The 144179-nt window shown below is 43.7% G+C and overlaps 2 protein-coding genes across 4 annotated transcripts; both read left to right on the top strand.

Moving 5' to 3' along the window:
- Positions 1–13193: 13193 nt before the first annotated feature.
- Positions 13194–15744, top strand: SMIM36 (small integral membrane protein 36). The gene is made up of 2 exons (XM_059380256.1): positions 13194–13742; positions 15198–15744. Exon 1 carries the CDS (start codon positions 13289–13291, stop codon positions 13568–13570), a length of 282 nt encoding a protein of 93 aa, XP_059236239.1. The 5' UTR covers positions 13194–13288; the 3' UTR covers positions 13571–13742; positions 15198–15744.
- Positions 15745–73066: 57322 nt separating this feature from the next.
- MMD (monocyte to macrophage differentiation associated) lies at positions 73067–136913 on the top strand. Of its 3 annotated transcripts, none has more exons than XM_059378888.1 (7): positions 73067–73362; positions 80552–80633; positions 84451–84611; positions 88581–88655; positions 90582–90683; positions 92575–92644; positions 136211–136913. In XM_059378888.1, the coding sequence occupies exons 1-7, from the start codon at positions 73337–73339 to the stop codon at positions 136547–136549; spliced, it is 855 nt and encodes a 284-aa protein (XP_059234871.1). In that variant the 5' UTR covers positions 73067–73336; the 3' UTR covers positions 136550–136913. The 3 variants fall into 3 exon arrangements, with proteins under 3 accessions (XP_059234871.1, XP_059234873.1, XP_059234872.1); XM_059378890.1 differs by lacking the exon at positions 136211–136913 and adding an exon at positions 101450–102209; XM_059378889.1 differs by lacking the exon at positions 136211–136913 and adding an exon at positions 98288–100200.
- Positions 136914–144179: the final 7266 nt, after the last annotated feature.

Raw genomic sequence — 144179 nt, 5'->3', positions numbered from 1 at the left:
TTTGATTTTTCAGGCATCCAGTAAAATGAGTTCACGTGTGCTGAGGGCCAGCCAAATGAGGTGAGCCGAGAAGAGATCCTTGAAACTTGTGGGATCTTGGGATTTGGGCATTCCCCTCAGGTAATTCTAGCAAGTGCATTATAGGGAAAAAGAGTTCCTGGAAATGGAGAAGAGACTTGAGAGTACAGGGAAGGGAGAGAAGTGAGACTGATGCAATGTGCGGGGGGAAATTAGTTTATCTTTTCCGTTGTTCCCAAAAGAATGTCACTGGTGATATAAAGAAGTGGAAAATCAGAAACTCCATTATCATCCAAAAACCACTTGTCCATTTCCTGCTCTGCCTGGGAAGGAAAATTGAACTGCAAACTTCAGATTTAACACAGGGCTGTGGTCTTCTGGTGCCCCCTACTGTCGGGGAGGAAGACTTGCAGCTGCCTCCACTAAGGCAAGAATGAGACCAACCGAGAATTTGGCTGCCTGCCTGAGAAACTCTGCAACTGTTAACTGATAAGAAGAAAGGACAGAAGGAGGGAGCAGAAGAGGGAGAGAGGGGACAGGACATTCTCAAAGTACTTTCAAGACTGGAACCAGGCTGAGTCTCACAGAGCTGAAAGACTAAAGGGTGCAATCTCTTAAAAATGCCCAGGGGAGGGGCACCTGGCTTGCTCAGTCGGTAGAACATGTGACTGTTGACCTTGGGGTTGTGAGTTCGAGCCCTGTATTAGGTGTAAATATTGCTTTAAAATAAAATCTTTTTTAAAATGCCTAATGGCAGGCACCTGAGTGGCTCAGTCGGCTAAGCTGCTGCCTTCAGCTCAGGTCATGGCCCCGGAGTCCTGGGATCAAGCCCCACATCGGGCTCCCTGCTCAATGGGGAGCCTGCTTCTCCCTCTCCCTTTGCAGATCCCCCTGCCTGTGCTCTCTCTCTCCCCAATAAATAAATAAACTATTTATTTTAAATGCCTAATGGACAGTAGATCTTAACATCAGATTAGCACTCAAAGAATGTTTGATGAATAAAAGAGGACAAAAATGAGAGAGAGAGATCTTAACTGGCCAAACTGTGTTTCCCTCCAGCCACCCATCTTAACAGAAATGTCTGATTTTTGTCACTCATCTAAACATTTTCCATAAGTTATATCAACCCTCTGGATATTTTAAAAAGGCTAAGCTTTTGTTTGGAGGCCAGAGACTAGCAAATCTAAATGTGCAGAGACATCCCTCCATAGACAGGGGAAGAAGAGGGTATATAGAAGGGGGTAGGGTCAGGAATTAAAAGCACAGGCTCCAGAGCCACCGCTTAGATTCAAACCTGGGCTCTGCCACCTAAAACCTATGACCCTGGGCAACTTCCTCACCCTCTGTGTGCCTCCATGTCCTCACCTGTAAAATGAGGTGATAAACCTTCATACAGTAAGGGCTGGCTGGCTCAGTGCATGTAAGGCAGACAGAAGAGAGCCTGGCAGGCAGCAAGCCCTCAGTCAGCAACAGGTACTGAGGGGATGACAGGGGACATTGGTCTCTGCCTCTTCAGGGGCCTTCATTATTTCAGGGTTGAAGTCCATCTCACTTTATACAATCGCTTCTAGTAACAGAACACCTTTCTCTCTTGGTAATAATAAACTTCCTGGAATCGCGGGGCCCTTAGACACATTTAATGAAGTCATGTTTCCCATCTAGCTTCGTATAAATAGACCCAGGCACTTGAAAGACCAAGTCAAAATATGATTTTCCCCTGAAACTAGGTGTATTTGTTGATGAGGAGTGCATAACAAAATACCACAGAGTGGGTGGCTTAAACAACAACAAAACATGTTTCTCATAATATTAGAGGCCGGCATTCCCAGATCGAGGTACTGGCAGGTTGGGTTTGTCCTGAGGTCTCTGTCTTTGGCTTGTACACAGCCACCTCCTTGTCGTGAGTTCACACGGCCTTTCCTCTGGGTATGTGCATCCGTGATGTTTCCCTGTGTATCCAAGCCTCCTCTCCTTCAAGAACCCCAATCAGATTGGATGAGCACCACCCTAACAGCCTTGTTTTTGTTAAGTCCCTCCTTTAAAGGCCCCATTTCCAAAAACAGTCACATTCTGAGGTCCTGAGGTAGAAGTGGCTTGGAGGGTCCAAGGAACATATGAAAGTGGCTGGAGTAGAGCAGGTGAGGGGGAAAGTGACTGGCAATGAGATCAGGGAGGTGCCTTAAGCCACCTTGCATATTGACTTTTGCTGAAGTGAAACGGGAAAACATTAGAAGGTTTTGAGCAAAGGAGTAAAATGATCTGACTCCTGTTTTTAAAGGCTTGACACTCGGATTATTGTGTTGGTAATAGATGGGGTGGGGCAGTAGGGAACCAGAAGCAAGCAGACTAATTGCAATAGTCAAGGCAGAAGGTAACAGTAGCTTGATGCAAAGTGGAAACAGTGAAGGTGATAAGAAAGGTTTATTCTTGATATATTTCACATGTAGAACCACCAGGATTTTCTGTTATTCCATCTGGTGCTCATATTTCCCTCGGGGTTGCTTCTGGCATCCTGACAATTAGTATTGTCAAAGTTTTCTTGCATCTGAGCATTATCTGTCTCTTGGATTCAAAAATACATCTTAAAGCCATGCACGTCCAATGTACATATCAAAATAAATGAACACTAACATTACGTAAATCCTACATAGGAAATTGGATAAAGTAGGCATCTTTAACCATCCATACCCTAATCACAGGTTATAAAAAGTCCCAAGCCAAAAGGAATGCAGAATGCCTCCAGATGGTACAATATTCAGATAAGGAAATAGAGAATGTCATCATGGGTGTGAAACATTTCTAACCAGAAAAGGGAAAGAGAGCAGAAGAAAAGAAGGCAGAGCAGGAAAGTGATAAAATTTGCTATCCCCAAAACGGGGTAACTACCATGGTGCAATTAGTTTTTCATAATGGTTCTTTTCAATACTTTCAAAAGCAAACTACAAAATCTTTTTTCTCTCTAATGGCTGAAGTTAAGAGATATCTTTTGAGGTTTTCTTATTTAAGATGAGTTTAGCATAGCTCTGCTCATCTTTCCTTTTCCTGATCTTTGTTCATAGAGCCTGAGCTTTTAGATGAAGATCATTTTTATTAAGTAAAAATTATTCTGGTTACTATTACCAGGATTATTTTTATTGAAAACGGACCATCCCTGATGACATCAATTCCCCATCATACAAAAGCTGATTTTCTTTCTCCGTACTCCATGTGGGAGGCTTAAAAATGAACTTCCAAGAAGATAACCACATCTCAATCTTTAGAACCTGTGAATCAGTTTTTGCAGACATCATTAAATTCAGCATCCTGGAGATGAGGAGATTATCCTGGGTTACTTGGATGGGCTCAAAATGTAATCGCATGTAAGGCAAAAAGATTTCCTGCAAAGAGAGAAGGCAACATGAAGATAGAGCAGACACAGATTTGAAGATGTAGCTTTGGAGACTGGAGTGATGTAACCACAAGCTAGGGAATGCCAGCAGCTTCCATAAAGGCGAAAGAGAGGACAGATTCTCCCCTAGACTCTGCAGGCAGAGTGCTGCCTTTCCAACACTTTCATTTTGGCTCAGTAATACTAACCTTGGACTTCTGGCCTCTAGAGCTGTAAGACAATAAATTTCAGTTATTGCAAGCCACCAAGTTTGTGTTAATTTGTTACAACAGTCCCAGGAAACTAAATAGGTGATTTTTTTTTACCCTAAATTGTTACTTCTTAACACATTTTTCCCCTTGCCCCATCAAAATCCTCAGTTAGTAGGCTTACACTTGTGAAGTGTAGGTCATCAGACTTGACCACCAGACACCTCCTGCTTTTACCTCATCTACCAACCGCCTAACCACTTCTGTCTCATCGAAGGCTCTGCTCACAGCTTCCTTTTCACTCTTAGCCTTTCATCCTTCTTGGCAATTTCAGCACATTTCAACAAAATCTATCTCTGTGGATTTTTGCCCACCCCAACGGAAAAGATAAGCCTGTCCTTTCTTTTCAGTCCTACACACTCTCGTGGTCCTTCCTGAATCTTGTCATCACCAAAAACTATGTCCCCTTCCAAATCCCAGTTTCAATCATGCCCACCTCCATTCCTCCCAATGCATGAACTGAACTTTGTACTCCAACTCTCTTTTGACTACGAAGGGACCATCACTGCATTGACCCTACCATGTCTCTCTCTCTCACACACACACACACACACATACCACATGTCCTCATTTCCATCCAGCTTAAAAGCTTTGACCTAATACTAGAACCATTTGCTTCCTTAATACCCTCACTGTCCCAACCCTGTTTTGTTCACTCAATTAAACCTCTAATCTAGGGACGCCTGGGTGGCTCAGTTGGTTGAGCAGCTGCCTTCGGCTCAGGTCATGATCCCAGTGTCCTGGGATCGAGTCCCACATCGGGCTCCTTGCTCGGCAGGGAGCCTGCTTCTCCCTCTGACTCTGCCTGCCATTCTTCTGCCTGTGCTTGCTCTCTCTCCCTCTCTCTGACAAATTAAAAAAAAACAAAAAAAAAAAAAAAGATTAAAAAAAAAACCTCTAATCTGCCTAACCAAACTATCTACCAACTTGGAGCCAAGTTTAAATTCACTTTAAATTCATGACAGCAGGGATGCCTGGGTGGCTCAGTCGGTTAAGCTACTGCCTTCGGCTCAGGTCATGATCTCAGGGTCCTGGGACTGAATCCCACATCAGGCTCCTTGCTCAGCAGGGAGCCTGCTTCTCTCTCTCTTTCTCTCTCTCTCTCTCTCTCTCTCTGATAAATAAAATCTTTTAAAAATTTATTTAAAAAAATAAATAAAAATAAATTCATGACAACAAATCTCAAAGGGGAACTCAATAGTGCCCGGCAATCCTACCTTACTTCTCTATGATACTTGTATTCTCTTTCCCCCAAATCAGTATTTCAAAACTTCTCTTCATGTTTCATATGCCACACAGTTCCCTCACTCGATCTCTGCTGATTCATTCATGCATGGAAACAAAAATAAACTAAAAACTAAAACTAAAACTAAAAACTAAAGAGCCGGATCAAACAAACCTCCTTTTCCCACCAGTAAGACCACTTTAAGCTCACTAATGTTTCCCCTTTCCTGATATAATGGAAGAATTGTCCCTGCTCCTAGCTGCGGTCCATCCTTCAGTGCTTACTCTGGATCTCATCCCTGCTCAAGAAAATTGCTTCTAAAATTTTCCCTTTCCTCTTGTGTTATCAATTCCCCTTTCACAACTGGATTGTTCCCACTGGCCCCCCCCTACAGGCGAGAATGTCACTCATATGAAAAACAAAAACACCTTGCCTTTGCCTCTCTTACTGCCCTCCAGCTACTTCCCATTTTCGTGCAATCTTTCACAGCCAAACTCCTCAATATCATCTTTGCTTACATTCTCTACTTTCTGACCTTCTTTTCTTTTCTCAGCCTACTTTTTGGGGATCTCATTCTTTCCCCTACCCGCTCCGTGAAAACTCCTTCAGTTTCTATCAACGTCTCAAAACAAATGGTCAGTTCTCCATTCTCAAGTTACCCAACCCTTAGCAACTTCTAAATCAGTTGACCACTTTCTTTTTTAAACCCACTTTTCTCTAGAATTCCCAGAGACCATGCTCCCCTGGTTTTCCTCACTGCCACTCCTTCTCTGTCTCATTTCTCGACTCCTTTTTCTTTCTCCTCAAGCTCTCAGGGTGGGAATACCCCCTTGGTCCTCTTCTCTTCCCTAGCTACACGTTCTCCCTATGTCAGCTTGTCCAATTCCATGACTGTAAATACTACTCATCTACCAACTCCAAAATCTGTGTCTGCAACACCATTCTTCCCACTGAGATCCACACTCAAATATCTAGCCATGTCCTCAGCATGTCCGATTTAGCTAATCCTAAGGAGAACCCAAGATCCATCCCCTAAACCACTCATCCAGGTCGCTAAATATACCCACTTGCTCGGGCCCAAATACTCCTTTTCTCTCATCCCTTACATCCAATTCTCAACAAGTATGACATGTAGTTCTCAAATCCAAGACACTTTCTAGCATCTTCATTGACAGCCTTGTCCATGCCACCACCACATCGGACCTAGAACATTGCAGTGGACCCCTTGACTGATGTCTCTGCTCCCACTCTTGTCTTTCTATAACCCATTCTCTGCACATCAGCCATAGAGTTTCTCCAAGATTAAGTGTGATTGCCGAAGCTCAATTTAAATCTCTCTAAAGGCTTCCTGTGGCAATTCGAACAAAATTCAAACTCTTTAGCATAGCTTCTCGAGCCCTGTATGATCTGACCCTGCCTACATTCATCTGGCACACTTTTATTATTGAGATGGAATTTTCCTGTCCATTGTGCTTTTTTGGGGTTTCTCTTATCTTGTTGCTCCCTTTAAAAAAGAAAAGAATCTCTTATCCCCCCCCCCAGCTTTATTGAGATATAACTGACATATAACATATGTAAGATCATCACACTGTACACCTTTATCTTTTACTTACAGGGGATAACTGCCCATGATGTGAAGGCACCACCACCACTGCTCTTTCCCTCTATCCACTTCCCTTGGATTGAAGATGCTGAGGACGGAGTGGAGATAGCGACTTGTCGTAAGAGATAAGCAATGAAGTTCTACGGATCCTGGGTCTATGATACAGAAGTAGATGGTGGAATTAGTTGGAGAAATGTCCAACTGTCCTTAAATATTCTGTTTCCTAACACAAGCCCTGATTATGCCCAGCCATGAAAACCCTTTAAATAGTTCCCAATCCAGCTCCATCTACCAATAGTCTATCCAAATTCTGGTATCGGGCTGTCCTTCAGTCTTGTTTTAATGCCTGTATAACTTACAGGCATGAGTCAAATATAAAAACCCATTTCTCTTCGCTTCTCTATAACTAAAATACATCAGTTTAGAAGTCCCCGTGCCTTCCAATGGTGAAAATACAATCTTGCCTTTAAAAGCAAATCAACTATTTTCTTGTTTGCAGCTTCATCTTTTGGGAAGGAAATACTTATTCAGGGGCTGGTTTCTTCTTTTTCCCCTTCTTTCTGCTTTCTTCTTTCTGGGAATCATCTAAGTTTGTGGTGTCTTGGGTCCCAGCTTTGGAGGAGGAACGCGTACTCTACACGTTATCATTTGTCTTCGGTGTTCCACACTGAAATGTGGTCTATCTCATCTGGCCCAGAGCATCAGACTCTGTACCAGCTATATCATTGCTTATGTCCAAATCTCTTTGTCCCACAACTGTCAGATCTGCTAACTCTGTGCCCTTGATAGAAATAATGAGTCCTTTACAATCAGACGTCTCTCAACTCCTCCATCTCAATCCCATTTTGGAGTCTCAGAAACTCTTAGCTATTTGTCTTGTACCCTCTTGGCATGACTTCGGTGGTAAGGTGGCCCTGGTTCATCCAGTTAGCCATCTTTCTTGGAAATTGTTCTCTACCATTCCAGCCCATTGCTGCTCAGTCTTATGTAGTGCATGGGGCTTCTCCGAAAACCTGACGATTGCCCGGATATACTCTGGAATCAAAGCCCAACCCGTTTTGCTTTGGAGTGTCCATCTGGGTGTTTCTACAGTCTCTCCACCAATAGAAGTGTATGGGGGAGAGGAAAGAGCCTTCATAACGGCACACAAACATCTAGGTTCTTGTTGCCTCCCCTTGGAATCCCTCTTTCAATTTTATTGCCTTCAGAGTAGGAAACTTCCTCACATTCTTCACTTTGTCTTTGCTACCTTTTGGCCTTTGGTATAAATTCTGCGCTCTCAGTCTCTTGATGCACAAAACCAATATTTTATCATTTTAAAAATAGCCTTTGCTCTCTCCACAATGCCTGGCTCTCTAGGTCTATGGGCTCTGGTATAGATTTATGAAGTCTACAGAGAAGCTCCAGATGATGAATTTGGCTTTTCTGCGCTGTATCTCTCCTGGGAGTCACTACCTTTAGAAATTCTGGATGATGACAAAGAAGAGAAATGGGCTCAAATCATTCTTGGGAAGGGGGAAGGGGAAAGGGGAGAAGCAATGCCTTGACGTCTTAAAAATATTATCCCCTGCTACACTGATTCTCATTTCTTTTGTAGGTTTTTTATATTTTTCTGTGTCTTCCAAGGAATTTTACTGGGAAGATATAAAAGGCTCCATCAGGGACTGCCAGCCAGTTGCTATTTTAAACTGAAGGTCTTGTGTTTATTTTTTACGGAAGCAAATTTCACATACAAAAATTTTCTTTCATCTTGGGCATTTTCTTCATGGAGCCATACCCCAGAAGAAGGAGCCAGAAACCTAACTCAGGGCTAGAAGGGGCAAATGCCAAAAGACCTTTGTATATGTCATAGTTCACTCCAAACCTTGGTTTATTTAAGTATTAGATAGATCATGTATTATTTTCCCAGGACTGCTGTAACAAAATATCACAAACTGGGTCACTTAAAGCAACAGAAATTTGCTCTCTCACAGCTGGGGAGATTAGAAGTCTGAAATCAAGGTGTTAGCGTGATTGGTTCCTTCTAGAGGCTCAGAGGGAGAATCTGCCCCCTGCCTCTCTCTTAGCTTCTATGGTTGCCAACAACCCATTAGTATCCCTTGGCTTGTAGTCACCTCACTCTAGTCTCTGTCACCATTTCCTCATGGCATGATTCTCTGTGTGTGTCTCCGTGTCTTCACGTGGCCTTCTTATAAGAACAGTAGTCATTGGCTTGACCCAGTATGACTTCATCTTAAGTCAACTCATTACATCTGCAAAGAGCCTATTTCCAAATAAGGTCACCCTCTGAATTTCCAAGTGGATATGACTCTGGAGGGAGACTGTATTCCACCCAGTACAGGTGGAAAAATAGATCTTGATGTTTCTCTGTGATAAAATGTGGCAGCCTTTCTCCAGAGGCTCCCAGATGAGCCATGCATTGGGTTCCAACTGGGCGGTTTAAAAGGGCAGCGGCTTATGAATACAGTTATGTGTTGTTAGTGCAAATGTTTTTTGTTTGCTTTTTAAGATTTTATTTATTTATTTAGGGATACCTGGGTGGCTTAGTGGGTTAAGTGTCTACCTTTGGCTCAGGTCATGATCCCAGCGGCCTGGGATCGAGTCCCACATCGGGCTCTCTGCTCAGCGGAAAGTCTGCTTCTCCCTCTGCTGCTCTCCCTGCTTGTGCTCTGTCTCTCTCTCTCTGACAAATAAATAAATAAAAACTTTTTTTAAAAAAAAGATTTTTTTAATTTATTTCACACAGAAAGAGAGAGAGAAAGAGGGAGTAAGCAGGGTGAACGGCAGGCAGAGGCAGAGGGAGAAGCAGGCTCCTGGCTGAGCAGGGAGGACTCGATCCCAGGATCCTGGGATCATGACCTGAGCTGCCGGCAGACGCTTAACCAACTGAGCCACTGGGTGCCCTGTGTGCAAATGTTGAGGTGATGTAGGTTTTTCACAATATAGAGGGCTGCAGTTTGGTTCATTATTGCTGCCATTCTCACTTTTCTAGCGTCTGTGGCATCTCGCTCTCAGTCATTCCCACTCCATCCAGTCAAGAGCTTCAGTGAAAAACAGCACTAGATTAGAATTCAGAGAACTTGGTTTCAAGTTTTATCTCCATCATTTACCATCTGGCCTTAAGCATGTCACTTCCCTGAGCCTCGACGTCCTCAACAGCAACATAATTAAACTGCCAATGATTTCTTTTGTAAGTATGGGATGTTTTTACCTCCAAAGCTATTAAAACTTGAAACTGTACTAAAACTTTGGGGATGCTGCATTTTATTGAAGAAGCAAGGCACTGTGTGATATCAGAAATAAATTCCTATCCAGAACAGTTAAAATACCAAAATATTTTGGTGTTTTATGGAATAAGCTATCGTTGCCTGGAAATGCATTTACACATATTTATCTGCAATTATTTTTTAAATTTTATTTATTTATTTGACAGTGAGAGATCACAAGTAGGCATAGAGGCAGGCAGAAGAGGGGATGGGGGGAAGCAGCCTCCCTGCTGAGGAGTCTGATGTGGGGCTCAATCCCAGGACCCTGAGCCAAAGGCAGAGGCTTAACCCACTGAGCCACCCAGGCGCTCTGCAATTATTTTTTAAGATCTATTTACTTATTTATCTTGAGAGAGAGATCACAGAGGGAGAGGGAGGAGCAAACCTGCTGCTGAGCAGAGAGCTTGATGCAGGGCTCTATCCCATGACCCTGAGATCATGACCTGAACCAAAAGCCGATGCTTGACCAAGTGAGCCATCCAAGTGCCCCTATCTGGTATTATTAAGTGATATTTCAGGTCAGCAGACAAAATGGACTATACTGTAAATTAATATGTATACAACTGAGAACTCATGGAATCCCTCTCTGATTGCCTTTCAAATGCCCTATGGCACATAGCCTGGGGTAGTCTGTGTAAAAACTTGCTTTATATTTCAAACAGTAAGAAAGAGAGGTGGAAGGATAAGAGGGAGAAAGAGAATGATCTCGTTAGAATTCTTTCGCCTCTTTCCTCCTCTTAAAATGGAGTTGATAACTCCTCTTTTCATTAGGGTTCTCTAACATTGGGCATGTAGTGTCCTTTCAATATTGATCACATTACCAAGCTCCAAAGCGCCTAGCACCCAGCCAGCACATGGTAAGTGCACAATAGATATTTGTAAATGAGAGAAGGAATGAGTATGTCCTGATGACCTCAAGGAGTTGTTCTGAAATGTAACTCGATATCATTACCTATGTCACCCTCTCCTGATGATTAGAAATAACTGTCCCAGTTTTTGCTTCCTGCCAACTTTCTTCTTTCATTAGCAGCCTCTGCCTTGGCCACTAGATGGCACAAGAGGAAAGTTCCTTAAAGCTCTGAACAGCTGCAGCTAGTGAATAAAGCAGCCATCCCTGGGGTTAATTAAGCAAAACAGGGAGCCAGCGTTTCACTCAACATATCGGAAGGAAGCAAAACCTCCACAACTCTGGACTTCAAATGAACTTTGAGCACTGATAAATACGAAGACAAACAAACAAACAAACCCAAGTCTCTGCAGATAGTAATAAAATACCGAACCAAAAACAATAGCCTTGAACCAAATATTCTGGGACACCACGGAGGGAATCAGCAGAACTGGGACAAGGCAAGAAGAGAAGAGGCCAGATTGAATCAACCATCCTGATTTAAGGGTTATCACTGACACACAGAGAGATCTGGAGCTGATCTGAAAAACTCCATTCCATACAAATGTTGCCACGTGTTTCAGTGTAATTTAATGTGGACCAAAACGTATCCAAGTCAATGTTAGGAAATCTTTGTGTCCTCTATTTAAAGTCATCAAAAGTGGGGTGCCTGGGTGGCTCAGTCGTTAAGCATCTGTCTCTGGCTCAGGTCATGATCCCAGGGTCCTGGGATAGAGCCCTGCATCAGTCTCCCTGCCCCCCCCCCCCCACTCCCTGCTCAGTGGGAGGCCTACTTCTCCCTCTCCCACTCCTCTTGCTTGTGTTCCCTCTTGCACTGTGTCTCTCTCTGTCAAATAAATAAGTAAAATCTTTTAAAAAAATAAAGTCATCAAAGAACTCCCTAAATATTGTTATAGGAGAGAACCTATGCTGTACAGAGATGGATTTACTATAGACATCAAGGATCTAGAGTTCAGAGTGGACAGAAAAATGAATTCACGGGTACATAATAACGTTGCCTTTTAAAGCCTGGCTGTGGTCCAGGAGTCCTGCATGTGACTTACAGGTGCACTGCACAGCTCCCCTTGCTGAGATTCTGAGCTCACCAGGAAACTTTCTGATTATAAATGGACTTTGTAGATATGCCTCTGGAGAGAAAAGGCTATGGTTGCTCCAGCACAAGCCCTTCCGATCTTGTGACAGTTGTATTTTTCACTGTACCTTAATAAATTGGTATTCTGATCTAAACAGCAGTCTCCTATGAGCCTGGTAAATGTAAACTGCCATGAGGAAAGGGACTTGCTCTTGACAAAAGGAACTCTCCCAGCCTGTGGGACTCACAGCCTCACATGGTGTTAAAGTCTCTGTTGAAAACCTCCTGTGACATCTCTTGGCAGACAATCAAGGCTCTGGGGGTCTGGGGGACCTTGCTTTCACATGTCTAGGGCCAAGAGTCTCCACCCTGGTTGCATATCAAAATTACTGAAATTATGAAGCTGTTTAACTAATGCAGATTCCCACTCCAGCCCCAGAGATGATAATTCAGAAGCTCTGGGGCTGACCCGGGAATCCATATTCCTCAGGAACCCAACTGATTCTAACCTATGGTGTGAGAAGACTATCCATCTGCTTAAGTATAATTTCACAGTTAGTCCAGGATCACAGAATCATGGAATATTTTATTTTAAAAAGGTCTCTAGAGCAATAAGAACTCTTTTTTATAGCATCCCTGAACCCTCAGCCTCCCGTGGAAGCTGGGCATAAAGAGGCCAGACAGGAAGCTGCCAGGCCATTAACTTAACAACAGTGAGAAACCACAGACCTCTGGGAGCTTTGGCCTTTAGCTAGGAGCATCAAAGAGTCCCATTAGCTTTTGGAGAAGTGGTCCTGTCTGGCCAAAACTGTATATATGAGACCAAGGCCAGATACATAATTTATGAGCCCAATACAAAATAAATAATTATAAAGAACTTTAAGATGGTGACAGCAGAGCAAGAAAGAGGTACAGGACCCTTCTGAGCCAGGGGACCCATATGACGACCCTAGATCCACACCCAAGAGGTTGGCTAGATACAGGACTATTGGGGCAGAATGATAATTTATACATCAAGAGAGATCTGCATTCTTTTTTTATTTTTTTTAAGATTTCATTTGTTTATTTGACAGAGATCACAGTAGGCAGAGTCAGGCAGCGGGGGTGGGGGGAAGCAGGCTCCCTACTGAGCCGAGAGTCCGATGAGGGGCTTGATCCCAGGACCCTGGAATCATGACCCGAGCTGAAGGCAGAGGCATTAACCCACTGAGCCACCCAGGCGCCCCGTCAAACCACATGTTTAGATGATGAATTATATGGACACTCTGCTTATATACCAGACTTTAATAACATCTGAACCATCTCTTTCTGTCTCTCTCTGCAGAGGTAAATTGACAAGAGACAGCTCCTGTGTTTTGGTGGCTGCAGTATTAACAGCAAGAGCTTAAGTTATTAAACCGAGCAGCTTTAATCTGTGAGGTCTCCTGGAGCACTGGAGATTATTGTATTTTTACTCCAGAGCCCATGTAGCTATTTCAATGAGCTAGGGTTTGCTCCCCGCAATCCCCATACTGGCCCTGCTGTCTTTCTCTAGACCCACTTCCTAACCGTGAGAGACGTGATGGAGTTTTACTTGGAGATTGACCCTGTCACCTTGAACCTGATCATCCTAGTAGCCAGCTACGTCATCTTGCTTCTGGTGTTCCTCATCTCCTGCGTGCTGTATGACTGCCGAGGCAAGGACCCCAGTAAGGAGTACGCTCCCGAGACCACCCTTGATGCCCAGCCTTCCATCCGCTTGCTGGTGATGCAGCAGAGTACTTCAGAGGACCCCTGGGCAAGGAGGCCCAGCCTTCATTTTGGGGATCCTGCTCTACTAGGGAAGAAAAGCACAATGGTGTGAGGCTGGCTGAGGGGGCCTGGGGAGAGAGCACTAGACATTTGGCATGAACTGTTCTCCACAGGGTTGCGGTTCTCTCAGGGTACCGCCAGTCCTGCTTGGCTCTGAGAGTGGGAGCTCTGCCTTACCTTCTACTTTCTCATCACCCTCTTTGGGGACGAAGCATCCACTTAAGGTAAGAAGCCCAAGGTGGCCTTCGGTCAAGTTCTCTAGATGCAAAATCTCATTAATACTATTGTATAGTGAAGTTGCTGGGCCCTTCCTGGTGATGCTGTCCTTGCCATTTCTAGGAGAGACTGACATTTGAATAAGGTGCAGGGGTAGAAAACTCTTTTCTTTCTTTTTCTTCCCTTCTAGGTTCTTTGGCTTGTCCAGTAATTACATTTACATAAAACATATGAACAGGAGAAAAAATAAATTTAATTTTTAACCTATGGGAGCCCCATAAAAAAATACGAAGCTCAAAGAAGTGACCAGAGCAGACAGCTTTTATGTCCTTTAGACCAAAAAAAAAAAAAAAAAGATAAATTTATGAAGAATTGACAAGGCAAAGAAATTTGGGTTTGGGGCAGTAAATTAGTAAGGAAATAACAAGTTCTGTTTATATAGCTTTCTTGGCTCTAAATTCCCTATTTCTGGTGACCAGAATGCCTTCTCCCCTCCAGGTACAGGAGGGTAGCTTTCATATGGGAGATTTATTCCCTGCTTTCAGGGGGACCAAGGAGGGCCAGACTATTCTTTCTTACACTCGTTCTCTTTTAAGGAACTTTAAATCAAAATAATCAACAGGCCAAAACGTCATATTTTGGGGTAGCATCTTCGACTCCCCTTCAAAGGGTTTAAAAAACAAAATACAATAGTGTGTGTGTATGTGTGTGTCTGTCTTTGTGTGTGTCTGTGTATCTCTATGTCTGTATAATGAGAAATGAGACTAACTTGCATCTACCCTGTACTTAGCAGATTCTCTCTCTCCAAAGCAACCATTGAACTTTTCCAGACTTGAAGTTATTATTATTCTTTTTATACACACCACTGCTCACCTTCTATTCCCCTGTGAGTCAGTATGGGGAACACAGTAATCATAGAGCACAGTGGCTAACCGGCAAAGCTTGGAGCCTGGGTTCACACCCTATCTCCTCCACTTACTAGATGGGTGACCAAAGCCATCTCTGTGTGCCCCAAGGCTAGTAGCAGGATCTATAGGCTGTATGGGGTATTTAAATGAGTAATTTCACGGAAAGCCCTCAAGACAGTGCTTTATACCTTTGGTTAGCTAATTACTAATGATTATTAATATTATTAATGTTATTTCCTCTCATACTTCTCATCAAGAAGCTCAAACTCCAATCCTGTTCCAATCCAAGGTTACTGAAGACTCACCACAAAATGTCGAGGTCCCATAGCTTTGGTGTTTCAGTTCTCCCGCCCTCTGAACACGGCTCACACGCGCGCGTCTCTCTCCTTTTCTTTGTTGCTATTAACTAACACATTTGTTTCCCTGCTCGCTCATCTGTTTCTCTGATTTTGAATTATTACTTCCACTGTATGTTGTTATGAATCCTCCTTTCCCTGAGCTCACAGTGACTTGTATATTGACTTGGTGATTTATGAAACCCCTTCTTCCAATCAGGCCCCATGTGGAAATAACAAAGACATGGTGTCGTGACTGCGGCCGTCCTATCTTTGCAGCCTGATAAAGACAGAGTCAGGCATGGCCTCTCCGAAGGAGGACAAGAAAGCATGGCATTGTGAGAAGTCCACACAGAGTGCAGAAGACCATGGAGACACGAGCGCCTATGGCACAGAAGGGGATCAGGCAGCATTTAAATAATGTTGAATGGCCCATTTCATCTTGGACTCAGGCATCAAAGATAAGATTATGCATTCCGAAAAATGAGGAGCTGTTTTCTAGAAGGACTAAGGGATGTTGCAGGCTTGAAGGTAAGATAGGAAATGGCATTTTAGATAGACAGAAAGGTGTAAAGAGAGCTCGGAAGCAGAAATTGTGGAGTTCATTGACTATGAAAGTCTGACCGTTTCCAAAACTGTCGAGAAAAAGTGAGACATGCCATCTCAATGTATCCTATTGAAAACTGAAGGGGAGGGACCTGATCATGCCTGCTCTGCCAATTTCAGTGACAGGCATGGTTTTGCCTTTGGATTGTTAAGTAGCCATAACACAAATAAAGATAATCCCCATTATTCTGTTTTCAAATTTTGTTCATATTTTATCAGAAAGTCATGTTTTCTCTTAAATATGTGATTTAAAAATTATATTGAAAAGCCCACAGTGGGTTTTTTTTTTCCTTTTATGGTTAAGAAATCATCTTCGCTTTACTAATGAAAATATAAAGTGAACAGGAAAGTCAGTAAATTCACAAGCAAGTAACTTCTGAGAACCTGCCCTTTCCCTAACATGAGCTTTACCTGGGCTAACCTTCTTATTTCTTTTCCCTGTCAGGGGAACATACATATCAGGGCACACAAAAATGTATCAGTGGAGAAAAAAAAAAAAAAAAGTTGACCATAAAAAAAGTGATAATAATTTAATTTAGCCTTTTGAGGGAGAGAAATATAAAATGTTTGATTCTTCCAATTTTAAAGTTCAGACTATAAAGCAAACATCCATTTAACATGTTTTTAAATGGACATGTTTTCACTTATGTTTCAATTCCATAATGGGGACAGTTGAAGAGGACAGACTAACAGAGATTCAGTATAGAAAAATAAATCCCTTGGGACGCCTGGGTGGCTCAGTTGGTTAAGCAGCTGCCTTCGGCTCGGGTCATGATCCCAGCGTCCTGGGATCGAGTCCCACATTGGGCTCCTTGCTTGGCAGGGAACCTGCTTCTCCCTCTGCCTGTGCTCGCTTTCTCTCTCTGATAAATAAATTAAAAAGTCTTTAAAAAAAAAAAAGAAAAGAAAAGAAAAATAAATCCCAAGAGAGAAGATGAACAACAACGAAAAAACAAAAACAAAAAACACTAAAAAATAGTAGTAACAACAACAGATAAAGGCAGGGGAGAGACCCCAAAGAAGGAAATTGTAAAGACTCTAAAGTGAATGTGGGAATTGGAGGTATCAAGCTTTTCCAAGCCTCTGTTTCATTCGATTTGTGGTTCATTCCATTTGTGTGTTCTACCGTGAGGAACGGGCTTCCCAGCATTTAAAACAATCTTTTCTGTCTAGAATGTATGCTTAGAATCTTATGAGAACGAGAAACACCCTTCAGAATTTTGCCAATGAGGAGATCAGCCTGGAAAGCAGAGTGATGTCCCCAAGAGAACTTGACTTCAGAGCTCGGACTAACACCCTGTTATACCCTTTTCCCTCGAAACCCTACCCCTCACAGTGCTCTTTCTACAGCACCATCTCTTACCTGCTGGTATTTTAAAACTTCTTGATTTATTCCTTATCTTTTCTTTTTGAAAAAAAGATTTATTCATTTATTATTTGAGAAAGAGAGAAAAAAAGAGGGAGTGAAAGGGGAGGCGGAGGGAGACAGACAAGCCGACTCCCCACTGAGCACAGAGCCTGACTCATAAGATCCTGACCTGAGCAGAAATCATGAATCAGGCACTTAATCCACTGAGCTGCCCAGGAGCCCCTATTTCTTATCTTTTAAATAAAGCCTTATTTCCCAGTGGAATGATTCATGGCACAGCTGGGAAGTTGTAACTAATGTTTTCAAAGCTGGTGGAATGGATGGCTGGCTAGAACCATAAGTCCCTTTAACATTCAAAGACAGCCTTGTTTTTTTGTTTCCTTATGGGATTAAGATGTCCTTAGTCCACGTCCTTTGAATACATTATTCTCCCATCACGCACCATTTTTATTAAAGCAAATGCAATATTGTAGCCATTTCAGATGATAGCTGTGGGAAGGACACAAACAAAATGCTTTCAAGGGGAGAGAGGGAGGAAGAGCATGTAGATGTATCATGAATCCGCTACATACCAAATACTTTTTATTCATATCTCCTTTAACCCTCCTCCCCCGCTATGAGATAGACACAATGCAAACCTATTAAAGATAAGGAAATGGAGACTGAGGGAAGCCCAAGAGCCTGTCCAAGGCCACCAGCTGGTACACGTAGGAGGCAGGATTTGAGCTCCCTTCTAAATGTGTGGCTTTCTGCCACCTGTTTTTTCCCAGTGTGTTCAGAACAGTAGTCAGCTCATGCTTGCCCCACACTGCCTCTCCCCCATTCTAGAACCTTGTACCTACAAGCGGCTATGAACTATAGTCCGTTAAATAATCTAACAGCCTTTCAGATTTTCTCCTCTGAATAAGATGACCATAGTTTCCATCAGAGCAAAAATTAAATTATTGTAATTTAGCCAGAACATTACCTTCTGGTGTTCCAGAAGTCGCCAGGATGGAGTGGTCTAAGATGGGCCTTGTACCAGAAATGCTAAACTCAAGTCCTGCTCTGTCACTACATGCTGTCGAGCCTTTGGGACATCCGTTACCTTCCTAAGCCTTTTTCCTCACTTTAAAAACGAGGGCAGTGCTAACGCCAGTGAGGCTTAGAATGGTATATATAAAGTATCTGTCGTAGGTAGGATTTCAACAAAAGGAAGGCCATCGTTATCATGCCAGTTGATGCGGGGAAAATAAGTAGGAGGACCTTATCGCCTGGAAGCCCTGGTTAGCACCGGCAGGTCCAGGCTCATTGATGGGTGCACCGGGAAGCAGGAGTGCATGGTTGAGAGTTGCCACATGCTGTAGAAATTTGGAAATACGGTCAAGTGCCTGTGATGGGCTGAATTTTGTTCCCACCCCCCACCCAAAGCCATACATTGAAGTCTTTACCCCAGTACTTCAGAACTTATTTTGAAGCGAGCTTGTTTTGAAATAGATCATTATTGGCGTAATTAGTTAATACAGGTCCTACTAGAGTAGGGCGGACCCCTAATCCAGTATAAAGGGTGTCATTATAATAAAGGGGTATCTGGGCCCTGACTGCTCGCAAGAGCACCATGTGAAGAAGACAGGAGTCATGTGACCACTTGCTAAGAAGCTACCAGCGGGTAAAGAGAGGAGATCGTTCTGCAGTGCCTTTGGAGGGACAGCTCTTGTGGACACCTTGACCTGAGACCTGTAGGTGATGAAGTCCCAGAACCTAAGTCAGGATCGGTGGGGTGAGGTTCGGAGCTGATGACTAAAGAAAGAATTCTTAAGACATCTTTGGTGCAAAATGGTGGTTTATTAAAGCACGGGGACAGGACCCGTGGGCAGGAAGAGCTGCTGCTGCGGGTTGTGAGGAGTGGTTGGTTATATACACAGGAGTTGGGTAGGTGAGGACAAAGGGGTGTTCAGAAGGGCTATTGGGGCAAAGAATACTATCAGGATATTGAAGGCTTAGTTGCTATCAAGTAAAGACAATTGGAAGTCTGGTGGAATGTTACATTCCTGCTATCAAGCATCCTTGTTAATGAGATTTAGGTTTAGAAGAAATTTAACTTTATTTACTTTTCCTTCTACCTCCACCTCCTTCGGTTTTTTATGGAGGGGAGGGTGACATTAGGGCTTGAGGAACAGCTCTGTGTCTTTGGAAATTGGGCTATTGATAAGGTAACTTCTTTGTTGTAATCTCAAGGACATTTGCAAACCAAGGGAGACTCCTGTTTTGCAGGATTGCGATCTCAGCAAGTTAACTATTTATCATTTTATGGCAGTCAGGGGTGCCTGAGGAATGCTACACCTATGGAGGGGAGCGGATGAAGGCGGGGGTGCAAGGCGCCAGCTTTTGCTTTGTCCTCAGCCAGCCTCCTGCTTCCTCATCAGTAGGCACCAGAACTGTAAGACGATACATTTTTGTTGTTGAAGCTCTCAGTTTGTGATGCCTTGTTAGGACACCCCTCACAGACTAATACAGCGGCTAAAGGGAATGTTTAGTACTCGTGAGCGGATGCTTACCATTTCAAGGCCCTTTAGGGTCAGTGATGTTATTCCTTTGGATGTGACAGCATGCTGAGCTGGGCCATGGACAGAAGCTAGAAGGCCGAGCTTTGCCAGAGTTACCTAGGAAATCGACCCTGCAGAAGCAGAGTAACATTTTGTTGTACTTTTAAGGAGGGTAGAATACAGGGAAAAAAATGTCTCCAGGAAGAAAATGTGCTTGTGGTTTTGCTAGATAAAATATGAAGGATAATTTTGTTAAGAGTGAGGAACTCTCTGTTCTATTAAAAAGGACCAAGGAACACGTCACAAAGAAAAGATGTTATGGAGTCCATGTGCAAATCTATCAGGTTAAAGGAGAGAAAAAAGTCAGAACTAGCCTTAAAGAATCCAAATCCTTCCAGACTATAGGACGTATAAGTTACATGTCTGTAGTGTCCCACAGATACTTTAAAAACCACTTAGTGAGTGTGTGGCTCATTATTTAAGATTAAAGGACAGCTCATAGAGGGAGGAACAATTATTCTTATTTTGGAGAAGAGAGAGTTTCAGATTGTCTTGCATAAACCTTTCAATCAGCGGAGTAGGATTAACAGAATCCACAGATTCTGACTCAGTCCCGAGTTTGCCCTATAATTCCAAGGGTGCCCAAAATGTATGCAGAGTAATGGAGTGATTCACCAAGATGAATGCAGGAAGTCCACACTTTTGTGAATGTCTCCCACTCTTTTACGTGTATGGAAGCACCAAATAACACAGTCCTTTTTTTCTTAAAGATGTTATTTATTTATCTGAGAGAGAAAGAGTATGCCCATGAGCTGGGTGCAGGGTTGGGGGGATGGGCAGAGGGAGAAGCAGGCTCCCCGCTGAGCAGGGAGCCTGACGCAGGACTTGATCCCAGGACCCTGGGATCGTGATCTGAGCCAAAGGCAGACGCTTAACTGAATGAGCCACCCAAGCGCCCCAACAATCTTCTTGATTAGGGCAAGTCCCCAAGAACTAGAGGGTAGATAAAGTCCAGTACAGCTGAATATCATCAAGGATGGCCTTCTACTCGTGACTTCATCCTCTCTGGGAATACTCGTGGTTGAACTATAGAAACTCAGAAAGCCTGTGTTATCTATCTCTGTTGTAAGAGTTCCTTTGGACTTTAACCTTCTTGGGCTGTCAGTGTTTCAGATAAGGGCTTTGTGACACCAGGATTGAGAAAGGTCCTAGCGATTTCACATCCTCCCAAGATAATGTGAAGTTATCTGCACGTATTTATTTTTGCCTTCAAGACTTCTGTAGACTCAGCTGTTATTTAACTAAACACTAGGCACCTGCTGGGATCTGCCGGTCCTCTGACACTTCTACAGCCTGGTGGCCTCGGCTGTAGTCTAAAGTTGACAGAAGTGCAAGGTTCAGGAAATATTAGAAAGGTGAGGATGTGGTTTGGAAGGACAAAGGGGACCCAAGGGAAAGAAAAGTGTATTGCTCCGAAGGAGGGCTTAAAATTGCCCAAGAGTGGCTCAGCGAAAACGTGGCCATGGAATTTGGGATCTGAACTGAATTGTCAGAATTGATGAAGACCTTTATTATCATGGCAGTTAATCAGTGAAAAGCTGCTTGCCGTTAGGGGCAGGAGGAAAACTAGTATTATAATAAAATGTTGGAGAAAAACTAACATGTGATAGTCATGATACACCTGCTCAGGGCGAAAAGCAGATCCAGATAAGGACAGCTGGTTTTGTCCATGTCAACAAGGCTGAATCTGATAACCCTCGCCATCAGAAAAGTCTCCCGATATTTAACCTACATCTCTTCTGTTCTTAGACTTTACATTCATTTTCTCTCATTTACCTCGTTTGGGTTTTATAAGGAAAAACTGTTTTTTCAGTGATCTGTAGGAACATGTGTCATGAATCCAATCCGATTAGATCGCAAGGTATCATAAGTAAACAGCTAGTTCGTGGGCGGGGCCATAGCATACCGATGAAACCACCACCCGTTACGAGGTGTGCCAAAAATCACTTTCACTAAAAATAAACTAAGTTTGTGAATGATTCGCTGATTTTTATATAGGGAGTGATTGCACTTCTGTGCGCTCCTATGTTGTTGCTGGTACGGCACAGATACGGCAGAGTTTCAGTTAATGGGAAAGCAACTGCATATATTTATTGACCACTTCCCTATCTGACAAATATTTGTAAAGCATCTGCTTTGCCAGGGTCTCCCACCAGGCCCAGGAGGATACATTGTGCACATGACCGGTGTTCGTGAAGCTTGCCAAGTAGAAGGAAAAACCTCTAAGCACCTTGTACATATCATCAGAGCCTTCACTACAATGCTAAGAGGTACTATTGTTTTCCCAATCTTATATATTTTGGCAGTGGAGACTCTAAAGCCCATTCTCCAAACCAGTGGCTTCCAAACATGACTGAGCCTGCATCCCTTTCCGTAAAGATGATTTTAGCACTTACCTCTGAGTGTGTGTGTGTGTGTGTACTGTGTCTATCTAAATAAGTATACGTTTATATACTGAAATTATTTAAACATGTATAGAGTTGTGCATGATATATACACATATGTGCATATGCATATATGTACATTATACAGACCTTTCTGTACATCTCACTCAGAGACAACTACTCCACACCACTTTACTGCACTGCTTCCTGATTCTGTCCGTAACGGGAATGAATAATCTACCTCCATTCTACTCCCCCTGTCCAACTAACCTTATGTTTCGCTCTGGAAGAGGGGATGGGAACCCCATCTAAGAACATGATCGAGGAAATATTTCTTTTTAAAATATATTTTTTTAAGACTTTATTTATTTATTTAACAGGGAGCGATCACAAGCAGGCAGAGAGGCAGGCAGAGAGAGAGGAGGAAGCAGGCTCCCCGCCGAGCAGAGAACCCGATGTGGGGCTTGATCCCAGGACCCTGAGATCATGACCTGAGCCGAAGGCAGAGACTTTAACCCTCTGAGCCACCCAGGCGCCCCATGGAAATATTTCTTTTTAAATAAAAAGCAATCATTTTCAAGTTTGAACTAGATCTTCATATTGCTAAATATGTTTTGGCAGCATTCCTTAATGAGGTTTGTTTTTTTTTTTTTAATATGCAAAGGTGAGTTCCACTGGCTTGCAAATCCTATTCATCTCTTCTGAATTCTCTTTGCTGGCAAGATCTTAAATGCCTCCAACAAAAGACTGAGTATCTTATATGTGTTTCAGCATTCCGTACCACCCAGTAAAGGACTAAATACATCAGGAAACCTCTGTCCTTTGGTGATGGCTTTGTTGGAAAAAGAAAGGAGAATTCTTACTTCAGCTGTAGAATAGGAATTACTCTTCTGTGGTTGCAAAGTGCCCCAGACACAGCAGGAAGGCAGCTGGGCTGCTCTGATGTCCTGAGCGTGTATGGCTGGGGATGCAGAAGATATCTTCTAATGAATGGGTGCTGGAAAAGATGCCAGGGCTGTCACACAGCCATCTCCAAGGCACTGTGAAAAGGAGGGCCGAGAAGCCAGATCAATGGAGATGAGAACCCCCCAGTTCCACATGATCACCCTAACTTCCACTTTTCCGGTGGAGGCTTCAGGACAGTGGCTGAAGCTCCCTCTTGGACTTAATACTGTCCACAACTCCATGCTTGCTTCTTATCCATATTTCTATTTCTATGGGACAGACTGAGGACTACCCAGTCACTAACTTCATGGGAGGCGTTCAGCCTTATTTGCTCAACTGAAAAAAAAAAAAAAAAAAAAAAAGGCACTGAAGTTAATGCAACTTTCCAGGGGTCTTCCAGCTCTGGCCATGTCTACCCTACATCTTTCCTTTTTCCTGACCTTTCCTCCCTTCCCATCCTCATCTTTCAGAATGAAGCAACTAGGGACAGGAGGATTTGTCCTGAAAACTACCTCCATCTGGGGCATTGTTGTTGATCAGGGAGCTGCAAAGGGAAGCTTAAGAGAGGGCTGAGTCCTTTCCTTCCACAGGATGCATGCACATATCCCATTGTCTAACATGTTTTCCAGCTGACATTTCAACTAACTATCCCCATGTTGGTGCTTCTTCAAGTCAAAGTCTGTTTTGCACTCTTTGGAAAGAGCATAAACCATGACAAATGGCCTCAGTGTAGGCATATGGTGATGCATTGGTTTCCTAGTTTTCTGGGATGTATTAGTAAACGTATTGTCCCCAAATGTAATGTTAAAAAAAGCAATGAACTCACCACCATGCATGGAACGTTGACAATGTGAAACAGATTAGATTTATGGAAGCCTCAGAGACAGCCCTTAATTTTTAGTAGAACATTGCCTTTTATGTCCATCCTGAGTGAATTTCAATTGCCTTCCCCCTAAAACCTTGTTTTCCCCCTAAAAGAAGGTTTGAAGATGGTCACAGTGGTTAAGAATTAAAAAGTTGTTCTTTTTTTCTTAAGTGTGTGTATTAGTTAGAATTTGTATTTGGTTATGATTAACAAAGATACAAGATACAATGGCAAAACTCGATTGGAACTTTGTTCTCTCTCCTGCATCCCGAAGTTGGGAGGGGAATTGTTCATCCTGGTACAGTGATTCCAAGATGGCCCCATTGTTCCAAGTACCTTCACTTCTGTTCCACTAGCTTTACTTCATGATTCCATACGTGAGGTTGTCTTCTCATTACGAGATGGCTACTGCAGCTCCAGACCTTTTGTCTGAGTTCCAGGCAGGGAGAGGAATGGAGGGGAAGGGCAAATGGGCACAAACGAGTCAGGTAAGAGACCTACTTAACAACTTCTACTTAGATTTCATTGGTTAGAACGTCAACTATCTGTTCCTATACCCAAGGAAAGCTGGAAGATGCAGATTTTTGCTGGGTACATTGACACTGCCCCCCCTAAATCAGGGTTCCTTGGAAGGAGAGAATGAATTTGGGATAGGCTACTGTCCTAGTGGGGTTGTTTGTCCTCCTAAAATGAATCTGTTTGTTTGGTAAGCCTGAAAACTATGGAAAAGGAAAAGAAAGAGATGATGATGATGATGATGATGATGATGATTTTGATGCTAACTACCCAAAATGACCTCCAGCAGCATTTAGTGTAACTGTATGCTTGGTTTTTACTAATAATTGCAATTATTTTTCTGATATATTTTTTCTGATTATAAAAGAAATTTGGGGAAACTCTGAGCAAAGCGTAGAGAAGAAAATAGGAACCATCCATAATCCCATTACCCAGAGAAAAATCGCTATGCTATTTTGTTGCATTTTCTGCCATATATATACATACTTACATATATATATATACTACATATTAATTATCACAGTATTGTGTAACTTGGTATCTTTTCCCATTTTCTAAATAAAACAAGTGAATTTACATATGACCCTAGTTATTGGATCTCTTGTGCCCTTGTAACAGAGCATTCCAAATGGTGGTTGCAGAGCTATTTGGAAAATTCTTTAAGCCAGAGATCATGAATTGTGTAGATAGCATAGACCCATTTTCTCCTGCCCTGCTTCTGGGAGACCATTTGGCAAATCTGGCTACTGTCACTCCCATTTTCAGACCATATCATATGATCTTCTTTCTGAAATTTTTCACCTTAAAAAGTGGCAAGTGCACATGCCAAGAGTAAAAATGATTCTTCGGGGAATGTGAACTGTTGCCCATTCCTACCATGTGTCTCACAGAGGTGGACTTCACTCTGGCTTATAAATCCATAGGACCTCCAAGCTAGGTAGGACCCTCGTGGCTCATCAGTTGGAGCCTCTAATGCAACAGTGAAGGGATCCAGAAAGGAAAAGTACCCTGCTGGCTGGCATGGTCAGTACCCAGGTGCCTTTCTGGTGGTCTTCCACTCTTCTTGAGATACTTTGGACGATCAACTAATTGGTAAACAGCAAAGGTGTCATGACTCCCCCCAAAACACATAACCAACTGCTGTCAGTTGCTAAAGGCTTCAAATGAAGACTAAGGATTGATAACGTGCATAGGGTGGCATTTCTCAGATGGTCAACTGCTCTCATATACCTAGATATTTGGAGAAAATACACCACCCACGGCACCTGGGTGGCTCAGTGGGTTAAAGCCTCTGCCTTCGGCTCAGGTCATGATCCCAGGGTCCTGAGATCGAGTCCGGCATTGGGATCTCTGCTCAGCAGGGAGCCTGCTTCTCTGTCTCTCTTTGCCTGCCTCTCTATCTACTTGTGATCTCTCTCTGTCAAATAAATAAATAAAATATTTAAAAAAAAGAAAAGAAAAGAAAATATACCATCCAAAGAAAGCAATTCTATTCTGTGCTCACTATGAGCTCAGACCTTGCTGAATGCTCCAGAGTCATGTTACAGACTTACAAAACCTGCACCCTTCTTGGGGTGATGAAAGGGACATATGAGCCAATGTGGCCCATTCCTACAATGAAACGTCATGCAACCTAAAAGGGAATGAGGAAAAACTACACAAACTGCCATGGGAAGATGACTACAATATGTTGTTAGAAGAACAACACTGATCAGTGGAGGAGTTTGATGAACATGGAGTAAGATCTCTCCTGTGTTTTCAAAGTACAGTTACTTTGGAAAAGTACAGTTACTTTTAACAGTGGCTACTCAATGGAGTGGGATTTTAAGATGGGGATTTGTTTATTTATTTTTACTTTTTTCATTCACATACTTCTGGGTTTTTTTTTTTTTTAAAGATTTTATTTATTTATTTGACAGACAGAGATCACAAGTAGACAGAAACACAGGCAGAGAGAGAGAGAGAAGCAGGCTCCCTGATGAACAGAGATCCCAATGCGGGACTCGATCCCAGGACCCTGAGATCATGAACTGAGCCGAAGGCAGCGGCTTAACCCACTGAGCCACCCAGGCGCCCCTTCTGGGTTTTTTTAAACATAATTGTGCACGACAATCAGTTTCCCCATCATACATTTTGAATCATCACAGTACTACAGAGGGATTGTGACAATTAAATGTGCTGCTATGAATAAAATGCTTAGACTTTTGCTGGGTCCATTGGAAGAGCTCAAGAAACATTAGCTGTGATGATGATGATGATGATGATGATGACAACGATGATGAAGAAAGGTGGGTGCCCATAGGCTGTTGCTGAGTATATACATCCACACCAGCTATTTATAGAGCCAATGGATCAGACATACATGCCAAAAGGCTTTGAAATGTGAAAGCATTTTGACCCAGCAGTTCTACTTTCAGAAATTTCTTCTGTGGAAAAAAACACAAAACCGAATACGTATATAAGAGGTACATACAAAGATGAATAAAGAGCAAAATGTTGGCAACAAGCTAAATGTTCAAAACCAGGAATGGTTTAATAAATTATGGTGCACCTTTACAATGGCAGAGTATGCATTCATTGTAGCGATGAATTCATTAATGTGGTAATGCCATAATGATAGAATATTAATGAAAAAGGCAAATTCCTGAAGGGCAAATACATCATGATTCCATTACAGTACCAAAAAAGAAATAAACGTAAGTATCTCTAAAAGGACATGTGCTTAAATATTAGCGGTCCTGAGCCCTTGGCAGTTGTGAAAATTGTTTTCTTTTTACTTAGGTGCAGTTTCCAATTTTTCTGTAGAACTTGTGCAAGTATTTAAAAGAAAGGCAAGGGGCCTTTGGAGGAGCATTTCATAAAGCAGCTTCCATGCCAACACCCGGGCCTCGGGATGCCTCTGCCTGGGGGCCGAGGAGATGGATGCCTGCGAGGACCACAGGGGGTAGTTTTTTCAGTTTCTAGAGCAGACTCAGCTGACATGGAACTAGTGTCCTGGTCTGACTCAGCAGACAGACTTTGGGATGTTTATTAAAGGCCCAAAGAAGGAAATAGGTGAGAAAATTTGGGCCATGTCACTGTAATCAGCAAACCCCAAAATAGGTACCAAATTCTTACAATGACCACTCCTCCCATTTTGCATGGAACAGTCCCGGTCGGTTTTTTGACCCAGTATAATCATGAATAACACCCTTTTCGTTCTTGGTCACCCTATCTATTTGGGGTTTGCTCATTTGTCTGATCATTTTCTTTAATTTGTTCTTCTAGCTGCTCTGTTTCCTCTACATTGAAGTTAGTTAAAGGATTGATTCAGGTTCAACTTCTTTTTTTGGCAAGAATTCTTCATAAATATCTCTGTTTGGTGTATACTGCCTCATGTAAGGAGTTACACGATGTCTGATTGCCCCACCTTTAGTGATACTCAAATTGACAAGTGGATTCAGGTGATGGCAGCATGATCAAGCCATTGTAAAGTTCTTCATCAACCTTTCATCTCATGGTTTCACCCATTCTTGATCATCATCTGCATTACTGTATTCGAGGTTAGAAAATAGTTCCAACTCTATCATTCCTTCCATATTTGTTGAATCGAATTCTTTTGTAAAGAAGAATGTCCCTTGGGGTCCCTGGGTGTCGCAGTCTGTTGGGTGTCCCACTCCTGATTTCAGCTCAGGTCATGACCTCAGGGTCTTGAAACCAACCCCTGCTTCCAGCTCCACACTGGGCATGAAGCCTGCTCAAGATTCTCTCTCACCCTCTCCCTTGGACTCTCCCACACCCTCTCTCTCTCTCTCTCTCTAAAAGAAGAAGAAGGAGGAGGAGGAGCTTGAGGAGGGGGAGAGAAGAAGAAGGGGAGGAAGAAGAAGAAGAGGAATGTTCCTCATTAATTAGGACTCTCTAGTACAGTTTATACAGGGAGGACAGATAAATGCTTGTCTCTTTCCTTTTAATGGTCAATTTTCAGAGCAGAGCAAGAAGTTGAAACTGTAGTTACTTCCGATGGTGTCCAGGGTTTTTTTGTGTGTTTCGAACTTTTTTACTTGTTTGCTTATTTTCTGATGGGGAGATTTCTTTTTTCTCTTTCTTTTTAAAAACGTTTGGTATTGGGACATCTGGGTGGCTCAGTCAGTTGAGCATCTGCCTTTGGCTCAGGTCATGATCTCAGGGTCTAGGGATTGAGTCCCATATTGGGATCCCTGTTCAGCAGAGAGCCTGCTTCTCCCTCTGCCTGCTGTTCCTCCCCCACTTGTGCTCATTCTCTCTCACTGTCTCTGACAAATAAATAAATAAAATCTTAACATATATACATATTTTATACATATATATACATAAAATATGTATATATTTTATATATTTATATAATATTTTATATATTATGTAAAATCTTATATATAAGATATAAATAAAACCTTATTTTATTAATATCTTATATATAAATAATGTATGTATATCTATATACACACATAAATAAAAAGTTTGGTATCCTTATGAATTCATCAACTTCGTATATATTTAATTTAAATACATCTATAAAACAAATTACCCTCATAAATTAGGAGCTGTGTTTATTAGTCAGGGTTCTCCAGTGAAGCAGAACCAATAGAATGTGTATGCACAGAGAGAGATAGATTTATTTTAAGGAATATTCTTACACAACTGGGGACTGACAAGTCCAAAATCTGCAGCGCAAGCAAGCTGTCTGGTAAGCCAGAGAAGAGTTGGTGTTGTAACACAAGTCCAAAGGCTTCTAGGAGCAGGAGAGCCCTCCTCTTCCTTGGGAGACCTCCATCTTTTTCTCTTAAGGCCTTCAGTTGATGGGATGAAGCCCACCCACATTTGGGAGAGTTTTGGGGAGAGGCTTTACACAGAGCCTACTGATTTAAATGTTAATCTCATCTGAAAAATATCTTCACAGCAACATCTAGACTGACGATTGATCAAATATCTGGGTCCCATGGCCTACACAAATTGATGCAAAGAATTAATCAACACATTATTTCTAACAATACAAATTATTCCAAACAATACAAATGCAAAATGAACGGTAGAATCAACCTTTACCCTGGGTGCTCAAGATGCAAAAGGACACTTGAGCTGAGCCAAACGAGAAAGATTTGAATTAGTCATTTCTGTATGTTCTACTGGCTTAGGTGCTAGACTGAGAGCTGGCAAAAATGATCCCAGTTCTACCTCTTCTCATGTAACCTTGTGTATTTTTGTTCGTTCACTGAGTTTCAGATTCTTCATCTGAAAAGCAAGAATAACCTCTGTCCTACCTGCCCCTATACTTTGTTACGGCAGCCAAGAGAAATTGGGTATATTAAAGCATTTGGGAACCTGCATGTTATACCATACCAGATGTTATTATACTACTTTCTGTTAAGAGTCAACAAACTGCAGGGGTGCCTGGGTGGGCTCAGTCCGTTAAGCGTCCGACTCTTGATTTCAGCTCAGGTCATGATCTTGGAGTCGTGAGATCGAGCCCTGCATTAGGCTCCATGCTCCGTGGGGAGTCTGCCTGAGATTCTCTTGCTCCCTCTCCCTCTGTCCTTTTCCCACTTGTGTTTTCTCTCTCTCTCTCTCTCTCAATAAAAGGAGAAAGAAGGAAGGAAGAAAGAAAGGAAGTGAGGGAGGAAAGAGAAAGAAAGAAAAGAAAAGAAAGAGGAGAGGAGGAAGGAAGGAAGGAAAGAAACAACAAACCGCAGATGTCCAGCAAGTGTGCTACAGCCCTAAGGACATGATGATAGCCCCATGATGATACTCCATGGCTTTCTCTTCCTTTGTGAGAGGCCATCTCTTTTAGGTCCCACATTTTAAGAAGAGGGGAAATTGTTACTCCGCTAAGGGGAAAAGAATCAGTGTTAATTTTTCATATGAGTATCTTGGCTTCTAAATTCCTATTTCCCCCAGAGCCCCCAGGGTTCTCTGTGTCAACAGTGTAGTATGGACCAGTGCAGGGGATAAATAACGGGCTTATTTCATTCACTCGGCCATTCAGTAAGAATCTGTCAAACAGGGGCACCTGGGTGGCTCAGTGGGTTAAAGCCTCTACCTTTGGCTCAGGTCATGATCCTGGGGTCCTGGGATCGAGCCCCACATCGGGCTCTCTGCTCAGCAGGGAGCCTGCTTCCTCCACTCTCTCTCTCTCTGCCTGCCTCTCTGCCTACTTGTGATCTCTGTCTGTCAAATAAATAAATAAATCTTAAAAAAAAAAAAAAAAAGAATTTGTCAAACACCCATGACCTATGAGACACTATGCCTGGTGCTTTTGGAAACACAGAAATGAATCAAATCCAGAGTCTGTCCTCAAGCAATTTGCAGGTTAAGAGGAAGAAGCCACGGACACCTGAGTGGGTCAGTCAATTAAGCGTCTGCTTTCAGCTCAGGTCATGATCTTCTGGGTCCTGGGACTGAGCCCTGGGTCCCGCTCCCTGCTCAGCTGGGAGTCTGCTTTCTCCCTGCTTCTCCCTCTGCCTCTGACCCTCACCTTGATGTCTTATGCTGTCTTGTGCTTGTTCTGTGTCTCTCTCTCTCTTTTTCTCTGTTAAATAAATAATCTTTAAAAAAGAGGAAGAAACCATAATTTTAAAAAAAAACTATAATATACAATATAGAAGAGAGAGATCATTAACATCTGTGAAAGTTCAGAGGAAAAACCAGTAAGTTTTCTTTTTTTAAGATTTTATTTATTTGAGAGAGAGAGCACAAGCCGGGGGTGGAAGAAGAGAAGGTAGTGCAGGGGGAGAGGCAGAAGCAGACTCCCTGCCAAGCAGGGAGCCTGACGCAGGGCTTGATCCCAGGATCCTGAGACCTGAGCCGAAGACAGACGCTTACCCGACTGAGCCACCCAGGTGCCCCTCAGAGGAGGAAACCGGTTTCAAAGGAAGGTTCCAGACAGCTTCTTGGAAGAGGCGGCACTTCGCCAGACTGAAGAATAGGAATAGATGTGGGCCTGTGCGGTGGGGCAGGGCGAAGCAGATGGAGTAAGGACGGGGATGTGTAGATGGGGCGGAGAATACAAGCTACTTGAAGAGCAGCAGTAGGAAGGGTGTTTGGACATGTGCTATTTGTAGCAATTGACGAATTCTCTCCTCTTCCTCTAACTTCTTCTCTACGATTTTGGAAAGGAGAAAAAGACTTCCTTTGTCTAGCTCACTAACGACAACTAATGGGTAGCAAGAGGTTATATCCAGTTGGTCAGCTCAGTGGCAAGGGTTCTCGTCAAATACCTACCTATTCGATAAGTTGAAATGTTATTGTGATGATAATGCTGCTCGCCGGCTTTAAAATTCTATGATTCTCGGAAGCCAAATCTTGTCTAAAAGTTGTAAACATTTTAGATATAAACCTTTCTTAGCTAGAGATCCCATGTCCATGCTTCCTAAACAGAAAATACAGAACTGAATTTAGCCTCCTTGATGACTCGGAGTCATCTTCAAAAACAGAAGGGATCCGGCTGTACCATACCACAGCACTGCCAGGATCTGTGCAGGCACAAAGTATTATTTATCCCTAAACCTAGGGGCTTCAGATTGCCCGGTTACAATTTTTTCTTTCTTTTTTTCCTGCCTTGTTGCTGGGCATTCCACACTCAGATTTGGGTGCTATCTGCTTATCTACCTATCCTATCCCATTTTTTTTTCTGTCTGTTTGCTGCTTCTCTTCTACCTGAGGTTTGGAAGTTAGATAACCAAGTTCTGTTAGAATTACATGGAAAATAAAGCCTATTGCTAAGCTCTGAGTAAGGGTCTAAGAGGATTGCCGACATGTAAAGTATCTTGAGACTTAGTGCCATCTGGTCTGGCTGTTTAATTAAAGGTATGTGTGTGAGGGAGGGGGGAGGGAAGGGGGGCAACAGAGACAGAGAGAGGGAGGGAGGGGCGAGGAAGGGAGAGAGAAAGTACGTCTGCATGTGTGTGCACATATAAATGTAATTTTTTCCCTTATGGTTTTTGACTGTGAGTATGGGACAACTAAGTCCAAGATAAATACAAGATGACAGGATATAATTTGCTTAGAGAAGCTGGGAAAGCACAGAAAAATCTAAGATAAGAAGGAATTTTGTAACATTGCATATAAGAGATGATCATGATTGCTTCTGCTAGGATGACTTTAAGATAGAGTGAGGAGCGACCATTATCTCTGAGAAACAGTCGTTACGTGAACAGTCCAAATTCCTCTGGGGGGAAATTGAAGGAAAATGATGATTACACGCGAGGTCTCCTGATTCTAAACTAGACTTCCTTCAACTACTATAAAATACTAGCCACATGATAATTATTACTAGAAATCAAAAGAAATCCTGTACCTTTGTGCTTCTACATCACATTGAGGGCATCTGAGCAAAAGATGTAGGCTTGGAGTAAGTCAGTGTATGTCCAGAAACAACCCATAAGCATGCTAAACACAAATACCCAGAGAATCTGTTTAAAAATACTGATGCTCGGGTGCCTGGGTGGCTCAGTGGGTTAAGCCGCTGCCTTCGGCTCAGGTCATGATCTTGGGGTCCTGAGATCAAGTCCCGCATCGGGCTCTCTGCTCAGCAGGGAGCCTGCTTCCCCCCCCCCTCTCTCTCTCTGCCTGCCTCTCCGTCTACTCGTGATTTCTCTCTTTCAAATAAATAAATAAAATCTTAAAAAAAAAAAAATATGGATGCTCAGGCCCCATTATCAAGAGTCTATTTTAGCAGATCTTCTGGATGGGGACCAGAAGTCTGGGAGAGAGTTCACCCTTAAATACTTAAGCATACAACTCCTTCTTAACTACAATACCACTATAACACCAGGTTTTGAATTTTATGAGAAACCCAAATTGTGTTTGTGCATCCAACCATTTCGTATGTAGGCCTGGGGCTCTAGGTAGCCAGAAGGTCATTGCTTTTTTTTTCCCCAGAGCACACCCTTCTTCCTGCCCCTGCCTTTCCTGTTCAGCTCACAGTGTACTTCTCAGTCCCCTTCACCCATGCCTGTGCCAAAAGAACACAGTATCTAGGCATGCGTGAGATCCCATCCCCAATTGCTTCTGTTCTACCTCTCTCTGCTTCTGGTGCTCAGCTGCAAGTGGTGATGAGGTTACTGTTGGACACCCTAACCAGCCGGGTCCTGCTTCGTAGGAAAGTCAAGGCTTTTTCAGCAGTCATTTCTACAGGGTTGAACGCCTTCTACACCTGTCAGAGTCTACAGGAATCTGCAGCAACAGGAATGCTTACTGAGAATACACAAAAGCGTGATATATCACGCTGGAAATACACTTATCTCCCATCGCTTGCCATACACTTCACAACTAGTATCTCCTTTTAGCCTCACAGCAAACCTGTAAGGTAATGAATCCTAGAGTCCTGATTGAAGAGATGAGGAAACAGAGGCCCAGCCAGAGAGGTTAATAACTTGGCCAAGAGCATGCCCAGTAAATGATAGGGTCAACATCTGAACCCAGATCTGTAGGACTCGTGCTATGGGTTGAATGGCACCCCCACCCCACTATCTCCATATGAGATCTTCTTTGGAAATAGAGTCGCCCCATAGGCAAGCTAGTGAAAATAAGGATATTAGGGGTGAGCCCTAATCAAACAGGACTGATGTCCTTATCAACACCGGAAATCTGGGCATGGGATAGACACGCAGAGGGAAGATGGTCTGGAAACACACAGAAGAAAGGCAGCTATGTGAGAGGAGCAAAACACCACAAGCCTGGGAAAGCCACAAATGGATGGGAGACAGCAAAAACTAGCAGGGGTGAGGAAGGAATCTCCCTTCGAGCCATCAGAGGGAGCATGGCCCTGCTCACACCCTGACGTCAGACTTCTGGTCTCCGGAACTAGGACACAATGCATTTCTACCGTTTGAAGTTACGCAGTCTCTAGTCTTTGTTATGGCATCCCCAGGAAACTAACACATCTCTCAGACTCTTGAACACATTTTTTTTAAGATTTTATTTTTTTATTTATTAGACAGAGAGAGATCACAAGTAGGCAGAGAGGCAGGCAGAGAGAGAGGAGGAAGCAGACTCCCCACTGAGCAGAGAGCCCGATGTGGGGCTCGATCCCAGGACCCTGAGATCATGACCTGAGCCAAAGGCAGAGGCTTTAACCCACTGAGCTACCCAGGTGCCCCAACTTGAACACATTTTTATAGTGCCTCCCTGAAAAGCTGAAAATTTACCTATGTCTGGCTGGGAATGCTACTGGACTAGAAGAGATCATCCTAGAAAACTGCAGTTATCGGCATGAAGGCACAAAAGTAGGGCCAAGCAAATTACCTGTTGACCCAGCCAGAGAACCATGCTGCCAATGAGAAAAACACAAACTCACTCTGCACTTAATCAAACTCAAAGTAGGATCAACCTTAGATGCTTTACTCATAAGGCCCCCAACACTCGGCAAGGCTGGGGTCTCTGCCCTTCTGTGGGTGAGGGAACTGACTGGTCCCCAGTCTCACCGCTGAGAATGAAAAGCCAGCCTTCACACCTGGGTAGCTTCCAACAAGCCCCACTATTCTTTCTGCCTGCTCTGATTTCTTCCCACAGGAAACCCTCCTTAGGGACACTGCCTCAGGATGTGGGCAGATATTAGAAAGAACATTGTGTAAGTACAGTGTTTGCCTCCTGTTTTGTACTTCTCTGTGTCCTTGGCTCTTTTGAGGATTCAGGGATGGGTTTTGGTTTTCGATTTTTCTTTAAAGACCCAGATTGGTCAGTGTGATCAGTCCCAGTTCCTCTATTTGCTGTCTCAGGACACCAATTGTATCTCCCCAATGACCTCATTTCCCCCTTCTGTTGTTGTGCATTCTGCAGTAGAGCCAATAATTACAACTAATTAGCTTAAGAAGTGCCTTGAGATAAGAACAAAAGCACTTGCATTAAAGAATTCAGTCCGTTGGACTTAGGCCCGGATGAACTTGTTCCTAAAGAGGAAGTCTGAACTTCGTCTCCCAGCCAGAGGCACCTCTGATGTCATCAAGACTGATTTTGAGACACCTAAGGGTGCTTCCTCTACCGACTGGGAGGACTACCTAAGTGAAAGCCCTCCTTGTCTTTCCAAGTCCTTGGATGGAAGGACACATTCTGGCCATGGACTGATCGCTGCCCGTTGTCTAAGAGCAACTGTGGAATGAAGACAAAGGAAGGTGATGATTTAAGTTACAGGTGACAAGATGGTGAACTCCAAGAGGGAAGGAATATTGTGTCTGGCATTGCTGTTACTCATTATTTTAATCACCCTTCCTGAATGAGAAATTTTTATAACTACCTTTGTACGAAGTTTATCGTGAAACACTGAGTGATAACCACAAATGCCCCTACCCGGTGTTGAAAGCTCTTAACACTGTTTGCTCTAACTTGTTTCCAGCCAGACTCCCAAACCCTCTTCTACTGGACACCTCCATTCTAACTGGATGACTCCCAAATATGTTTGCCACTTTCTTATCTTCATGTCTCTTGCTCCTAGTACCCCCCCCAGAATCCCATCACAGTTTCATATAGGTGAAAGGGGACCATCCATGATCTATGCAGGGACTGGCTTTACAAGAACCCCCTAAAGGGCTTATTAGAGATTGCTGAGCTCTACTCGCAGATGATTCTGATGCACAGCTAAATTTGGGAACTCCTAAGAGCCCAGACTCACTCGCCCAGTGCAGGATGCCCCTCTCTACCACCCTAAAACATGGAAATTAGCATCTGCTTGAACACTCTTTGTAGTCCTGAATTCTATTTTTAAACAATGATTGCCAAAATTTCTGCCATATGTGGAGGTTATATTATCTTCTCTGTAAATCCTACTATTTGACCTAAATCTCTCATTTGAATCTACCCAAAAGTAGTCTAATACCTGGGTTCAATGATCCAGTTTTCAATGATCTAGCTAGATATTAGGTTTTCCATGATCTAGATAGGTGTTACTTCCCACTCATTTCCCTGACTGCACCCCCCCACCACCACTTAAGGCTCCAGAGTTTCTGGCTAACCACCCCTACTTCCTTCAAATACAAATCATAATTCATCATCCTGATCCTTGCCAGAACGCCATGAGATAGGTAGTATTAATTAGTTCCATGGTATAGATGAGGAAACGGAGACTGTGGGAGGTTACATAACTTCCCCAAGTTCACACAATACATGTCAGATCTTGGACCTGAACAAGTCCACTTGACTCCAAAGTGGGAGGCCTTAACCGTTTTTGCTGTATCGCCACCAGTTAGTTCATTCTTTGGACCATCCCCAATTTTAATATCTCTCATTAAATGTGATATCCAGAATGGGTCACAATGTTCACAAGCTTGCCTGGCCAGCACAGAGTCCAGAGTCCTCTTGCTGTCTACTATACACTTCTGTTAACACAGCCCACAGGGATCTTGGTGATTCCTGGCGGTTCCATCACGTGGTTAACCAATACCACTTTAAACTCCTGGTCTGTTCTCATGTGGACTGCTTGCAGGAATTATTTCTTTTTCCATAATTGCCATTAGTTGCCTGTAATGTGCAAATCAAAGAACTACCGGCAAGGGATAAAGGCGTGGGTATGAAAAAGAGAGCAAATGAAAGAAAGGTAGGGGAGTGTTACGAAGGGAAGAGATGAAAGAACAGGCTTCCAACCATGGCACTGGCATCCTGAGACTGCCAGGCAGAGAGATCTTAGGGAGACTCAAGCTTTTTCCAACTTTGTGACTAATGTTACTTTGCGACCATATGACCCCAGGAGCCTGAGCAGAGGAGTGGGGCGAATGCTCAAAGCTACCTCTAACTGTAAATTTAATTTATTTTAAACCCAAGTTAGGGAATTTTCTTCTATTGGAGCTTAATTATCATTGTGTATTTATCTTGTGAGTGTTGGCCCATCCTTTCAAACTTTAAAAGTGTTTTGTTTTGTTTTGTTGTTTAACCTGATTCTGCAAGAGTCAGATTCTACAGGGTCAACACTCCCAGCTCTGAACTGCCCACAAATGGAATTAACATGCCTGCTAAGTCACTAAGAAAAGCATCAAATGGGAATTGATCCTGGACAGGTAGCAGTGTGATAGAAATGCAAGGTCATGGCACACCTGGGTGAAGCAGTCAGTTAAAGTGTCGGACTCTTGGTTTTGGCTCAGGTCATGATCTCAGGGTCATGAGATCTAGTCTGTGCTCAGTGCCAAGTCTGCTTGAGAGGCCCTCTCTCCCTCTCCCACTGACCTCCTGCTCTTGGACTCTCTCTCTCACTAAAATAAATAAATCCTTAGGGGCACCTGGGTGGCTCAGTGGGTTAAAGCCTCTGCTTTCTGCTCAGGTCGTGGTCTTCGGATCCTGGGATCGAGCCCCACATCGGGCTCTCCGCTCAGCAGGGAGCCTGCTTCCTCCTCTCTCTCTGCCTGCCTCTCTGCCTACTTGTGATCTCTGTCTGTCAAATAAATAAATAAAATCTTAAAATAATAATAATAATAATGATTTTTTAAAATAATAAAATAAAATAAATAAATCTTTTAAAAAAGGAAAGAGAGACAAAGAGACAAGGAAAGAAAGAAAAGAAAGAGAAAGAGGAAGAAGAAGGAAGGAAAGGAAGGAAGGAAGAAATAGAAGGTCAGGCTGGGAGAGTTTTGTGTCTGGCTTGTTCATCACTGACTGCCCAGAAGGTAGCACAGAGCTCAGTATCGGGTGAATGCAGCATCAAGCCTTGTATAAATTAATCGATTAATTAAGACATTTCTCCAATTTCATACCATAGAATATTAGCATATCCTAGCTGAAAAGGCATCTCAAAAGTTCTCTAACTCAACCTTTCCCTGTACAGAGTCAGAAAACGGAACCCAAAGAGGAACAATGATCTACCTCAAATCACTTACTTGGGGAATAAAACAGATCAATGACCAAGGCTTCCTATTTTCTAACACAGAGTACTTTCCACCCCATCAAGCAGTGGACCTGATAATCAACACTCTCTTATTATATGTGTCCACCTCCTAATTGTACTACTACAATCAAGCCTGGGCAATCCTATGGAAAGCCCAAGTAGGACAGAAGAAAACTTTTTCCTTCTGACTCAGAAGCCAAAATTCTCTTGGGCTAATCTAGAGAAATCTGTAGCTCCTTGGTATGACACTGGTCATAATGAAGGAAAAGACTCTAACAGGGAGTTCCAAAAAGTAGCTCTGAGGTCCTATGAGTGGAGCACAGAGGTCTTCCATCATCTTTCCTTATATACAGCAGCAGGCCTCTAAGAGAGCAAGAACTTGACCACATCGGGGGCCCATGACCCCTTGAGCCTGAGCATTCTCTCTCTGGGCCTGACCTATTATGAATTCTGCTATCCAAAATCACAATGAACTTCAAGTGCTATAGGTTATGGAGGGCCTACCAAGTGCCAGATCCCCGTATTGGGGTTTTACACTCTTTATTTCAAATTCTTGGGACAACCTGGAATGCTAGCTTTCATTAGCCCATTTTCCAAATGAGAAAAGGAAGATCCAGAGAGGTTAAATAACTCTTCCAAGGTAATAAGTAGAGAAGGTAATATTGGAACTTGCCTCTCCATCTAAAGCCAAGATTTAAGGCAAGGCCATATACTTCCTACGACACCAGACTGCTTGCCCCCAAATCTGTCCTAAATTATTTTAAGTTTAACCTCAACTAGCCCCCAAAGAAGTTGCCGAGAAGAATATAAATTTGGTTGCTACCCATATGCATGGTTTTTCCCATCTGCCATTCCAGACCAGTCTCCCAGTGGACTCCTAACATAGCCTACATTTGCAGCTGTTTTCCACAAGAGCTCTCTGCCCCGATTTGTTCTATTTACTAACCATTATTAAGAATCATGGGATGCCTGGGTGGCTCAGTTGGTTAAGCAGCTGCCTTCAGCTCGGGTCATGATCCCAGCGTCCTGGGATCGAGTCCCACATCAGGCTCCTTGCTCGGCAGGGAGCCTGCTTCTCCCTGTCTCTGCCTACCACTCTGTCTGCCTGTGCTCACTCTCGCTCCCTCTCTCTCTCTCTGACAAATAAATAAAATCTTTAAAAAAAAAAAAAAGAATCAAAACCAATATGATTTCAAGGATATTTAACTCATTCAGTACTAAGTGGGAACAGGTGGATGGAGTGGGGAAGGCCCTTTTTTTCCACTGAAGAAATGAAGATCATAACAATAAATGAGTTACATTTTTCTGAGTACTCACAGGAATGTATTTGTTTTCTGTTTTTAAATGCACAGCACAATTTTTACGTAAATGAATAATTTGTTTATTTTTTTAATTTACTATAGTATAATTTCCATAGAATAAAATGCAGCCTGTTAGGGTGCACAAGTCTGTGAATTTTGACTATACACTTGTTATTATGGACTAAACTGGGTACCCCCCCCCCAAATTATACGATGACATCCTAACCCTCAATATCACTGTAGTTGGGGTTAAGGCCTTTCCGGAGGAAATTAGAGTTAAATGAAGTCCTTTAGGTAGGACTCTAATTGCTGTTCTTTTTTTTTTTTTAAGATTTTTATTTATTTATTTGATAGACAGAGAGAGATTACAAGTAGGCAGAGAGGCAGGCAGAGAAAGAGGGCGAAGCAGGCTCCCTGCCGAGCAGAGAGCCGGATGTGGGGCTCGATCCCAGGACCCTGAGATCATGACCCGAGCCGAAGGCAGAGGCCCAAACCACTGAGCCACCCAGACGCCCCACGAATTGCTGTTCTTAATATGAGAGGAAATGGTACTAAAAGTGTGCTCACACAGAGGAAAGGCCATGAGAGGTACACAGCAAGAAGGTGGCTATCATGTGTATTAGGAAAGGGGGCCACAGAAGAAATTAACCCTGCCAACACCTTGATCTTGAACTTCCAGTCTCCAAAAACTAAGAGAAAATACATTTCTGTACTCACCCCCCATCTGTTGTATTTTACGGCAGTGCTAACCAATGAATACAATTGTGTAACCACCACCATCATCAAGATACAGACTATTTCCATCATTCCAAGAAGCCCTTGAATAGTCAACCCTCTTCCCCCACCTCTGGTCCCTGGCAACTACTAATCTGATTTCTGTCCAAGTAGTTTTAGCTTTTCCAAAATGTCATGTAAATGGAATCAAACACCATAGCCTTCTGAGTCTGGCTTTTATTCACTCAGCGTTATGGTTTGAGATTCATTGACTTCGTTGCATGGAGAATCCTTGCTTTTTGATGAAGATGTTTTGACAGCATCTGACCAGGAGAAAAGAGAGAGAAGCAATAGAAATAGAACAATGGTTTTGGTGAGTATGGTGATGTTGATCAAGAATCAGGTATTTGAGAAATGGAATGCACTCAAAATATGGTACAAATAATTACTTTAGATTTTCCCCAAATCTAGTTTAGACAAATCTCTCTCCCTTTGCTCTCTTTCTTTGGCCTTAGGTCAGAGGTGAGATAATAATCTTTCTCAGTTTCTATATCCTATTATCCTTAGCCTATGTGAGGCCTCACTCCTGTTTTAATTTTATTATATCTCACAATTTATTCTTTTTTTTTAATGATTTTACTTATTCATTTGACAGACAGAGATGACAAGTAGGCAGAGAGTCAGGCAGAGAGAGAGGGGGAAGCAGGCTCTCCACTGAGCAGAGAGCCCAATGCAGGGCTCGATCCCAGGACCCTGAGATCATGACCCGAGCCGAAGAGGCTTAACCCACCGAGCGACACAGGCGCCCCTCACAATTTATTCTTTATATCACTGCTGTTCCTCTCTCCCCAGACTCTCTGTTAAAGGAGTTCACCATATGTGCTTAGGTGTATATAGATCTTTAAAACATATACAGTGCTGGTTTGCATATTTATGTGTTAAATATACATAAATGGTATTGTGGCATAGAGTATGTACTGGTTCTCTTTCACTCAGCACTCTTTTAAAGATCTATCCATGGGGCGCCTGGGTGGCTCAGTGGGTTAAGCCTCTGCCTTCGGCTCAGCTCATGATCCCAGAGTCCTGGGATCGAGCCCCACATCGGGCTCTCTGCTCCACGGGGATCCTGCTTCTTTCTCTCTCTCTGTCCGCTGCTCTGCCTGCTTGTGATCTCTATCTGTCAAATAAATAAAATCTTTAAAAAAAAAAATAGAGATCTATCCATAATGAGTTAATGTATAGTCGTTTGTAACCTGTAAAGAACTCTACAAATATTTACTACTACTACCTCTAGAGGTATTAATAAAGGTGATTCATTCGAGAAATCTTCCTGAGCACCTAATACATTCTATGTACTTTGTTAAACCCTACCTAGAGAGGCATAATTTTTTTAAAAGACACAAATACAGTAAATGAATAATTGCATAACTAACTACATAAATATATAACTATATAAACATAAATATAAAAATGATCATAGTAATCCTAAATTCATAAATAACTGTGGTACGAGAGTTTCTAACAGGAGGTCCTAACTTTATCTTGAGACTCAGGGACAGCTTCTCTGGGACACTCGAGCCAGTTTTTGTCCCATATGCTCAGGCTCATGAAAGACCCATTAAAAACCATACATATGTTATATATACCAAGTGGGTTTTCCATTTTTTTCCAAAAGGGAACATCTGAACCATAACAAAAACAACAAAAATCTAGGACTGAGCTTTGGAAAATTGGGTGTCGGGACTGCTTTGAAGGGATGAGTCAAACCCAGATGAGCAAGAGGCAACATTTAAAACTGGAATAATCAACAATGTAAGTCAACTTCCCATTCCACGCAAGTAGATGTCAGCAGCAGCATACCAGCATCATCAGAAGTCTGAATTAACCTTCTCTTGCCATACCTTTGTGACTATGGTCTGTTTGTCTGCGTGGATGGAGGAGCAGTTAGAGACATAAGTAATAGAATGGCCAGACACAGGATTGAGTCATTCATTACTCTCAGCTTTGGTACGGTGGCACCAAGAGGGGGGAAAAAAAATTCTAAATTCAGGAAACAGGATTAATGTCCTCAGACTGACTAAGCAGCTTCCACTGTATAAATTTCAATATAATATAACATAAGAAAGAGGGACAAGAGAGAAAAATGCATAACCTAAAAACAGAGCATATACCCAAGTATGGTCGCTCAGAGAGCAGGCAAATCCCAGCTCTATTCCCATTAGCGTGGAGAGTAGTTTTTCCCTTTGGTGAGAAAGCCAGATAAAGATCTCGAACACTGTCAACAGGATTTTTTTTTTTTTTTTTAATGCAATCCTCTGTAAACACTATTCTTCATTTGCAGAGCATTTGTGTATTTTCTAACAATCTAACAATGCAGACTTACTTGAAAAGAGCCTGGGTGATCCTCTCCCAATCTCCTCCTACCCCATGAACTCATCTCTTCAACGTTGGCATCCGTGTGTTGCGGGGGGGAAACGCTTCAACTGCTTACTGACTAGCCCGTCCTCTGGCTGAGAAAGTCTGACATTGCAAACTGCTATTTAGGAGTCCCCCAACTGTTGGATGTTTATTGCTGCCTAAAAGACGAAAAGATCATGGCCCACTTCAAATGCATTTTCAGCCTCTCAGTTTGCCCTTTTAATGGGTTGACATGAGTGGAGAATTAATAACAAAAGTGAGTACAGGGGTGCCTGGGTGGCTCAGGGGGTTAAGCCTCTGCCTTCGGCTCAGGCCCTGATGTTGGGGTCCTGGAATGGAGCTCTGTATCGGACTCTGCTCAGCAGGGAGCCTGCTTCCTCCTCTCTCTCTCTCTCTCTCTCTCTCTCTGCTTGCCTCTCTGCCTGCCTCTCTGCCTGCTTGTGATCTCTGTCAAATAAATAAATAAAATCTTAAAAAAATAATAAGTTTAAAAAAGTAATACAAAGTGATGAAATGTATCCTTAAGCCCCAAAGAGTCAACTTACATAATTATTGTTTAGTCTCACCACTTTACTGTTTGAATATGGTTCCCAGTAACAGATATTATTAAGCCTTCTTACTGTACTCAAGAGAGAAACAAAAGGGCACCTGGGTGGCTCAGTCATTAAGCATCGGCCTTCAGCTCAGCTCAAGATCCCAGGGTCCTGGGATAGAGCCCCACATCCAGCTCTCTGCTTAGTGGGAAGCCTGCTTCCTCCCTCTCCTACTCCCCCTCCTTGTGTTCCCCTCTCTCGCTGTGTCTCTCTCTGTCAAATAAATAAATAAAATCTTAAAAAAAAAAAAAAAAACACAGAGAGAGAGAGAAAGAAACAAAATTAACAAGACTACAGAGCCACAGCTCTTAACCTCCACTCTTTAAAGGGACTGCCAGTGGTTTAATAGCCATTTTGTTATTACATATCCACACCTACAAATCCATGTGGAAGAAAATAGGGCCAAACCTTCCATCCAATTCTCCAAAGCATCTGTGGCTTCAGGAAAACTCAGGGTCATTACCCTAGATGTGGAATAAGTCATAGCTAAAGGCTACGTGATAAATCATTAAAGGTGAAATGGCACTTCAAAGTCATATAGTTGGATTTAACTTTCTTTTTTTTTTTTAAGATTTTATTTACTTTACAGAGAGAGAGAGAGATCACAAGTAGGCAGAGAGGCAGGCAGAGAGAGGAAGGGGAGCAGGTTCCCTGCTGAACAGAGAGCCCGATGTACGGCTCGATCCCAGGACCCTGAGATCATGACCTGAGCTGAAGGCAGCTACTTAACCCACTGAGCCACCCAGGCGTCCCTGGATCTAACTTTCTTATGCTTACAAATGAGAACACGAAGGCATCACAAGGAAAAGTGACTTGACTCTCATGCCAGATGGAATCAAGAAATGGGCCACACTCTTGTTCTGGAAGGTAAGCTGATGACTAGGAAAGAAGGATGGAAGAAAAGGAAGAAAATTACATTTGCTTGAGAGTGTCAGAAAAGACCTGATGTGGGATGTGGCCTTTGAAATAGTCTCAAATGGTACACTTGGAGAGATCTGACTGGAATGGCCAAGATGTTAGCAGATGGAGTTATGAGTGTCACCTGGAGAAGAAACAGGACGGTTAAGTTGGGGATGTGTGAGTTCGGCTGTTGTGTCCATGTGCCTCCTACAGGACGAGAAGGAGTTGGGACTGGAAAGATAGGTAGACGGTGGCTCTGTTGTGAGTGGCATCAGAGACCAGATGAGAACTTACGCTCCCTGCACAACCCAAGTTAAAGAATCCACAAAGTAGGGGTGCCTGGGTGGCTCAGTGGGTTAGAGCCTCTGCCTTCAGCTCAGGTCATGATCTCGGGGTCCTGGGATCGAGCCCCACATCGGGCTCTCTGCTCAGCAGGGAGCCGGCTTCCCTTCCTCTCTCTTTCTGCTTCTCTGCCTACTTGTGATCTCTGTCAAATAAATGAGTAAAAAATCTTTTAAAAAGTAATTTTTAGGGCACCTGGGTGGCTCAGTGGGTTAAGCCGCTGCCTTCGGCTCAGGTCATGATCTCAGGGTCCTGGGATCGAGTCCCGCATCGGGCTCTCTGCTCAGCAGGGAGCCTGCTTCCTTCTCTCTCTCTCTCTCTCTGCCTGCCTCTCAGTGTACTTGTAATTTCTCTCTGTCAAATAAATAAATAAAATCTTAAAAAAAAAAAAAGTAATTTTTAAAAAATCCACAAAGTAATTGGTAATTACTTTGATAATTGCCAAAGACTGCTTTAAATGCTAATATGTTCTCAGCTTTGGGAAACACTCACAGAAACTAACAGTGCGGTTATAAATCAGCACAGTCTCTCGAAGGAGGTGGTTCGGGCACCAGCAGCAAAATGCTATGAAAGGTGCATAGTTTTGACGGGGCAGTCTTTCTTCCAGGAGTTTATTCTAAGTAAACAATAATGAATGTGCCCAGAGATCTCTCTCTAAGGTTACCTATCAGTTAGTAATTAGACATCACCCGATACCCACACGTAGGGGACAATTTAAGTACATTATGTTCCTTCCTCTAGCTAGAAAGAAAATGACCGTTAAATATCATGTCACAGAAGAGTAGTTAATGAGAAAATATTTGTGATAACTTGTGAAGATTTTTAATTTGCTTTCACTATTTTTACCTTCCCCATTTGATTCTCAAACAAGAAGCTAGAGGTTTTGAACTTGCCTGTGTGCCTTATCTCCCTCCGGGGGAGGAGGGAATGCTGAGGATTCCCAGGGAGCTGGTAATGTTGTATTTCTTGTTCTCAGTATTGCTATAAGGTTTAGCTTCGAAAAATCCATTTAGTGTTCACATGTGCCCTTTTTGGTATATTTGATACCCTGCGATAAAAAAGAAAGTTTTAAATAAAATTTAAACACCAACCTGGGGACTCCTACTGACATTCTCAAAGCATGTCCCTTAGTTGACAAGTACCAAACTTTCAGGAGAACTGTATGATAATTTACACGGTTTGAGGGCCTCTTCAGAGTGAAGGAAAGCAAGAAAGAGAGTGGAAAACAGGAGTGACCTATATGCTTGAAGACCAAGTTCTGTGGGCTCAATTTTGAGGAAGTGCCTGGCTGGTGTACTTGGGGGTGGGGGGCAGGGCGATACGGGTGGGGAGAGCTGGTGACCGTGAGGGAACATGCCTCCCATTCCCAGTCACTGCACAAGAAACTGGGATCACTGAGCAACTTCCTTTTTCTCTCCAAACTTCAGCTCAACCAACTACAAAAGGAAGATATCTGATTTCAATAACAGTGACCTAAGGGCTTTGTCCTCACTGGGGCTTTATGTTCAAGGAAACACATAAAATGGTGGGGGGTGGGGTGGGGTTGGTGTGAGGCAGAGAACTAAACACAGCAACGACTGACGGATTCATTTTTCTTATTAGAAAGCAAACATTGCTAAGGTCACTCTCGGGTCACCCAGAGGCAGGATATAGCTGAGTGATGACGAAGCCCACTTTCCAGAACAGGATGGCCACTATGTGAGCTGAGCACTTGGAGCCAGCAGAGCTGGAACCTTCTGGTCAGATGTTTCCCAGCAAATTCTTGGTGCAGTTCAGCCCCATTAAAAAGCCAACTACTTGGTCCGTCCAGCCTGTCTCCCCACTGGACAGTGTTAGTGATCTACGGGCCAAGGTCAGAGCTCCTACTTCTCCCTTCTGGGGGTTTTCCTTCCAGCTTCACCATCTACCCCAGTTCTATCGCCAACTTTGCTCTGCTCTGTCTATGCACACAACCAGGCTTGCACACATGCATGTATAGTCTGGAATCAATGTGCTATTTTCAAACAAACTGATAGTTTAACATGATGCAGCAGGATTTTTTTAAAAATATTTATTTATTTATTTATTTATTTGACAGATCACAAGTAGGCAGAGAGGCGCACAGAGTGAGGTGGTGGCAGGCGGGGGAAACGGGCTCCCTGCTTGGCGGGGCTCAATCCCAGGACCCTGAGATCATGACCTGGGCAGAAGGCAGAAGCTTTAACCCACTGAGCCACCTAGGTGCCTCTGCAGCAGGATTTTTACACTAACAGTACCCAGACTGCATTCTGTAGAACGCCTATACTCAAGGACCTTCACACAAAAGGATATTGGTCAAATATGTCTGGGGAATTCTGAGTTTGTTGCAGTGTTTTTTTTTTTTTTTTTTTTTAAAGATTTTATTTATTTATTTGACAGAGAGAAATCACAAGTAGACTGAGAGGCAGGCAGAGAGAGAGAGAGGGAAGCAGACTCCCTGCTGAGCAGAAAGCCCGATGCGGGACTCGATCCCAGGACCCTGAGATCATGACCTGAGCCGAAGGCAGCGGCTTAACCCACTGAGCCACCCAGGCGCCCTGTTGCAGTGTTTACTTTAGAAATTCTCAGAGCCTTTGATAGGCATTATGAATGTTCAAGAGAATTCAGAACTCTTAAAACTTTTTTTGTAGGGAATTTCATAGTAATTTCTCAGGACGCCTAGTTTAGGAAAACTGGCAAATTCACTCATTCAACAAATACTTACAAAGTACCTACTATGTGGCAGGCACTGTTCCAGGCACAGAGAGGAAGCATCTTTCTCAACGTTCTTTTCAAAATATTTTTACTCTAGTGACAAGAGAGGCTAATAAGCCAATAAACAAGATAGCTTCTGCATGTGGTAAGAAACTCATAGAGAGGGCCCCTGCGTGGCTCAGTTGTTAAGCGTCTGCCTTCAGCTCAGTTCATGATCTGACAGTCCTGGGATCAAGGCCCACATCAGGCTCCCTGCTCTGCGGGAGGCCTGCTTCGCCTCTCCCACTCCCCCTGCTTGTGTTCCCTCTCTCTCTGTGTCTGTCTCTGTCAAATAAATAAATAAAATCTTAGAAAGAAAGAAACATACAGAGAAATAGGCAGGGCCCACTTTTAGTCTTCTCCAGAGAACTATTTGAGCTGAAACTTGACAATAAACATGAATCAGATACAGGAAGAGACATGAGGAAGTATTCTAGGCCAACAGAAGAGTAAGTGCAAAGTCTCCAAAGGCAGGAAAGACCTTGGGCTCTTTCAGGACCAGGTCAACTTCTGACCAGGCTGGTGGTGCTGGAGGGTAGTGAGGGATAGAGACAGTGGCAGGAAATGAGGTTGGGGAAGAAGCAGGTATTGGATCATGTGGGGCCTTATGGGCAATCATCACACATTTGGATCTTAGTCTAAGGACAATGAGAAGCTACTAGGGGGCTTTAAGCAGTGAGGTGCTGTCGAGGGAGATGGGAGAAGTAGCTGGATTTTAAATGTGTCCTGATTGAAATACTCTTGGCTCTGATTCCCCAGACTCCATACCCTTGAATTCTAATGCCTGTTTCCCAGGCACTACTATTCCAGCACCTGAAACTCCAATGCCAAGCCCTTAGATCCCAAGTCTGATGCCTATGCCCCTGATCCCTGATATACTGAGACCTGGTGCCCCATCACAGGAGACCTAACACCCAGCTGCCTTGATTCTCAGACCCCAGGCCCAGCCCAAGACAGCAGGTAGGCCCAGCGCTGTGTGTGGAGAGGCCTCAACACCTTGAAGTGGAAACTTACCCTCTGAGCTCCAGGCTTGTAATTCTCTTAGGGCATATCAACTTGAAACACCACTCCCTGCCCATACAGAGGAAAACAAGCCTGTGGTGCTTACCACCTCCTTGAAAGAAGAGAAAAGAGAAGAGAAGAGAAGGAAAAAGAAAAGAAAAGAGAAATGTGTTACAGTGGGAGAACCTCTGAGACTCTCCAGATTCACTGTTTGACTCGACTGGTGCCTAAACACAGTATCTGTGTGAGTCTCGTGTTATCTTATGGTGGTTTTGAACTTCTGTCTCCCAACTCAACTGCAAGTTCTCTCTCTAGGCTACAAACAGAAAGCAAAGATATCTGGGTATCAGAAGACCCAGGTACCAAGTCTGGGCTCACACTAAGCAGTTGTGAGAGTATAGACAAGTCACTTCACCTCTCTGGACCTCAGGCACCTCATCTGTAAAGTAAAACCAAAGGACTAGAGGATCTACTTTTAACATTCAGAGACCTACATTCTGTACCTCTCAGCAACAGGGACACCTGGGTGGCTCAGTGGGTTAAAGCCTCTGCCTTCGGCTCAGGTCATGATCCCGGGGTTCTGGGATCCAGTCCCGAATCGGGCTCTCTGCTCGGCAGGGAGCCTGCTTCCCTTTCTCTCTGCCTGCCTCTCTGCCTACTTGTGATCTTTGTCTGTCAAATAAATAAATAAAATCTTAAAAAAAAAAAAAAAAAAGCTCAGCAACAAAAGCAAAACTACATCAAAGAAACTTCTACATGATAAAGGAAATAACCAACAGAGTAAAACCTATAGAATGGGAAAAAACATTTGTGAACCATATATCTGAAAAAGGTTCATGTCATATAAAGCAACATTCAATCTTTTACCACATAAAGTAATACTCAGTTTCTGGGAATTTGGACAGGGACATATGTTTTGGGGGGACCATCGTTAAGCTTGCTACAGATATCAATTACCACTCCACTCCAAATATGTCCTCATGCTGTTTTCAGATATTTATTCTTCCTCTCTGGATTCCCCATGCCAACATGACTTCTGTCTCTTTCATTTCTCCTTCATAGAGCCCCATAAAAGATTGCATAGGGGAGGTACTTTTACAATGAGTGCTGCTCCCACACAGAAATTTCTGGAAACCCTTCAGTAAGAGTATCCTGAGCATTTCCCTTACAACTCAAAGATTGGGAAATCAGCTAGACATCAGCTGATTTGCAAAGCAACAAAAGAATGTACTCGGCTGTGCATGAAATGATCAGGGCTTTAGTCCCTACTCTGTACCAGTCTGTTTTATGATCCTAGAGAGGCAAGGGCATTTGCTTTCTAAAGAGAGGGGCCTAGCATAGCTGGCTTCTAGAAGTTCTTATTTCTAGGGGAGTGGAAAAATGATTTTTCTCTACTCATCTCAGGTTCACTGACTGGGGTCCTGCAAAATGGAGTGGCAAAGACAGACTAACAAGAGAAAAATACAGCCATGTATTAGCACATATATCACACATACTCGTAGCAGTATGCAGTGATAAGTAGCTTAAAGGGGTTGGTTAGAATTGGGGCTTACACAGGGGCACCTGGGTGGCTCAGCTGGTTAAGTATGTGCCTTCAGCTCAGGTCATGATCTCAGGGTCCTGGGGTCAAGCCCTGAGTCGGGCTCTCTGCTCAGCAGGGAGCCTGCTTCCCCCCCACCCCTCTCTGCCTGCCTCTCTTGTGATCTCTGTCTGTCAAATAAATACATAAAATCCTTAAAAAAAAAAAGAAGAAGAAGAATTTGGGCTTGTATAGCATTTAACAAAAGAACACTAAATTTGTACTGAAGTGACAAGACAAAGGAAGAGAACTTTGCTTTTTAGGGGGGCAAATTGTTAAAAGGTAACCATGTGGGGGGAAATGATATTTGTTCTGTCGACACCTCTGGTGGCAACTGGGGACTGAAAAGGGCCTGCAGAGTTGTCTCCAGTGGTTGAGAATCACCCTGCTCTTCCTAGCAGAGGGGGAGGGCAGAAGTTTTCCTTGTGTCTGGCTTTTCTTAATTACGGGCAGCTCAAAATAATCCTTATGTCAGAGTGGCATATTTTGGAATGACAAACTCTGAATACCCTTCAAATTCAAAATTAAATGTGTTCTTTCTCGGGATCCTTTGAAGCACATATTTCTTCTAAGTTACAGAAGAAAAGCATAGCCCTTTGCCCCTCCTACCACAATGCGGAGGGAAGCATCTGCCCTAGAAAGAAGCAAAGAGTTGAAGCGAGATAAAAATCTTCATTTTCCAGTCCTGATAGCCCAGATCTGAACACTTGAGGGTTTTGCAATAAGGAGGGTCAAGTTTCAAAGATCACTATCTCTGCAGTAAGCTCTGTTGCTGTTCTGGAAAGTTAACAAATCCTTCAGCTAACAAATATTCTTAGGCTTAGCGGCATACAACTGACTGGACGACTGTTTCTGTCTTCCTCCCTCATACTGCTCCCCTTCATCTCCCCTTCCCATATCCCAGCACATCCGAAGGAAAACTTGCTCCCATAAGTCATCTGAAGAGCCAAGCCGTCAATTAGAGACATAGTAACAGAGGATCCCCATCACACTCCCTCGTGTAAATTCTAAGGAAATAAATGAACTTCTATAACCAGGAGAAAGGAAGGAAGTAACATTAACTAAGTACCTACTATGTATGGGACCTCTTCCTGGTTATCTTATCCTCACAACAAGCCTTAGATAAATACTATCAATCCCTTTAAGAGATATGGACACACACACACCACACACACACACACACACAAGATATGGACAAAACAGCCCAAAGGGGGAAAATAACCTAAGTGCCACTGCCAGGTGAGTGGATAAGCAAAACGTGGGGATACACATACACTGGAACATTCCTGAGCCTTAAAAATGAATGAATGCGGATCTGTGATACAACATGGATAAGACATTTAGACATTATGCCAAGTGAATTGAATCAGACACAAAGGGACAAATATTATATGATTCCACTTACAAGAGATACCTAGAATAGACAAATTCACAGAGATAGAAAGTAGGATAAAGGTTACCAGGGGCTGAGGGGTGAGGAGAACAGGAGTTATTGCTTAATGGGTACAGACTCTCTGTTTGGGATGATGGAAAAGTTCTAGAAGTAGATTGTGGCATGGCTGCACATGCTACAAATGTACTGAATGCCTCTGAACTATTCACCTACAAATGGTTAAAATGGTGAAACCGAAGCCACATATATTCCACTATAATTGAAGGGGAAAAAAAAAGATTTGGAAACTGTGAGGTTCACTATCCCAAACCACACAGCTCTTTTAAGAGGAAGCCAGGGTTTGAAACTATGTCTGACATGTAACAAATTATCATGTGGTGGAAAAAAAAAAAAATCCGTAGATAATGGTAAGACTGGTCTTCAAACAAAGCAGAAACTGCAACAGAATTAACAGTAGCTTTTCGGGTCTACTCCAAGCTAACTTCCTCACCTGCATTTGCATGTTTTTGGATGATGACTGGGTGAATGTCAAAAATGTTAACACATCATTCTTTGACTATTGCCTAACCACATCCTCATTAAGTTTCTGCTATGGATGACCTCGTCTGTTGTGTTAGCCCCTGGTGGTAACTCTGTTTGAACTTTGGGAATAATTAAAGAATGAAACGAAAAACAAATATGGCTCATAAAGCCTACAAATCATGGTCTTAAGGAAAGTAAATATGGTGATTCCCTTTAGCCAGTATCCGAGCCTTTTGAGAAGTCACTAGACTGTATAGCTCTTAAGCTCATGTTTGTCGCCCACCCCAGGGAGCTGACACAATACATGTCCAAGAGCAAGATTTTGAATTTTTTTTTTTAATTAATTGAATTGAAATTTCAACCCCAAACCTGCCAGGAGACCCTCTGTAAGACCTTCTGTAAGACTCAGTAATCCAAATTCTTTGGTGGCTGTTGCTATGCCTTCTCTACCACCATCATAACAAACAGATTAATTCTCCTTTTTGGAACCATGTCCTGGGCATGTTTATCAAAGGGCCACTGCAGAAGTTTTAAGTACTGTATCCTTTCCTGTAATAATAATAGCTAATGTTAACAGCCTCACATGATGTACCAACCAAAATAATACAAAAATGGAATACCCAACATAACCTCTGAAGCACTATATTTTTGCCTAAAATAGGTACCCTGAATCTAATGAGGTCTTTAGACTTGGTTTTCAACTTATGGGAAATATTCAAGGCAGAGGAATAAGTTAGAATAACACCACAAACGATTAGATGATGACAGAATAAGACATTTTTCAACACAATTGGCCTTATTTTAAAATATTAGTGCCATAGATAGTAAAATGGGGAGGGGGCTGCTGTTCTAGATTATGAGAAACTAAAGAGATATAAAACCAAAATACATGGTGTGAGCCTTCAACGGATTCTCGTAAAAAGAAGAAGAAGAAGAAGAAGAAGCTATAAAATGGGCAATTAAAATATCTGATTACGAACTGGAAGTTAGGTATTAGAGAATTATTGCCCATTTTTTTATGTGTGATCCTTCTTTTTAGGGCATGCATGCTGAGGTATATAGGGATGGAGTGTCATGGTATCTAACCCTTATTTTCTTTCTTTCTTTTTTTTTTTTTAAGATTTTATTTATGTATTTGACAGATAGAGATCACAAGCAGGCAGAGAGAGAGGAGGAAGCAGGCTCCTGGCTGAGCAGAGAGCCCGATGTGGGGCTCGATCCCAGGACCCTGTCTAACCCTTATTTTCATAAGGTTTTGCAAAAAATATATACACACATGCACACATGCGACTATGTGTAAGCAAAACAAATATGACAAAAAATTAAGACCTGTTACATCTGGATATTCAGTTCTTGGGTGATTACTGTATGATTATCTCAAGTTTTCCATATATTTGAACATTTTCAAATTCAAATTTATTTTTAAAAATAAGCATCAAAATTAGGGAAAAAATTAGTTTGCATTTATTGAGTGTGTGCTATGTATCCGGCAATGTTCTAAGACTGTATAGTAACAGCTCATTTAATTTCCAAAACAACTCCATTACACAGTTACTAATATTCTTCTCACTTAGTGAGGAGGAAAATATTCATTTATACAGTACAAAACTCACAAGGAAAGAACATGGGGCTGTTTTCAAGGCCATTTCCCAACCTGCCTGAAGTGAATTGTTTCACTTACAATAAATGCCAAAAAAAAAAAAAAAAAAAAAACAACGACAACAAAAAAATACAAGAGGCAAGCTTGGAATGAAAACACTCACATGGAAAGGAATTCCAGATTACTGCGTGCTTTCCTGACCCAGGAAACTCTTGTCTTCCTTTTTTTTTTTTTTTTTTTAATCCCTTAAATATTCATTAATGCAGCTACCATTGCTTCCATCTTTTAGGAAGCTGTGGAACAAAATACCTCAATCCTGCCAGAATTTTGTCCAATTTTTCATTTAGGGGTCAATTCCTTCAGTTTTGATAGCAGGAAACAGAAGCAGTCAGGCCAAGGCTGTAACCATTTGTCTCACTGCAACCTCCAACGGCTGTGGGTCCCTGGGCCCTTCTCTTGTGAAATGAAGAGTCTGGCCACAGAAAGCATGAGATCCTTTCCAAATAAGCCTTGCTGTCACCAGAGCTTAGAATAATCAGTGTTACAACCAATCTGTTTTATTTTGTTCAATTAGGGAAATTTTTTTTAAAGTAAATTTCTCACAGAGGGGTACATTACTTCCCTTCTCAAGTCTTATGGTTCTATTTTAAAAGTGTTTTCTGTGGCCATCTCCTGACCTCTTTTTCATCCCACCAGTCCGTTGATCTGATAACCCCTTGTGAGCTGAGGCAGGAGATTGAAGATACAAGCCCCGATGGGGTGGGGAGGAAGGGGGGCAGAGGACAGGAAGCATTTTAAAATGCAAGTCTGGAGGCGCCTGGGTGGCTCAGTGGGTTAAAGCCTCTGTCTTCGGCTCCGGTCGTGGTCTCGGGGTCTTGGGATGAGTTCCACATCGGGCTCTCCACTCAGCCGGGAGCCTGCTTCTCTCTCTCTCTCTGCCTGCCTCTCTGCCTACTTGTGATCTCTCTCTCTGTCAAATAAATAAAAAATAAAAAAATAAAATAAAAAAGCAAGTCTGTCCTGCGGGTTAGAAATGGTCTAGCAGGTGAAGTTCAAGTCTCAACTTTTTTTTATCTCCTCAGCTTCATATTCCATGGAACTGTACTACGTAAACCTTCAATTACCTACAAGTTGGGCACAGTCAGATTGGTAGGTGGGCATACAGGAATTCTGCTACAATCTATTGGGTCTCCAAAACTCTATCAGCCAAATAGCCTATCCATCTTCAGTCCAGAAAGAATGGCTAAACCCAACTCTGCCAAGTGGTTACAGGGTTTGGGATTTTAATCTTATAACTGAATTGTTGAAACTGGGCCCTGGGTTTGAATTCTACAAGTTTCACGCAGGTCTCTGAAGACCCCGTATTGCCGCTGGAAACCTCAAGGCAAACTGCAATGCATCTGAGCTTGCCAGAATTGGGCCATGAGGACACCAAAGCAGGAGGCTAAGTTCCATCCCCACCTCCGCCAACCCTCCACCCATCCTGCGGCCACCAGCCCCACCCAGCTCCCCCACGAGGGTCCCTGAACATTTTCTCACTTAGGAAAAGGTTTTTAGCAAAAGTAACTTTGCATGGTGATCGATCTTTCATCTTTATTTCACACAAACACTTTTCAAAAACACTTTTTTTTTGGGTAAAGATTTTATGCATTTATTTGACAGAGAGAGAAAGAGCACACGTGGGGGAACAACAGGCAGAGGAAGAGGGAGAGACAGGCTCCCCGCTGAGCACGGAGCTTTTAAGTGGAGGCATTTCAAATTTTCTTCTGAAGGGATTTCAATTCAAGGTTTCCAGTTATCTGTCCTTACTTTTTAAAATACGTAGTGTATCTGTCAACTTCAAGATGTAGCACTAAAACCAAGAAGCTCTCCAGGGTGGAGAGTGTGCTTTCATCAACATGCCTCACAGCCGTGGGAAACGGACTTTGCTCATTGCCAAGTGTGGGTGGGAACATGGAAAGGCCTTGTTCCCCTTTGATAGTGCCATCCTTGCTCAGAGGCTGACCCCTTTCCCTTTGCCCAGAACAGCCGGCACCAGTATTTCTAAATCAGGACCAAAGGCAACAATAAACTCTACATTCCATTCCTTCTGTAGGAAAGCTCTGTAAAAGTTCCCTTCTTGGAAGGGGGGGAAGGTGGAGGAGTGTGTGGGCAGCTGTCCCAGGAACATGGTTTCAGGGCAAATTCTCCTAGCTCCCCATGGAAAGGCACTTCAAAGGGCAGCCTGTTAGAGAAATGCGTTGTGTCCCAAAATGGGATCCCGTGTACACTCTGCTACAAAACACTTCCATTTTTAATTGAGGTTGGGGGGAAATGCATATCAGTTACTCTCTTGGAGATTCACGCTGTGCCTTGATGAGTTAAAGCCTACTATAAGGAAACCTATTTCTGTTAACAACGCAAGATTTCCGAAAGCTATTTGACCGTATAGTCTTTTTTAAAATCTCTTGTATGTAACACCTATTAACATCTGTTCTGAGCAGTACAAACTGGGAAATGCTGGCTTAATGGAAAATCATGACCTTTTGCATTAACGAATCTAAATGGGAGTCACTATCTATCATCTCCTTGCTGTGGGGCCTTAGGAAATTTACTTGACTTCTCTGAGTCTCTGCTTTGCCATCGTTCAAAATAAGTGAATAATTCCAATCTTACAAGGGTACGGAGGATGAAATAAGCCAAAGTGTGCGGCACCCAATGGGAGCCCTAATGATACCTTATGGAATGCAGGTGGTGGTGCACTTTCCAGATCCCCTTCTGGAATAAAGGAAAGATTTGCTTTCCCCAGTTGCAAGGAACGCTGCCAGGAGACAGCCCTCAGCTCTCAGACCTCTTAAGGAATTGTCTTGGCTGAGGAGAACCATCTGTTCTAAGGACACGTCCCATCCTCAAGGAAGCTGTGGAGGGGTGGGGGTTCCAAAGGTCTGACTCTCTTGCCCAGTTTTGGGGATGTCTGCTTCAGAGCTTCCCCCATTGGGTTGGCTAAGGCCTCCCTTGAGACTCCATGGCAGCCTATCTTCTCCTTCTCCCCCCATCGTATTTCCACTTCCTCCCCTCTCCTGTCCCTTCCCCTCCACTCTTCGCTCTCTTACAGGTGTTAATCCAAGAGCAGTCCCTAATAAACCTTCTGTACCCAAATCTCCACTCCCTTCCTGACCGGGACCCGGTCAGCACCACTGTGATTTCAACAGCCCACCTTCCATCAGGACTTGGATGGCAGTAAAGAGAGGCATAGCGCAAAGATCCTCAGGAGGACCCAGATTCATGCATCTAATTAAGTCCCTTAAAAGAAATGCATCTCATGTCAAGAAAATGTTCTTCCCATAAAGGACTCTGACAGGCTCCCCCAGGAAGCCAGGGGCAGAAAGAAAATATTTTAGGCTTGGCAGGCCATATAGGTTATGTCGTAACTCCTTAACTCTGCCATTGTAACATGGAAGCAGCCACAGACAATATGTGAGATAAATGACCATGGCTGAATTCCAATAAAAATCTACTTACAGACTGTAGACTGCATAGGGCCAGAGTCCATGCTTTGCTAACCCTTGCCCTAGACTCTTGCTATTCAAGGCAAGTTGGTTCTAGGATCGTCAACATCACTTTGAATCCTGCTTAAAAAAATGTTGACTCTCAGGCCCAGGCCCAGAATTTCTGAATCAGAATCTGTCATTTAGCTAGATGGTCAGGTGATCTCTAATATGTTTGATTTTGCACAGCAATGCTAGATAGTTCCCGTTATGGGAAAGTCAGAGATGAGCGTCCCCCTGAGCTGGTTCGTTTCTCTCTGTTCTATAATGACAGGGGACAGATTGGAACCCAGACTGTACCAGCGATCTTGCAAACGTATGCCACACAGAGCGGGCTAGCTCCATGTCCCCCTTTACTGGACAAACCAAGTAAGTTCTGACTTTCCAGCTGGAGCCCAGCGGTTAATTAATATGAAGGACACACGATTATCAAAAGATCTAATCGAGCTGATACAGAGAAAGGGGCAAGAGGAAGAAACCTTCTTATCTTTGAGGGAAAATTGAGTCAAGGAGATCATTCTGATTGTCAGACCTGAGAGCTCCTCCTCCTGATTCATGGAGTCCTGTTTTTCCAGTAGGGACTCTGTAATATTGCATTAGTCAAATGATTCTGCAACATCATTTAAATGACATAAAATGTCTGCTTGTGCCTGAGCGTGATTCCGAGGGCGGACTTGTGCCAGCCCATCTGTGCCTCTGGAGAATCTATCCAGAATTAATTCTATTAGAAACAACAGGCTCGTTCTGGCAGGGGAGCTCTGGAAAGGGGATATAAAAGGCCTGTGTGCTAGAAGAACTGTCCTCATAAGGGACATCACTGGCATAAAGGCTGATATATCTTCTCATTCCCTCCACTTGTGCCCAGAGATGTCTTCTCGGCTGAACTTTACCACTGATTCCTCTAACACAGGGGTTGGTAAACTTTTTCTGGAAAGGGCCAGATAGTCAATATTTCAGGCTTTGTCAGCTCTAAGGTCTCTGTTACGACTGCTTGACTCTGACATTGCAGCACAAAAGTAGCCATAGACAATCTGTAAATAAATGGGGGTGGCTTGTTTAATAAAGCTGTCTTTACAAAAGCGAGCAGTGAGCTGGATTTCACCTGCAGATTTTAGCTGGCTGATTCCTGCTCTAGCATCTGGTCTAGACTACCACACCTCAAATTTGAATGTGCATAGGAATCACCAGGGTTATCTTGCTAAAATGCGGAGTCTGATTCAACTGATGAGTGGAGCCTTACCTTTTTAAGGAGCTCCCACATAACAGTGATGGTGGTGGTCTTGGAACCACACTGAATGGCAAGGACTGAATACAGACCAGTAGTTCCCAACCTTGGATGTACCCTGGAATCACCTAGAGAGCTTCCTGTCCTCACTCCCACCCCTAAATCCTGATTTCATTGATGTGGGCTGTGGCTGGAGCATCAGGATTTTTAATAGCTCCCCAGGTCATTTTGATATGCAGTTACAATTAAGAACAGTGCTTAGCAGGCGAATGAACCGCTCGGCAGTTTCTTTGATGAACATAAAATGCACTGTTCAGATTTCTAAAATGGCACATTTGTTCGGAGTGAAGTTATCCCTTGAGGAAAGAAAATATCTCTACCCAAGAGAAATGACACTATTACGGGTAAAGTAAACAACTCCCCAAATTAGCTACAAAGGGATGGATAAGCCTTATGGAGTGAACAAGCCCCTTTCTCTTAGATTGGGGCAAGAAGGAAAACACAAGATTTTATAAGGGTAGAGTCTAAAAATTGAGGCATTCATGTCAACTGTTCTATAGAGGGAGAGATAATCACCCAGCAAACAACTTCTGAGCACTGAACATGTCCCAGGGAAGGTCACATGCTGAGTGTGGGGAATGGTGTGAAGGACTTCGATACTACGATATCTCAGATTCGTTTCTAAGAACATTGGGAGAGAAGGCAGAGTGGGGGACCGACAGACCTCTCAGCACCATAATGGGCCAGTTGAAGTTAGAGACATTTTTTTCAGCCGATTGAAAGGAAGAATTTGCTGACAATAAAACTGTCCAAAGTTGTCCCTGGCTCCCATCAGGAATGGTGAACTCCTAGTCAGTGGAGGATTTCAACCACTGGCAAAATCAGCACTTTTGTCCACAAAACCTATGGATTAAGAATAGCTGAGCTGGGTGTTAGTAGTAATTTTGGTATTAGCTGTTACACGGCCAACCTTGGCCAACGAATGACTTGAAAATTACACTCTAAAATACAATCAAGTCTGTCTCGGTAGTAACACCTGTCTTAATTATTTGCATTATTGATTCCCTCAGAATGGCACACAGCTGCCGTGCCAGGAATTGTACACAACCTACAAAGATTCTTACCTCATCGGCAGAGGTAATATATCTCGCACGTGAGCATTAATCCCTCAAGTGTTGGGTAGTGGGGGATAAAAGGGGGGGCTGCAAACTGCTTGCGACAGATGGTGAAGTGGCCGGCGGAGCCTAGAATTGAATTCAGGGAGGGGATGATGAACGGAGCCATAATTTAAAGTCCTTCCAACTCCAAAAACTCAGTGATGCTAAGAAAACACCCATGCTTCCATTTGTTCTTTTGGTTTCCAAAGTAAAAAGTTCCATACGAGAGGGAGAATGAGTCACTGCATAATTTATTCAGGGCCTGAAGTCCTTTGGGGGAATTGCTTTCTGGTCTTCAAGGAAGGAATCTCTGCCCTCAGCAACGCCACCCCCCCCCCCCCCCCGCCCATCCCTAGTCTGGGTAAAGGTTGCATTTTTTATCTCTAAGCTGCAGAAAAAGTTCTCATATAAATACCTAAGTTTCCCCCGACTCGTATCTTCATGATTATCAAAAGTGTCACCCCGTACATAGCTTGCAATACAGTATTTTCCTTAAAGCCCAGAACTGTTGCTAACGGGAGGCAATGTGACAGAGTAGTATGCCCCTGCCGGGGGGCGGGGGGGTGGTGTTGTCAGGGATCAGTTTTATGATGTTCTAGGTGGCAACCTTAGATAAATTGCTTTCTGCTGGGTACCAGCCTCATCGTAAATGAAATGAGGACAACGATGTCTACCTCAGAGGGTTATCATAAAGACATAACACAAGTCACTTACTTAGATTACCTGCCAAGTACAAAGGTGAGTACTCAGGCTACGTTAGCTATTACAGAATTCCCATGTTCTAGGAGGTAGAAGAAAGATCCGCTTACATGGACACACTTTAACAACACATGTGGCCAACAAAAGAACATAAAACGAAACCAAAAATGAACAGCAGGTATTTAATTACTTCTCTTTTAGAGGTTCTACCTGTTCATAAAGTGAAGAACCAACTTCTAGACTTGGCCTCAAAGTCCTTCGTGATTTGATGCCATTTCTACACATACAACACATTCTTCTCCTTAAGTCAACAACTTACACTCGAACCAAACCAGACCACTAACTGTGGTCCCAATGGGCTCCATTATCTTCCAGTTTCTGAAAATGTATTCATAATATTTACTCAACCCCAGGGGTGCCTGGATGGCTCAGTCGGTTAAGCATCTGCCTTCAGCTCAGGTCATGGTCCCAGGGTCCCGAATCAGAGGGGAGCCTGCTTTCCCCTCTCCCTCTGCTTGCAGGTCCCGCAGCTTGTGTGCGCTCGCTCTCTCTCTCTCTCTCTCTCTCTGTGTCAAATAAATGAATAAAAGCTTAAAAAAAATTTATTCAACCTCTATGTCATAAACTTTTTATACACCTTTGCTGTTCAGTATCTCCCCATCCTTCATCATCCAGGCTACATAAAACTTGCTTTCAGCAATGTTCACAATAGCCAAACTATGGAAAGAATCTAAATGCCCATCAACAGATGAATGGATAAAGAAGATGTGGTGTGTGTGTATATATATATACACACACACATATATATGATGGAATACAATGCAGCCATCAAAAGAAATGAAATCTTGCCATTTGTGATGACATGGATGGAACTAGAGCGTATCATGCTTAGCGAAATAAGTCAATCAGAGAAAGACAACTATCATATGATCTCCCTGATATGAGGAAGTGGAGATGCAGGGTGGGGGTTAGGAGGGTAGGAAAAGAATAAATGAAACAAGATGGGATTGGGAGGGAGACAAACCAAAAGAGACTCTTACCATCACAAAACAAACTGAGGATGATGGGGGGGTGGTGTAGGGAGAGGGAGGTGGGGTTATGGGCATTGGGGAGAGTATGTGCTATGGTGAGTGCTGTGAGGTGTGTAAACCTGGCAGATTCACAGACCTGTACCCCTGGGGCTAATAATACATTATATGTTTATTAAAAAAATTTAAAAATTACGGGGTACCTGGGTGACTCAGGGGGTTAAGCCTCTGCCTTCGGCTCAGGTCATGGTCCCAGGGTCCTGGGATCGAGCCCCACATCGGGCTCTCTGTTCAGTGGGGATCCTGCTCCCCACCCCCCACCCCTGCCTGCCTCTCTGCCTCCTTGTGATCTCTGCCTGTCAAGTGAATGGATAAAATCTTCTTAAAAAATAAATAAATAAATAAATATTAAAAATTTAAAAATTTAATAAAAAAAAAAACCCTTGCTTTCAAACCTCAGCAGACACAGTGTATCTATCCCTCTCTGTGGTGTCTTAATGCTTTATGGCTCCATTACCATATTGGTTTAGAATTATGTGGTGAAGTCCACCTGGTTTTAAGTGTCTGAAAAGACAGAAATTTCTCCTTATTCATTTTTCTATCCCACTCTCTGACCCCACCCCACCATTACCACCTTTGCACTAGGAAAGCGCATAAGTGGAATGGAGCATGGGAAGAATTCTTAAGGTGCCCAAGTGGGGCAAGTACAAGGAAATAGCTATAACCCAGGGGCTGCGAGCACTTACTAAAATTGGATATTTGATGTCTGAGAGCAAATTTTTTTTTTTTTTTTTAGATTTCATTTATTTATTTGTCAGAGAGAGAGAGAGTGAGAGAGCAGGCACAGGCAGAAATAGTGGCAGGCAGAGGCAGAGGGAGAAGCAGGCTCCCTGCCGAGCAAGCAGCCGGATATGCGATTCGATCCCAGGATGCTGGGATCATGACCTGAGCCGAAGGCAGCCGCTTAACCAACTGAGCCACCCAGGCGTCCCTGAGAGCATCCTCCAGCCTGAGCTGATTGGATCAAGGCCCTCAATTCATAGAAAGCCTATTTACCTGCAGTCTCAGGAGGCAAACTGAGCTCAGCCAATGGCTCTTTCCAGAGAGAATTTCAAATTGGGACTCAGAAATACTCAGCCGGGAGCTTTAAACACCAGAGTTGCTATAATAATAACAACAACATAGCTGTATTTATTGAGCGTGTACTACGTGTCCATCACTACGCTGGATGTCTAAGGACATTATCTTACTTATTTCTCACAATATCCTATAAGGTAGAGACCTCTATTTTCGAGATGAGGGAACTGGAACCAGAGAAGTTAGCTGGTAAATCGGGAGTCAAACTCCAGTAATCTGTCTCTACCCGTCTGTGCCCCTGATCTCTGGGCTGAAATGTTTGTGTCTCCAGGGCAGGGCAGGATGAAATGTCCTGAGGACCCAAAGTTGGGGTATCCCTTTGAAGGTCGCAGGCAAGTTATGGAGGAAGCTGGGCAAGTCAGCCTTCCGAGGAAAACACAGTAAGGGCAGGGGGACCAGCAGAGAGAGCTACATAAATGAAAGATCGCGAAGCCACAGAAAGACCTAATTTCCCAGCAGCTATATAAAATTCCCAGGGGCTTGGCAATACTGTGTTTCCCGCCTTAGGATTTCACGAACCCGACTGCGGATGTTAAATTGACCTTTGCATGCGCTGAATCAGGTGGGACCTCTGTGCCATGAACAGATCCCCATGCACGTGGTCAAAGTCTGCGTCACCCTTTTGAAAGTTCAGCCTGCGGACTCAGAGGTCAAAGCGGTGGACTGGCCCTCCACCTAGCTCAGCTGCCACCCTGCAGACCCTCTTGCTCAGGAAAGAATTCCTGACTCAGAGTCAGATTTGGTCAATAAAGTCACAGGACACCCAGTTAAACCGGAATTTCAGTTAACAGCGAATAATTTTTTAACCCTGCCACCTGGTTAATGGTGTGACCTTGAACTGGTCCTTGATGTGTTTGAATCTCAACAGCTTCCTTTAATTTAAAAAAAAAAAAAAAAAAAGGTGTGGGGGGAGGGGCTGCCAATAACAAAACATTTGTCCTGCCTCCTCCTTCAAGCCAAGAGTGTGGTTGTGGTTTACCTAAGATAGTGGAGGTGAAAAGGCTGTGCAAACAGGGGGCATTTTTTTTAAGCCTCGCATTCCTTAGGGCTTGTGTGTAAACCCTGGCTTTTATCAGTGGGGCTGCCTCAGTCAATAAAGAAAAAGGTACTGTTATCACCATGGTGTTTCCTTCACTCGTGTCTCTGTTTACAAAGTCACAGGTATTGCTACAAAAATACTTTTTTTTCTTTTTAACCTTACGGTTAAAAAACAAAATCCAACTGAGGAAACTTAAAGATCAACTTGGCTTTATTATTCACAAATTGGCTAGCATCCCATCTAGCAAACAGAAAAAAATCCACCAAGCTGGAGAAAAGGAAAGGTTTTTAAACGTGGAAAGGGGGCTCCAAAGGGCAATTATTAGCAAAGGATGAATTGTTTCAGCCACTGTGTCCCTTTCTCACGGGGGATGGAAAGGATCTATCAGCAGGTTATCTCACTACTGCTGACCAGGTAACTCCACGTTGACTGGGTAAAGGTTACATTCCTAGAGGGTTAAAAATGCAATTCAGTTAGATATTAAGTCTTGTTTTGCTGCGCTGGGGGTTGCATAAATGACTCCATTTGGGGTCCAGCTGCCTTCTTTTTTACATCACTAATGAGTCAGCTCTGGAAGCATCAGTCTCTTTACCAGTAAGACAGATCTATTTTTCCATGGCTCTGTTTACTCAGCAGCAGAGACGCTCTCCTGGGCTGACTCTCCACAGTCTTGGCTCTGAGTCTTTCCATGTTTCTCTGCTTTGCCAAACCTTATCTGCCCTGCCAGCTTGGGCCTAGATGGCCCCCTTCCCTATCCCTCAACAAGGATTGTGATTCCTGTTCAGGGGGTGCTTAACTATTTGTTTGGGGAGAAACTTGCATGGCAACAAAGAGATGGGCCAGATGGGCGGAAGTAAGCTTGAAAGTTCAGGCAACTATGACCCTCCCTAATACCGTTAAGTTTATCAGACCCAGAGGGGTTTTAAATATAGTTTGGGTGTTGTTTGTGTTGGTTGTTGTTTTTTGGTGGATTTGTTTGTAAATGAACCATGTCTCCCTCATAAATATTACTTTGTGGGGTTTTCCCAACTTGCAGAAAGGCTTAGTGTCTCATCAAAACCACAGAACTCACTAAATCATGGTCTTCCTATGTTGTAACTCACAGAGACATGACCAACATATCCTACAAAGAAATTATGAGATAGCTGATGCTTTTGCTTTATGAAGTTATGGAGTAGGAAGGACCCTGGGGAAGGGGTGTGTGGAAATCCTGAGATGGGACTGACAGATGGAATACAGAAGGCTGAGTTGAGTTTGAATTTTAGATAAATAACGAATAAACAACCCATATTGCATGGGACAGACTGATACTACAAAATTATTTGTTGTTAACTGAAATCTTTTTTTTTTTTTTTAAGATTTTATTTATTTATTTGACAGGGATCACAAGTAGGCAGAGAGGCAGGCAGAGAGAGAGAGAGAGAGAGAGAAGCAGGCTCCCTGCTGAGCAGAGAGCCCCCACATGGGGCTGGATCCCCGGAACCCTGGGATCATGACCTGAGCCGAAGGCAGAGGCCTTAACCCACCGAGCCACCCAGGCACCCCATTAACTGAAATCTAAATTTAACTGAACACCTTGTGTTCTTATTTCCTCGATCTGACAACCCTACTCAGTTCTGGCTCTTTCAACAGGTAACATTTAAATTCTCTGGTCCTCAGAATCCTCTTTAAAATGAGATGCCTGGGGCGCCTGGGTGGGTCAGTGGGTTAAGCCGCTGCCTTTAGCTCAGGTCATGATCTCAGGGTCCTGGGATCGAGTCCCGCATCGGGCTCTCTGCTCGGCAGGAAGCCTGCTTCCCTCTCTCTCTGCCTGCCTCTCCATCTACTTGTGATTTCTCTCTGTCAAATAAATAAAATCTTTAAAAAAATAAAATAAAATAAAATGAGATGCCTGAACAAGATGAACCCTGCATCTCGATAATGATGTAATTCTATGACTCAGATACTAATAAGCAACCAAATGTGAATCTTGGGTGAATTATTTCAACTCTAGGAGGGTCAATTTCCCCATCTTCAGAATAAGGATGATGAAGTCCATGTTAGATAGACACCTGCAGCGGGCTCCTGCCTGTGTCAAGGACAAAGCCCAACATTAGTTGAAGAGGTGAAAACAGATTTTATGTAGTAACTACTGACAGAAGGGGAAAGAGCTGAGCTGCATTCCGATCTTTGCAGAGGTGGCTGGGCGTTTAAAGGCAGAATGTGGGAGGGGTGGGGATGGGGAAGCAATGAGCCTTCCAGTAGAGTCGGGGGGAGGGGGGCAGTGAAAAATTATGAAGCTTTGGTTAGTGTAAATGCGATTAAGCCAGGAGTTGTCTGCAAGCTGGCAATTACTGGAACGAGGATTCTATCCTCCCACAGAGACGGGGAGACAGAGGCCCCATCCTTCCCGATAGTTCCATTTCAAAGGAATGGCTTTCAGGTCTGGGCGACTCTCTTGAGTGTAGGAAATACATATACATCTCAAAGGGACAGAGGACGGATTTGCAATTGTAAATTTTTTTTTTTTTTTTTTTTTGTAAATGCTCTAAGAGAGGTCAGGGGCCTGTGGTCAGTGTTGGCTAGAACAAAGGGCTGCTATTTTGACAGCCCTGAATTTTTCCAGAGAGGAGCTCAACCGGGAACTGGGTAGCCCCGGGGATAAGGCCTCATAGGCTGCTAGGGGCCTTTAGAGGTTGCTCCAGCTTCTTGGTGCAGGGGTTTGGGAGGAATTCTCACCTTCAAAAGTGCTTGGCATAGGAACGTGTGCTTAAAGAATAACCATTCATTTACTTATTCAAAATACTGTAAGATCATCCATAATCAAAATGTAGCCAACCAGAATTTCTTATTTTATGACTCACATAGTTTTGGTGTAGAGAAAGGAATAGGAAAACTTGAAAGAATAGGAAACTTGCTTAACTTAGGCAATTGTTGGCAGGCAATAAACATGATGTAGTTTTTTATTTTTTATTTTTTTAAGATTTTATTTATTTGAGAGAGAGAGAGAGAGGTAAGCACAAGCAGGGGCATGGGTAGAGGGAGAAGCAGGCTCCCCACGCAGCAGGGAGTCAGATATGGGGCTTGATTCACAGGACCCCTAAATCAGGACCTGAGCCAAACGCAGACGCTTAACTGACTGAGCCACCCAGGTGCCCCTTTGCTGCTTAAAATGAATTTTACTTTTTTATGAAGGTATCTCTTAAGGCTAGTCATCAACATCTTTTGTTGACATGGAGTTGGCGGTCTACAGGCACAAAATACACAGATTTAAATTATTCTAGAATTTGTACCATATGTTAGCTCTCAGCTTGCCCTGCTTCGTTTAGTCCCAAACAAAGATTTCTCAGCTTCTGAACAGGTCAGGGTGCTATATTGATTTAATTATATCTATAGTGCAGCAGATCTCAGCTGGGCCTGGGGAAGAGTATATGTCCTATTTTTATTTCTCTTTTGCTCATTAGATTTCTATTTTTAAATAGTACTGAATTGTGAGTCTAATGTAATGTTCACAGAAGCAGTCATGGATGAAACTGTATTCCTCTCTGAGTTTTCAGAGTTCTGTTTTCTACAAAGAACCCTTCCGTCCTTCTCAGGTGTGTTCCTTTCTCCCCACCCCCACTGGTATGGCCTCCATTCTGTCCTTCAATGCTTCTTGCCTGGATTATTCTCATCCTGTTTTAACTGGTCACTCTACTTCCAGCTTTACTCCGTGTCTGCTAGGATAACTTATATATGACAGAAATGCAAAATTAGAGTGGTATAAATGAAATGGAAATTCATCCCTCTTGCACTTAAAATTCTGACTGGCATGGCAACTCTGGACCAGTGCCATCGGGGCCCAGGCTCCTATCTTACTGCTCTGGTATGCCACATAATCCAAATCTTTCATATCTACACTTCACCCTGTGGAGGCAGGGAAATTGATAAAGGGGTGGCACAGTGTACCTTTAAATGCGTAACCCAGAAAACTGTACTTTCAGCTCACTTCCCATTGCCAGGTTAATCATATGACCCACACTTTGCTATGAGGCAAGCTAGAAAATGCAGGCTTTACTCTGGGCAGCCATGTGCCCAGCTTATAAATTGGGGTTTCTGTGAGCACAGCTAAAGAGGAGAAGGATAATCAGACCATAGCAGCTAGACTTGTGGAGAGCATAGCTAACATACAGAGTTGCTGAATCACCATGTCTTACACCTGAAACTAATGCAACATTGTGTGTCAACTCTATTGCAATAAAAAAACTTTCTAAAATAAGTAACAGAATCTTAGAAAGAGAGAGAGGAGAAAGCTGTAGAGTGGCACTGTCCCACACGGTAGCCACTTACTTAAATTTAAATAAATTAACATGAAATGAGAGTAAAAATGTAGTTCCTCAATGCACTCCCTACATTTCAAGGGCTCAAACAGCCTACATGGCTAGCTCTTATGGTATTGGACAGAACAGATAAAGAACGCTTTTACCATCATTGCAAGTTCAACTGCATAGAACTGATAGAGACAACCAACATTCTCATCCATACCCCTCCAAACAAATGTTATCACGAGATCTTCCTAAATACAAAACTGATCACCTCATTTGGGTGTCTGAAGTTTTTCAGTGGGTCTCTGCTGCTTGCAGTATGGACTCCAAATCTCCTTGGTTTAGCACAGCAGCACTTTATTCAATCCCAACATTGCTTACCCCTCCACTCCTGTCTATACTTCCCCACAAATGCCTTTCACTTGCACCATGTGGAAATGCAGGTCTTCCCACATGGACTGCTTTTGCATTGGCAGTGCTCTCTCTCCTTTTAGTATCAGCATCTTTATTGCGTAGCTTACTTACCCCCTCTCATCTGATCATTGGGTACGAAGTCCTAGAGTCATCTCCTCTTAACCCCCCGACCCAGCTTCAATATCATTAGAGATTTTTATTATGTGTCCTAAATCATCAACAGTACTCCATCATAGCACTTAAAACAGTGAATAGTGATTTAAGATCAATTATTTTTCTTTCCCACCACCTAGAGGTTCTTTGAGGCTAGGGCATCTCATACAACTTTGTATCAGCACCTCGCTACACTAGACTTGCAATAAATGTGTGATAAACGAACATAATAATTTGTTATTTTCAAATCTTTCCCTTTCTGTGTCTTTTAAAGAGGATAGCTCTCCATGAAGACCCTTCATTTTGCTTCCATGGAGTGACTGTTGGAGTTGCTAAATGACAGAAGCCAAAAGAGAAAGACCTAATTTCCTTGCATGAGAATATGTACTCCAGACCTTCTGGGGGTGGTCCCCCCCCCCCCCCCGCCACACCGGTGTAGAAAAAAAAAAAGAATATGTTGGATGGGAAAATGGCGATGTTTGGGAGAAAAAGAAATGGCAGCTCCCATGGGATGTAGGGCTCTGGAGAAACAATGTGGGGCACCTTGGTGGCTCAGTCATGATCCTGGGGTCCTGGGATTGAGCCCCAAGCCAGGCTCTGTGCTCAGTGGGGATCCTGCATCTCCCTCTCCCTCTGTCCCCCAATTTATGTTCTCTCTCTCTCCATCTAAAGTGAATAAATAAAATCTTAAAAAAAAAAAAAAGAGTGATACACAACGTAATTCCCTTTTCCGGATTCACAAAAACTTTAGTAACAGTTGCCATTACTTGTCTGTGCTTTTAGGGAATCATTCAGGTCTGTGTTTCTTCCAAGTAGAAGAAATTGATACATCAGAGGCAAGGACTTGTCCAAGGAGGCCCAGTTGCTTTTGGTTTACAAATAAATTAATGACGCTAGGTCTGGACACACTCCCATAGCAGGTGAAGTTTCAGAGCATCATCTTTCAGTGTCTGCAAGTTTAGAAACGTTTGCGGGTGTTCACACCAGCATACTCTGCTTTTCCTCCTCGAGAGAAGTCATGTTACATCTCCATCAGCATTTTCTATTTGTCAGGAACAAACAGAATACCGTGATGGGGTACGGAGGGAAAAGGAACCGTGGTGGGGTCAGAAAAACTGGGCTCAAATAGTGACTTTTTCACGTACACTTACAAAATTAAGTAACTCCCAAAGCCTCTTTAAGCTTTTGGCTGCTTTTAAAAATAGATATGGCATTATCTCCCTAACAGGATGGTCTTAAGGGTAAAATGAGCCAATACCTGGAATAGTTCTAGGCACTTTAGGCACTCAGAAAGTTGACTCTGTGGAACCATTGTAAACCCACCTTCCATGTGGTCCAGTCTCTAAAAGAAATCACTTTCAAATAAATACAACTGAACAGCTGAGAATAATTTTTTTTTAATTGGGGGAGGATTCTAAACTTTACTTGTTGGAAAATATCAGAGTATCCAACTCATACTTTTAGCAAAACTTCTCACAATCCCTTTCCTGTTCTTCTCATATCCCACAATACTCTGAATCTTCTCATTTTGCTAAACCCTTCCCCACCTCACAAAATACCTTTACCAATACTCTGCAGATTAGGAAATGTTTTCTCCTCACTCAGCTTCATCATATAAATCAATATAGCCTATCTACCTAAATCCTTTCTTTCTCCTGGATCTCTCCTTCTTCCCTTTGTTTTCAATTATTTTCATCAAGGAATTCTAGGAGTTGGGCATGAAAGGGGCAGGTATTCCTCAAAGGTCAGGTGACTTTTGTATTTGCTACTAAATATCACAGACTGGGTGGCTTATACACAACAGAAAACTTTTTTCCCCTCCAGTTCTGGAGGCTGGAAGTCCAATGTCAGAACTGCCAGCATGTTTGAGTTCTGGTGAGAACTCTCTTCCAGGTTGCATACCGTTGATGTCTCCCTATATCTTTACATGGTGGATGGGGCCAGGAAACTCCCTCAGGCCTCTTTTAAGAGGACATTAATCTCATTCATGAGGGTGTTGATTAACCTAATCACCTCCAAGAGGTCCCCATCAACTTATTTCATCACATGGAGCATTAGGATTTCAAAAGATCAATTTGAGGGTGGAGGGGGTCCACAAATATTCAGACCATGGCATCAGGGAATGCGGGCAAAAGACCAAGTAGGAAAAAGATAGTATTCCTCTCTTTGGAAATGTCTGGGAGCACTGACATTTTAGTAATTGCTCTACTTTGTCATATTGGTAAAGAGACCGATTGGAAGCCAGTCACAAAATAAGACTAGCAATCAAAAGTGCTGCAACCTTCCTGAGCATCTGCTGAAATGACTGTCTTGAGCAGAGTTGTGTCTTTCTGGCTGGGCAACGGCAGCCCAGAGGACTGGGTTCCAGGTGCTTCCTGGTATGGTCAGCATCCTGCCTAGAAACTCGGTATCCCTCAGGAAGCAGAGCAGGTGTTCTCCCAAGAGATTCCTCTGTAACTGGCGCCTGGTCCATCACAAATTCTTTCATCGAGGCACAGTTTGTACCCATGCAAATGTGGACCCACCATTTTGCAAAAAGAACTATGTCTCTGAGCTCAACAAGAATGTCACATCCTGCTAATGCAGAAAAGCTTTCATTTTCTTCCCCTCCCATAACATTAATCTCTAAGTTGAATCCAGTACCTCTTTTCTGCAAACATATTTGGGATTTGTCCTCAGAAACAGATCTAAATGGAGATCTTACTAAAAAAGAAGAAAAAAAGTGGCAGGTGTTTACATAATTAATTCAGAACTGTTTCTTGTGATTTATTTTTTTTAAAGATTTTATTTATTTATTTGAGAGAGAGAGCACACGCGCAAGAGCACAGCAGGAGGGAGAAGCAGACTCCCTGCTGAGCAGAGAGCCCCATGTGGGGCTCGACCCCAGGACCCTGAGATCATGACCTAAACAGAAGGCAGACACTTAACCGACTAAGCCACCCTGGTGCTCTGTCTTGTAATTTATTTTTATCTTTTGAAGATTGCTTTTACTTTGGGGGATGAGTTTTACCAACAACAAGGCTGATTTAAATTTGTGATCATATTGTTTAAACAAGCCACTTTCAGTTAATATTCTTGCATTTCTGTGGAAGAGACACTGGAGGTGAAGGATTTTATTCTATCAATTTAATCTGATTATTATCTCGCTCATTTTCTTCTCTTGGGTAAATATTGTTCACATTGGTGTTTTTAAATCCAGGTGGCCTCCCACAAATTTCCCCATACTAACCACTTCACATCTTTGTTCAAGCCATTCTCCCCTTATAAAAGGCTATGCCAAGTCATATCCATCATCTATTTCAAAATCGACCTCCAGACTTCCTTCTCTTCTGCACCATTTTCCCTAATTAGCTTTACAAATTCTGAGAGCCTCTTTTCTCTGTATATTCCTGAATTGTTTATAGAATGTGATCTGGCACCCATTGATTTGTTGTTTTTTTAAGCCTTCTTATGTTATTTCATATTATTATTTTTAATCTATTTTTATTAGTTATTTCCTTTGTAAACTTTCCCACTGTCACCCATTTATCTGCCCAGGGGCCAGACAGAACAGATTAGTAAACTTTCAACCCATGCTCATATTTCTTACTTGATATAGAAAAAAAGTTTTTGCTTTTGTTTTAAAGAGACATACTACTCAAAAATCCTAGGAGGACACCTGGGTGGCTCAGTTTAAGTGCCTGCTTTTGGCTGCTGTCCTGATCCCAGAGTGCTGGGATCCAGCCCCACATGGGACTCAGCAGGGAGTCAGCCTTTCCCTGTGCCCCTCTGCACCTCCCCCCAACTCTTGCTCTCTCTCTCTCTTTCTCTCTCTCTCAAAAATAAGTAAATAAAATCTTCTAAAATCCTAGGGAGAGGCAATGTGGTGTACCAAAATGATTGGAGGTTTTAATGTTAGACAAAGCTGAGTACAAATCCTAGATTTGCCTTTGGCAAGTTTTTAAACTTCTCAGCTTCCTTATCTGTGAAATGAGTAAGATAATGTCTATCTCCTGGAGTTCCCGAGGAAATTAATGAAATAACCATGGAAACCACCTCCCCGTTGGAAGATGTTCAAGGAAAAGCAACTAGAATTCTGGGTGAAAGAATTTCCAGCTTTTCAATGCCCCACGGCTCGCAGCGTGAACACTCCCAACACGCCGGCCGAATAGCCCCTTAGAGTCACCAGTGTGAGCTGTGGGAGGGTGGGTGTGGACAGGCTACCTGGAGGGGAGCACACCTAAATTCCAGGAGTGATAGGGAGAGGATCAAGAAGCCGCCTGTCATTCACTTTCCTTTGGATGTGTCCTCCGGCAAGCCCTCAGGGTTTAAGCTTAGCAAAAGGACCCTGATTCACCTCAACTGGTTTATTTGGAAGGTGCTTAGATTAAAGCAAAAACAAAAACAAAAAACAGAGGGAACCGCAATAAACAGATCCCGCTGGAGGACACCCCCATTTGTGGTTCTCACTGGATCTCAGAGTTTTCCTAGTGATACCAAACTTCTCTTGTGGCAGACAAGGAAAGGTTTTAAAAAACCACCCTGAAGCCTCGCACAATAACCTAGAGGAGCGGGCCCTCAAAATGGTGAAGGAAGGGACGCCTGGGTGGCTCAGCTGGTTAAGCAGCTGCCTTTCGGCTCAGGTCATGATTCCAGCGCCCTGGGATCGAGTCCCATATGGGGCTCCTTGCTCGGCAGAGAGCCTGCTTCTCCCTCTGCCTCTGCCTGCCTCTCGGTCTGCCTGTGCTCGCTCTCGCTCTCTCTCCCTCTATCTCTGACAAATAAATAAATAAAATCTTTAAAAAAAAAAAAATGGTGAAGGAATAAGTGAACGGAGCTATGAAGAAATGAATGGTGAAGAATGAAGGCAGGCCACCCCGCCGGGGCTGGAACGCAGACTGGAGCCCTCGTTTGCTGCTGTCGGGCTCACAACTGCTTTTAAGAGTCTTGGCCTACCTCCCCCTTTGCAATTTCTCCGGCTCGGGCCTCTGCCTCTTCAGGTTCCTTCGTCCAACTCCACCCCTTCAAGGAGTGCACCGCCCTCCCAGCCCTCTCGTCTCTCCTAGCCCCGCCCCATCGGACACGAGGCTCCGCCCCCTTCGCCGGGGCTCTGCGGGATGAATGGCAGCGTTGCCGCCGCGCCGCTCGGGGTGCTGATTGGCCGCCCGGCTCGGTGACGCGCTGGCGGCCGCGGGCGCACGCAGGCGGGCGGAGCTGGTAGGGGTGGAGCCGGGCTCCGGGGCGGGGCGCGGGAGCCCGGGGGCGGAGGAGCCGGGAGGCGGGAGGCGGGAGGCGCCGGGGCCGTTTAAGCGGCCTCCCTCCCGCCCCCAGCCGCCCGGTCTGGCCCCGGCCCTGTCCCGACCCCCGGCCTGGCCCACTCAGCCTTGCCCTGCCGAGCGGTCCGCCGGGCACACGGGCGGCCTCCGGAGCAGCCCAAGCCGATGAGGGCCGCGCGCCCTGCCCCCGGCGCTGACGAGACGGAGCTCCCGGCCCCCGAGGAGGAGCGGAGGATCAATGCGGTTCAAGAATCGATTCCAGCGGTGAGAGAGGGATGGTGTCCCTGCCCCACCGCCCGTGCCGGCAGCGGGTCCAAGATCCCGCCTCGTCCGGAGTGGGTCCCGGCTCCTCACCTGGTTGCATCCCCCCCGCGGATACCGCGCCTTGGCCGGGGACCAGCTCCCGGGGGTTTCCCCGCCCTGTGGTCCCTGGGCGATCCCCTTCCTCCGAGGACCGCGATCTCACGCGTGACCCGGGTTCCCAGACCTCGAACCCCGAGCCTGCCCTCCTTCCAGGGGATCCCATTGCTCACCCGACTTCATCCTACCTACCCCAACCCGGCAGGGCTCGTGCCTTGCCCTGAGGACCGGAACCCCAGCCCCAGACGCCGACTCCGTTCCTCCAACCCTGGCTTTGGCCTCCACCCCTTATCCCCAGCTTGGGGGGTCTCCCGGGGCGCACGGAATAGGGGCCGGGCAGCTGCTGCGCCCTGCAGCTAGATTTGTCGTAAGACGGGGTGCTGGGCGTTTTAGTGCTTTGTCTGTGATAGGCCCTAGCAACAGGGAAACTGAGGCATGCTCCGCTGGTGAATTTAGCCTTTCCTGGCCAGGTCCGGGCCTTGCTAATTCTCCAAGCTTGCTGGTTTAGCGTCCAAGGGCGGTGCTGTGTTGGGCACTGCGAAGGGACAAGTTAGTATTCGGGTGGTGAGAGCTGCTGTTGAGGAGCCTGTGTTAGGAAATGAGGAGGAGGAACCGAGGAGGTGCCACCGGAAGGTTGGCCAGCAGCTCATTCACTGGAGGGCCGGTGGGAATGCCAACCTCGGGAAGCACGGTGGCCTTAATCCTGGCTCAGGTCTCTGACATTTAGCAATGGATGGAGGCTGGCCCATGTTTCTGAGAGGAAGCTCTGGGCTTTTCCCCCTAATTCTTCGTTTTAAGTGGGTGAAAGTTCATCTCCCCTATGTTTCACTCTCCATCCTTTGTCTGAATCTGTCAGCCGTGGCCCCATTCCCAGACCTTCACTAGCAGGCAAGCTTGGTGTACAGTGATGGGGAATTTGAAAGAAGAAAAGGAATGCATGAAAATCTTCCAGGGAGGTTATTGAGTTTTTAGACTGCCTCTTATTTCAGAATTTCAAACTGCACTTTCCCCCCCTCCTCTTTCCAACCCCCTAAGCTGTTTGATGCTCACTCCCCCATTATGCTTCTCTCATTACTCCCCTGGTCCCAAAGGGTAAGGAAGCCAAAGAATGCATAGGAAGAGTTGGGGAGGGCCGTACCATTAGAAGGGTTATGAGTTTGAAGACTTGATTAACTTAACCGACATTGCTCATCATTCAAGAGTGTTGAATGCCTGGCACTGTTCCCTTGGTGGGATCATCCTATCAGTGCTTCTGAAGGCAAAAAGGGATCATGATGTCTGGCTTTAGAGCATGAAGTCAGGAATGAAGGTTAGATGGGCCTTAAGAGAGAAAGTAACATGCATTCAAGTATGATTGGTAAAGCCTTATGCATGTGGTTTGTTTGATTTGGTTTTACTTCTTTGAACATCTGTGCGCTTCCTGTTTTCAGAGAACAGTGGCAATATTCTGTGAAATTACCCTTCCTTATTTGATTGAATTTGTATTTCTTTCCTATCCTTTGTATTCTCTTCAAGAAAGGAAAAAAAAAAAAAAAGGCTTTTTACACAAACGTTAAAACAATGTTAAGGGAAATGGGAAACAAAAAACCCCTTCATTTCAGATCCTACTGTCTCAGCTAATTGAACTACTTTTGCTGGATGCTAATCTACCCAGTCCTTATTATCAGTGTAGTAATGTAATTTTGTGCTCTACTTCATTCATTTAAAGATGAAAAATAGAGGCATTTCTTTTGGTGTGGCACAGACTTTGTAATCTTCTCAGTGACTGCACAGTATCAATGGATATTGAACATTTATTTTCCTGATGGCACTTACACCCACCCTGATTTTCTTTGAAGACTGAATGATTACATAATTTCTTGTTTTTCTTACTACAGACAAAATTGGAAAGCTATTTCTCAGGGTAACTTTGAACTTGGACATAAAGCCTGCAAATACAAATTAACAAAAAAAGGCCCTTTTAGTGTATTGTACAACATCAACATGTTGGGAGTACTATTAATCATCTCTTCAAGGCGTGTTCCTTATATATCTTTTGAGCATTCAGAAAAGTTATCGGCAAGTAAATTATAGAGAAACTAGAGAGAGGGACATACTGTCTTTGAATGCATGTGTTACTTCTGATAGATTTATCAAGAGTCCCTTGAAGAGCATTTGATTGCAGTAAAAACATTTCATTAGGCCATGGTTTGTGGCTATGTCTAAATTACAAGAAATGGACATCTTGCTGGTTTGTTCATAATGGAAATGTGGTGGTCATTTTGGCTTTGGATAAACTTCCAGAGTTCTGCCATTTCTGCAGAGGAAGGCTGTGAAGAAATTTAGCCCACTGTCCTAAGTGGAGGGCTTTATGCATGCATGGCTTCTCAAAAAGTTTAGGATGTGAAAAATGCCACTGGGACACAGAGCATATTTTCTCTTGCTTTATCCTTTCCCCATCTGAGTCTGCCCCCACACCTTCCTCTCCCAGAGTCATTTTCTCCCTATCACAGCATCCCTGACTGATTGGAATAATTGCTAACATTTATTGAGTGTTTACTTGAGCCAGCCAGTGGCTGGGTATTTATGTATTACTCATCTCTTTCTCAACTCTAACCCTGGAAGACAAAATTTTATAGCCATTTAATAGATAAGCAAATAGGGTTAGAGAATAAAAGAGAACTAGCCGCAGTCACATGGCTAGGAAATGACAGACCCATTTCAATTCAACTTCCTGTCCCTTTTTACCACCATGCTGCCATTTCACCTTTGACTGTCTCCCTGCTTACACAATATCATGTGCAGAGCACTGAGGCCTGGGACCCACAGAGCTTCTACTGTACGGTGTTGGTGCATTCTCATTTCTCCAGCCTTGCCACCGAAAATCCAAGGAAAAGGATACTCCTTGATTCAGAGCTCCAGCCTTGTGACCACTGGTTAGCTTCAGACTGATTATGTGATATAAAGCACCTTACTCTCCAGAGTTAGGAAGTCTTCCTGGACTGCCTGTTGCCTTTTTTAAAACATGTTCTTAGAGCACTGAATTACAGGCATGGGATAGTCTTCTTAAACATGTCGTCCACCGTCACCCCCTCTGGCAATGGACACTTTTCCTCAATACCATGCTCACTCGTAAACTGGCTAATAATAAGGTGCTGTGGATAGGGGTTGGCTTATGTGGCTCCATCAAGTGCTGTTGAAAGAGCCCTGGAATATCCATGGTCTTAGCCTTTAAGAATTTTCTTTTCATGAGATTCAAGGTTCTTTTGGTGCTAAGATTGCCTATTTCTCTTTGTTATATACAGAACCTGTTGGATCCCGAGTGAAACAATATTATTATTTTTTAAGATTTTATTTACTTATTTGACAGAGGGAAAGAGAGAGGTCACTGTCCAGGGGAGGGCAGAAAAGGGACTCCTTGCTGAATAGGGAGCGGGATACAGACTCAATCCCAGGAGTCTGGGATCATAACCTGAGCTGAAGGTATCATGACCTGAGTCCAAGGTAGACTCACTTATTTATTTATTTATTTATTTATTTATTTATTTATTTATTTATTTGACAGACAGAGATCACAAGTAGGCAGAGAGGCAGACAGAGAGAGAAGGGGAAGCAGGCTCTCTGCTGAACAGAGAGCCCGATGCGGGATTGATCCCAGGACCCTGGCAGGTTTTAAGCCAGAGTTGGGGTGTATGCTGTGATCTGGTTTTCATATAGACTATTTTGGCTGCTGAATGAAGAGAAGAGTCTGTATGGGGACAAGCAGGGAGACCAACTGAGAGATTTGTATTCATGTAGACCAGAGATGTCAGTGCCTTAATGTATAAGGTAGGGTCTGTGGAACTGTAGAGAGCTAGGCTGATCTGGAATATATTTAGAAGTAGCAATCTTCCCATTGGAGAATGGGGAAGACCTAGAAATCAGGGACAACTTCTGAGATTTGACCTTGGGTCTTAGAGATTTGCTGGTGGGTCATAGATTTACTTTCAGAAGGCACAGTGCTTTGGGGTCTGTTCTTTCTCTCTAGAGTTTTGAAATTTTGTTATGGGGGTTTGGGGTTTTAAAAATGCCGGGTAAGGGAAAGCAAGATAGAGTGTCAAAAGAGAAAGCGAGGAGATGAGTGAACAAACCTAACTAAATAATAGTTTTTATAAGGGGTGGCTCATTAGTTAAGCATCAGAGTCTTGATTTTGGCTCAGGTCATGAACTCAGGTCATGAGACTGAGTCTGCTGCTGGCTCAGTGCTGTGCATGGAGCCTGTTTAAGATTCTTTCTCACTCCCTCTGCCCTTCCCCCCTCAAGAAACCTAAATAATAGCTTTATTAAAGTGTGTTTTCCATACCCAGGACTAAATTACCTTCCCTCAAACCCTGTAAAACCTGCTGGATACTCTCTTCTAGCATCAGATAACCAACTGTTAGGGTTACTCCTCCTTAGGTAGAAGCGGCTTCCATAAATGGGTGCTGTTTTCTGTAACACGTGAGAACCCTTTTCATTCTTTTTGGGGGAAGAGAAGAGAATAGAATAGGTTCGGCGTGTGGGAGTTAATTTGCATTTTACTTCTGCTTTTCCATTTAGGTTTTAGGAATGATTTCTTCAGAAGGCTATGTTGGAGGCTTGACTGCATTGTAAATTTCTCAGCAGAACACTTGTGTGGTGGTTTTTGACTGAGCCCTGGACAGTGGTGGGCTTCTCGAAGACTTGCTCTTCCCTTGCCTTATTATGGGAATCTCGCTCTGGCCGGAAGAGACTACCTGAAGTCACATGGGTGGGATATTTTTCTCTACAACTTAGGAGTTTATTTTTACTCTGAGTGATTCCAGGTGGGCAGGGACGAAGCTGTCACAAACATGGCCATCCAGCTTCTTAGCTTTTGGGAGAAAATGTGAAAGTCTATCCCTGTTGCTGTGTAATGGGTTGACTATTTTTAGATTGAGCTGCCAGAGATATAAATTGCTATTTTAGTCTTCAGCCTGGTGGTGGGTAGACAAACCTTACTTACTGTACCCTAAACAGAACACTCTCAATTTAATCTACCCTCTACCATTTTTTTTTTTTTTAAGATTTTATTTATTTATTTGACAGAGAGAAATCACAAGCAGATGGAGAGGCAGGCAGAGAGAGAGAGAGAGGGAAGCAGGCTCCCTGCTGAGCAGAGAGCCCTGCGGGACTCGATCTCAGGACCCTGAGATCATGACCTGAGCCGAAGGCAGCGGCTTAACCCACTGAGCCACCCAGGCGCCCTACCCTCTACCATTTTTGAGCCTTGATCTTTACCCTTTAAAATTTCTAATAGGGTGTGCTACTTATAGCTCTGTTGCTATGTCTGGGGATGATGAGGTAGATCCTTGAATGCTTGAGATGCTTTTAAAGCATTCTTCTCAAGACTGCAATTATTTTCCTTTTCACTAATAAGCGCTATGTAGCAATCCTCTCGTCCCTTAGGAAATTAGTAAAGTTACTTAAAGGATTAGCAGGGGAGAAAAGATTTATTTTATCTATGTGTGAGAATAGCTTGGATAAATTCTGAAGCTGTTAAATGTCTATTTCTCTTAAACAGTTTTCAAACCCATCTGGCAAATTCCATTCAATAAGATATATTCCACACACTAGTCAGATAACTAACCCATTGGTTGTCCAAGTGAAATATCATCACCATGCCAGATTCATTCCCCATTGGATTTTCTACCCAAACTCTCTGTACTAGGTTGAATGAAACTGCCGTTTTCTTTTTCTTTATTTGCTCTAAGCATGACATGACTTATATATAAGCTCTAAGCATGATCCCCTTTTAATTCAGGGAGAAAATGCTAGTCTTCCTAAACTGGGCATTGTTTAGGATGGCTTGTCCATGTGCTTCAGACCGGCCCTGCCATTTGGTTCAGCCCGGTACTATTTTTCATCATAGTAATTATAAGATTTGACTGGTCAGAACTCGTTGGTGGCAGATGACAAAATCTCCCTCCTTTCCCCCATCTTAAAGTAGTTTAAGCAAAAAGATAATTTCTAGCGCAAAGCCTGCTGCCATCTTGCAGGCTCTAAGCACAGGAATGTAGCGGGGCCTCCAAGACCAATATGCTCTGGGAGCTTTTGTACCTCTCTGTTTCTCTGCATCTGCTTCTTCTGGGCAGCTGCTTCATCATCTTACTGAATTTACATCTCCCCTTTTTCAGAGAACAGACTAAACCAGCATCCCTCATGAAACATGGCATGGGTGAGGGTTGGGTTGCCGAGGCTCCTCACCTCCACATTGAAGGGGAAAATGCTGTTCATATCTTCGGGTCCCATGGTATTCATGGTTTTCACTGTATTGCTACTTCCACAAAGTTGGCCCAAAGGGAAGTGTGGAATGTGGGTATGTGTCTATATGTGTAACCAATTTTGATATTAGATACATACACACATTTGTATGTATGTATGAATTTTATAGCCAGGATATCAGGTACTAGTTGTATATTTGGATTTGAAAGCAAACTGTTTTAACTCCGGAAGAATGCAGGTAAAAACAAGCCTCTAGTTTAGGTGGCTTAGAGGTAGCCAGGTATCATTTATTTAAACTGTCTGGTGCTGGAACAGGTAATGCAATATAGGGAAACTCGTTGGGCGGGCCTGCTAATTGTGGAATGTAGGGTGTAAAGATCTCCATGTATAATGCTTTATAATTTTGAGAGAGAAAACTGAAACCTTGCTTTGTACTCCTTTTAATTGAATGGCAGTTACTGGCATTTGTAAAGTTTAGAAAGATTGTCTTGCCTTTTCCCCCGAGATTTAAGATTTGGTTGCGCCTTTTTTTATTTATAATTGTTTTAGCATGGGGGCGGTTATGAGCTGAAGAAGGTGGGTATGATTGATTGCTGTTTGCTTCTGATTGGTAGAGGTTTCTCTTTTGAATAAACTGAAAGAATACTTAATCCAATAAACTAGGGCATTTGCTTTTGGATCATGGCTGTTAGCTCAGTTTACACCTGTTTAGCGGCTTTGGTCTTGTTCCCGCAACTAGGTGTTTCCAGCAGCCTCCTCTCACTTAGAATAGACCAAACAGTATTGGCAGCCTTCCCCATTGTTCTTTATATCCTTTGAGCGCGTCTCATGTGATATCTTTTTGTTTGTCCAGGTTCATGAACCACCGGGCCCCAGCCAATGGCCGCTACAAACCAACCTGTTATGAACATGCTGCTAACTGTTACACACATGCAGTGAGTATGCATTTTCTCCCCTTTGCAGCCTTCCCGAGGGCTCTGGTGGGAGGAGCAGCCATTATCTCTAGTATCCTCAGCCCAATTAGTTAGATGTACCTATCTCTGTGACCTCCCCTACCAGGGCATCGGTGCTGGGTCATGTTAGCAGAAGCTCTGTGAGCACATCAAGCCCTTCCAGTGCTCTGCCAGCTCTGTACATCCTAAACTGACTCTCTGACAAGATCTTCTGTAGAAGAATAGTTAAGTACCCTAGTTATAGGAAAATCAAAAAGACAACTATTTATGAGGAGGACCTCCCGAATGAAGTGAATCACCTTTTCAAGACAGTCAGCTGTGTTCATGGGCCAAGGAGAGTTCAGAGTGTTGTTGACAAGGTGTTTTTTCTTACCAAGTGATTCCTTGAAACAAGTCGCCACCCCATCCCTATCTCCATAGAACCCACTGCTTTTCAGAGCAGATGTTTCTGCATATTGTAGAAGAAAAAGCTGATTTGATCCCTAATTCATAGTGAACTTTTTTCTTCCTCATAAAAGCAAAACATGCTCATTGTAAGAAATTTAGAAAATACTGAAGAATATGTAAGAAAAACAAAACCACCCAGAAATAAATTAATGCTTTGGTGCATTTCTTCTATTTGCATCTTATGTTCATGAATATGTATTTTCAGATTTTTTTTTTTAAGATTTTATTTATTTATTTGACAGAGATCACAAGTAGGCAGAGAGGCAGGCAGAGAGAGAGACGAGGAAGCAGGCTCCCTGCTGAATAGAGAGCCCAAGGTGGGGCTCGATCCCAGGACCCTGGGATCATGACCTGAGCCAAAGGCAGAGGCTTTAACCCACTGAGCCACCCAGGCACCCCAACGTTTAGTGAGACTTTAGAGGGAAGGGAGGTAGCTGCTATAAAGCTGAAGTTCAGAAAAAGAGGAGGCCAACTTAATTCTTTCATGAAGAGTGTTTAGAACAGGCTAATGTAAGTATTTTATACCGTGTTAGTACATATGTCATTATAATAAGATTTGCTTGAATTCGACTGTGCTTTTTCATATCTTTAATCTTCTTCCCCAAAGAATAGTTACAGTGTTTACTATAAAGAATAATGATGCCAAATAAACCCCTAATAAACTGGGTTCTAATAGATTCCTTTATAATCTAATAGAACAATGCCATTTGGTCATTCCTTAGCATAAATCAAACTTTATGAAGCATCTGTGTTATGTATCATAATGGTGTAGTTCAGATAATACTTATTAATACTGAACCATCATCCTAATTTATCACTGCATGTCCTTTTGCCTTAGGTGCTAAAAAGACTTTTATTTAAATAATTAATATGCTGGAATCTTGCTAAAGGGAAAAATTAGTACCTGACATGCCTGCCCTGGATTCCATAAATGAGCTTCCGTAATGAAGTTCTGGAGTAACCTCTCTAGTGGACAGTCTCCCTGGACCCATGACGGAGATTCTGGGGACAGGAAGGATTTAGTGAAATTCTTTATAGACTTGAGCTGACCCGTCTTTGCCTTAGTGACACACTTATGTGGCGTGAGCTTTGACCAGAGGGTCAAAATGTTTAGAGTACCAACATGGACTAAAGAATGCATGGCCTAGGGGCGCCTGGGTGGCTCAGTCCTTGAGCATCTGCCTATGGCTCAGGTCATGACCCCAGAGTCCTGGGATTGAGCCCCGCATCGGGCTTCTTGCTCCATGGGAAGCCGGCTTCTCCTTCTTCCACTCCCCCTGCTTGTGTTCCCTCTCTTGCCATCTCTCTCTGTCAAATAAATAAATAAAATCTTTTAAAAAAGAAAGAAGGGAAGAAAGAAAGAAAGAAAAGAAAGAGTGGCCTAATTTGATTGTGTTTGATACCTATCAGACTATCCATCTTTTATTCTGACCAGATATTGGATGAATTTAACAGCTAAAAGTAAAATTACTACCAAAAATAATTGTCCACAGGCCCATACGAAAAAGTTTTATGTCTGTATGTGTGTATTTAAGTCTAGGGGAGGATTAAGATATAAGGAATATAGGGGCGCCTGGGTGGCTCAATGGGTTAAACCTCTGCCTTCGGCTCAGGTCATGGTCTCAGGGTCCTGGGATCGAGCCCCACATCGGGCTCCCTGCTCAGCGGGGAGCCTGTTTCCCCTCTCTCCCTCTGCCTGCCTCTTTGCCTACTTGTGATCTCTGTCTGTCAAATAAGTAAATAAAATCTTAAAAAAAAAAAAATATAAGGAATATAAAAATTTGAGTAATAATTTATTTGGCCTCTTCTTTCACTCATTGCTCCAATATACATCCATTATTTTTTCTATTTACCAACTACAAAACACTCATGAAAGTTACAGGCCAGTGCCATGATAGTTTCTGTACCACTGACAAATGAAGGTAATCAATGAAATATTTGTTACTTAGCATTATGTTGAACACTTAAAATGTAATAGTTTGGCTATTAAGATGTGCAGGTCACCTTTAGGAATATTATTTCCTGGAGACAGACTTGAATGATCCCTTATCTCTTCTGGGTATGTCATAAGTTAAGGAATACTTGTATAAAACAAGAAAAACTGACAAAAACTCCATGTTAATTTTTTAGAACAAAATATCATTTTATTAAACTTACTAAACTGCATCCTGATTTTTTACTTTCAGAGAGAGGTAAGATTTCTAAAACAGACAAAACAAAACAAACTTCCATCATCATCATTTCATTAAAGAGGATACTTTAACATGAGAAAGTAGGAAGGACACAGTCTCAAAATAAATTAAGTTCTGTCTTATGAAAAACTTACTTTGTTGTCATTAATTTTCTCATATTGTCTGGGTCAGTGAAAACTTCAGCATTTGAAAATTCAGTGCTGATCTCATGTAGAGATACTTTGTTGCAAGAGGGCAAAAGTAGGTATTGTGGGGAAAAAGATAAGATTGCTAAAGCTTTCTTTCTTTGCCAGGTATGCTTATTCTAATATCTAAAAAGTAGTTTATTTTTCTTGAGGATGTTTATTATTATAAAATGTTTACCACTCTTCAAGTTTACTGTGAGCTAAAAACTTCCCTAAAAAGATGAAGTCTTCAACAAAAAAGTTTACTAGTGATACTCCTACTCATATGACAGACACTGAAATTTGTGTCCATGGGAAGTAACTATGGTAGAGTAAGCAAAATTCGCTTAAGATTATGGTCCCTTAAAATTACTTGAATAGGTGAGAATGGATTACCCTTGCTTACTTGAAAGGTGCTATTAAAAATAAATAATTGTCACTTGGCACTAGTTTTCAAATTGGTGGAATGTACAGATCCAAACTAAAAATCAGAACATGACTTGACAGTTAATATTTGTGTATGTGGTATACATTATAATACTTCTTGATTCTATTCATTCACTTAACCCTTTGCTGAAATACTGAGATTTCAGTAGTTCAGGGGGGAAATAGGAAAGAACATTTAAAAATAGCACCTCCTTACAAAATTTGGGTACATGCTTGGCATTTGAATATTTTAAGTACCTACTTTAAATCACATTAGAGAACAGGGTGAAATACATTCTTATGTAATGAAATTAGGATAACAAATATCTGCTTTGCCACCATGGAGTAATGTATCCTGTATCATGTACTTGGATACCCAGTGGTGGGCATGGTTCCTGGGCCCTGAATGGTACTTGCTGTCACCAGTGTAGCCACCGACCACTCCCTCCCCGAAAGGCAAGTGTTTAAAATGATCTTTCTAAAACTGCCCCCGGGAAACCTACATATTTTTAACAAAGGGGGCAATTTCGCCAAACCCAGGGTATTTACTCTTGTTTGCCTTTCCCTTAGTTCCTCATTGTTCCGGCCATTGTGGGCAGTGCCCTCCTGCATCGGCTGTCAGATGACTGCTGGGAAAAGATCACTGCGTGGATTTACGGGATGGGCCTCTGCGCCCTCTTCATCGTTTCCACAGTATTTCACATTGTGTCGTGGAAGAAGAGCCACTTAAGGTACTGTGGATGGCTTGCTAGTTCCCCTGATCTGAAGAGCAGACTCAGGGTAGCCTCCCCTACTGGCATCTTTCAGTCGGGTTGAAGCTACAGAGTAGACAGACATTTTCTTGCCCTGTAGACTATAACGCTCTCCCATTATAGTCAAGACATTTCCAACGGATTGGACAGACTTTGAGAACCCCAGTATGTATCTAAGAAAGCAGGCCTTTCTCAGAAGCCACCAGCAAAACCACACTGCTTCCCCAGGACTTACATCGTATAATCCCGAGACCTGTCTTTTAACGTTGTCAAACGTAAGACCCAATAGAGTGCAGCAGCTGTGGGTTAGTAAGAGCACAATGAACTCGGAGTCAGCCCAGCCCTGCCACTCAGGCCTTGTGTAAGTCACTTGACCCCCTGAAGCCTTAGTTTCTTCATCACTAAAATGGAAGTAACAGGGGCGCCTGGGTGGCTCAGTGGGTTAAGCCTCTGCCTTCAGCTCAGGTCATGATCTCAGGGTCCTGGGATTGAGGCCCGCATTGGGCTCTCAGCTGGGAGCCTGGTTCCCCCTCTCTCTCTGCCTCTCTGCCTAGCTTGTGATCTCTCTCTCCCTCCCTGTCAAATAAATAGATAAATAAATAAAAATCTAAAATAATAATAATAATAATAAATTTTTTAAAAACATGCCCAGTGTTCATAGATAGGTGAATGAGATAACGCATGCCAGAATGATTTGAAAATTACAAATGACCAGGACTTTGTCATGTAAGGAGGTTTGCTACAGTTTAGGTTTACTGTTTTGCAAAGTTCAGCTTTCAGAATTAAGTCCTGTGTATCGATTCAAACAGAATTCACATATTAGCTGTCAGGTACTTTCCAACTCAAAGCAGGCTTGCTAGCCTCCTAATAAGGACATAAAAGCATTCCTCCTTTGAGTGAGGGATTAATTTGGGGGAATACAAAAGGAGAAGCACATCATTTAGTTGCTGATAGAATACATTCGGTACAACCCAAAAGTGCAGAATTTCTTTTTGTAAAAGGAGGATTCAGAGCAAACTTAGAGTGTTTTAAAATAATAGAATATAGCTTTTGGTTTTATAAAATGCCCCCCTCCCAATCTCAAATAATTCAAACAATCTAATATTAAAAAGACATGTGTTATTTAAGAAGAGGGTTTAGGATTCATGAGAAGATTATTTGTCTCCTTACAAGTAGAATCATAGTTTAAGAGCAGGAAGGATTCTTAGGGGTCATCTAATCCAGATCCCTTAATTTTCACCTGTAGAAACTGAGGCTCAGAAATGGCTTGTCTTGCCCAGTCAGTGAGACTAGCAGAGTCTGATCATTCCTGGACCTCTGACTCCCAGTCTGGGGTTTTTCACCCACAGCCTTCTCAATACTGCTTATAGTTCCCAGCCTGCTACCTGTGCTTATAAGTTCCTTACCTAAAATAAAACCACAGCATTGGATCATGAGGGCTTGCTGGGGCGTATCCACAAGAGAGCCTCAAAAGTACCTGCCTCCCCAGAACATACTGTCACAGAGACCAGAGGCCAGAGTACTTCATTATCTTCCTGGCACAATCCAATGCTTGTGGTTGCCTCGGCTGACTGGGCTTTGATGTCTAGATTTCTGAATCAATAAAGAGTTGTAGATGCATACTTCGGTATTCAGGGCCTCCCTCCCGGGGGCTAGAGAAGGTGTAATAGAAACCAGGCTCTCTTGAACTTTGAAATAGTACTGCTAGAATCAAGCCACATGTGGATTTTTGCTCTGCATTACTTTTTTAATATTTCCAAATACAGCCTTATTTATTTATTTATTTATTTATTTATTTTATTTATTTTTTTTTTAAGATTTTATTTATTTATTTGACAGAGAGAAATCACAAGTAGATGGAGAGGCAGGCAGAGAGAGAGAGGGAAGCAGGCTCCCTGCTGAGCAGAGAGCCCGATGCGGGACTCGATCCCAGGACCCTGAGATCATGACCTGAGCTGAAGGCAGCGGCTTAACCCACTGAGCCACCCAGGCGCCCCAGCCTTATTTAGAAGCAAGGGAAAGAGCATATATTGAGTACCTACTGTGTGCTAGGTGTTGTGCTAGTGAATACGTGGCTACATGATCTCATTTAATGCTCACACATGCTCTATGATAGAAATGTTGTCATTTCTATTTTCCCTAGGAGGAAAATGAGGGTCAGAGAAGCCAGAGTGGATCTTGAATAAAATTATAGGTTTGACTTTACCTGCTCTAATGAGTGCATAGCAGTCTAGAAAGCTGAATTAGAAAGGCCCCAGACCTGGCTAGGAACCACAATCATCCAAAGAGTTTAAAAAAATATAAAAGATTCTCTTCCCTCCATTTCCTACCCCATGTTTTAGGCATTTTAAAAATTATAATCTTCTGGACTAGTGTTTATGACTCTATTTTATAAGCTTGCCAGGTGATTGTGATATGCAGTCAAGTTTGAGAAGCATTAATCTAGTGTTTGCTTTTTTAGACCTGTGACCTAAATTATTTTTACTTCACTATTAGATGACTAACAATAACTGTGGCTAAAACATCCTCGGCTTGCTTTGGTTGACACTGTATATGTGGTGAGGGAAAATCTAACACTAACTCTAAACCAAACCATAGCTATCACCCTTGGACACTGAAAATGGATTCAAGACGATGCAGTACGTTCATACTACTAAATCACCTCAGTAAGGGGCAGATTCTGTCTAACCCACTGTCTAATCTGGTCACCTCCGTGAACCAGGTCTTTGTACACTTCCTAAATTTTCAGTTTTGGAAGGAGGAACTCACTTAGAAATCCAGGTGGTTATTTGCTTGCAGCAAATGAGCCTTTTTTTTTTTTTTTTTGGTTTTGGTTATTCCTGTTCCTACATTAGTTTCTGAATGTCCTTTATTTATAACTTATTGTATACACTAAGATATTTAAAGTGAGAGCTTCTTTGAAGACATTCTAAGATGAAGAACTAATTCATGCCCTGAACTGTGTGATAGGGGTTGAGGGGTGGTCTGCCCTCAAGGAATTTCATTTTTCTGTTATATTGAATCTAAGAGAAATGGAAAACATCATCATAGACAGATTTTGTTTGTTTATTTACATGGTAAATATCATACGTGTAAGCTTAAAAGTAACGTAAAATTTCTCATTGTGGCTTCGTATTATTAAAAATAGCTGTGTGGGGGTGCCTGGGTGGCTCAGTGGGTTAAGCCTCTGCCTTAGGCTCAGGTCATGATCTCCGGGGTCCTGGGATCGAGCCCCACATCAGGCTCCCTGCTCAGGGGGGAGTCTGCTTCCCCCTCCCACTCTCTGCCTGACTCTCCGCCTACTTGTAACCTCTCTTTCTCTCTCTCTCTGTTAAATTAAAAAAAAAAAAAAAAAAAAGCTGTGTGAAGATGTATGAAGATGTGGTTCATATATACAATGGAATATTACTCAGCCATCAGAAAGTATGAATACATTGACATGGATGGAACTGGAGGGTATTATGCTAAGTGAAATAACTCAGTCAGAGAAAGAGAATTATCATATGGTTTAACTCGTGTGTAGAATATAAGGCATAGTGTAGGTGCCATAGGGGAAGTGAAGGAAAACTGAATGGGAAGAAATGAGAGACAGAGACAAACCACAAGAGAATCTTAACTCCAGGAAACACACTGAGGGTTATGGAAACAGAGGTGGGTGGGAGGAGATGGGTGATGGGCATTAAGGGGGCATGTGACATGATGAGCACTGCGTGTTATACGCAACGAATGAATCAGTTGAACATGATGTCAAACATTAATGATGTACTCTATGTTGGCTAATGGAATTTAAATTTTAAAAAATAGCTGTGTGACTTTGAAAGCCAAGTTATAACTTCCCCAAGAAACTAGAATAGGAATGGAAATTACAACATGGTGGAGTGATAAACTATGCTGCCAGTCTGAAAGTTTTCTGAAAACTTTGCCTAACTTGTTTTTCCCTCCCAATAGGACAGTGGAGCACTGTTTTCACATGTGTGATAGAATGGTTATTTATTTCTTCATTGCTGCTTCTTACGCTCCATGGTAAGATACTATCTTTCTATTTTTGAAGATAATAGAAATTCTAGTAGTAGAATTTCTGTCTTTCTTTCCTTCCCTTCCTCCTGTCCCTGCCCCATGCATATACCTTACCCCTGTCCCTCCAACACACGTGAATACATGTTTTTTTGTTTTTTGACTTGGGTCAGATTGCAGATTTTAAGGGAAGAATGTCACTGCTGTTCAGAATATATATCTGGTATTGGATTGTTTAAGACAAAGTGCCAGGAACTTGTGTGTAGGTAGCACACTCACTTTTGAAATATGTCACCTTTGGCTTCCATGTTCTTTCTGTATACGGCTGCTGCTCACAATACTTGGACATCTACTCATTCAAGTGGAAATGCTATAAATACGTATAGGAAAACAAGCTCACTTTGATCTACAGTTCGCTTCACAGCATAGTAGCTACTATATATGGAGTGTGTTTCTCATTTCTGTAGCTGTATGAGTAAGAAAACTAATTAGTTAGCTATTTAAAACACCTAGTATTCTGGCTCAGTGGGTGGAGCCTGCAACTCTTGATCTCGGGATCATGAATTTGAGCCCTATGTTGGCTGTAGAGATTACTTAAAAAAATAAAACTGAAATACTAAAAAATAAAATACTTAGTATTCTGTTCAATTTTTGCTCTTTTTGCCCTTTTGGTAGAGATGATGTAGAATCTTTTGTTGCCTGGAAACCTCCGATTAAAGGAACGTTAGAGTCCCTCTATTAAGACATGGTCGGTTATAAACCCTCAGAAATTCATTTTGTGCCATCAACTGCAGTAGTCACTAGAAACAGCAGGCCTCTACATTCTGACTTACACAGCATCCATCATTAAAAAGAAAACTAATTATCTTTCGGAGTAAAAAATACTTGTCATTAAATTACAGCAGTGCATCCTATTGGAGAAAGAACACTTAACAGGCTTTTGGAAAGTATTCCCTGACTTAAAATAAGGAAATAAAATTTTTAAAAGCTCAGGAATCAAATACTACGGTAAACAACCTGTTCACATGTAGTTTTCAATAGGTAGGTGGTACCTTTTCTGTTTAGAAATAATAATTTTATAGTCATAGTCAATCAGAATAACATTTGGGTGTTTTCTGATAACTTTTTTTTTTTTAAGATTTTATTTATTTATTTGACACAGAGAGAGAGAGGTCAGAAGTAGGCAGAGAGGCAGGCAGAGAGGTGGGGGGAACAGGCTCCCTGCTGAGCAGAGAGCCGGATGCAGGGCTCCATCCTGGGACCCTGAGATCATGACCTGGGCCAAAAGCAGAAGCTTAACCCATTGAGCCACCTGGGCACCCCTCTCATAGCTATTCTTAGTATGAAATGAGTACAGATGAATTCACAGCATCTTAAAATTCAAGCTTTACAAGAGCCCACGGTTAAATTCTGACAAAATGTCTTTCATAACATATGTTAAGCTAATTCTTCTCATGTTCTCCCTTGGCAGAGATACTGGTAATGGAGATACTTGGTCTGTGTATTAGGTATCTGCTGTGGATATGTGATCCTGGTTGAGGATTCTGTTCAGGGTTTTCATTAAGCTTTGTAAGCACTCTGCTCCCAAATATATTATCAGAATTAAACTGATTTGACAGCAGCTGCCTAATAAGGAAAGTCGGGCATCACAGGTGTGGTGGGACTCACTTCTGCATATCTCCTTTTAGCTTGTTCTATTTTTAAACGATGTTGGAACTAATTCTAAGTCTTAAAGGTCAACTGACAATTTTATCTTTGAATTATTAATTTTACCCAAATTGCCTAAATACCTCCATGGCATGTTGAATGCCTCATTATCCTGGTTTTATGTTAGCACTTGCTTCCCCAGTTTTCAAGCCTAGAGGAAAACAAAGGCCCTGTGAATTCCCTTCATTTATCACATCTGTTCTTTGTTGTCATGTTTACATTTTTTAGGTTAAATCTCCGTGAACTTGGACCCCTGGCATCTCATATGCGTTGGTTTATCTGGCTCATGGCAGCTGGAGGAACCATTTATGTATTTCTCTACCATGAAAAGTAAGAAAAAATAATTTACATTTGATAGTTTTAAAATTGACTACCTAAATTTTATCGACATTGTAACACAATTTGTTTTACACTTGCACTTCAAAATAGTAGAAATACATAAATAGAATATATATTGCTTTTAACAAGTCTTTGAAACCATTTGGCGTTCATTACTGGTAGACAGATTGCTGTGGGAAGAGCTGAATGGCACATGTGTGATAGGATGCATTTGAGGGACAGACGGACTGCCATTTTAGTCAGTTGGATATTACTTGACATCCTCAGGCAACGGCCCTTATCAGCAAACTAGCCTTATCCTCCATGATTCATACTTATCACATGAGAAAAAAAACTACTTTTCAAGCTTTCAGTGAGGACTGAAGACAATGATAGTTCTAGAACAACATTTATTTAAGTAGCAAACCGGAAGACGTCCCAAACTAGGATTCTCTGAGAAAGGGGATATTTGGAAGAGCGTCCAAACTCTTAATAATATCCTAACCATGGGGCACATTTTTTAACCCATTATTTATAGTTCATAGTCATAAGTATTAAGCAATATAAAAAGGAAAGCTTATTGAAATTTAGCATCACGGCTCTAGAGGAGACCTTCAAAGTCATCTATTCCAGCTCCATGCTTAAAAAAAAAAAAATGAGACCATTTAGGATGTGCAGCAAATTAGTGATTCATCTAGAATTAGGACCCAAGTGTCCTAGTTCTTAAACCATGGCTCTTTTCATTATTTCACATGCCTGAATTTGAAAAACTCACAAGCATGAAATCATTGTCCTTGAGTACAGTTTATTAGTTTTTCTACTGTCATTGGCAGAATGGCTCTAAGATTTGAACATAATTTGGGTTTATCACAAAGTATTAAATTGTTTCCTCTTTTCAGAGGAAAATGGCAGTTTTCAGTAACTTCTGACTTTGAAATTCACTTCAATGTATTTTGACCACAATTAGCTATTCTGAGTGGTGTCTTATAGTATATATATAAATCCGAGGGAACAGTTTGCTTCTTGGGCTCAAACCCCTAACTTGTACCCTTGGATAGAACAGAAAGTAAAGTAAAACAGCTATCTTTTCTCCTTTTAAGGGCTTCTTTTACACCAATCCCACAAACTTATTCTTCCCCGTTCCCTGATGAGATTACTTCAGAGTGGACTCTGGAGTAGAAAACACAGAGAATGAGATGTGATTGGCCCTTGGCCATTTGGGTTGGACAGATATTAGGGAGTGCCTGACTCATGCCAGGTACTATGCTAGGCTCTGTAGATCTGAACATAAATAAAACTTGGCCCCCGCCTCCAAGGAACTTAGAACCTATGATTAGGCAGAAATGTAAGCTGAATTTTAGTATAGTGTATTTCTTAGCATTTTCAGACATTTTGTAGCCTAAAACGATGAGCCTTACAAGTCGGAGTTTGTGCAGATGCAAAATAAAGAGACAAACAAAACTACATGCCCTTCATTCCTGCGGGCTACCATCCCTTTGCTACTGATGAACCTGGCCCCATGCAGCATCCCTGTCCATCTTCATAATTTCAGTTTCTTGTAGCTGTGGATTGGAGTGGTGATAAGGACAAACACTCTGGGACCAGGAAGGGGAAAAATGCATGGGAATTGGATGCAGTAGTAACACTTTTGGTAGCAAACATTTTCCAAGTCACATGTGGCATCTGATGCCATTTCAGTTCTGTAAGAAATGCTAGTTAATTGTGACTCAACTACAGTATTTTAATTAGAGGCCTAATGGTCTCCTACTGGGAATATATATTCATTGGAATAGTTGGAGAGTTTGCATTTCTTTTTAAAAAAAAGGTGGGGGGGGCAAGCTGGTATGGAAATAGTCTAAGTACTGTAGGGATAGATGCAATTAACTGCCTTTCTGTCCTGCAGGTATAAGGTGGTTGAGCTCTTCTTCTATCTCACAATGGGGTTTTCTCCAGCTTTGGTGGTGACATCAATGGTAAGAAATGGCTTCATAATTTTAACTATTTTACCTTATTTCCTTTTAAATTGAGGGAACTCTTCATTTGTGCATAGATATGATATGTAGTTTTTCTTTCTGAAGTTATGACATCACCATTAACTCCAAAGAAAAAGTATATGAATAACAAAGTGCCTGCAATCTATACTAGCTCCTGGTTGTAATTTGGAGAAGTTCTATACTAAAGTGTGTTTGATAGTATGTGTTGCTTTTGGATAGCCATTCTGTTCACCCCACCCTTCTCCCAAAGAGGTATGAGGTCACCGTCTGATAGGCATTTTTGCCTGAATTGTTTAGTGTCTTAACCGTAAATCCATGAAGGAGGGTAAATTTTTTGATGTCTTATAATGAAAAACAATCAACTATGAATTCTTGACTTCTTTAATCTTGAGAATTAGAAGGACCACAAGAGATCAGTTGTGTCAACGTTTTATTTAGTCTTTCCCAAAAGTCTTCACTCTTTTCTTTCACTTGCTTTTAAGTCATATATATCTTATTTCTTTTTCTCAGAGAAGTGCCTTTTATTTTTTTTTTAAACTTTGCTTGAAAATTTCTTTTGAGGACTTCATGGGTGGAGATGTAACATTACCTACAGTAGGCAGTCAGTATGTATGTTTTGAACTCCCTTTCAGATTGAATTGCTGTTGAGAAATCTATGTGTATCTATCAGTCAGTCTGAAAGAAAAGCATATCATTATTGCCTTGTGATCCCATCCAACTGGTTACTTTGTGCCATTAGCTTATGTAGGGCCATTAGCTTCAGTGTCTTAGGCTCTGCATTTTTTTTTTTTTTTTGCATTAGCCACTGTGTTAATTAAGGAACTCATAATGTGTCTAGTTTGAATTCTTTTCTCAGTCTACAAAGGTCAGAAGAATTGTATCTATAATTTCATCCCTGTGCCTGTGAGCTAAGAATGTATATAGTCCCTACCCTGGTCACAAAAATACCTGTAAAAGGTTTAGAAGTTAAAGCTTGTTTGTTTTTTTCAGAGGCTAGGTCTTATGAGAATGTGTCAAAATATGTTTCTTTAAGGTAAGAGCTTTATGGTAGCTTTAATAATTACCTAGCACCAAAAATAAATATAGTTTAGTTGATAAAGGCAACAGGGAATAGTGAAAGGAAGGAGGTGAGTGATGGAAACAAGAAAATTTGCCTTAAAGGCCATATAGTTAGAGGGCAATTCAGGACACCCAAAGCAACATAAGCAAGATTTGTGTGTGTAGGTTACTAATCATTAGAGTAGAACATCAAATAAATTCCCTTGGGGTATCATAAGAGCAGGTTTATCCAGTATTTTTACTAGCCTAAATCTTGGCATTTTCACAAGTTGTACATGGTCGGTGACTAACGTTTATGATAGTCAAACAGGATAATCCTCACATTTCCCCCCTCTCCCCGCCATAGAACTTTTACCGAGCAGGAACCTACAATTCATTTTAAATAAGAAACTACCATAAAGTTTTATAATGTCTTTGGGAATAGCGTAGGCTGCTATGGGAACACATGGCCCAAGCACCAAAGGAAATGATGTTCACACTGATTCATAAAGACAAGAAAGAGCCTAGGGATAATAAGGATGATGCAAGTAGGATAGGAAAGAATATGGCATGAAAGAGGCCCTGGAGAGGGGGAAAGCACTAGCACCTTTGAAGAACTGAAAATAGTTCATTGTTTGGAACACGAATGTGTGTACCTGTTTGAGTGTGCCTCTATGCACGAGGTGGGTAATTATGCAAATAGCATAAGTCTTGTAATAAAGCTGGAGAGCTAGACAGAGACCAGATCAAAAAGAACCTCATAAGCCATCTGAACTAACAAACAGTATGACTGGACACTCAGAGCTTTGATTCTGGTCAGAATATTGGGCTATCAGAGACTCTTCTCCCTAAAGAATGATGAATAACTGGCAAGGTATTTGAAACAACTGTCTTTTCGCATTGGACCACAGACATAAGACTGTTCCTTGAGGGAATAGAAACCAAAAGATGAGCTTCAAATTTGTCCATTTTCTCCCTGGGGACACTTTCCAAACTGTGACAAAAGTAAGCCAGCCAGAGAGCAGCACACAGGGTGGAGGAAACAGAAATCAGTATTTTAGCTACTGAGCCTGCTTCAGTTTGGGGGTGGGATTCTGGAGAAAGGGGAGCTTCACAAAGAAGTGTCTCCAGAAGTCTACAAAGGGGTTTCTCTGAATCCTTGCCTAAATATTACACTGAATCTGTGCAGGGCAAGACTCTGCATGCCCTGGCCGAGAGTGGCTCTTGGACAGCTAGGAGATAGTAGAGAATCTGGAGGTGTCTGGTGCTGGAAGAGATCAGAGGCCAGCCAGCCATAGTGGAAAGACCATGCTGAACAACTCTGGTGTTCACCTGAACCTAGCAAGTCAACCTCCACACCTTATGAGAACTACTCTAGCTCTAGAGTGAGGACTGCCCTGGAACTGCCATAACAAAGCCAAGAAACAGACTTGGAAAGGATTAAAATTGGTCCTCTGTACATAAACTGCCTACCAGAACAAAACTCAACATTACTGAAAGGAAGACAACAAAATCTATACTCTAACACCTTGGCATCCATTTATCCAAACAAATATTACTAGATAAGCAAGAAAATGTGATACCACACACCTAAGGAAAAACAAATCAGTAAAAAGAGATCCAAAGATGACAGAGATGTTGAAATTAGCATGTGAGGCTTTTTAAACATAATGAGTGAACAAATGAAGAATCTCAGAAAAGAAATGGAACTACAAAAAAAGAACTGAGTGGAAATTCTAGATTTGAAAACATTATATATATTAAGAAAAAAACTTTTTGGAGAGGTTAATAACAACTGGATCCTGTAGAAAAAAAGATCAATGAACTTGAAAATGCACAGACACGCTAGAAACTGGGAGAAAATATTTTTTCTATATGTATCTGACAAAGGACATGTATGTGGAATATATAAGATACTCCAAAAGAATAATAAAGAGCCAATCCTATAAAAATGGGTAAAACACTTGAACAGACACTTCACAAAGAAAGGCACAAAGAAAGGTACAACGTCATTAGTCATCAAGAAATGAAAATTAAAACCTCAATGTGCTACCAGAATACACCCTGGAGAATTATTAAAATTAAAAAGACAGCACCAAATCTGTCAAAGATGTGAGATAACAGGAACCCCAACTCATTGTTGGGGGTAGTATAATATGGTATAACTATTTTGGAAAACTGTTTAGTCATTATAAAGTTAAACATAAATTTATGACTCAACAGGTACTACCCAACAGAAATGAAAACCTCTGTCTACAAAAAGACCTCCATAAGCCCCAGATGGAAAGAACCGATGAACAAATTTCAAATAAATCGAGGGAATGCTAAGTAATAAAAAGGAATGATTGACATAGATAAGACATGTAGGAATCTCAGAAATATTATATTGAGCAAAAAAAGAAGCCAGACACAAAAGTAGGTGTTACAGTATGATTTCATTTATGTGACATTCTAAAACAGACTTAGTCTGTGGTAATTGTAGCAATAAGAACAATGGTTGCCTTGGTGGAAGAGACTGCACAGAACTGGGAGGGGGTATTGGGGTAATTGTCTCTCTTGGTACGGGTATGGGTTAAATAGGTGTATGCATTTATCAAGGTCCATGATATTCACTTAATATTTATGCATTACACTCTGTAAATTAATCATCAATTTAAAAAATGACCCATTTCTTCCACCCCACCCCCCAGAAAGAGAATATAAGTTCAGGAACCAGACCACCTTGGTTCAAATCCTGATTCTGACACTAAACACTATGTGGCCTTGAGCAAATCATGTGATCTTCTCTGCTTAAGTTTTTTCATCTGTAAAGTTAGGATACTAACAGAGCCTAATTTAGGGTTGTGAAGATTAAATGAATAAATATATGGGTACACTTCGGACAGTTATTGGGGTAGAGTAACAGTGTAATGACACAGGTAATGAAGAAAACAGGTTTTGTTCTAGGATTAATTATGTTCTGGTTCTGTGAAAGTTGACAAGTTAAATATGGTGTCATAAGGAACTGTTAACAGAATGTTTGTCAGAACCAACCTCTATACATGCATTGGTCTCTTGCTTACTATTTTAGTGGAAAGAAAAAAAAGTGTTATCTTTTGGGCAGTAACCAGCTCTATGGCTTTGTTCAGGTTACTTCATTCCTCTGGTTCCACTGTCTTCATCTCTAAAATAAGGAGGTTTTGTTATGTTAGATGAGTGACTTTTTACTGTTTGGGAATTATATGCCCCTTTGAGAATCTGATGAAGAACTAGAAAAATTTTAATTAATAGATATCAGTTGCTTTGTAACCTTTAAGAAATAATAAATGTGTAGTATTTGTGGGTTTTTTGTTTTTGACCAAAATCAATCTGGCTAACTTTACATCTTATAAAAATTAAGGAGAAACCTCTTATCAGTTGATTTGGGTTGGCTCCTTCCCCATCTTTTGAGCTTACCAAAACAGTGGGGGCTTACGTGAACTTTGAAGAAAGGACTGATCCCTACCTGTGGCTCTACATCCTCATGCCTGGTTCTTAGCTCGTGGTTGTCCACTGCTGCCACTGTCTAGGTGCATGGGGGCCCATTCGAGTTGGTGGCTGCATAAGGGCTTTCCCATGCTCCCTGCTGGACCTGGCCAAAGTCTAAGGCTCCAGGGCTCACGAGCTTGCAGTTGCTGGTGCCCAGGCCTCTGGGACACCCACACACCCATCCCCTTCCAGGGCTTGCCACAGTCTGGCTTAGCTTTTCACCACCCTGCAGAACCTGAGACCTTTCTATTCCTAGTCCTCAGGAATCCAGGGGACTGAATTGTTCATCAGCCTCCTAAGCCCTGCCTCTCTGTTCCTTTCCCCTCATTCATACATCCCAGTTTAATTTTGAATCTGGGCCTGGGTCTTGGAAAACCAAAAACAGCCTAAAAATTCTCTTTTTTGTGTTAAAGCACATGTGACTGTGAACTTCCTCCTGAGCTAAGAAACGCCTAGGCTCACAGACAAAAAGGCCTAGCAACATCTAGAAGGTCAAGAAGTATGTTATCCTTGCGTGCTGTCTGCTCTCCGAGGTCACTTGGAGCTGTGATTTGTCCCTGTCAGCCATAAGGGAGCTCTAAGCTCACACAAGCAGGGGAAGTCTCAGAAAAGCAATCAGTGTAGTACAGAGTCTGAGGAGGAGAAGGGAAGTGAAAACCCGGTCAGAAAACCCTGTTGAAGATGTCAATTAGAAATGTGGTGGTGTGGGCGCGACTCAGAAGGGAAGAAAGCTCTTAAAGGAGAAGACGAAAACCAAAGATGTGCTTTCTTAAACTGAACTCCTGTGTCTGAATGTGACCGCAGGCAGCTTCAGCATGGCGTAGGTAGATGAGCAGAGTGTGCTGCTTCTACTGTGGGGCCTGTAGCCCAACTGCTCACCCCGCTCAAGACGGCCAACCCCTAAGGGTAATCCAGGTTGACGGATGAGGGACTTTTTAGTTCATGTTTAGCGATCAGGATGCTGTCTGTGCGGCTCATTGTCTAGAAGATCAGCAGGTTTCGGGGGAATTGCAATGATCTCTTTAGTTTGTCACCTCGAGAGTAACATCAAAACCTCTTTTTTTCCTCTGTTGACAGAATAACACTGATGGACTTCATGAACTTGCCTGTGGGGGCTTAATTTATTGCCTGGGAGTTGTGTTCTTCAAGAGTGATGGCATCATTCCATTTGCCCATGCCATCTGGCACCTGTTTGTGGCCACGGCAGCTGCAGTGCATTACTATGCCATTTGGAAATACCTTTATCGAAGTCCAACAGACTTCATGCGACATTTATGACCAGTCTGTACTAGGTCTCGAAACCAGTATTATTTCAATTATGGCACTTAGGGAGTGGGGTAAGAGCTGAAAGTTGCACAGAGGAAAAAAAAAAAAAGAAGAAGACAACAGCACTGACTTTCTTTATATCTTTTGAATATAATTACTGTGAAAGTATAAAAGCTGTGTTCTGGAATATTCCCCCTCACAGCAGATAAATAAGGTAGTGAATTAATTATTCATTCCATTCCACTATCATGAAGGACTCTGGATAGACTTGGCCAACCGATGTTTACAAACAGAATTTTGTATTTTAATTTTACAGACTTTACTACATGATTTTTCTAAATTACTAGGTCAGGCTATAAAAGTCAGTGCTACGACAAAGCTTCCTTTATAAAAGAAAATTGTTTCTATCACTTTCCCATTAGCTGTGTGAAGAATCATGGACAGAACTTACACTACTTTTACCATGTTTCATCTTGGCATAACATGGTTATTTTTTAATAGAAAATTTCATTTTTTGTAAATTTTTAAAGACTATTTCATTGAAGCGCATCTCTGCGGTTCCTCATTCACATGAATTTTTGCAGCAAGCTGTCAACATTCCACAAACGAACAAACATAATACCTCTTCTGATAGTTTTATTAAGCATAGAGAAATTGCCAATTTTTAAAAATTGCAGTTTTCCAAACTTTTCTGCCAACCTCTGACTCTGAATTCCATGCTGCTTTGGGCCATATACTTGACCTAGTTTGGTTTACCACTGATGGAAAAGTATTTTGATATCATTAACTTTTTCAAAAGATTCAACTTTTTCTCTATGCCTTTGCCATGTTTTCTTCAGGATCTCTTTCAGCAGTGGATGAGTATTCACATCTGTATTCTGATGGTATTACTGGAGTGATCATCCACTGAAGACTCCTGGAGAGTGTTGTGAATTACACTGAGTAGTGGTATTGCCTGTTTGGTGCCCGTCGGTTAAATCATTGTCACTTAGCTTAATATTATCCGTTTGATGCTTGTTTTCAATTGTGGAATTAGATGCACAAATTCACATTCTTATCTTACCCCTGTATCTCCTGATAATAGTTTTTTCTTTTCCATAGAAGAATATTTAAAGCATTGTTTGACAGATAGAAACTCATGCATCTGTAGTTCATGGGTTTTATCCTGGCTCAGTGGAGTGGTATTTAATATATTATTTTTTGGTTTGCCTTCAGTGTCTTATATTAAGATTAACATGAGCTGCATTGTTTATTACTCTCCTGTTGGTGTTTTAATAAATGAAATAACCTTGCCTTTCGATCCGTGCGGATACCGACTGTTTGCTAGATTTGGGTTTGATCAGTGAAAGAATTGGCTTGACGACACATTTAGGCTTATTCATTGAAATTTTGTACTGATGTGGCTTGAAAAGAGGGTTTATTTTGGGTGTGCATATTTAGAACTCTCTGATTTGGGTGAATTACATGGGAATAAAGAACAGAAGAAATGGTATTTGCTGGTAAATTCTTAAATAGGCAAGGTGCCCAGTGATAACACCAACCAGACCACCCCTATATCTGCATGATTCTGAACATCCTGATGCCTGTTATTTTGTGTATATTCTGTTTTTAATATATTAACTTTTGTGGATTCATTTAAAGTCTGCTCAAAAGTAACACTGTCGAAACCACCAAAATGTATGTAAAAAATTGTGCTGTAGACTAGAATAAAATTGTTACTTGGATTTGTTCCACTGTCTCTAAATTAGATGACTGTGAAGATGAGAATGCAGTTTTGAGAGCTTGAGCTCATCCAGCATTGTAATTTGTATACTAGCCTTTTTTCTTTTTTTTTGAGAAATCAGGATAGAAAAACAAATGTGCCCTGTCATCTAGAACTTTCTAGTCCATATTTTATTTTATTTTATTTTTCTAGTCCATATTTTAATAATTGAAATGCCAGAGCCAGCTCAGACATTAAAATCAGCTTTTTTTCGGTTTAAAATATGTTAGTTGGGGCCTAAAGATTATAACCTAAATGATGTATCATTACCAAGAGAAGCCTTTTGCTTTAGTTTACAGAGTAGACTGCAGGGCTGAGGTTATACAGTTTTATATTGGCAACCAGACACACGTCATATGGCAAACAAGGTGAATGCTTGATGTCCTCCTCCCCTCTTCTACAGTGCAGGAAGCAGATTCAGAGAGGTCTGCCTTCCTCCAGGGTCAGGGAGCGGGGACAGGAATGCAAGTCACCATATACACCACTGTATTTTCAAAGTCAGCAATAACAAACCAATCCAACTTGAACTGAAAATTCATTCAGCATGGACGTCAGTTTAGAGCCTCGGTAAACCCTCAGACAACCCTCCATCAAACCCAGTTTTGAAGATGGAGTGTCTTAAAGCATTATTATTCCCTATAATTCTGTCCTCTGGTCCACCAGGGTAACCTCCCCTATTTCTAGAGCATCTGCCCTGTGCTCTCACCTTCCTGATCAATAACTTCAGCCTAAAACTATTTCCTTTTTTTTTCCCCTCCTAAAACTGTTTTCTAAAGACCAGACCTCTCATCAACTGCCCAGATGCCCCTCAGCACATTTCGCCCCACCTGTCCCAGACGGAATGGAGTTCACTGTCTTTCCTTCTTTCCCCACCACCAAGCCTATTTTTCTCAAGTTCCCTCTCTTAGTTCAGGCCATGGCCAGAGCCTCCCACCGATCCTTGATTTGTGTCACACTCAAATCCAAGCAGTTGGCCAGAGCTGTCGCCTCTGCCTCAGTCACAAGACCTTGACCTGCTTGCTCCCCCTACCCCTTCCCCCCACAAGGCCCTACAAAGCCCTGGTGAACAGCCCTCAGGCTGCTAAAGCCACCTCCGCCATATCCCACCACTGGGTATACCCCTCGAACAAGCACAGTCGCCGCACTACAACCAGCATTTTCATCCCCGAATAGTTGACGGATGGCTCTTCTCTGCTTTCAAACGTCCACAGACTCAGCCTCCACGACTCAGGCCAGCCACCTGGTGTCTTCCTGTGCTGACTACTCACCGTCCCTCCAGGCCACACAAGACACAGCCCCACAGTGAGTTTCACAGCCTCCGCCCAACACTGTGCCCTCCCAGTGCACAGCAGCTGCTGTTCCTCAGCCTGGATGCCCTTCGCCAGCCTTTCTCCTAATGTGGCAAACATTGCCTCATTCCCAACCTCCATCAGATGCCCTCCCCTTTGACTCCAGCACTGCTAATGTGGCCGGTCACGTTGCCTGGGGATTGAGTTTGCTTCTCTGCTCCCAGGGCTGACCTCTTTCAAAGCAAGAGCTGAATCTTTACCTCTGTCCTCAGCTTGTGGCACAGCACTGGGCTCACCGGAAGAGAGCCTTGAGCCAAAGGAGAGAGAGAGGGTGGGTTGGAGGAGACAGACTGACAACGAAGTGGTTTGGACCGAGCACCTCTCCTCTATCATGAGCACTGTAGCAGGCTCTACCTGCCTGCCAGGAGCCTACTTCCAGCTTCCTTGGCCTTACTGGCTTCCCTGACCAAGGGTCAGCTAGCAGTTCATAGCAACCACAGGCAAGCTGATAAGTAATTGTCATGGAAATATTAGATAGTGTATCCTAAATGAGGAAAAAAGCCAGCCTTGTTTATTGAAGCTTCCAGAGAAGGAACTGTGGAAGATTTATAAGCCTGGAAAATTACTTTACCTACCCTACTTCCCTTGGGTCCTCTTTTTCTGAACATATTAATAAAATAAAAATAACACTCAGTTCTGCAACCCCTGAGCCTTAGTATGGATTACACTCAAAAAGCAGCAACTTTAATACAACATTTAAATATTTTGTATAGTTTTACTTTGAAAATATATATAATACTTGGGAAAATAGAGCACAGAAAAAATGTTTTTTTGAAAAGATTTTATTTATTTGACAGAGCACAAGTAAGCAGAGGAAGGCAGAGAGGCGGAAAGCAGGCCCCCTGCCAAGCAGAGAGCCCCAGGCTCAATCCTAGGACCCTGGGATTAAGACCTGAGCTGAAAGCAGAGGCTCAACCCACTGAGCCACTCAGGCGCCCGAGCACAGAAAAACTGTAAATCACCCAGTTCATTCATCCTAATGCATTTTCATGTATTTCTTATAAATAAGCCACATACGTGATTTTTGTGTTCTGCTTCCCCTCACACTTATTTCATAAACATTTACAACATATTATACAGTTTCTGTAGCCAGAATGTTCAGTGGCTCCACCTTTTTTTTCTGGACTGGAGATATGCAGCCTATTTTGCTTAATCATTCACTTAATTTTGGATTTTTAGATTGTTTCCAGTTTTTATTATAAACTACTGCGGTGACACCAGTGCATAGCTTTGTCCAAATTTATGATTGGGACCTAAAGGTAATTATAATAAACAACTAAGGGCTTCCCATGTATTGGGAACTGTGCTAGTTTGCACGGATTATCTCACTGAACCGTTAAAAAAATTCTTAACGGGTAGACAATTTTATTATCCCCATTTTACAGATGAGGAAACAAACACAGACGAATGAGTTTCCTCATCCAAGCTAAGTGGCAGAACTGGATGGAATCCAGGAAGCCTGGAGTCCATTTTCATTCTCACGAGTGCAGTTCCTGATTAAAGGTTTGCTGATGGGTCTACCCAAAGGAAGACCTCTTAAAAATAAAACTTACTCCAAACCTCCACATTTTTACTGGGTGTCTTTAAATTATGTCATTTAGAGGAAGAGTAGAATAGGAGTGTCTCCAAAGGAAACTGACCACACAGAAGCTGGTTCCGCTCCCTCGTTGTCAAACAAAGTTTCCCAAGAGGGCCCAAGGAATGTTTTTAGTTTAACAAGGTTAGAATGACTGTGTTCATGTCTTTCTGCTGTTTTTGCTATTTTAAACGGAGAGTGCCAACATGTTCTTGCGTCCAGTGCCATTCCCACCTACATCCCTGTGATGTATTGGTGATGTTATTTTTTCCAAGAAACAGTGCCACTGTGCACTCTAGCCACTTCGCAAGGGGAGCTAAGCTCTTCTCAACAAGGCCCTGTTCAACACAACAGAACACTCTCCTTCTCCTACACAGCTCATTATCACTCAGACTTTCACGGCAGTCAGATGGTTTCAGCCGACACAGACTGGCTAGGCTTATGGAGGCCCTGGAAAAATAGGCTTTGGAGGCTTACCTCATCTCCTTGGAGCGGTCACAGGTCTTCTTACCATTCTGTGCCAGGCCAAACTCAGTACGCCCAATCAGATGTGCCCGTTACTGAAAAAGTCAGGAAAAGTGTATTGATCAAGAGGATTTGGTTCTCTTAAAATCACGAGTGTTTTCTGAACCCCATGTGTGAGCTGTGTGTTGAGTTGGCGTGGAATCATCAGCCAGCCTGTGACAGATTGGGTGAGTTTAGGCAAGTTACGGATTACCTCTGAGCCTCAGTTCCTGTCTGCAAAAGGGGTATAGCACTTCCCTCATACTGCAGTCATAAGGATTGAATAATAAACCACAAGTGTCTAGTTTATGCCTTCTGGCATATGATTGGCACCAGATAAATGTTAGCTTCCTTCCCATATGGCCAAGCTTTTAAAATTATGGTTATAGCCCACCTGCAAAGATTTTTCATGCAAAAACAACCTGAAGGAACATTTTAGCGGCATTCAAAAAATTGTGTGCATCTTTAAACCCTTAAAAATGGTCCCGGATCAACCTCCGGCCCAGACTATTACTAGGCCATGTGGTCACCCCAGGCTTTCTAATGATTTTGTGCCTTTTGTAGCAAATGTTCTTTAAATATTCACTAAATTTCTTGAGACAGAGGCTGAATACTACATGGAAAATAGTGGAAAGGGAAGGAGCCGGGCAGTTGTCCTTTTGTACCCAGATGGGAATGTGCATACTCCACTTAGACCACGGGCCGCTAGTTAATCGGACCCACACTTTGTGGATGGCAGTTTGGTCACCATCTGCTGTTCTGGGAGTGTGCCTCTTAGGAGACTCAGCCACTAGACCAACCCTTAGTGGCTTATGAGAGAATTGCTTCTAACCACGGTGCAATCAAGTCTTTTCTATCTCGTTTTCTTGCTTGGTGATCTTGTAGAGTTTCCTAGGCATACATTCATTCAACAGATATTTGGGGAGGGTTTTAGGTATGTGCCACGGACTGGTCTAGACACTGGAGGTGCTGTAACGAAAAGCCAAACAACAAAACAAAAACCTTGCCTGTTGCTATGATTCTCTGCCTTTCCTCCCTTAATCTGGATTGGAGGTTTGACAGGTTTTTGCTGATCTGGTTTCTGGCACTATCCAGCTGCCTGGGGCCAGTGAAAGCCAGTGCAAAGTATGTACACACAAGAAGAGAATGATACTGATCTAATTAGCCTTTCATCAGACCTGCCTTACTTTGTGCAAAAGTCTGCTGGGCTGAGTTCAAATTCCCTGTCCCATGCAGCTCTTGCTTTGGAGAACACTGAAGAAACTCCTCATTTAAAGGATCCCCTGTGGTAACCTCTGCCCTCAAAGGGACATTCCTCTAGCCTAAATGACAGCCCTCTATTCAGCAGCACGTTTGTTCAAACCCATCAGGTTCCTTTGAAGCAGGTTTTGCATAGCCTCCCAGGCTGGAAACGATGAATGGGAAACCTCGGGTTTGGGCCAAGATGTTTCCCTTCTTTGTTTACAGCATCTGGGATTCCTGTAGTGTAGTGTCTCCCCCCCCCCCCCCCATCATCCTGTCTTGTGTCAGCACATGTGTTTAGTGGCCAGGGATGCCGTTCTGTGTAGAGTAAGTCTCTGCCCTCCGGGGCTCCCACAGTCTCCTGGGGAGAAGGACTGACTGGGAACAAATTAGCAATTATAATGTAACATAATCACCGTGTTTGTATTGGATGCTATTATTGGAGGAGGAAGTGATTAACTCTCCCCAGGGGACTCGAGTTCTCCCTACAGGGGCAGTATTTCGGCTGAGACTTGAAGGGTGAGTGAGAGATTACAGAGGGGAAAGGTGAAGAGGCAGTGGGTCCACACAGGTTAGGGGAAGGACAGCATTCCAGGCATGGGAAGGAGGACCTGTCGGGGAACAAGCGGGGGTGGGGGAGGGGGTAAAGGGGTGTGGGGGGGCAGTTTGAGGAACAGCATGAGGTGCCCTTGGGAAGTGCTGCATGGGATGTGTGGAAGAGGGGTGATAACATCTATTCTCTGTGACTCAGGGACGTGTGTGTGTGTGTGTGTGTGTGTGTGTGTGTGTGTGTGTAAGATGCTATTGTATGCATGTGAATTTTTCTGCAGCAAACCCTGCATCCTAGACAGCGTTCTTTGTCCCCATGTTTCTGGGACACCACACCCCATAACACCATAGAATTGTTATGGAAGGCAAATGTTTTATGGTCCATCTGAGCTAATCCCTGTGTTACTGTATTAACACTGAAATAATGCATGGTGCGGTACATTGTGAATTGGTTGGACGGATGATCCATTATTGGGATTATGATCCTTTCCTGTTGACGTAGGTAATCAAGATCTGAGGATATTTGTGGAGACCTTCATGTGGGCATCCAATTTATTCAACAAAGAATGAGCCCGTCCTGTGTGCCAGATGCTGGTCCAAATGTTGGGGATAAAGCATTGAACAGAACAGATGCAAGTCCCTGCCTCATGGGACTGACATTCTTGCCGACATACTGACTGACATACATACTTTACTAGAAGTAAAATGTAGAAGTAAAACACATAGTATGTTTTAATAAGTGGTATGAAGAATCATGGTCGGGGGGATGCAGTATGTTTTAATAAGTGGTATGGAGAATCATGGTCGGGGGGATGCCGGGGCAGGCGTGTGGATGTGCAGTCCCCTGCACTTGGGGAAGGCTGCACTGAGAAGGGGGAAGACCTGAGGGTGGGCCCCAGGCCACAGAGACACCTGCTGGCACAGGAGGCCCCTGACGGGAGCATTTTGAGTGAGCAGAGAACAGTCTTGTCTATGAGGCCACAGGGATAACAAAGACTCTCCCTCTGCCAAACTTGACTCCGTCCCCTAGAATCTTCTTTCTGACTAGTCCCTGACTTCAGGCTCTGGCCTTGACCTGTTAAGTTCAAATTTAGCAAGTATCCTGCTGGTCAGTTTAGGGAAAATCCCCCATTCTCAGAAGCAAATGAAGTTCTTCATTCCCCACCATTGGTGTCTTAAAACCTTGGCTTTTGCTTTCGTAAGACTCTCCTGAGTCTTATTGAAATTACTGAGGAAACCTAATTTCCCACCCGCCTCTTGGCTGTGAATTCCCACTTGACCTGGTTATATTCACAGTGGAATTGATTGTCCCCTACTCTAAAACCCCATTCCAGTAGCCACCCCCTGAATAAAGTCTGCCTTCCCATCGTTAACAAGTGTCATGACTAACTTTTTCTTTACCAGGGTACTGATTAGTGAGTACATGGTGCCTTGGAAACCACGGTATGGTCCACAGGCACACGTGTGTGTGGGGGTTATTATTAGTGCTGGACTTTCTTCTGGAATCATCCAGAAGGTGTTAGAAAGATCCCAGCATCTGGATTTTGAATAATGAGGGGACCCTGGCCCCTAAGTATTAGAAAGAACATGGGCAGCCTGACTTGAATCTCAGTTTATTTATCTTTAAAATGTAGATGATTAAAAAAAGAGAGAAAGAAAAAGAAAATGCAGATGTCAGTAGTAAGACTAACCTCAGAGGCTGAACACTATACAAATGTGAATTTAAAAATGAGCACCAATCTTGGGACATCAGGGTGGTTCAGTCAGTTAAGCATCCAACTCTTGATTTCAGCTCAGGTCATGATCTCAGAGTGATGAGATGGAGCCCTGCATCAGGCTCCATGCTGAGTGTGGAGCCTGCTTAAGATTCTCTCTCTCCCTCTACCCCTCCCCCTGCTTGTGTGCATGCACACTCTTTCTCTCTCTAAAAAAAAATAGGGGGGGGGGAGCACCAATCTTAAAAAGTGGGCCAGTGTATTGTGTATTCCCAAGCAGCCTTTAATTGTTCAACTGTTGGGGAGGGGAGATGTGCTACTCAGTAACTGGGAGGGAGCTGAAGGTAGCTGCCTGATCTTCCTCTACGCTCGACCTCTCCCTCGCTGGCCTTTGATCCTTTAAGAGAGAGTTTTTTTGTGCAGCGTCTTCTTTCTCCAGCCCGTTTGATCTAGCTTACTCACGTGGAGCATCCCTGGCAGGAATGGCACCCTACCTTTGGCTCAAGTTTCTCTTCTTTCCTCATCAGCTTTAGGAGCTCGAGCCAGTGAGTGATAAAAGACGGGCTCTCCGTAGATGCCAAGCACTGGTTTGGTTTGTCACCGATGTGTTATGGGGGTTGTGACCTAACAATGCATGGAGAGGAAAGGGAGGAGCAAGTATTTGGCTGTGCTGAGGCTTGATTTCCTCATTTGGAAAGGACTGTGCTCTCAGCCTCAGAGGGCTGTGGTGAGATTATGTGCAGAGAGTACTAACACAGGACCTGACAGTCAGTGCTGAATTCCATTCTCAATTACTGTTCACCAAAGTTGCTCTGAAGATTGTGAAAGAGCCCTTGGCTAGAATTAGGGCAAAGGGGTGCAGGCGATTACTCCCCTACTCGGCTTATTTCACCTTGTGTGAATGGCAGCCTTATTCCCATCTAAGGTTCTTGCTTGAGCCCATCTGCTGCCTGGGGAGTGTTCTTCCAACCCTGTCTTCCTTTGCCCTGCTTTGGGGCCTGTATTAATCTTATACCCTCCGAGGACTTGGTGGCACTGTCTACTCTCCCTTCTTCTATCTCCCCAGCCCTGGCCTCCCTGACATTGCTGTATCCTGCGTCCCTCTTTTCCTCCCATTTCTGGCTTCTCTGAGTCTTTTTTTTCCCGACTCCTCCCCTTTCTACCCATCCTTAAATATTGGTTCTCCGAGGTCCTCCTCGGCCCTTGAACCCTCAAGGACCCCACCCACACGGATGGTGAGGGTCTTTAGCCCCACACTCTCCTATCTCCCAAATCCTTAAACCCATTTGCCCATTGGCTATTTTCACATGGATGTTCCATACCCACCTCAAAGTCAGTCTTTTCAAAACCAAATAAGTCCTCTCTTCTCCCAAACCTGATGTGCCTTCCATATTGCCTGTGTAAGCCAACAGTAGTACTGTCTACACCATCCCCTAAGCCAGGAACCTGAGAGTCCTTCTGGACCTCTCCCTCCTGTGCATGCATCTCTTGCATTCCACCAGTTTGCAAATCTCATACTCTCTGATCTCTTCCAAAATCTGCACCCCCTCCACAGAGACCACCTGAGTTGAAGCCCTTATCCATTCTGCTCACCATGACTGCTTCCAGCAAGTCTTCTGCCATCCACCCCAACTCATCCAACCCACCCCATCCCATCTCCCCCCCACTCCATTCTCCCCATCTACCCCACCCACCCCATCCCATCTACCGGTCATCCACCCCACCCCATCCTCTTCATCTACCCCAACTACCCTCTCCACCCCACCCCACCCCACCCCATTCTCCCCATCCACCCCATCTCATCTACCCCACCCCATCCACCCAACCTCACTCCTTTGACTTCATCTACATCTCATCTAGTCTCTGCGTTTCTACCCAAGTGCTGTTTCTAAAGCGAGACTCTTAATGATATTCTAAAATGAGAAAGCTTAGTGTTGGATCTGGCACCTCCTTACCCGTGTGGACTCACCTCTTCTTACTCCCAGGTACCCTCCAGCCAAACAGAAGGCTTGCTGTTCCTCAAATGTGCCACCGCTTTATCATGCCACCGTGCCTCTGCATATGCTGTTCCCTCTTCCTGGATGCCCTGCCTGCCCTCACCTTCCTTCATTCACATTCAGCATCCCTATTTAAACATCAAGTCCAAATTCAAAAGTTACCTCTTCCTTAGAAGGGGCTGGCTCTTCACATTCTCCCAAGGAATTCCACGGTGACACTTAGTAATCACATTGCATTGTGCTCATCTTTTCCCCACCACAGCCCTCAAGATAAGGTTAGGTTACTAATCTCTGTACTGCTGATCCTTAAGAGGTTTTTGACACATAGGAGCTACTTGGAACATGCTTATTTAATAAGTGAATGAATGAATGATTGCATGAGGACTGGATGGTCACTGGCACTGAAGGGAACATCTATGGACATCAGTGCTGAGAAGACAAGATACCGGAGATGAGGCTGTCAGATGTGTACCGTTATCTTCATAAATGACAGCAGAGAGAGGGCCCTGAGCCAGACTCAACTCCAGACAGCCTCCCTCCCACCACCCAGTGTCTGTCTGAGCCACCTCTCCCTTCTATCTTACAAAGTTCAGCTTGAGCAAAACAAAATTAAGATGGTAATTTTTATTGCAATGCTGAATTAAAATGACCCACGCTCCCTGAGATTACCTGCTCTTTGGGATTAGCATGGAAGATCAAAGACTGACCCTGCCTCTTTCTTACAAGTACTGCCTGAAGCCTCAGAGCAAATGATAACACCGTACAGGTTGAAAGCTGTGTCAAACCATCCAGATCACCGGGAAGCAGAAAGAGCACCAGTTTCAAAAGCCCGGAGGTCCCATTCTGGCCAGGATCCAGCCAGGATCGCTAAAGTCCTTCCAGCTTTAATCCCCAGGCAGCAGAGAAGCCTGGATTGTAGCTACCCACAAACCCAGGTGATTCTAAAGAATGCTCTGATAATAACATCTCCTAGCTTAAAACATTTCTCTTTGGAAGTGTTCCAAGTGCCTTGACGGCTATCACCCTGCATTTTATGTCCATTTTCTTGCGAGGCCATTTGGTGGCAAATGTTCTAATTCCTCTGTTACAGTTGGTGAAAGTGACTCTTCTAGGAGGTGAATAATAATCCAAGATCACACAGTGAATTGGGAGATCAAGCCAGAACATGCACCCAGGCAAAAATAACTTCCGAACGGCCACTTTACTAAGCCTTCTACGAAACATCATCTGCTCTTTATTTAAGTCTGGGGGAAAATTAAATTTGGGAAAAAAGAATAGAAGCATAATTAAAGGATCTGGCAGGAGAATATAAAACCCAGAGGGAACAACTCATTCCTTTGTGCCTTTTTTTTTTTTTTTAGCTGCTTGAGCACACACATGATTTTTCTTCTTCCTTATTCCCAAATGTTCTTTTTTCTTTTCTTTTTGTTCTTTATTATTTTTTTTTTCCTTAACTCAAATCTTAAAGTGCTGAAGCCAAGACTTTTGAGCACCCGACTTCCTTGGGGCCTGACTGTCCCTCGATTTTCTCTGCCAGGGCCTGACTGAGCACTTCGACCCTGTTCTTATCACTTTTTTTTTTTAACTTTTTATTATGGGGAATTTCCTATTTACACAGAAGTACAAAGCAACTCAACTCTAAACAGAAAGGCACATAATGCAAAACAGGAAAACCTGAGCCTAAGGATGCATTTCCATGTCAGGAAACTGACCCATCCTTCTTCACTGGCACTGGGGTAGGATGAGCTCAGCGCTTGGAGGAGAATATCCACATCCAGCTTTCCCTCCCCTGAACTGCACCGGCTTTTGGAAAGTCACGCAGAGGGTTGGTTTTTTCACTTGCAAAATAGGAACAATCAAACTAATCCCACAGAATGGCTGTGACCATGAAGTGAGATAACATCTGGGAATAGGTTTTGTAAGTTACGAAATGCTCTGAAAATGTGAGGAGCTCTGAGGACTGTTTCGCAGAGCCCTCGGAGCCCTGCCATGCACGGCGTGGTTCGCATGCTCGGAAATGTAGACAGAAGGCTTGTGTGACAGAGCTCTGCCATACCCACCGTCTGTTCAGACTTGGTCCTGAACCTTCATCTTATGTCACTTTGCTTTTCACCCACTTGACTAGCAACTGTGCTACCCACTACTCATTTTCCTCCTTGCTTTGGGGACAGTTTGCCCATTGGTCTTGTCTTCCCAGGGCCCCTCTGGTCAACTGTCCTATGCTTCCACCCAGACTAGACCAACTTGGGCTGCTTTTGTTTAGAAAGGCCTTCTCCACACGGCACCTGTGATCCTTTTATTCTAGTAAAATCCTGACGGTAGTACCTACCCCCCAGCAATCAGGACTCAGGCGGGAATCAGCATGGGCTTAGGGAGGAGGACAGGGAAGGAAGACCGCTTGCAATAGACTCAGCCCCTCTCCTGTAGGTCAAGGAGGGACCTGCTCTCCTTAGAAGGTAGTTTAGGGAGCAGTGGTGAACAAGAGGAAATCCATGACCCAATGGAGCTAATATTCGGGGGTGGGGTGGGGAATGGGAGCTGACTATAAATGAGTAAATACACTAATAAATAGAACTAAAAATAAATAATATTTCAAGATGGGAAGAAATTAATGCATAGTTATGTACTGGCAAGAGACTAGAGGTAGGAGTGGCTGACTAAGCTGACTAACATAGGGTAGTCAAGGTCATGGGTTATGGCTTCAGTTTTATAAGTGCCCTTCCCACCTCACCTTATTGTGAACAAGGAAGCTAAGAGCCCCACTTGCTACTGGCAGCCATCCCATACCCTGAAGGGAGCTAGTTAGAGGATAAAGCCATCACTGTAGATAACAGAGCAGAAAAAGGAAAAGATTACCTCTTGGATGCTTATGGGTAAGACACTGTATTGTTGAACTCTAAAGTCCACCTGACCCTGAACCTTCCAGTTAGGTAAGCCAATAACTTAAGGCCATTTTGATTTGGTTTTCCAGTGCCCAACAACCAAGAGTGTTATAACTGATGCATGTCTCTTGTGGGTTATGATCCCCATTTCAGGGAGGTCTTCTATCCAGACACATATAGCTCTTCCCATGAAGATGCTGAAAAACTGAAGCTTCTCCATCTTCTTACATTTCCAGGGACACCATTAACCAGGTGAGGCACTTGTTAACGTGCCTAACATATTAAAGATAGTTGACAAATATCTATTGAGCCAAACTGATTGAATAAGCCAGATTACTGTTTAAAAGGAGAGAAGACACAGACAGTTCTAGTCTCCCAAAAGGCAAGGACATTCCAAAATAAAACTTCATAGTCCTTTCTAGGTCATGGAAGGCTTTCACATACTTTATACCATTTAACCTTATACTACTCCAAGGATCATCATTTTATGCAGAAATACAGACTGAGAAAGGTCAAGCCAGGGGCATGGCAATTAGATGATATTCATAAGGACTCTGACTCCGGTCTCTCATTCATTCCTGGATCCTGAAAATTAACTGGTTGATATAGTAGACATTCAAGTTCCTTGTAAACTAGAGGAATTCCCAAAGAGGTGTACATAGGCTTATTGACCTCAGAAAGCAGAGATTCTGGAGATGATGGCATGGCCAATGTGTTTGTCCAGACTCTGTCAGATGCTGGAGGAGCCACATATCTGTCACAGGAGTACAAGAGCCCTTTTCTGTGTAACTTCAACCCAGACTGATGTAAATCCTACTGACTGGTGGGGAAGCCGGGTAAAATCTTGTACAGCACCCTCCTCCCGTCCTTTCCCTTATCATATGGGCAAAAAATTCATTGCGCTTCTTTGTAATTGTACAACTAAAATTATTTTTTAAAAATTTACTTCACTTTTAATTAACTTTTAACTTTAGAACAATTTTCAATTTACAGCAAAGTTGTGAGGATGGTAGAGTTCCCAAATATCCCCACTCCGTTTTCTGTGAATACCTTAACATTAAGATAATACACTAGTCACAATTAGTCAACCAGAATGGATAAATTATTATTAACCGAAGTCTATATTTATTCAGATTTCCTTAGCTTTTATCTAATTTTCCTTTTTTGTTCTAGGATCCCATCCAAACTATAGTCATCCTGTCTCCTTAGGCTCCTCTTGCCTGTGACAATTTCTCAGACTTTCCTTGTTCTTGATAACCTTGAAAGTTTTGAGGAGTACCAGTGGGGTATTTTGTAGCATGTTCCTCAACAAGGATTCATCTGGTGTTTTTCTCATAGACTGGCGTTAAGGGCTTCTGAGAGGAAAAATCACAGAGGTAAAGTGCTATTCTCGTTACGACACACCAGGGGTTCATACTGTCAGTATGACTTATCACTGTTGATGTTGACCTGGGATCACCTGCCCGAGGTGCTGCTTGTCTGGTTTCTTCACTGTAGAGTCACTCTTCTCTCCATACTATGTTCTTTTAGGAAGGAAGCTCACGCTTAAGGAGTGGAGACTTCCCTTCCACCTCCTTCAGAGTGGAATATTGAGATAAATTATCTGTAAGTCTTCAGTGGTATCTGGCCATTCTAGCCATTTATTTATTCAGTCATTTATTTGTATCAGTATAGATTCGTGGGTATTTATTTTAGTCTTTGGGTATAAATACTATTTGATTAATTTTGTTGCTTAAATTGTTCTAGCTCTGGCCACTGGCCACTCTTTTCATTGGCTGACTGCACTTTTAACCCAAATGTATATATTTTTAAAAATATTTTATTTATTTATTTGAGAGAGAGAGAGAGAGGTCGGTCACAAGCAGGGTAGGGAGGGCTAGAGGGAGAAGCAGACTCCCTGATCAGCAAGGAGCCCCATATGGGGCTCAATCCCAAGACCCTGAGATCATGACCTGAGCTGAGGCAGACACTTAACCGAATGAGCCACCCAGGCGTCTCTACCCAAACATATGTTCTGATGTCTTTTTACCGAAGAGCACAAGGCAAAGAATCAGAAGACCTGAAGTTCCACTCCCCAACCCTTGCATCTCTACCACAAATTTCTATGTCACTTTGGTCAGATCTCACCTTGTCTTTTTCTTCACCTCAACAGTGAAGTTAACAGCACCTGCTTCCCATCACCTCTGCTGTGGCTGTGAAGCCAAAACGAAGTGATAGGCAAGGACTCTTGAAAATTTAAAACGACACAAAGGAAAGCATGCAAATACATCACTTTACATCTCTGCTTCCCTTCCCCATTCACATCTGGAGAGCTTTACAGTCAAGCATTCCATGAGTATTTTCTGAGTGAAGGAATGCGGGAACCTGTGAAGGAGACTGCACACATGCTTCCTGAGTTGCGGCAGCAGATAAGCGATGGAAGAGAGAGGACGCAGCCCAGGTATGCTGAGAAAACATATTGTCCCCACCTCTGCTCATTTCAGAGCAAGTTCACGAACCTGTCAGGTGGCCTTATGATGTACAAACTGTGGCCTGGAAGAAGCAGGGATGCAGGACACAAAACATACCATCAAGCAATTTACAATCCAGCAGGCATCCAGACATACAACCAATGGTTCACAGAGGATGTGCGCTGTTTCATGGGTATCAGAAATGCATCCCTGGGGTGCCTGGGTGGCTCAGTGGGTTAAAGCCTCTGCCTTCGGCTCAGGTCATGATCCCAGAGTCTGGGATAGAGCCCCACATCGGGCTCTCTACTCAGTGGGAAGCCTGCTTCCCCGCCCCCCGACCTGCCACTCTGCCTACTTGTGATCTCTGTCAAATAAATGAATAAAATCTTTAAAAAAAAATGCATCCCTATTTTGTGATTTTTTTCTGTAACTTGACTTATTTCTCCATCCCCCCCAGCCCCTCCTGACAGAATCTTTAGTCAAGCCAATTCCAGGCTGGCTCACTCAATTCCATGTTTTCTTCCCCTCCTTCCTGGGACTTCCTAGGGCTGTGCCTCAGTCCCGAGTGTCAGGTGCTGAGTGGGGATGGGAGGTGGGAGAGGCACTGAATACTTGTGTGTCACCTCTCACCATTATATCCGCCTCTGCCTGATTCTCAGGTGTGCTTACCTGCGGTGTGGTTGCCTGTCCATCTGCTTCATCGTGACACAGACACCGTCAGGATCCACCTACTATCTGTCCCTGTCCGCCTTGGAGCCAGTGATTCTGTAGTTCCTGTTAAGGAGTGAAAAAAAAAAAAAGCCAGATGTAGTACTTGAGAACACAGCAGAACAAGTGGAGAGTGTAAAGGAGCACTTTCTCCATGTAGGAATGGAACATGTTGAAGAAAGCAGAACAGGGGTAGCCTGTCCTCACCAGCAGGAACCTCGTCCATGCACTGAGTTCCCTCTTCTTTTGCCTCTTTGGGCAGTGTAGACGTGTGTAAAGGAGGGGATCCCTCTTTTAGTCGGTGTGGGTGACCTTCTGAGATGAAATGATGGTAAGCCTATAGGTTCGCCTAACTTGTCGGTTTACCAAGCATATGACATCCCTTAGTGAATTCGGTTAGCACATCCCTATGTGGAGGGCAGCTGTTACCACCACCGTTTTACAGATGAAGAATCCAGGCTTCAGAGAGGTTGAGAGACGTGGGCTGAGCAAATTGGAGAAAGCCAACAATCCAACAATCGCCAGAATGTATAGCCTTGTTTCTAAATCCTTCGTGAGGGCTGCCGGCAAAGATGTGTCTTCATCACCCAGGGAGAAGGAAGAAATGGGCAGGCAGAAAGCCCATCTCACTCCTAGGGCTTCGGGACACTTCCATGATGTGACAGTGAGAACAAAACACCCAATTGTCGGTGTTAGCCCACTGCTGCCCTGCAGGTCTAGGGAGGGAGCAGTCACAGGAACAAAGGGAACGAATGTGGGTATTCACTCTTCGTTAATCCAACAAACATTTTCTAAGTGTCTTTTAGCATTGGGTGACGTTCCAAGTGCAAGGGATATAAAAAATGAATAAAACGAAATTTTAGAAGTGTGTTCTCTAATGAGAGATCCATGAACAAGTGAAATGCAATTTTATGTGAGTCTTAGAGATTTACACAGAGTTTCAGCTTAAAAGAGGGATTGGTCGGTCAGTCCTGGGAAGAGGTGGGAAGCTTAATAGCAGGGCTGAGTCTAAAAAGTAGGTGGGTTTGGACACGTGAATGGGGAGACAGAGTAATTGAGGGAGGGGAGGTGTCATTGGAAAGGCCCCGAGACATGAGATGATGCGGAGTATCTTAGGAAATGCTTTTCTGCGTAATGGAATCGTTATGTGCAGGAAAGGATGAAGATGTGATATACTGATGAACTTAGAGAGAAGTTCATAGGGGGCCGGGAAGCATACTGGCAGGTCAGAATTTGGTCCTCTAAACCCCACTGACCAATGTGGTAGCTACCAGCCACATGGGATTATAGAGTGCCTAGTGAAATGTGGCTAGTGTGCCTATAAGCAATTTAATCTTTAATTTTAGTTCATTTAAACTTAAAACTGGATTGAATTTAGTTATTGGAAAACTTTTAAGTACGTTTGGAACAATGTGGGTAGGTACATGTGTTCTTTTGACTCCACTGTAAATTGTATGAAATCTAAATATAAGTCAAGCATTTCCAAGGAAAACTTGACATCTGGAATTGAGACATGTAAGTGTAAAAATATACACCAGATTTCAGAGATTTGGCATGCAAAAAGAATGTAAAATATATCATTAATGACTTTTATATTGGTGACAGATTGCAATAATATTTTTGATATACTGGGTTCAGTAACAGTGTTCAAATTAATTTCACTTTTGTTTTAAACTTTTAAAATTTTCCAGGAGCCACATAAAAAGATTACATATGTGGCCCACGCTATATTTTTAGTAGACAGTGCTGCTTAAGCATTGGGGAACATTGAAGAATTTTATGTAGGACAGAGGCATGGTCAGATTTGCATTTAGAGGGAACATTCTGGTAAGAAAGGGGCGGATAGCGTAGAGGGATTTAAGAGCAGAGGAGGGTACAGTTGGTTAGGAAATGACTGCAGTAAAAGCTTCAGGAATGGAGTCATCAGTCAGATATTAGGAAGGTCAATGTAGAGCAAGTGTCAGAATCACCTGGGGGGGCTTATTAAAACACAGACTACAGGTCCCCCTCCCAAAGAGGCTGAACTAGGGTGGAAACCAAGTATTTTCATTTCTCACTAGTTTCTAGCTATTGCTGCTATTGGTGATCTGGAGACCTTACTCCGAGACCTCTCCCCTACAGGACTTGGCCACCAGAAAGATATATGAAGAGAGAGAGAGAGAGAAGTTTATGAAGACCTGCAGATTCCTGTTATGGTGGTCTGGGTGGACAGGGACTAGAAGAGGAGAAGCTTACTTGGGACAAAATGGGATGGGTTTTGTTTGGGAGTTTGAGTTTGAGTTCCTTTATGAACCCCAAGGAGGAGATATCTCCTGGGTAGTTGGATATATATAGGTCTGAAACTCAGGAAGAGTCTGAGCTAGAATTACAGACTTGAAGTCATCAGAGTTGAGTTGGCAGGTAAAGCCCTAAGCAAGAGAGAGACTGCCCAGAGAGACAGTGAGGCATGAGAAGACAGGAGAGCCAAGGGCAGATTCCTACAGCTGAAGCTATGTTTTGATTAAAATCATCAGTAATCAAGAAGAAAGGAAGGAATATGCCCTTGTCATTTTTAACTGTATGTTCTTGTGTCTGATCACAGTGACCCAGGCTTAAGGAACAGATTCATAGAGCTTTAAAATCTAATCAAAGGTTAGCTATGCTCCACCACCGACATGACAGAAGTTAAAGAAAGTCTTTTATTTATGAATCTAATCATTAATAATATAGCCTTGGCGGACCAGCGGAACCTTCCCAAGCTTTAGCTTTGTTGTTGTTGGCTTTTTTCATCTATAAAATTGGGATACTGATACTTCTCTCACAGAGTTTCTGGGAGAAGGGGATAATGTGTGTGAAGCACAGAACCCAGCTGACACACAGGAGCATCTCAGGAAGGCTAATGATCCTCACTGCTGTGAGACCACCTTCTCGGTGAGGCAACTTCACTAACGAAACCTTTGTGGATGGAGACCGTTTCACGTGGAATCTCATCCAAAGCGAAGAGAGCCATTTCGAGTCAACAGCGTCAGTGATCACTTCAGGATTGTAATTACTGAAATTTTAAAGTTCAGAGGGAAAGAAAACCAATTCTTCAGAGCAAATGTGTGTTGTCCATTGTTATATTGTGTTTTAGTATATGTGCTGCCGAAGCGAGCACTGTCATACCGTGTTTTTACAACACAATGAGATGGAAGGAAAGTGGCCTTCATCTGCACCAGGCAGGCTGGCTATATTATCCCCTTTAATCTATCCATGTAATAGCTTTACATAAGTCTCCAGTGGATGGCTCCACGTGTTTCCTAGCAGGAGGGAGAGAAGCTGGGTCCCTGGGGTCCCAACACATTGCCCAGGCCATCAAAAGCTGGGTCTCTGCAGGTGGCTCCTTGTCATTTTTCAGAGCAGCATAAGGCTGGCTACCGTCTGACTTGTCTGACAGGCAGGCCAGACCTGCGTAGACAAGTGCAGCCTTTCTTTTGGTCATTTAAGCTATTTCCCCCATCACCCTCTCCTGTTCTCATTTTCTTTGAGAGCCGCAGTACTCCCTTTGATTTGCCTGCTGTCTTCCCTCACACAAAACCCTTCATCTGGGAGAGAAAGTCGTCCTCATATTACCTTTAATCTGAATATCAATTTCAGCATCTTAAACCAGAGAGCCTTATCTAATCCAGCTGCTTTGATTGAGACATGGTCTGGAAAGAAGGAAAATAGAGTTTGTGGGGCTTGGCTGACATCTCTCTGAGCCCTCTTGTACTTTTCTTTCCAGAGAATTCTCACCTCTCCCCGGTCCTGGTGTGCTAATGAAATAGATATTCTGTTTTGTTTCTGCTGGGCACAGAGTGAGGTCCAAATGCATTTCCTAATGGTTTGTTTTCCAGCTGGGCTGAACAGAATCAAAGCCACAAACCACCAATGAGAGCCTAAGACGTCTAAATGGATGGGGAAGCCATTTAAAATGCTAGAAAAAAATAAAAATAAAATCAGAGGCTGGTGGAATTCTCTGTAGTTATTTCACCAAGTAGGAGATTATTTTTTATACACATATAATGTATGTCACTAATCAATATTATAGTAAGTTATTTACCAATCAGTAATGCTACTCCTGTTTGTTTTTTAAATAAAAACGTATCTATACATCCCCTTGTCTAACCATCCCCTTCCTCTTTCCCTCCCTCCTAACCCCTTACTAGTCTGCCACCAAGAACTTCCACTAAGTGATCAGCAAACTCATCTCTATCTTCGAACACTTCTTCGAGTACTTCCGACACCCATTTACCTTAGCTGAAACCCAAGGTGACTGTGTGCCCGCTTCCTCTCTCATAGCTCAGGATCCAGTGGAAGGATAATGGTCCTCCTTGTTGCCATTGCTGCTTCCAGACAGTTATTCCTCTGCGCTCTTATGAGAACAAACGAAACCCAAAACACGCAACACAACAAACCCAACTCCTTTGAAGCTCATGCTTCATTACCCCCCTCTCCCCTTCCTTGTCACTTGCTCTCCTTCTTTGAAGTCTTGAGGGCTTGATTCACAGTCATTGTCTCCTGCGATCAATGCCACTGAGCTGAATAACTTGTATCTTCAGGGACGCTGCTCACCCGACACCTTGCACATCAACTCGGTGAACTTCTCAACGGTACCTCAACCCAGGTGCCCGTGACCCTGCCCCTGACATTATCAACTACCTGCACCCCTTCCAAAAATCATGGCTTTAGAAGTCCAATTTCTAGGTCTCTGACCGACGAGTCCAGCCACTTAACTTTTTTCTATCGTTCAATGGCCCTCTCTTGATATTACTTACCTCTTTATGGCTTCTATTTCATGATCTATCAATGTCATGACTCCCCTGCTGCTATCTTTGTTTTACCCTTTTCTGTCTTCATCACACCCACCCCACAAACGGAAGAGTTTCTAGCCCAGCACTCCTGGGAATGGCTGTGGGAAACACAATGTGGGGCAAAGAGCTGTCACTCTAAATGAATAACCCACTCTGAATGGGTCACTGTGGTGCCTTGGCTTCCTACTCTCTCTCTCTAGATCTGGTAAGCCTGAGCTCCCCTTCTCTCCCCAAATTTCCTGTTCTTGTCTTTCACTTTTTGGTAAAGTAAAAGCCATCATATGGAAGGGCTGCTGCCTTTCCTTGACCGGTTCAGTACACGTGCTTGTATGAGCTCAGTCTTCGCTTCCACCCCTCGTTCAACGGAGCACGTGTCCTCCTCCTCTGCAAGGCCGGTCTCTTCATGCGCCACCTGGTCTGGTCTCTCTCGAAGGCAAGAGCACTAATACTGCATCTCATTAACTGCTCCTCCTTCACTGGATCCACACACACACACAGTGCAAAACTACTCGGATCACCCCATGTCCCTGTGCAACTCCACCCTATTCTCTGATTCCTCGTGCTTTCTCCAGACTGTCTCCACTTCTCACATCTGCTCGTGCTTCACTCCTGCACGCATTCTCCCCTTCCCATGCCAAAACGGCTCCTGTCAAAGTCCCTAGGGACTGGTGTCCTCGTCTGGCTCCAGTTGCTCCTGAGGGGTGCAGTACTGCCCAGCCTTCCTGACCCCCGGAGTGGACTGGGATCGAAGGAGAGTTCTTCTCGGCTTTCTCTTTCCCTGGTCTTCCCTGTTCAACTTCTGCCTGCTGTGCCATTTTGCTTGTATCATGCAGATGGGATACCAGTCTCCTTTTGCTTTCCACAAAGATGGCTGTTATTTTCAACAATGCTTGTCATCATGAAATTTTCCACACTTTAATCCAGAGAAAGTCAGTCCCATAGGGCAGAGCTTTTCCCTCCTTAGGGCATGCTTTTCCCAAAAGGCAGAACCCCCTCTACTACTGCACTGGAACTGGGTCAGACCCTCTTTCCCCAGGATGACATCCTGTTCTTTGAGGGAGTCCTAGGGGAAGGGGATATGGAAACCCTTCGTCTTCTCAGCTTGCCCTGCCCAGCATGGAATTTCTGCCCTGCAAGGAAGCTGGGGTGTGGGCAGGGCCCCAGTACCGTTGACTTACCATGACTGGAGCAGAGCTTCTGCCCTACCAGCGGAGGCTAGATAAAGGGGACCTAGTCCTCCTGCTATGCTTATCTGGAACAGAACTTCCACAAAATGGGGCTGGGAACTGAGAGACACCAGCATCCTTCCCCTTTAGAAGTGAAACTACAGCCCCAGACTGGAGTCTAAGAGACACTGGAGCCCTGTGGCTGCACAAGACCCGGGTAAAGTAGAACACGCAGCTAGTGGGGAGGACGATGGAGCAGAACATGGCTCAGATGCCACAGACCTGTGCTGTTCCTATCTAGAGTTTATAGGTTTTCATGAAAGAATGTTTTCCTTCGCTCTAAGCCCTTAAGACACTTTCCAGAGTCTTTCCGTGATAGGTATTTAAAATAATTTTCTCAGTTAAATTGTTATTTTGCTGGGTAGAAAGTCTCTGTTCTGCTACTTGTTAGCTGTGTTACTTAGAACAGGTTGTAAAACTCACAGCAGCTCCCTAAGAGGACTGTGGTGGCGTGCATATGTGGGTTAATGCCTGGGAAGCAGTTGGCTCAGAGTTAGGTGCCCACTGAAGGACAGCTCTGGGTTCCTCTTGGTAACCCTTGCATGGTGACAGATCGCCACAAGGGGGCATCAAGAGTCAGGCGTAATGATGAAGCACTCAAGGGCTCTTTGGTTAGGTCATCCCCGTGGTTATATTTGTAGGCCAGTCCGAAGTGGGTATCTTCCCAGGTGACAGAAAATAGAAGTTGAAGGCACTTCCTAAACATCACCATACTATTTTCCTCCCAAGACAGGAACTCAAGACCCTAAACATCACTAGGTCATTCCCCCAAATGGAAGCTTTGGTATATAGACACGGGAAGTCTGCTGTCAGAAGAAAAGCCTCATTTGATTTACAAGGTACTAGTCCTGTACCTTGTGTTCTAGGAGACGGGAGCTATAGAGGTTCCCTTTGGGAACAGTCACAGATACGAAGTTGGTATTTACTTACTGAGTGTGTGCCATGTGTCAGGGATCCTAACAGCATAAGACATCAACCTGTTCCTTTCATTCTGATTGAAGAGGGCCCCAGAGGCTCAGCCAAGGGTTTGACCTTTGCTCAGAGGATGATAAAGAGTCCATCGATATTTTGGAGCAAGGAGGAGGGAATTTATGAAGAAGGTACTTAGCATGATTTATTCAGAGTGCAGTGCAGGAAAAAAAGAGTGAAAGAAAAAGGGAGAGATGCCCCCTGGGAAGCTTGCAACAGACCAGTGCAAAGCCAAAGTTGACGAAAGCAAAAGCTCTTAATAAAACTAAATTTTAGGAGAAACCCCAATAGTTAATAAAAATGAAGCTGAACCATGAAACAGTGACTGAAGCTGGTGGAAACCGGAGTCTTCAGCAACCTAGACCTCTCTCTCACCTTCTTACAGCTCCCCAAATGAACTGGATATAAGTTTTCGGAGCTAAAATCAATGTTGGAAGAGCCTTGGGTGTATCTCTATGGGACCCAACTTCAACACAACTGCAGTTGTCCAGATAGTAAAGCGTACGGATGAAGATGCAGGAGAAAGGATGACTTGATGGGGTAGAGCACACGATAACCCAGGACCAGACTCCAAGCGGCCCCAGTGTCCTTACTGTGTCCCAGCTGTGTCCTCTGCCCTCTGTCTGCCTCATTCACTTCTCCTGCTTCCCTTCACATTCTGTCCATTGCCTTAACTAGTATATGTCCAGGGTCTGAGCCCTACTATTGCCATTAATCTTGGTTCTCATCCTTGGCTACCATTCACCTTTGCCTCTCCCTTCCCAGAGACAGCCCAGCCTGACCCAGGCTTATCAGTGGGATCCTTGGCCTAGACCCAAGAGGCCACCATTCTTGCCACCTGCTGTGAACATTAGGAAAGAATAATGAAGGGGATCTAGCAACAGACTGTGCATGGAGGCAGAACTAATAGAAGAAGGGGAGAAAGGGAAATGGGTCATTAATAAGCTAATATTTATGAAGTGGTGTCTGTGTACCGGGCACACTGCTAAGATGTTATATACAGATGTTATCTTATTAATATGTCCATATTTGTATATAATATACATAGTTATATCCTTATATATCATTATATATTTATATAAATATATGGGTGGTGGGTAGGAATAGACAACATACCACAAAGTCCACTGTTTTTGATGAAGATGCAGCCATTTTTCCTGAATAAATACTCCTTGGATTGTTGCAAGACTTTGGTTAATTTCCATAGTTCTGAAAATGTTGATTCTGACCATTTTTTAAAAAGATTTATTTATTTGATAGACAGAGATCACAAGTAGGCAAAGAGGCAGGCAGAGAGAGAGAGAGAGAGAGAGGAGGAAGCAGGCTCCCTGCTGAGCAGAGAGCCCGATGCAGGGCTCGATCCTGGGACCCTGAGATCATGACCTGAGCTGAAGGCAGAGGCCCTAACCCACTGAACCACCCAGGTGCCCCTATTCCGATCATTTCTGCCAGTGTTCTCATTGCTTTTGTGGAAGGGTGGATTTTCAGAAGTCTTTGCTTCACTGTATGGAAATTGCCAAGCCCCCCGCCCCCCACAATGTTTCCCCAGCCCCCACATCCCACTGCTCGCTCACTCTGGGCTTGTAGTCCTCGGAACCCTGAGTCTCTCCCGTGAACCGCTGGCTACTCCTTCATATATCTGATTGTTTTCAAGTAGGTGTAAGACTTTGTTTTCACTAATAAAGTTCCATTTTCTTTTTTTTTTTTTTTTAAGACTTTATTTATTTGACAGAGAGAGATCAGTAGGCATAGAGGCAGGCAGAGAGAGAGGAGGAAGCAGGCTCCCCGCTGAGCAGAGAGCCCGATGCGGGACTCGATCCCAGGACCCTGAGATCATGACCTGAGCCAAAGGCAGCGGCTTAACCCACTGAGCCACCCAGGTGCCCTAAAGTTCCATTTTCTTGAATTTTGTTGTTGTTCCAAGATGTCAAATAATTTGGAATCTTGGCATCAGGAAGTATGCTTTTTTGGGTTTCACTGGAGTCATAGACGTTACTGGCCCAAGTCGGAGCACAGAACAGCCTTTTGGGGCTCTGCAGGGTATCCCCTCCAGGGGAACATTTAGTCCATTAACTAGTTGGGGCACTTCTATTTCCAAACTGTGTCTCTAGCATTCCAAAATCTACCAGTAATACACCTTTTTCTAAAAAGGAAAGTTGGTTAATTTTACATGATTTATTCACAGCGAATTTTCCCAACTCCTATTATTCACTATTTCTTTACTGTTCACACATCATTTGCTTCTAAAGAATGTTATAATTATTGAAGTAATAAGGATCCATCATTGTCCCTTTTGGCAAAGCGAGGCAGCATTTGGTCTGTCCTCAAATTTCTAGCCCCTTTCCATCTCTCCAGACATTTCCCAAAGGTCAGTAACGATCGTGTGAGAATTAATCTGCAGCCATCACTGTCTTGTCCCTGGTGACAGTGGGGCTAGGAAGAGCACAGCCTAGGGGGCGGATGGCTTAAGGGCAGGGGGCTGTTCCCCTATGGGTAGCCCAGGCAGCTAATGGATAATTCTAGGCGTGGTGTGGGAAACTGTCAACACCAGAGCTCCAAACTGCACTCCGAGGGTGGTGGTATGGCTCGGGGCTGGCTCTTTTGGTTATCTGTGACGGCGCCACGTCAATGATCAGTGAGCACAGAGAGAAGAATCCAGTGTTCCCCACTCCCCGGAGCGGGGGCTGGTGGGAGTAATATGGGTCATAAAGCACAACTGAACTGACTGAAACTTGGGGCTAGAGTCTCAGACATGGTCTCCAAGGCAGGAAGCCCCTGCCGTGAATTGGGCCAACTGTGTGGGCACATGGAGGACAACAGCCCTATTAGTACCCACTGCTAACACACTTGCTGCTTGCCTCCACGAATGCCTCAGTATGGAGTGGGGCGCATTCCCGATTCCAGCCGTGAGCGGCCGCAAAAGGCGGGAGCTACCAAGGAATAGGACTTTTGGAGAGTTTGCACAAGGCAGGGGACATAAAGGCCCAGACAGGCTAAATAAACGGTGGTCCAACCACTTGGCAAATTACTTATTACTGTGAGTTTCAAGTTTCTCGTTTATGCAGTTAAGTACCCAGCGCACCAGAGCCCCAGTAAATTGTACTCGGGAATTTTCATTATGCTGGTAGGTTTCCTCCTCCGAGCAATTCCCCATCCCTACTGCCAGATGGCGCCTGGGAGCAGGGCCGCCCTTTCCAAAGGCCTTTCTTTCCACCCTTTGGGCGCCAGGTAGTGAGTGATCTTCCTCTCTGTCAGTGCTCAAGCTGGCATTTAAAACCCAGTACTGCACACAGACTTTGTGCTTTTGATGCATCTGCTCCATGAAGAGCTGTGAAACTCAGAAATACCTCCTTCTAGCCAGACACCCATTGCTCCAATAGGATTTGTCAGTTGATGAGCCTTTGTGATATAACCAGGCAAAGGGGACACTCAGAAGAAGTCAAATATTTCATTAGGAATCTGATTTTTTTTTTTCCTTTGCATGCTTATCTCTATTCTGAGTTGGGGAATCTGGAGAGACTCAAAGTTCAGGCCTCGTAGGTTTGAATCTCAGTATGCTGAACACCTTTGAGCAAATGATTTGATCTTTCTGAAGCCTACTTTCTTTACCTGGAAATAGCTGTGATAAGAGTAACTGCGTCATAGGGTTGCCATGAGAATAAATGAGATAACATGGGTAGGACATGGCATGAAATTGGGTACAGAACTAATGCTAAGTATAAGCAATTATATGTCAAGAGCTTGAGTTTCAGAGTCAGACAAGGATTTGACTCCTAGCTCTTTGATTCAGAAGTTGCATGGTCTTGAATAAGTTATGCAAACTCTCCGAGCTCCTTGAAAGTTGCAAGATTTTTAGGAAAATTACAGAGCTATATCGACAACACCTTTTAGTTTTATTTGCATCGTGACCCATTTCAGATAGGATTTGAGCTTCCCCACACGAAACAAAAGGAACCCAGTGACTTTTCGTAAGCAGATAATAAAATCGGGGTGAAGAAAAAGCAAGGATAGGAAACACGAGGGAAAACAAGAGATAAGGTTAAGCCTCCCCGATCACGTCAAAAGAGTATCCTGTATCCTCGCTAGCGAGGGGGTCACAAATGTGGCTTTGGGCTTCTTCGCATCCAAGGCAATGAAGAAAGGAAATATGGTTCGTTAAATGATTCAGTGTGCCAAGATAAATGCAGAGGAGTTCTGAAGAAGAATCTCAGCTATTCCTAGTTCTGAGACTGAAGAGGCTGTAAGTAGCACATGGTGGATACACAATAGATATAAAAATGTGAGCTGTCCTCATCTTCGAGCACAGAGGAGACAGTGAGTCTAGGAATAAAAGCAACATGGAAGAGGTAGCTTTGGAGCCGAACAGAACTGAATACAAATTTGCCAGGTGTCGGGGCAGGGGCGGCGAGGTGGGGGGGCTGCCCGTAAGGGGAGAGCGTGACAGTGGCAGGCTCACCCCCACCCATCACTGCAGCTCGAAAGCCAGGGACTCACGTGGTGTCACACCGGCTGGAGAGAAAGCTCCCCTCAGACTGACAGGCACAGGGACCTGTGGTTTGAAAAAAGCCAAGCGGGGAAGGACAGAGGTGACTTGGGAGCAGAAGCACAGCGGTTTTGGCTTCGAGTCTCTCCCGACTGGACATCTGGTGTTTAATGACGGTCCTCAGTGGGAAGGGAGTTCTCTTTCTTTTTTTGAGTGTGTTTTGTTTGGTTCTGTTTTCCTGTGGACCCAGCCTTATGGCTCTTTTTTTTTTTTTTTAAAGATTTTATTTATTTATTTGACAGAGAGGGATTACAAGTAGACAGAGAGACAGGCAGAGAGAGAGAGAGGAGGAAGCAGGCTCCCCGCTGAGCAGAGAGCCCAATGCGGGACTCGATCCCAGGACCCCGAGATCATGACCCGAGCCGAAGGAAGTGGCTTAACCCACTGAGCCACCCAGGCGCCCCCAGCCTTATGACTCTTGAAGGAAGAAAACCACCAGGATGGTTAAAGGGATTGTTCCTTTTTTTTTTTTGCCAGGTCTTCCCAGCCATTAGGAACAGGGCTGGAGGCTTCGGTGACGTAAGGGAGTCAGAAAGTGTTTTGGGGACTGTACAGACCCACAGCCTTGTATGGAAATTGTATTCCCATTCCTCCTCTTCTCGCCCCACACTCTCAGGTCCTTCTTCCTTCTTGATGTCTTCCATCACATTCTCTGACTCTGTCTCTGTTGATCTGTCCCTCACTAAGTGGGAGGGGGTGAGATTAAACCTGAAGAAATCTGTGTTTCCCTCTGCATTAGCCACCCAGAGGAGCCTCCCAATCCCTGCATCGCCTTGGGACTTTGTCCTAAATATATCTATATGCAAAGACAGAGCTTCTCTGCTTCAAAGTGTTTGTACCCAGGAGGCTGAAAATGAGCTCATTAGTGCTTATAGTTAGGCTTGTATCCCTGGACACACAGTTGGTATTACTGTCTTGCTCTCGGTGACAACTGAGTAGTCACTAACTTTCAGGACTTAAATACCCTTGAGACTCTTCCTGGCCTGCCCAGAGTAGGCACAGCATGATCCCGACAGCCCAGGATAGCAGTTTCATATCTCTGCAGTCATCTGTTTTCTAAGAATTCTCTCCAGGGCCAGTTCTTGGTATGGTCCTGATGATTATCTTGGCACCCTATGGGTGACGACCGTGACAGAGTCCCCTTGTTAGCTGGCTCTGCCCAGGCACGGTGAAAGGGACACAGACTAGGAGTATCAGACATCCAGGTTCCAGGTATGACTGTCAGGGACAAGTTTGGTAGCTTCGAATAAGTCACTTCTGTTTTCTGGTCCTCAATTTTTCCATCCGTTAAAAAAAAAAAAAAAAAAAAACAAAACAAAAAAAACTCTCCAAAAAATTTTTTTTGAACATATGGATTTTTCTGGGGTCCATGGCTGTCATTATTTTCTCAAAGGATTTGTGACTCCCAAAAGTTAAGAATCCCTGGGCTTGTTGATTTATGAATTCTTAGAATCCATGCAGAGCAAATCTCTGGTTCTCTGCTTCTAGGAATGTCATACACTGCATAGTTCAGCAACGTCTGCTGACTGCCTACTGTGCACCTGTTCCTTTGACATGATGCAAGGATGGGAAAGTAAGTAAGACAGCTTCAAAGGAAACCCCGGTCCCACGGAGAGACCCACCCACTAATAAGGAATCATGGTAAGATGTCTCAAAGATAATGATGGAGAGGCACACAGGGCCCTTGAGAAAGAGCATGAGGAAGTGACAGCCCCTTTTCCTCCTCGCCTCCAAAGAGCACGTGCACTGCTGAGAAAAGGTTCGGGGGAAGCTCCTTTCAGGTTTCCAAAGTGGAGGGCATGCTCCCACGCACTCCTTCTGAAGTCCCCAGGCTCCTGCTGACCTGGTCCCTCCTGACAGTCTCAAACAGGTTCTCTGTCCTTGTGCTGCCAACCAGGTCATTGAGCTTGAGTGGAAATGGGCCCCCTCCTTGAGTGTAACCCTCCCCGGGCACGCCTCAGAGGCCCCATTCACTGTGGGAACCCCAAGACCTTGCCAGCCCCTCCTTTCCTGCCCTTATGCGCTCTCCTGGCCCCTTTCATGTCCAACACTCCAGGACATTAAACCTTAAGGATGCGGACAAGGGTGCTATCCTGCCAGCATGTTATTCTTGTTTCTATGTTGACCTTAGCAGTTCCCAGCAACCTTATGGCCCTGCAGGAAGCACTATGAAAGGTAAATCCATTTAAAAAAGAAAAGCAGGGGCGCCTGGGTGGCTCAGTGGGTTGGGCCGCTGCCTTCGGCTCAGGTCATGATCTCAGGGTCCTGGAATTGAGTCCCGTGTCGGGCTCTCTGCTAAGCAGGGAGCCTGCTTCCCTCTCTCTCTCTCTCTCTGCCTGCCTCTCTGTCTAATTGTGATCTCTGTCAAATAAACAAATAAAAAAATCTTTAAAAAAAAAATAAAAAAGAAAAGCAGAGGGGTGCCCGGGTGGCTCAGTCAGTTAAGCGTCTTCCTTCAGCTCAGGTCATGATTTTAAGAGTCCTGGGATGGAGCTCCATGTCAGGACCCCCACTCAGCAGGAAGCCTGCTTCTCCCTCTTCTTCCCCCTCCCCCCAACTAATGCTCTCTCTCTTTCTCAAATAAAATAAACAAAATCTTAAGAAGGAAGGAAGGGAGGAAGGAAGGAAAAGAAAAAAATTATTTTGGCACATAGTGGGTCAGAGGGACAGACACTGCCATAAGCCTGGTTCTAGTCCCAGTTCCCTTACTCACCATCCGAATGCAAGCCTTTCCACAGAGTTGCCTCCCATACTCCAGGCTACCATCACCTCTGCCCTCAACTATTCCACTTAACTTGCATATAGGTCCAGTAATTCACTCCCCATATGGCAGCCAGAGGGATCTTTTTCAAATGTAAATCAGAACATACCACTCCCCTGCTACAGCTTTCCAAATATTTTTGCAGCTCTCAGAATAAAAGCCAAACTGCTCACCAGGTCTGTAACATCTTCCATGATCTGACATCTGCCTACCTCTCTAGCCCTGTCCAGGGCCCCTTTCTTCACTCACTAAGCTCACTGCTCTTCTGTCTCTACATCATAGTCTGTTCTGCCGCAGGACCTTTGCATGTGCCATTTTTGTTAAGTGAACTCTTACCCCCCAGAAAAATCCCAGGCATGGCATTTTCTCTTATGATTCCAGTCTCAGCTGCAAAGGCACTTCTAAGGTTTCCTCATGTTGCCCGCAGCATGGCCTTTTCATTCTATCTTTTACTCTCTTCAGGGTGTTTACTGTAATCTGAAATGATCTTGTTTATGTGTTTATTGTTTGTTTCCTCTGCCCCACTAAGGAGCCTTGTCTTTCACTTTCACTGGGGTACTCCTAGAACCTAGAATATGGTATGGCCCATAATTATTGAGTATTTGTTGAATAATTGAATGAGTAATGATGGTAAAGCCATTTAATATATCTGAGCCCCCAATCCCTGGCTACATATCTGATCTTTTAAGATCTTTAGAAAACTCCCTTTGGTAGTCATTATTATAGCCACTTTGTGGTTGAGAAAATAGAAAGTCAGATGGGTTATATCATTTGCCTAAAATCATAATTGTGTCCTGAAAGTTTATCCCCTTTGAGATAAATAAAAATTCGGGGGAGAAAAATTCTCCCTATTCATCCAAAATTCAAGTTCCACTAAAAAGTTATCCATCCATTGTGAAATGGAACAATATGCTACTATCTGGTCCACCCAGAAGCAAGGTCTGGGGCCGAGACAGCCCTGCGGGGTGACAGACGCTATTCCTGCACATAACTCCTGTGTATCTGATCCATGCTGAGCACATATCCTACTTTCAGTCATTCACTTATCTCACCATCGATTCATCACATATGCATGGTTAACAGCCAGCACTGATAGCTATACGGTAGCTCTAGGGGAGGAACCCCTGATTCATGCCAAGTGCACATCCTTGGTCTCCTCTAGAAACAGGGTCCCCAGTAGGATCTATTGGCTAAACAGTAATTCTTTTTGACTAAGTAAGATAATGCTTATGAAATGCTTATTAACCAGAGTTCTGGCTTCGGGTAGGTGCTGAGGGAGTGTTAGTGATGAGGATGACGATGATATTAGAACCTGGACCTCCTTTTTCAGCCAGGCTGCCTAGAAGAAGAGAGAGATATTAAATATTCCTTTGGCCTGTTTTTCCCTTCCAGATCCATCCCATTAGAAAATCCAGCACACGTGACTTCCATTTCTTTTTCCTAAATCCACAGCCTGTACAAGCCAACTGAAAGTAATAAGCATAACTCAAATGCTGTGTCTTTCCTAATTAAAATCCATCCCGAAGGGGATGCCAGAGTGGAGTCCATGTGGCAGAGGAAGTTCCATTATATTAATCCAGGCTTCCAAAGAGAGTCCAAGGCGAGACGTGTCCATGTGTGCGTTCTTATAGCGTAAGTTTGGGGGTGCTACCAAGAATGCATAGTTGGCCCTGAATAGGTTGTAGGATATGACTTTTCAGAGGAAGCTGTTAATGGAGCCACTAGGAATGCTTCCTGAGGCTCTTGAGGCTGGTGAGTAAACCCAGAGTCTGTCTTGGTTGGCCCTTGTCAGTGGTTCTGAAGAAACCCCCTGGAATGGCTTCTCCATGAGGAGATGCTGGCCCGGCTCTCCCCACAGAGGCTCCTCCACATGTTTGGCGGCTCTCCTTGGAAACACCGGTTGCCAGAGCAGCTGTGTCAGCCCGGCTTCCCCAGGAAAGACGGGAAAGCAAACAGGGAGCCCTCAGCTAACCCAAGGGCCTCTTTTTAGGGGACAACTCCCAAAAGCAAACCACACACAGAAACCAAATCCCGAGAGGAAGGCAATGACAACAGAAAAACAAGGAGCAAAGGAAGAGAAGGCAGAGAAACGAGGAGGAAGGGCAAAGTTTTGCTTTTCAAGGGCAGGAGGCCGTCACTGTGGGAGGAGAGGTGGCTGAAGAATGAAGGCCGTCTGGGCCATGCTTTTCATTTTCAGAGGACTAGTTTTTCCCATCACCTGGCTCAGAGCCTTGGCTGTAACTGTGAATGGTTTTGAAATAGATCTCAATGTAGGTTCTCCTACTGATGAACCTGTTTTCCTCCCAGCAGCCCCGGGGCTGTAGTGCCACTGAAGAGGAGAGTCCGTTAGAGGCCGGAGATGGGGGTGCTTCTGCTCCCCAAATCAAGGCCGAACCCTGCAGTGTTGAGGGTGGGAAGGGTGAAAGATATTTAGCATGAATTTAGAAGCACTGCGATGTGGTTAACTTACCTCTGGGAAAGGTAAATGTCTTAGATAGCCCATGGTCAGCCCAGAATGCACGTAGTGTGGTGCGGGGGCTGAGAAAGGTGTCCAGGTAAGGGAGCCAGAGGTCCGACTTGCAGAGACTTTCAGACTCCAGCTCCGTGCAGGCAACACACCTAGGTCTCTGGGAGATGCAGAGGCTGAAAGAAAGGAAGGACATAAGGAGATGTGGGTGGAAGACAAGGTGACTGCAGGGAGTGGGGACCAAACACAAAACTCCAAAGAACAAGGTGGGACTCTTTGCCAGGCAGATACCCAGTAAGAGCTCACAGATCAGTGGCGACTTGCGGTCAGCTCGGAAAATTGAGACTACCCCCACCAGTCACTGTAGGACTCCCAAGTTCCATCCCTACCCAAACACAGGGAAAGAGAAGAAGGTGGAGAGAGATCTTGAGGGAAACTTCCCTGGACATTTGTATCTTGAATTAATTGAATTCTTAACCCAAAGAGATCAAGTTGAATGGAAAAGGCGGTTTTAAATGGAAAAAGAAGAAATTACATTTAATTGGCCAATTAAGTTTTCTGGGGACTCAAATAAAGATGAAATCAATTATAGATCCTTTTAAGAGCTACATTTTTTCCCCTACCACTGAATTGCAGTGTAAAAATTTTGACCTCTCTATAATAATGACCTTATACAACCACAAATAGATTTAGAGCATACAAGTCATTTTCACATACATTATCTTTTTTGAACCTCCCATCAAAACAAAATAGATGTTCTTATTCCAACTCTACAGATGCAGAAAACAGGCTCAGTGATGCTAGGAGTCTTGTCCAAGTTCCACAACCTAGAGGACGGCCTCCTCCACGCCCATTTCAACTACAAGCTGTAGATTCTCCATCTAAATAGTGGTTTGCAACCAGAACCTTTCTGGAGACAATTCTGGTGGCCCCGCCTTGGGAGGGGGAGGGTGGGAAGAGTGCCATTGACATCTGGAGGGAAGAGGCCAGGGGTGCTGTGACACATTCTATGATGCACAGGGTGGCCCTCACCAGAAAGAATTTTCTGGCCTCAAATGTCAGTAGTGTGGAGGTGGAGAAACCTTCTCATACAGGGGATTCCAAGGGAGGATATTGTATCCCTCCTTTCGCCTTGTAAAAATGGACAAGGACCCAGAGCCAAGGCAATTACAATTTAATAGGGAAGACACAACTAATAAACCTTAACTAGCCAGAAACAGCCTCATAGGAGCTTCATTTCCAAGATTCTGTGAGGGGTGGGTGGGGCAAGTCTTCTTGGAGGATTAAGAGGAAATTGTCTTCACCATGGGGGGACGGAGTGAGAAGGGGCAGTGCGGGGGCGGGGGAGGGGGCAGCGGAGGGGGTGGGGGAGCACCCAGGGATGTACTCAGAATGGGTCATTTTAGCCTCCTTGTCTCTGTACAAAACAATTACTTTAAAACCAATAATAATGGCAGAAAACTGTGAAATTTTTCTCTCCTTGAATGTCATACACATAATCACATCAGTAATAACAAAAAATAAAAATGAGGAAAAACAGGAATAGTACCAGACTAATACTTTTAAAAATTTTACCGATGTATTTTCTTGTAAAGGAAAAATGTACATACCTGCACGTTTTGTCTGTTGTAATTAATGAGAAAGAATATTACAAATTCTATGTTTGTTCCTTACCTTTTGTAAATTTGTCAGTGATTTTGTCAAAATTAGTCTTTGCAAACTCACGTTCAGTAGCCAGATTTGTCAGGCCTATTTTCTTTACTCCTGGTTAATCAATTTTTTTTAAACCAATTTTAATTTCGAAACTTTCTTTCACACAAAGTAACAGATTTACAAACAGGGATTTTACAATCTTCATCTGGGCAAGCTTGGCAGAGATACATAAAACAGCTCACTTCTCAATAAATTCCAGAAATTATAGTACTTTCCATGTTTTTGTTTCCCTTCAGGATTTATCTAAGAGCGTTCCAAAGTCTCCACAGTTGAAAATTTCCACTAAAATACCTTCAGCAGAAAATTCATCATAATTCCTATCATATTTGGTAAAAACTGAAACTTTTTCTACCATAAGAACAGAAAAATGGCTGAAAAACAGAGAACACTGACATTATTTTTTTTTAAAGATTTTATTTATTTATTTGGCAGACAGAGATCACAAGTAGGCAGAGAGGCAGGCAGAGAGAGAGGAGGAAGCAGGCTCCCTGCTGAGCAGAAAGCCCAATGCCAAGGCTCGATCCCAGGACCCTGGGATCATGACCTGAGCTGAAGGCAGAGGCTTTAACCCACTGAGCCACCCAGGTGCCCCTTTTTGACATTATCATTTTAAAAATCACTTCAGGGGTGCCTGGGTGGCTCAGTTGGTTAAGCGTCTGGCTCTGGCTCAGGTCATGATCCTAGGTTCCTGGGGCTGAGCCCTACATCTGGCTCCTTGCTTAGTGGGAGTCTGCTTCTCCCTCTGCCCTTCCCCTCCTCTTGTATTCTCTCTCTGCCTCTTTCTCTCTCTCAAATAAATAAAATCTTAAAAAATAAAATCAGAGGAAGGAGTGGCTGCTTCTAACCAGGAGCCTAGAGACTTCATGGGAAAAGTGACATTGAAGTTGGGTAGCATTTGGACACTTAAAGACCTTGCTAAAGCCTTAGAAGACCGTATGCTGAAGGAGTCAGGCTCTTCGTGCCTCCATTTATCATCCATCAGCAAAGCTAGGATCAGATCATCTTTGCCCCTTGGGTCCACGTAGAAAAGAGCAAGAGACAGGGTGCTTGATCTGTTGAAGGAGGGGTGGCTATGCTTGTATTTTGCTGTGTGTGACATTCAGCAAGTCACTTGCCTTCCCTGGACAATGTTCTTGTCTGAAAAATGAAAGGATTTGCCAGACGAAGTATCTCAAAGGCATCCCCTGACTCAGACATTATCGTGTGATCCTAAAAGTGCCTTGGGGTGGATTTCTGCCAATGGGAACAGGGCTTCCTGTTCACACAGACATGTTGGTGAATGGGGACTGTTTAAGAGAGTCAGCCATGGTGTCTGCACAAGTCACAGTCAGGGGGCCGGGCAGTCTGGGCTTCTCCCATACCATCCACCTCTCTGGAGCCTTGAATCTCCTCCACCCTTGATTTTTCCTATGGTCTTTCCCAGCTGGTTTCCACATCCCCGCACTCACGTGCCCCCTCCACTACCGCACCCGAGGGGGAGAGGGGGAGAAGGGAAAGGTAGAAGGCGCGTGTCTGTCTTGTGCACAAATAGCTCCATTCCAGGCTTCCCACTGAGAACTGTGAGACCAAGGGAAGTCGCATCTTCTTGCTCCCCTACCTCCTCTCTGCTTTTAAGTTGTTTTTTTTTTTTTTTTTTTCCCCTCTATTTCAGGGATTCATGTTCTTTCAGAGGAAAGAAAGGCACTTTGGTCTTTTGAGGGTACCTTTTCATAAGGCTTTGGTAGGAGTCCACTTCCCTCTGTAGTTCTGGGGAAGCGGCAGGGGGCCGGGGAACCTGAAAGAAGGTGGAAGGGATTTCTGCAGGGCCTCCTGCACCGACGACGACGGGAAGTAGGGAGGGTGGAGGACAGGGAGGGGCTTCTTCAGGCTGTCTAGGGAGCCCTATCAAAGGGCGCTCATTTGCAGGCCTTCAAAGCTACGAAGAAAAGAGATAGGAAGAGGAGAATAAGGTTATAGGTAGGGAAGATTCCTTTTAGGAAAGGCAGACGTATCTCAGATGAAAAATCAACGGGGGGGGGGGGGGGTTGTGTGTCCTCAGGCACCAATCATGACCTTTGATCTCAGAAGTGGTGGGGTACAGGGGAAAGCCCCGGGGTGCAGGCTGGGGACTCAGCCCCCTGGCCAAGGCATTTATTATTTTCTTATTGATTCAGAATTCATTACTTATAGCTGAGGAAGCTGGGGTGTGTTTGTAGGGCACTGAAGAGATGCAGGCGGCTGGCGGAGGTGAGAACACCTCCCCACTCTCCCTTCCAGGGAGGAAGAGACGTCAAAATGTACTCTGCAGCACAGACTGCCCGCTGCTCTCTGAATTTGGACAAGGCTTGCTCTGGCTAACCCTCTGTTTCCTTATTTATTCTCCGAGGAGTACCTCACAGGGGGTGCTGAAAGGGCCGGCTGGGCTGACGGAGGGAACCTGACCAGGGTGTTCAGACATGGTGGGATCCTCATCCCACAGGAGGGCATCCTCCTCGGAGTGAGACATTCATGAAGATGACTTTCCTTCCTAGAGCATCTCTCGAGCCTCCAGACACGGCCGAGGGACAGGACAGGAAGGAAACATGGACTGTAGCTGCACTCTTCGGACTCCCGCTGGAAGCCCATCTTCAGGAACCCCGAGGAAGACCTCATGGTCCCCAGCCCGCTTCGCGCTGCAGGTTCAAATCGAATGGCACAGATCCGCGCTCTTCCCGTCCTGGGATTCATTTTCAGTCGTGGCTTCAGAATTTCTAGCTGGAAGGGGTCTCGGGGCTGCAATCTATGGGCGGGGGATGCATCTAGAAGATCGTAAAGCAAGCATCCCAGGGTTACGTAAGCACGTGCAAATTTGGGGAGGCTTTCACATGTGAGTGATTATGGGGTTCAAAAGTCCCTCCACTCTATCAGTGTATCTCTGAGTGAAGGTTCAAGATGGGATCCCGTTCTTAGGTGCAAGGCTGATGTTACTGCATGGGCAGTAGCAGGAGTTTGCAACCCTGGGGTGGACTCCAGCCTCTACCAACCAGTGCCTGATTCCTCATCTTAAGGGAAGGAGCATGGATGCGAGATTCCCGGAGATTCCTTCCTCAATCCACTCCCTCTCGCGTACTACGTTAGGGTAGAAACCTTGCAAGGAAATCAACCCTCAGGGATTAAAGCGCCAAGTGCCTCAGCCTGTGGTGTTATTCCTTTGACTTTCAAAGCCCAGAGAGAGGACAGGAATCCACGACCAACCGCATGCAGGAGCTCCTTATTCATCTTCTGCAAGGTCAAGGTGGGGGAGGGGGTGCGGTTGGGGGTTGGGCAGCAGGAGGGTTCGAACCAACACTAGTTGAGTATCTGCTACTCCAACTTGCTACGTGCTTTATCTATGTTGTCTTGCTTAACGCCACCAACACTGAGATGGCCTGAAACGACCCCGAGGTTCAGAAAGACGAAGTATAACGTTACCAGCTAAAAAGCGCTTTTCTGCAGCGAGTGCTCGAGGAGTATTTGTTTGAACCCAGGTTTGACTCCGCGCCCAAACAGGTACTATTTCCAGGCCGCTTCCTTACGCCCGACTTAAAGAGGAACATGGTCACTGACCTGCGAATGCCGCAGGTCGCCCGCCGGTGAACTTGATCGAGAAACACGGCACTCGAGGGACGGTCTTCTGAGACGGTGCCGAAACCCCAGCAAGGACTTTCGCGCTCCTGCTATGCTAATGACGCACGCAGACTTACGTGCTCCTGCTATGCTAATGACGTACGCAGACTTACGTGCTCCTGCTATGCTAATGATGCACGCAGACTTACGTGCTCCTGCTATGCTAATGACGCACGCAGACTCACGTGCTCCTGCTATGCTAATGACGCACGCAGACTTACATGCTCCTGCTATGCTAATGACGCACGCCGCAAAGCACTTTAGTATATTCCAACCAAAGGAAAAAATTTTTTTGTTAAGATTTTTATTTATTTGACAGACAGAGATCACAAGTAGGCGGAGAGTCAGGCAGAGAGAGGGAGAGGGAAGCAGGCTCCCCGCCGAGCAGAGAGCCGGATGGGGGACTCGATCCCAGGACCCTGAGATCATGACCTCAGCCGAAGGCAGCGGCTTTAACCCACTGAGCCACGAGGCGCCCCAACCAAGGGAAATTTTTAAATAGCTAGCCTCTCGTGGCACCCATGGTTGCAGGAAACAGAAGTCTGCTCAGGTTGGCCCAATTAAAGGTGTGGTGGTGGTGGTGGTGGTGGGAGTAATTATAATGCTGGAGATCGTGCTGAATGCAGGGGAGGCTGAACGATTAAACATCAAGAAAAGCAAAAACCAGAGTGGCCTAAACTTTGCGGGTTCACAAAGGTTTTTACTCGTTTACATGGCCTCGTCCACTGATGTATTCCGTTCCTCCATGGCTCTTTGGAGGAGGGTTTTGAAAACCGCAGCCGGCGCAGGCATCACCTGGAGATCTTGTTAAAGCGCAGATTGTGATCCAATAAGTCTGGGGTGGGACCCGAGAGTCTATGCTCCTTGCAGGCTCCCAGGTGACGCAGGACCGCACTTAGAGAGCAGCAAGAACTAAGGTCACTGACTCACAAGATGCAGTTGGAATCACCTGAGAAAGTTTTTTAACCTTGACGTCTGAATTCCACCCCACCCAGCAGATTCTGATACAACCGGTTCGAAGTATGACCTGAGAATTAGGATGTTTTTTTTTTTAAGCCTCCCCTCCCAAGTGGTTCAAACGAGCAGCAAAGTTTGATTTGATGGAGGCGCTTCTCTGAGGGTTAGAGGTCCATCCTGGTTTTAGGCAGCTGTGGATGGATATGGGGCTTATGAAGTACAAGCATATCAGCCACACTCCGGAGTGTATAGGGTTAATGGGCAAGAATCAGCATATCTGGAATGATAAAGGACTTGGAGTCCAAAAAGCATGAGTACAAATTCTGGCATTCGCGCTCTGCTCCAGAAATTCTGGGTTCAAAATTAAGCCTTTTTAAGCCTTAGGGTGTTTAAAAAAAAAAAAATTTTTTTTAAGTGAAAGGTGGAAGCTGTGATTTCTGATCCACATTCCCCTTGGGGTCTTTTGAGGCTCGATGAGTGTTGTTCAATCAGGGAGCACAAAGGAGAATAAACTTGGAGAGCTTTCTAAGGAAGACAGGCTGGTCTCCCCCCCCCCCCCCCCAGAATTCTGCAAATCTCAGGGTGGTGCAGGCATGGGTATTTTTACAAGCTCCTTCCCACCCTGGATGATCCTTCTGTGCTTTCCTGGCCGTGAACCATTGATCAACTGAGATCATGTCATGAAACCTTCAAGCTGTCCTTGACTCTTCTACCAAACCCCATGGATTCCAGCTCCCTAAATAGCTCCTGAATCTATCCATCCATCTCATCCCTAGAGCCTTATTCAGAGACTAATGTAGAAAGTTCCCTCGGCCTCCAATTCTTCCTAATTCCCAGCGATCCATCTTCCGAGTAGCTGCCAGTATCATCTTTCTAATCCAGGAACTGCTTATGTCATTCTCCTGATCAGGATAAAGTCCAAAGGCCTTAAGATGGTGTGCAAGGACATTCATGGTCTGGCCATACCTCACTTGCTGTCACTCTCCCCCCTCATACGCCATACTCTGACAGTCCTATCACTCCCAGGGGAGTTCTTGGCTCTCAGCCTCTGTGCTGCTACTTGGAATATCCCTCCCCATCTTTGACAAACTCCTGCTTTTCCTCTCCCTGCTCCACAGTCCCCTTCCCTGCAGAGCCCTCCCACACCCACCCGCTCCCCATCAGAGGTAGAGGGGAGGCTTAGGACCACTTCTGGTTTATTAATCTTAGGGTATATTTCAATAGATGAAGAAGTGCCCGAGGAAAGTTACTCAAAAAGTTATCATTCTAGGGGCACCTGGGTGGCTCAGTGGGTTAAAGCCTCTGCCTTCGGCTCAGGTCATGATCCCAGGGTCCTGGGATCGAGTCCTACATCGCGCTCTCTGCTCAGCGGGGAGCCTGCTTCCCCCTACCCCCCTCCACTGCCTGCCTCTCTGCCTACTTGTGATCTCTGTCTGTCAAATAAATAAACAAAATCTTTAAAAAAAAGTTATCATTCTATTTCTGTGAATATATATTCATTTAGTGACAAATCAGACATCTTCATTTGAGGCCCTTCAGAAATGTAAGACAGGGACGAATGACCCCAAGCTACAGGTGTCAGCATTTAGTACCATTCAGTACCCTGGTTAAAATAAAGGTCTGCAAAATACCAACAATATCCAAGGCAGCATAGTTGGCTTAAAATTAAAATTAAAATTCAGGCTTCATGAATTTTATGTTTATAAAATCCGTCTCCGACGCACAGTTTGGATCAAGAAGTGGCCGCGCTCTCTCCCCCGTTTACTCACCCCTGCAGAACTGGAATTTCTCAAAAACATAGCAGTGGCTCTTGAATCGAGTATTTGCAGAATGAAAATGCATCCACTTAAATATGCAATATAGGGCCCAACTCTGTTGTAGCGCATACCAGAGAAACCAGATCAAGCAATATTTATTAACAATCACGATGACTATTAAAAAAGCAAGCATTTGTTGAATTCTTACGACACTCTGAGCACGTTCTCACTTAATCCTGGTAAAACCCTACAAGGGACTGTGATACCCACTTTACAGATAAAACTCAGGGTGATTTGGTGAATTGTCCATGTCGCATGGATGGTGATGAATGGGTCTGGGATTCCAGTCCGGGCCCACCTGCTCCCCGCTCACCCTCCTGACCACGGCAACTGCCTTCTGCCTTTGCTGAGCTCTGAACAAACAGTGGAGTGGAGTGGTGTAGAACACAAACTCTCAAATCAGGGTTTTGACCTGGGTTTAAATTCTGCTGACTTCTTTCTTGAGTCTGCTCTTCATCTGCAAAACAGGGATAATAATACCACCGATTTCATACCATAAGGATTAAATGAGATGTGGCAGGTCGAAGTAGTTTAGGACTCAGCGACTGTGAGCTTGTCCTGTTGTTTCCTGGCACTGAGCCGGGTTTGGGAGGCTGCAAAGAAGCTAGAGACAGCGGCCTTTAGACCCAAGTCCTCACTGACTCAAAGCCCGGAAAGGCAGAGGAACCTCACCACCATCTTCACTCGGGCCTTTCTTCTCTAAAGGGTCCTTTTGATTTATTAGCAAGAAGCCATCTTCTGAGTACAAAGGAAGATTTCAATAATTCTCACCCGGCTGGCTAAAGATGCTCAAAGAGACTTCTAAGCCAGTGATTTTCGAAGCGGGAACTTAATTCATATGCTTTGAAGAGGGGGGTTGATGGTCGGGCAGTTTGTCCTATTTTAAGTGTGAACAGATGAGCCATCCCACTTAGGCAGCATGTGATGGGCCCTGGGGGACAGAGTGCTTGTGAATGACGGGGCTTCCTATCGGTTCCTGCCATGTTAGAGGCCAAAGCCTCCCCAGGCGTGGGGAGGCAGTCCTCTCCCCTAAGAGATTGGAAGTTGCCAGATACAAAATCGGTCGCACAAAGAGAATCTTAGGGTCATTGCGCCTACTCCCCTGAGAGAGGAGAAAGGTGTTTGATCGTGAAAGTAGAAGGCGCCTGGGTGGCTCAGTCAGTTAAGTGTCTGCCTTCAGCTCAGGTTCTGATCCCAGGGTCCTGGGGTGGAGTCCCACATCGGGCTCCCTGCTCAGCAGGGAGTCTGTTTCTCTCTCTTCCCTTCTCCTCTGCTCGTGATCTCTCTCTCTATCTCAAATAAAATCTTAAAAAGAAAGAAAGAAAGAGTAGAGCTGAACCCTCACGTGTAACTGCCTGATCTAAATGGGAAGCTGCCACAGAGTGGATGGATACCGATCGCCCTATGCACAAAGCTATGATCCCTTAGGGTTGTCAGAACATGAAGCCCCATCCATGTCGCCCCCCCTCATTCCCACACCTCCAGCCTCCTGCTCCTTCTTCTGAACAGGAGAATTGTTTTCTGTCCTCTTTGAAGGAACAACAGATCTAAGAGAGTGAATTGGAAAAATTCCTCCCAGCCCACAGTCCCCTCCCCGGGCCCCCAGGGCAGATCTTTGTTGAGGGCCAATGGTGTGTATTATAAAATCATCCCTGCAACCCTCAGAGGGGGAAATTACACCTTCATCTCACAGATGAGGACATTCGGGTTAAAAAATGCTTTGTGCTGTGCAAGGTCATACACCTGCTAAGTGACAGATTTGACTCACCGAGCTCCTCACCACAGAGTCCCCTTCTCTCGTGCCCAAGATGCTGAGCTCCTTGGCCGGGGCTGCAGCCCATGCGGTGCTGGTGTTTGGAGCTTCCCAGAGGAGGGTGGTGGGCTGCAGGGCCGGCTGCCACCGCGCTGCGTCAGCCCTGCTAGAAGGCCATAAGTGGGGGTTTTCATTCCATCTCGAGTCACAGATTCCTTGGGGGAGTGCGGGAAGCTGTGGCTCTCCCCTATAGAAAAACAGGTTTATACGCAAAAAGTTGCATACAATTTTAGGTAGTTATGGAAATTTTGAAGCTTCTGCCTGGATCCCCCAAGAGTCACGAACTCAGATTAAGGTCAAGTCTGCGAATCCTTGCTTCCAGCTCCTTGGCCACACATGGGAGTTAGCTGGAAGCCCTTAAACAATTCATTTTCTTCCTACTGACTCAGAATTGCTGGATCTGTAGTCCTGGGGTATGTTCCCAGTCAATTTGTATACATCCAACCACGACTGGTTTTGGGGAAGCAGCTCTCTCTTGATGCCCATCCAATGGGCCAGAATTCATTTCTGTCACCTCTGGCTATATAATGTTAGACAAGTTGCTTAACCTTCTCTTTTCTCTGGGAGAAACAATAATAATATTATTATAATATTATCTGGGAACAACAATAATATCTGGGAACAACAATAATAACCCCCATCTTACAGAGTTGATATGGGATTAAATCAAATATGCCACGTAAGTGTTTATCATAGTGCCTGGCACAGAAGTACTGAATAAATAGTAATGCATCACTGATGACATGGTATTATTATTTATCATCAATGTAATTAATCTCTATAAATGGTCTCTTGGTGAAAGGATTGGGAACAGAGTCTAATTTCTAGTAGACTATCAACAAAAATACATGAAAGAAAGGAAAACATTCAAAGTTTATTAAGCATTAATAAAAGACAGTTAAAGGTTTGGGCTTAATAGCATAAACACCACCAATATCATGGTGTAACAATTAAACTGGCCTCATGTGAATTTTTACCTGTTTAACAGATGCGGTCTTTGTGGTGTTGCCAGAAGGATAATGGTTATGGTTACTCTTGGGTTTGGTAAGGTGCTCCCAAATTAAAGATTTATGATTTGACTTAAATACTTACACACACACACTCTCTCCTCTACCCATACACACACTTGGCCCACTGCAAAATGTACCAGTTGCCAAGTCCAATTCAGTCAAGATCTAGGATAAGGCTTTGCTCATTTTTGAAGTGACATTATTAATTGTAGAGAAAAGCAGGAAGAGACCACAGCCTCTCCAGGGAGCCCCAGGAGCCTTGGCAGGAAGCTGGCACACTGGGAACAGAAGAGGCTGACCACATACACAGTCTCCCATCACCTGCAGCTTGCTGACCCCGGGTTAAATCCCGGCCTCTGCACTCCACTCAGGTAAGCAGGCCAAGTCAGCCTGCCTTGGGATTGCCCTGATGAACTCTGCTAAAATCTGAGTTTTCCTAAAAGGAACATTAAGGGGAAAATTAGATAAAATATCAGAAAAAAATAAGCATAACTCTGCATATTACAGAATGCCCATTATTTTATGTGCTGGGTAGGGGGGATGGAGGAAAGGGGCTCCACCTAGAATTCTTTTTGACTCTTCCAAAATCAGACCCAAGACCTTTTAAATGCACCTTTAGAATTATTGTGTGTTTTATGTGGCTCCTGGGTGGCTCAGGCCGTTAAACATCTGCCTTCGGCTCAGGTCACGATCCCAGGGTCCTGCTCAGCAGGGAGTCTGCTTCTCCCTCTGACCCTCCTCCTTCTCATGCTCTCTCTCTCTCTCACTCTCTCCCTCTTTCAAATAAATAAGACCTTTAAGAAAAAAGAATTATTGTGTGTTCCCTCACAAAACCCGTAATGACTCACTGGAGGAAACTGTGGGTTACCTTAGTACAGCCCCCCCCCCCCCCCCAGATCCCATTCACACTCTCCTGGAACCAACAGTCATTCTGCATTGAGGAATGGCTTCACACAGGCCTGTCGCACTGGAAGATGAAAGGCCCATCACAGTCTTGCCCACTGGGTGTTTTGGATGGTCTGAAGGCGGCCACTGTCTCAAAAGGAGGAAACAATCAATATACAGCCCTCCCACCCCGTCCCTATAGCCTCAAGTGGCAGGAGAAGCAGGCCAGGCCAGGTTGATTAGTTTTTGCCTTCCGCTGCAAGTCTAGTCCACAGAAAGGACAGTGTGACCTTGTCAGGAAGTCCTGGGCCGCTCCTTCCAAATTGTGTCTAAATGATGTTGGCATAATATGATTTGGATTCATTTTTAATGG

Source organism: Mustela nigripes, chromosome 16 (genome assembly GCF_022355385.1).
Source record: "Mustela nigripes isolate SB6536 chromosome 16, MUSNIG.SB6536, whole genome shotgun sequence".
Classification (NCBI taxonomy): Eukaryota; Metazoa; Chordata; class Mammalia; order Carnivora; family Mustelidae; genus Mustela; species Mustela nigripes.
The sequence above is the reverse complement of the archived record's forward strand: the minus strand, read 5'-3'. Positions and strand labels throughout refer to the sequence as shown.

Coding starts and splice junctions, on each gene's coding strand:
- SMIM36 (XM_059380256.1), top strand. CDS start 13,289: ATGGAGTTTTACTTGGAGATTGACCCTGTCACCTTGAACCTGATCATC.
- MMD (XM_059378888.1), top strand. CDS start 73,337: ATGCGGTTCAAGAATCGATTCCAGCG. Junction 90,684..92,574: donor GTATTTCTCTACCATGAAAA/GTAAGAAAAAAT, acceptor TCTGTCCTGCAG/GTATAAGGTGGTTGAGCTCT. Junction 92,645..136,210: donor CTTTGGTGGTGACATCAATG/GTAAGAAATGGC, acceptor TTTCCTTCCTAG/AGCATCTCTCGAGCCTCCAG.